The following is a 128,822-nucleotide window of genomic DNA, read 5'->3' as shown; positions in this document are numbered from 1 at the left end:
AGGAAGTGGCCGCCCCACTGATGCCCTGAGGTTGAGTAAGCACTAACCCCGCAGCAGGGAGGTGAGAGAGTTTTCTAAGAAGAAACAATTCCGTGCAAAGGCCCTAGAGGAAACAACCATGGGGCGTTCCAGAGGAACCGAGAACTGGCTGGAGAGCTTCGTGGGCAGAGAGAGGCAGGAGATGAGGCCGAGGTGCAGGGTCTGGAGGATGGGGGGGGTGGTTTTCATTTATCTCTTTAAGTTTTTGTTTTGTTTTAAGGATTTTATTTATTTATTTGATAGAGAGATCACAAGTAGGCAAGAGAGGCAGAGGGGGGTGGGGAGGCAGGCTCCCCGCTGAGCAGGGAGCCCGATGCGGGGCTCAATCCCAGGACCCTGAGATCATGACTTGAGCTGAAGGCAGAGGCTTAACCCACTGAGCCCTCCAGGCGCCCCTTCTCCATGATTTCAATGCCAGTGGGACGCATCTCCCGCACTCTGGAGGCGTGGTTCTCCTGGGCGTCCGTGGCTACTCCGGATGGCTCTGTGTGCTGCGTAGACGCTGTAACAAGAGCCTCGTCTCCTTCAGTCGTGCGTTGCCTGTCTCGGGGAAGAGAGCCTTCCTGGTTTGGTCCCCGTCTTTGAGAACCAGTAACAGTGGGGCAGGCCTTCGCTGCCTCTTGCTCAAGAACTGTGCTTCTGGAAGCCCGAGCACCGTCGCGCACACCTGCAGCAGTGGGGGGCTGCAGCTTAGATCTCTGAATCGCCAGAGAACTGTGGGCGTGGGATGTGGCCTCATGATCGCGTCACCGCCATCCGTGTCCCCCGAGTGTGTTATCCTCGGAAGCCGTGCGGCATCCCCGGCAGAAGTCGGGACCCGGGGGGGGGGGGCACAGAGTGCACTGGGCATGGCGGGGGGGAGCTCAGGCTCGCAGGGGAACTGGGCCGGGGAACACCTTGTAAGAACAGCAGAGCAAGAATCCTGTGCGAATGCGCGACGTCTGGCTGTTCTGCAGAGTGAGGTGCACAGCCCCAGCTGTTCTGAGGAGGGAGATACCATACAGCGTCTTACGTTTGTTTCTTTTTCCTTTCGTCGGAGCCTGGCTGACGCACGGTGTCAGTCTTGGGGACACGGTGTAGTGACTCACCTGCTCTCTACGTTGCCCTGCGCTCCTCGTGGGCGTGGCTCCCATCTGTCACCTCTGTCACTGTCACGGTGTCACGGTGTCACGGACTATGTTCTCTCACTGCTCCTCTCATCCCCCAGACGTCCTCAGGCACGTTTTCTCACCTGTTCAAGGCTCCCGCTCGCGGCTCGTCGGGCGCACACTGTGAGGGGCAGAAGCGAGGCCAGCGAGGGGCTTCCTGCAAAACCCAGGCAGGAGATGGTCGGCGGTGTGGCCAGGGTAGCGGTGCTGAGGGTGGTGACTGCCAACCCCCGGGCGGCTCGTGATGACGGAACCAGATGCACCTCCCACTGGGTTGCACGCGGGGTGTGAGCGGAGAGGGTGGAAGAGTGAAGGATTTGCCTGAGCGGACGGAGAGGGCGAAGGATGCGGGGCGCCGGGCTCGGGGAGCGGGACAGGCCTTGGGATTTCCCATGACGGGGTCCGACAGGCTTGTGGAATACCCTGTAGGAAGATGTCAGGTCAGCACTGGAGCGTCTGCGTCCGGAGCTCAGGGACGCCATCCTGGCTGCGGCGTGAGCTCGGGGCCCTGTCAGGCCGGCTCCCCGGATGCTCCCGGGAGTTGGAGGGTAGGTGTGGGAAGCAGGGAAGCCGAGGACCGGCCGGGGACGCCTCAGTATTTGGGGGCGGGCAGTTGGCTCAGGGAGATCACGAAAGTCTGCCGAAGGAGATGGGAGGAGCGGCCAGTGAGCCAGGAGGACCAGAGACCTGTGTCCCCCACGTCCCTAACAATGCAGAGACATCCGCTGTGTCCAAAGTCATCCTGCCAGGAAGTCTGAGGACGGGGAGGCCATCCTTGACCTTGCTCGTGGGGGTGAGAGTCCGACGGATACTAGGGTCCCAGAGACAGAGGAGAGTTTAGAGGCAAGTGTGGACTCTATTTTGAGGAGTTTTTCTCTGAATGAGAACAGAAAATCAGGGAAGTCCCTGAGAGCTTGTGTGTTGGGTTTTACTTAAGGGAGACTGAAGGGATGTTTCTGCAGAGGCGGGGCTGGGGGGGCTGACCCACACGTGGAGGGCTCGGCCCCCAGCACGTGGGCCCCTCCACGGCCACAAGAGAATGGGAGAAAAGCGCCCGAGGCAGGTGCAGAGTGGGCGGCTGGAGGGAGGGGCTCGCGCGAGCCCCGGGTGAGACCAGCAAAGTCTGGGACTGAGATCATGTCAGAGCACTTGTGTTGCACTCACACTTCCTGCGTGTGCGTCCTTCCGTTGCCCTAACAGCAGAGTCATCAGCCTTGAGCTGTAGGACAGCTTCTAGAAAACACGGGCCACGGGGTTGGTTCTCCTGGGGGCCGGTTAGATTTGCTCCGTTAAGGCAGGAAATCACCGCGCTGGGCTGTTGGCCATGGAGAATCCTGCCTTCAGGCCTGAAGCCGGTGAATCCCAGAAGACCCACCAGCACCAGCAGAAATGATGCAGCCGTGCCGGTCCTGCCACCGAGTCACTGCTGGTAAACAAACACCTTATGCTCATGCTCCGTGGAGTCACCCGAAGCGACATTTCCCCGTCAACAGCTTTGTACCCTCGGCAGAAAGTTCCAGAGCCAAGATCGTGACGCCCAGTCGGGGCTAGGGCAGTTCTCCCCGGAGGAGAGACATAACGGGGTGGGGGCGCAGATGCGGGAGAGGAGCTCACCCCCCCGGGCGGTGGGGACGACCCTGGCCTCTGTGGGGGAACAGCTCACGCTCAGGCCTGGTGTGTGAGCTGGATGGGGTGTCGGCGTCTGGGCGGCCCCCCGGGGCCAGGAGGGAGTGGAGCAGGAGGAGGGGCGGTCGGTGAAGCCCACACTCAGCCCTGCCCTGGCCTTGCGGATGCACATTCCCAAACCAGCTCAAGTCTGTTCAGGTGTATCTTTGACAAGAGCTCATTGAGCTTTTACCTGGCTCTGAACGAGACTCGGCGCGGGGTGGGGGGAGGAGCACAGACAGCCACCGTTCCTGCCTGGCGGGCTTGCTGTCTGTCGGGAAGCAGACACGCGGACGTAAAAATCACACAAACAGAAAACTCTAATTGAGATGGCGCTGTTTGGGGAGGTGGCAGGAAAGCGGAGCCTCGTCGGGCAGGGCCATCCCTGAGACAGCGACCTCTGAGCTGGACTCGGAAGGGCAAGTAAGCCTGAACAAGGGACCAGCTAGGGAAGCCGAGGGGACCGCATGTGGGAAGGTCTGCGGGAGAAGCTGCTGGAAACAGGCCACCGAGGCTATCATGGGGTCCGTGGCCATAATGCAGGGAGGGCCGCCCACCAGAGGACCTGGCAGAGTGGCCACGGGCGTTAGGACAAAATCACAATGTCCTTGTTACATGACCAGGGCACGAGCAATAGTGCTTCATGATTTTATGTGAGCATTCATAGCATCCGCTTTGTTTTTTCTTTATGTTTTATTTATTTATTTTTTTAAGATTTTATTTTATTTTATTTATTTGACAGAGAGAGATCACAAGTAGACGGAGAGGCAGGCAGAGAGAGAGGAGGAAGCAGGCTCCCTGCTGAGCAGAGAGCCCGATGCACTCGATCCCAGGATCCTGAGATCATGACCTGAGCCGAAGGCAGCAGCTTAACCCACTGAGCCACCTAGACGCCCCACGTTTTATTTATTTTAGAAAGAGAGTGAGAGTGAGCTCCGGTGGGAGAAGCAGAGGGAGAGGGACAAACAGACAGACGCGTGCTGAGCGCAGAGCCCGATGGTGACCGTGACCCGAGCCTCACCACCTGAGCCCCCCAGGCATCCCGGTGGCATTCCACGTTAGTTGTGTTTGAGGTGATCTTTTTTCTTTCCTTTTATACTTTCCCTTAGTGTGCATTATTTCTAGTGAGGGTCTATTTTCTTCTTCTTCTTCTTTTTTTTTTTTTTTGTAAAAAAAGGGCTTTTTAAAATCCAACTACGCTGACATATGATTTATACTAAAATGTCCCTGTCCTAAGTGAGCGCCTCTGTGAGTTTTCTTTTCTTTTTTTAAGATTTTATTTATTTATTTGACAGAGATCACAAGCAGGCAGAGAGGCAGGCAGAGAGAGAGGAGGAAGCAGGCTCCCCGCTGAGCAGAGAGCCCGATGTGGGACTCGATCCCAGGACCCTGAGATCATGACCTGAGCTGAAGGCAGAGGCTTAACCCACTGATCCCCCCAGGCGCCCCCCCCCCTGTGAGTTCTGACAAGGGCACACACCTCCCTGAAGGTGTAGGACAGTCTCACCAGCCCCGGAAGACCTTCCCGCCCGGCCCCAGCCCCAGCCCCGGCAGCCACTCATCCACTCTCCGCCACCGCCCATCCGACCTGCTCTGGTTTTCTGCGGACGACGCAGCCACGGGGGGCTCCTTCGTGACCAGTGACTTTCTCTCACACGCGGTTGACTTGGTCCGCCCCTTGCACAGGCCGGCGCCCCACGGCCGGTGCTTGCCGAGTCACAGCCCCTAACAGAGACACACACACGTGTGCAGTGTGTAGAGCGCTTGGGTTGTCTCCGGTCTTCCTGCCGGTGTGAGTGACGCGGCGGGGGATAGCGTGGACGTGTTTTACTTCTGTCGAGTGGCCCTGGGGTCACTGTGTGTTTCCGGTGAGAAGAGTCTCTCGTGCTGTTTTCCAAAGACGTACAGTTTTCCCCGTGCCCGTCGCGCACAAGAGACCCTCGGCTCCGTGTCTCCCTGGAGCCTGGTGCTGTCGGTCCTTCTTGCGGGAGCCGTTTGGGACCATACGCGTCTCATGGTGTGTCCAGCGTGAGTTCCGCCGCGACCAGTGGCCTCTGGCGTCTTTCCTGGGCGCACCCGGCCTCCTGCTTTCCCGAGCTGTGTGCTCCGGGCTGGCGTCCGTTTCTAAACTGGGTTGGCGGCTGTGTCGTCACTGAACTCTAAGTGTTACATATGCTCGGTGCAGGGCCTCCGCAGGTGCTGGTGTGATGTGTCGCCTCCCAATCTGTGCCTTGCGATTTTGAGTTGAACACCTTTATTGGGATATCATTCTAGATTGTCTTTATAAGAGAATAGTTTTTAGGTTTGGGGGTTTTTTTCCTTTTCTGTTGCATTTTTTTGTGTTGTGCCTCAAAACCTTTACCTGCTCCAAGGTTGTGAAGATTTTCTCCTGTGTTTGCTCTGGGGTTTTTATAGTTTTCCCTTATATTTACGTCTGTATTTGTTTCACTTTCATCTTTCTGTGTGGCATTGGAGGAGAGATGAGGAGCAAAGCACCTGCCCCGCCCCCGCCTCCACCCCACCCCCATATTTTTTTAGTAATAAAACACACAGGGGGGGGGGCGCCTGGGAGGCTCAGTGGGTTAAAGCCTCTGCCTCTGGCTCAGGTCATGATCTCAGGGTCCCGGGATCGAGCCCCACATCGGGCTCTCTGCTCAGCAGGGAGCCTGCCTCCATCTCTTTCTCTGCCTGCCTCTCTGCCTACTTGTGATCTCTGTCTGTCAAATAAATAAATAAAATCTTAAACACATACAGGGAGCTGCAGTTTGAAAGACCAGGTCACAACCAACCAGAAGTTTCCTGCCTTCCCAGCAGTTTTTACTCTGTTAATGAGATCATCGTGACATAAAAGCCTGGGCTTAGGGGCACGTGAGGGGCTCAGTTGGTGAAACGTCAGCTCTTGATTTCCGCTCAGGTCCTGGGATCATGGCCCGTGTTCGGGACTCTCTCTCTCCCTCCTCCTTGCCCCTACCCCCCACTCATGCTCTCAAGCTCTCTCTCAAAAGCAAACAAACAAAAACAGGCTTTGCGGTTTCTTGAGCAAATGTATTTCAGTTAGCCATACCCACACACACACTTCCCGTTCTGTCCATTCATGACTTGACGCTTAGTTCTGATTCACAGGAACATGACGGTAACTTCCCCTATGGAGCAGGGGGCCGGGTGCACGAAGGGAAACAGCAGGTAGAGATGCTCCCTGTTCCAGACAGACGCACGCCCCAGGGGCCCAGGTGCTTGGCTCTCCGGTGCGATTTGATAAATCAGCTAGAGTGACTTCTGCCAAAAACCTTTCCCTCCTGACTTGCCCCAGTGTCCTAACCCACATTGTTAAGGGTCCCAGGGGGACTAGTAACGACAGAGAACACACTGATGGCCACCAGAGGAGAGGTGGAGCATGCTGGGGGTCACGGGGTGGGGATGAGGGGGTGCACTTGTCGTGATGAAATAAAGTACAATAAAATAAAAACCTCTCTGGTTCTCTGGGTCTCTACTCCGCAGCGGCCGTGGGGAGCACGAGATTAGGGCTGAGAGCCTGCGTGTGAAGTCTCCGTGAGGGCTTGTGCAGTGGACCTCCACTACAGCATGAGTGGTTTCGGAAGGGCTCTCTTCAAATCAGCTTTAAAAAAAAAAAAAAAAATCACAGGGGAAGTGAAGCCTGATTCAGCTGACGTCCCCTGGGAAAAGGCCCAGAGCCTGAGAGCGAGGGGTCTCGATTCTGTATCAGATGGGCTACTCCCTAAGCAAGGTGATGGAAGCCTGGGGGAGGGGTAGGGGTGGGACAGAGACCGTCCGGGAGGACGAGGAAGCATGGGGAGGTCTGGGACAAAGTGTGACGCTCCCGTCCTGCCGTCAAAGTTGCTGACCTGCCGTTGGAACTCAGGATGTAACGACACAATTTTCTCATTTATGAACTTTTTAAAAAATGTCTTTATTTGGTGAGGGGGGGGGCAGTGCCTAGGGAGAGGGAGGGGAAGTCCTCAGCCTCCCCACCGAAGGCCGAGCCCAACATGGGGCTTGAGCTCACGATCCCAGGATCATGACCTGAGCTGAAACCAGCAGTCGGACGCTTCGCCAACTGGGCCATCCAGGTGCTCCCTAATTTGTGAACTTTTTAAAGGGAAAGTTGAATAATGGCTCAAAAATGAGTCATTGACCAAAGTGTCTCTGTCCTGACAAGTGCCCTGCGTCTGTCCCTGCCGTCTATCTGTCCCCTCTGGACGGTGGGCCACGGAGCAGGGTTGGTGGGGGCGGGCAGCAGAGGAAACCCCTCCGCACCCAGGGCCACAGGGGCCACAGGGGAGCAGGGCGCGGACTCGCCCCCACGTGGTCTCCACAAGTGACACGGAAAATGACTTCTGGGTAATGGGCGCAGCTTCCAGAAAGTCAGCCACGGGACAGGAAAGACGTCCCCTTCCTGCCCTCGTCCTCTCGATTCAGTACCTGCCTCTGTCTTGAGCTTCGCCCTTCCACTCGGACAAGGGCAGGACACAGATGACGCACTGAAGCAAATACACAATTTATTCACTAAAACGAGAACAAAATTTCCATCACATGGAAACATCAAGTTACATAACCAAATTTGTTTATTTAGAAATAGAAGTAAGTGTTGGCAACACTTTTTGTAGAAGTCAAGAAAACTGGGCGCGTTTCACAATGGGGAGTGTCCCTGTGGGCCGGTCAGTAGTATTGCTTCAGGAGAGAGAACATTTCACAGATCTTTCCTATAGCTTCCAGAAAGGTCAGCCAGCCGGACTTGGGCTCGAACTTCTTTACAAAGCCATCCTCCTGTTGGGGAATAAATTTCACAGTTTAAAAATCACGATACAGGGGCACCTGGGTGGTTCAGTGGGTTAAAGCCTCTGCTTTCGGCTCAGTTCATGATCCCAGGGTCCTGGGATGGAGCCTAGCGTCCAGCTCTCTGCTCAGCGGGGAGCCTCCTTCCTCCTCTCTCTCCCTGCCTGCCTCTCTGCCTACTTGTGATCTCTGTCAAATGAATAGGTAAAAATCTTTTAAAAAAAGAAAAAAAAATCATGAGACAGATTAGTGAGATGAAAAGCAAAGAAACCGCCACTTCACTAAAGCAGACAGTGGTCTCGTCGGCACCCGCACGGGTCTCCCCGCATCCATCCGCACCGTCCCTGGGAGCAGTGCCCTCCAACAGAAACACAGCGCGGGCTACAGAGGGAAGCTCAAGTTCGTAGCAGCCACATTTCTAAAGTAAGAGGAAACACGTAAAGTTGATTTAAAGAATATATTTACCTAAAATATTATGATTTCAAATAAATAAATAAAATATTATGATATCAATATGTAATCGATACGAAAATTATTGAGCTGTTTTACATTCTTTGCCCAAACGCTTTGCGATACGCTGTGTGTTTTGCACTTAGAGCCCATCTGAAATCAGCCTAGCCACATCTCAAGGGTCCAACGGCCGCATGCCGGACAGCACAGCTCTGAAGGACAGGAAGCCTCACTCCTCTTTTTCGATTGTCTGACGTAGAACTGTGCACTGATGTTTGTAAACAGGACGGGGCTAGAGATAAAGCCGGGTGCAGCAGGGCCTCTGAGCCCGAGAAGAGCTGGTTGTCTCTATCCTGATTCATTCCATCTCTGATCACAGTTTTAAAACAACAGTGTGAACTGTGCACTGTAATTCTGGACGGTGATTGTAGAGCGTCCTGACTGCACAGGACTTCTGAGATCACCCAGCCTAATACCTGCTCTTATTTTGACAAACGAGGAAACCGAGGCCCCAGAGAATGTGAGTGGCCTGAGGTCACCGAACTTCTTAGCTCCTGGGCCTGGAAGGGAAGGCTAACCTGTTCTTTTCATTCCATGAGCTTCCGAACAACCACCCAAAGAATCAGAAAACTGTTGGAATCATTCTTTAAGTGTTCCTCCAGTGTGCTGGTCAGCCTTCAGCTACGTCCGGATTCTGGGGTGACGGGCCTTCATGCCACTGCTGGCGTAGGTGACCACATGGGAAAGGACACGCAGCGTATCTCGGGCAGCTGGAAGAGGCCCGCTGGTCCGCGCCTGCCACTGCCTGCTTGACCGTGGCCAGAGCACAGACTGGCATGGTCTGGAGCACTTCCCAGGCAAAGGGTTGCCCAAGAAAGGCAGCTTCTGCACACGCGTGTGTCAGGTGTGGACCTGCTCTGAGACACAATGTCCCGGCCTAACCAGGGGTACAGGCTGCTCCCTCTCTCCAGACTCACACACGCACATGCTTCTCGCTGGAGGTACGTGCGCCCCTCACTGCTTCCCTTCCCAGGATTCATGAAGCCCATGGGAATGGGGCACCGCCGCACGGCTGCTGCCACCATGACCGGGATCACTGTGTGCGACGACTGGGCAGTCAGCGTCTCACATAACATTCCGCTTCTCCACCAAAGAGAGCCAACGCGGGGAAACCGGCGAATTCGGCTCTAGGAAGATTAGAAAAGCTATGAAATGCTACAATTAAAAGGAGGGAATTCACAGTAGCTAAGCCTGCAAGCAACCGTCAGCGGCCGACGCGCGGGTCACCCAGACGCGCACGTCCCCTGGGTGGAACGCTGGTCAGCCTGAAGAAGGAGACACGCTCTGACCCCGGCCGCCCTGGGGACAGGCCTCGAGCACGTGATGCTCAGTGAGCCGAGTCCATCACGAGAAGACAAATACCGCACACCCCATGTACACGAAGAGCTCGGAACAGTCAGAATTGCAAAGTCAAAGCAGGATGGTGGCTGCCGCGATCTGGGGCACAGGAATGGGGAGCGAGTGTTCGGGCGCAGAGGCCTGTGGGCCGAGGCCGGTGATGTCCTCCTTTCGAGCAGGCAGCGCGACGGTCCGCACACAGACTCAGTCCGCCCGTCGTCAGAGGTGGGTCCTGGGGCCAGTCGGGAAGTGTTTCTAGGAAGGAAGGCAACCCAAGTGTCTACCAGCTGGGAGCCGGTTAAGGAATCAGGATGCGTGAGTTGCGGGGGTTGTTCTGCAGACGCTGCAGATGTCAGCCCGGGGCCGGGGAGGCAGGGCTGGACGTACTCGGGAAGGCACGTGCGAGACTGTCCCGTGCACCTTCGTTGGGATGACAGACGGTGGACGACGCGTGTGGACACGTTCAGTGGTGGGAGTGATCTTTCTTCCGTCACACGTATATTTTCAATGATGCTATTTGTATCTTAGAACCATTCTGTGGGGCTCCTGGGTGGCTCAGTCAGTTGAGTGCCCGACTCTTGGTTCCCGTGCAGGTCATGATCTCGGGGTCCTGGGATCGAGCCCCGCGTCTGCTTCCACGCTGAGCTGGGAGCCTGCTTATGATTCTCTCTCCTGCGGTTCTGCTGCCCTGCCCCACCCTGGTCCCGTTCTCTCCGTCTCTCTCTTAAAAAAAAAATTACATGAAGATAGATCCAGAACTAGGGGTTCAATATCCTGTCAGTATTGCAGTAATAAGCAAGGGTGCCCAGATCTGGTTCTTCTGGGGAATACTTCCCGTTAAATTCAGCTACCTTGGCTTCAAGAAAGCCTCAAGCGTAAAATAATATCCTGCGTCCGTAATTCAAAGAAAACCAGACCCTCAGAATTGCTCAGAGCCAGCAAAGTACCATGTGGTGTCTGCACACTTCTCTAATGACTCCTCATTATTCGCTCAACAGATACTTGCTGACCCTCGGCCACACGCCAGGCACTGTTTCAGGCGCTGGGAACAGCCTGGTGAATGAACACGCAGAGTCCTGGGCTCACTAAGCTTGGGACGGGGACCTGCATCCTGGTGCAGGGCCCAGGGCCGAACAGTGGGGGTGCCGTCAGCTGTGGGCGGCTGAGGGAGACACCCCCAGGAGGGCCACGGGGGCCACGCACACCTCTGAGGTGAAGTTGTTCGGGGCAGTGGCCAGAGCCAGTGCAAAGGCCCTGGGGGGGAGGGCGGGGAGCGTTGCTTAGTTACCCAGGGAGGCTGGAGCCGAGAATGTGCAGGAGGGGCTCCTAGAAGGCGAGCGTGGATGGGATTTGAGTGCAGCAGTCAGTACTGGGTATGTGGTGCTTGCTCTCTGGGTGATCGGGGTGCTGGGGAGGGTTCAGACGAGGCCAGCACACGGCGGCTCCCAGTCTGGCTGCCACGTGGGGAGCAGGCCATGGCAGGGCGAGAACGGGAGTGGGAGTTCATCAGGGACAGGACTCCCTGATGAACGTGATGTAGGGTATGGGGAGTGGAGGGTCATGCCCAGGGTCAGAGAGTGTTCTGGAAGGACCCTCAGGGAGGCTCAAGTTCTGGCTCATGTCCCGTTTCATGAAACGATTTTAAATCTCCAGCTAAAACCTCAGAGGACCGATCCGACCCCCAGATGGAATTCACGGGTGTGAGGGGTTCCTGGAGAGTCCGTCCCCTCACCACGAGCTCCTTGTGCCTGCGGAACACCAACTTGCTTGCGTGCACGTCTCTGCATGTCCTTTGGTCCAGACGGCTCTTCCCAGCAAGAGGCTCAAGGAACACCAGCGGCGGCCGCACCGGGGCCGCTCGTCTCCACCCCACTCTGGAAAGTCCCAGCAGCGCCTGCACGTCCCAGTCTTGGACGGGGCTTTCTGTGCGTCCGCTTCTCAGGGTCGTGGGTTCAACCCTCTCGAAACAGCCCATGTACACTTAGTTGCATGAGATTTGGCATTCTACAAGGCGCTCTTCCAGAAGCGTCCACCGTCTTCGAACTCCCCTACTCAGGTAGCCGTTACTGTTCCCCTCATACGGTGTGGACACGACGCATCTCCGTTCTGTCACGGGATACGCATTCTGCAGGGGGCCTCACTCACTCGGGGTCACACCAGGAGCAAAGCCAGGATTCAGATCCCAGTTTCGATGCCCTCCCCACTCCCCAGGAGAGGGCGGGGAGGGGTGCACCCAGCCTTTCTTCCCAGCAGGTCCTCATGGATGTGAAGGCCCAGCCTTTCTGCACGACAGATGGCGGCAGCTTTCCCACCGGACCGGCGGGAGCCCCTGCACTCTCGGCCATCCGCACTGGCAGGGGGGCAGGAGGAGGGAACCACACGCGTGGGAGGGGAAGAGAAAGAGAGGTGACAGCACCGGACGGAGGGAGGGGAGAAGGGAGAGAAGCAGGGGGGCAGGGAGGGAGGAGGGAGAGCAGTCACTCACACTGATGAGCGCGAGAAAGAACGTGGGAGTTCACCACTCACACAACCACACAACCGACACACGGGTCCCCGTCTCCCCGTTCCCGCGGGGACTCCGGTCTAACCGCAGGGCCTGGAACTTAGGAAGACTCAGTGTGGCTGAGCAGGGACGTCGCAGTCCGAGCTCTGCGGACGACCACGACGGCCCCGTTCCCCCGTATTACAGACGAGGACACGCGGCCCTAAGGTTCGCTAACTCGCTGGCCTCCCGGGGCGCTGGGTGCCGGCACCTGGCCTCCAGCCCAGGTGCTCGGAGAATCTGTGCTGTGTCACCCCACGCGTACTCAGGCTTGGAACGCCATGGAGTTGCATGTGTTCTGTGGCCGTGTGCTGAGGGCTCTTCTCGCCGTGCCTCGTTGACATGCATTCTAGTCGAGCCACGGGCAAGCAGTCTGGGTGACAGCAGGCAGGACAGTGGACCCTGGGCTTCCGGCCGTCACTGCAGAGTGATCTCGCCCATCTGAAAATTCAGACTCTACCAGAGCAGGCATGTGACAAAGCCATCTGCCCCAAGACGAGCCCTTCCTGCGTTCAGTTCACTCGCTCGGACGGTGTGTCAGCGTCTCGGGGAGGAAAGTCTCACGTGGCCGAGCTCGTCCTGACTCAGGTGGCTCGGCCACTCCTTCGTGCGACCACAGAAGTGCCAAGCCCAAGACCTAAGCTCTTCGGGGCTCTAAGCCCTCCGAAACCGAGGAGCCCCGTGAACACTGAGGGTGCACGCGGGCACACGTGTGAGTCTGTGCGTCACTCCCACCTGGGCCACCCCTGGAAGACGAGTCCATTTCTGGAAATTCTCAGAGACAGTCCCCGCCCCCACTGAAGATGAGTTCCACGAGCTCACAGTCTGTGTTGTTGAGAAGATGCATTTTTAATAAACAGTCATCACTGTGTGGGTGACAAGTACCGGTGTGAGTCATGGGACACATGCACACGGGCCCCTGTGCTAGATAAGCGTTGCCTTCGCGGAAACCTACGCGTCTGTGGCCAGCAGAGCTTCCCACAGCTGACTGGGGGACAGCGGGACCCTCCACACCCAGGATCCATTCGGCTCCAAGTCCGTGAGAGGCAGGGACAAGAAGCGCCTCACCACCACACAGGAAGGGACGATGTGGGGGACGTCACATAAAATGTGACCCCACCAAGGGTCAGAACATTTATAATAATGGGTTGCCTGGCTGGCCCGGATGGAGGAGTGTGCAACTCTAGACCTCGGGGTCGTGAATTTGAGCCCCAAGTTGGGTATGGAGTTTACTTAGAATTAAAATCTTTAAAAAATAAATAAAAAATTCACAGAACATTTATAATAAAGGAAAGCAGCTATACTTTCAAAAGACAGTTAACATACCAGAAGATATCTGCCACATTTATAAGAATAATATATAAAAGTATATTTTACATAAAAATAGTATATAGAACATCTTTCATATATCAAAATATTTGAAAATAAAAGCATACAAGAAAGATTTGCTACAAATCAATGAGAAAAAGACAAAAAGTAGGAAAATGGGTGAAGAGTATAAATAGGCTATTCCCTAAGAATTGGGTGTGGTCAGTAAAGGTGTGGACCGTGCGCGGCCTCACGGGCAGGCAAGGAAGCAGGAACTAAAACAGGAAGTTGGATAGCGTCTCCTAACCCAACGGGGAGGGGAGATTAGGACAGGTCAGCTGGGGTGGGGGCAACGTCGCCGAGCCTCTCTGGACGGCAAGAGAAGTGGACGTTGAGAAGTGGACGTGGCTATCCAAACCCCCCGGGGGGAGCATGAGTGGACGTGCCCGGGAGCGCACTATTTGTGGGGCAAAGTGGAAATAACCGAGAACTCCTCCAGCCCGACCCGGCCAGACCCTCCACGGTATATACGGACAGCAGCGTGTGTAGAACTCTTTACAATATTATATTTTCTTTTTCTTTTTTTGTTTAAGAGCTGGAAAGAGAGAGAAAGAAACAGATGGGGGAAGGGGCCGAAGGAGGGGGAACCCCAAGCAGGCTCTGTGCTCCTCGTGGAGCCCAGTGTGGGGCTCGATCCCACAAGCCTGAGATCATGACCTCAGCTGAAATCAAGAGTCAGACACTTAACTGACTCAGCCCTGAGCCTCCCCCCAAAAGCGCTGTGTATATTTTCTATTCTCTGTAAATACATTCATTAGGCAAGATTTGCATGTAACGTAATTGTTAACAGCAGATCCCTCGTCACTAGGGGGAGAAGAAGGCTAGCCTTGGGGGTTGGCGGGCTAGGGTCCTCGGAGACAGGAGTGCTTCGGGAAAGGGGGAAGTGCATCGGGTCTAACAACAAGCATCCAGCTGTGAAAAGCCATTAATCAAAGCTTCTGACAAAGCCCTCTCCACCTCCCACAAAGCCCTCTCCACCTCCCACTCTGGGCGTTTTGAGGTTTTGATAATAAAGTGAATTTTTGTTTGGAAATTCCCCAATAAAGTTTCTATAGCTGGTGGCACAGCACATTAGTTTTTTATCAACAGGCTTTAACAGCTAGAGTTTGTTCTATTAGAAAACTGACCAAGAAAAGCAATTTGTAAACAATGAATTTGCAAAGTGTACCTGTGTTTTGCAACATAATAACTACCCAAATGTAACAGCATCTCCTACCGACTAAAGCTACGCCGTCACCACAGCCTGGCTGGACCCTGACTGGGCTCCGCTGCTGACGCGGACAGGGGAGATGCCGCGTGGCTCCCCGACTCAGCCACAACCCTTCACGCTGTTAGGAAGGAACATGGCAAGCACACGTATCTTCCAACCACAGAGCTCTAACTGCCTGGAAAGGAGCCAGAAATGTCTTCTTGTTTTAAAAACGAGAAACTTTTAAAAACAAGTCACCCAGAGAAAATAGTGGATTTTTAACAACTAGCAAGAAATCATGCATCCCTCGGTCATGGGTAAAAGCAGTGAACAAGGTTCCCACTGTACGTACCCAGCCTCCGTTCTGTCTTATCCACTCCCTCATGTTTGTCGTGATGAACTCTGCCACAAAGTAAGAAACCCTGGAAGCATCCACGTCCGGGGAAATTCGCTCCCGGAGGAGCTTCTTGGAGAGAATGCCTTCAAAGGCAAACACGGTCACAATCCTCCCCCAGTTAATGATGCCGTCTTCAAATTCCTTTTCCATGACTTGATTGAAGATGGTTCTGGCAGTGTCGATGGACCCCACGTCAAAGCTGTCCAAGCATGGTCTCAAGTTCTGTTCCACCTCCCCCTGCACGGAGGAGGCCACGTCCCGCAGGACCCGGGACACTCTGCTGGGGGCCGGGCTGGGCTGCGGGATCTGCAGGACATGCCTCACGTAGTCCTGGGCCAGCGACAGCGTGTACCCGAACTCACCGTCTGTCATCTTCCGCTCGCCCCGCAGGCCCGTCTGCTGTGCGCTCTCCCGGGAGCGGCCAAGGCCAAATGAGGCGGGTCCCGGCCGGGCTGGGGATGTGACTCACGGCGATGCGTGGAAGCCGGTGGAATTTCTGTGTGCATCACCGGACGGCTCCTTCCTCCTCGTCACTCTCGGGCGTGGGCTGCGTGTGAAAGAGAAAGTTGAAACCGTGGAAGAGGGAAATGGTTCGGTGAGAGAGGCCACTTCCTCCAACTGTCAGTGATTAACTCGGAGACTGAAGGGCTGAAGGCAGGACGTAGAGAAACCAAAACCACCCCCCCACCCCCCACCCGCCGGCTGTCATCTCACCCCGTAATGCCACTTTTAAGAACTGAAAGCAGGTGTCACACACGCGCACCCGAACGGTCACAGCAGCGTTATTCATGGTCATCAGAAGGTAGGAACGGCCTGAAGGTTGGTCAGCAGAGACCCAGCGACTCCAGTCAGGGCCAGTTACTGGAAGGAAGCACCGCTGCAGGGGGAGGGGGGCTGCCGAAGCCAGTGGGGGGTGGTCCCCCATGCTGGGGACACACAGTAGGAGCTGTGCGCGTCGCCCTGAGCCAGCCGAGCGGGGACACCCGGCACAGACCGGTGGGGCAGGCTCACTCTCACTGGGAACCGGCATCCACTGGGGATGAAAACGTGTTGGAGGCACCCAGAGGTGGTGTCACACACCCTGTCCCCACACCAGACTCCGCTAAATCGCTCATGTCGAGATGGGGGGGTTTATGTTCTGCGAATGTCACCTGCAGAAAAGTGTCAAGACAGCCACCAGCTGAGCCAGGCTAGTGACAGCTGGGGACAGGGCTGAGTCAGCCGCGGCGGAGCAGCTGGGAAGCCCAGAGCCTGGCTCAGGGACACCACCCTGGACACTGCGGACTTGAGCCTGGGAGGGGTGGACGGGGGCGGGGGCCCATCTCCTCCTCTGGCCTTCACCTCTCGTGGACCCTGGAACTTCTGACCCACAGAAAACAAGCCCTTGCTTCTCGCTCTTGAGTCTTGTTGAAAATAGAAACGCCAGCACCCGAGTGGCTCAGACTCACGCGCACAAGTCCCCTTGTCCCTCGCTTGCCACGTGCCCGGCATCTGTGAGGGGACCACGTGGACGGCCTCACGGGCTCAGGCAGGTGAGCCCGGAGCCCTGGCTCCTCACCGTCCTCCTCTCCGGTGGCCGCTGAGCCGCCGCCTGCCATCAGGGCGTCCCCTGGTGAGCACATGAGGTGAGGCCGAGGGTCTGGGGCACGGGGCACGGGCAGACTGGGCTCTGCAAAGGGCCGGTGAGAGGGAGCCAGGGCGGACGGCAGGTCCCCCAGCAGAGTGCTGGCGGCGGGGAGGGGAGGCCCACATCCCGGGCACGGCCACGGCCGCAGGGCCACCAGCGCTGTTTGCAGGTGGGATGGGCTGGGAGCCCTGCAGGACTGAAGCCACGCTCCCAGCCACGTCTGGAGCAACCTCGAGACTCTGTGTCCGGAATGACTATAGACAGGAGACATAGTTCACGTACAAGGTGCATTTCTGAACACGCACACGAGGCCTAGAGGGGAAGGGAGCGCCCTAGGGCTGCGGTGGCGGTGGAGGCGGCCCTGCCAGGGCTCCCACTTCAGGGACGCAATGGCAGAGGGCCCCACGGCTGCGCCCCAAGTGCCACCATCCTCCGCAGTGTCCCACAGGCCGCTGCCCGTCAAAACAGAGCAAGGCAGGGACTGCATGGAGACCAGCCCGCTAGTCAGCCTCCTCTGGAGGGCAGCTTGGTTTCCGTGACTCACCAGCAGTGCTGGGGACATTTTCTGAGACTGGGCTCTTCCTCCAGCCTCCCTCCACCACCCACGGCGGCCTCCGTGCTCCCAGCCTCTACCCCTGCCTCCCCCTGCTCTTGGAGAGTCTCTGGGACACCCGACCCCCTGAGGCTGGGGTCCTGAACGGGCAGGGGACCCGCACGGAGCACAGGGGTGCACTGCACACGTGTGCTGGGCCTCGGCTCCTCTGTGTCCCCGGGGAGAGTCCTTCCAAGCCCCTCCGAAATGCCTGCTCGCCCACAGGAGGCACCTTCCTTCCTCCAAACAACTGCCGGGCACCCGAAGAGCCAGCCAAAGCTTACTCCTCTCCCTGTGGAGAAGCAGTATGAGCCTGCGGGGTCAGAGCTGCCGTCAGGCCCTCCATGGTCGGGGGCACGGTCTCTCTCTCACCCGTGCCCGAGCCCGCACCTGTCCTTAATCTGTTGGACAAGTGGAGTGCGTCTCCCACTGCAGCCCGCTTTACTTTATTCCAGAGTTTCTAGTCACTTCTCTGAACAGATGGCAGAGAGAAAGACAAAGTCTTTGCTAAAAAGAATGATTTCTTTTTATGCAAAATGTAATGACTTAAGGGGTGTGTGGGGGGAAATAGGGGGCCAGGGGCACGCGGCCGGCCACAGACTGGGTGTGTGCACGGGGCGGGGGCACGTGGCCGGCCACAGCCCAGGCGTGAACACAAAGGAAGGTGTCCTTTCTCAGCATCACGACCACCTGTGTCTGCACTCACCTGGGCCCGGCCTATGCACGCTTCCTCATCCCCCTGAGCTGCTCTGTGCACACGGGGAATTCTGGATGAAGTGCGGGCTCCGTGCTGATGCAGGCTGAGGGCGTCGCCCGGAGCGTGTGGGGTCTGGAACCTGTACTTGGCCTGTTTCAGGTGCTTAAGATACGAATGTCTGCCCCTGGAGAACTCTCTGTCTAGGAGACACCGTGCCTTCTTAGAGGCAAAGACCTGTGGGTAGAATGATGAGAGGCGGCTCCTGGGGCTTAACTTCCAATATGGGGACCTCTCCTGGAGCCCCTCTGGAGGCCACGGGCCGGGTTTGTGGGCCCACCACGATGCTGGGCAGCTGCAGGTACACCTGGCTCACACTCCTCTCCTCTGGGCCTGGGACTGATGGGTGTCCTCACCGCACCAGCACCCGTGGCCTGACTGTCCCTTCTTGTCTAGAAGCTTCTACCAAAGAAGCAAGAGGCTTGGCCAGGGCTGAGGGAGGGATCAGCATTCGAGGAGAATGATGGGAACCGTGTGAGTCACACTAAGCTGCGTCATCGCCAGCACGATCACAGGCCTGCACGGGGACGACGCCACACTCACTCGCCACGTTCACGTGGTCTGCACATCTGTCCACTGACATTCCGCTTCTCTACCGCTTCCCCCAGAGCAGACCCCAGATCCGGACGGCGGGAGCAACATACTGGCGCCTGGCTGTGGAATGCGGGCAGGGCCGGGGCACAGGGACGACTCTCTGCTCCACGATGCCCACGTGGCAGGCTGGGGCTCGTCTGTACGGTGTCCCCAGCCCAGACGTCCCACCTGGCGGTTCCAGGTCCCGAGAGCGGGGGTTCCAGCGACAGATGCCGGCTACCAATGGCCTTTCCTAAGCCAGCTGGGAGCTCAGGGGGCTCCATTTCTATCCTCCAGTACCAGCAGGTGAAGCCACAAGCCTGCAGCTGTCCACGGAGGCAAACACCACCGTTATTGGGAGGAAGCGTGTCAGAGAAGCTGCCGCAGGGCTTTCAGACGGCCGCAGCGGGCCACGCACACGCCGGGTCACTTATGTGCACACTCATACCATCAGGTGATGCAGACAGGCAGCTCTGACGCTGGAGGGACCCGGCAGGTGCTGGGGCCACGCCGCCCCCCTGTGCTCCCGGGCGGCCGCCGCAAGGCTAAGAGCGCCCTGGGTCAGAGCCCTCTGGAGATGAGCCTCTGTTCTTCCCTCCGTCCCAACGGTTGGGAGCTCAGTCTGTCCTTGTCCCCTCCTGTGCCAGCAGAGCTCAGTGGGGAACAGGAGGCTCCCCTGGCTGCTGAGTGGCCGGGAGAATCCCAGCACCAGGACCCGGGTCCCAGGTGTGTGACCTCAGGGAGAGGCTGCGGAGGTCAACTTCTCTTTTCCCAAAAGGTGGAACTTGAGTGGGAAACTGCTGGGCTTTTCGCTGCCTCGCAGGCAGTTGTTCCGGGGAACCCCCGGTCCCCACTTGCTCTTTTGCTCTGGCTGCTTCCCCTTTCCAGGGCAAAGGCCAGGGCAGACTGTCCACAGAGGGCGGTGGTCTACAACAGGGACACCACTGGGACACAGAGGGGAGTGGGATGTGCGTGAGAGGACGCCTGCGCGGCCCCCGTCCTCTCCCACGGTCCGCTGGGGCCACGCCTCAGCTGTCAGGACGCGGGGGAGGCAAGCCCGCTCCCCTCAGGAAAAGCCAGTGGCCCAGTATGACACGGCTCCCAGCGGAAGCTTGGTTTCCCGCCCAGGAGACTGATATCTAGGAAATCCTAGGAGCAAGATAAGCCCGTGGGATTTCCCCCAAGTCTCCTGCTGTACTTGGGAGCAAGGCCTAGTGGGTGCAGGAGGGGACCCGTAGGTCTGCAGCAAGAGAGTTGGGGGGGCAGGGAGGGGAGGAGAAGGGGGTGTAGACAGAGGCGGCTAGTGGGGTAGCATTTTTCAGTGAGGTCACAGAGACCACGGGGCGGGGATGGAGGAGGAAAGAGAGGGGGTAAGCCGGGGAGGGTTAAAATGATCATCGGTGCCACCGAGGACAGAATACCCACCGTAGCCTGGAATGCCGTGCAAGTCTGTCCACGCCTGCGCGTACAGGGGTGCGCTCCCACCAGCCTCTCCTCACCCTCTCTGAATCTCTCCTGATACCCGCTGCCCATCCCACTCACCCACTCGGGGCCCGCCAAGGGCTTCCCGTGGCCCGAGAAGAGGGGCTCAAGCTCCTCGAAGGAACTTCTGCTCTGGTTTGACCTCCTTGGTCCACTGACTTTGCCACACTCCGGCCCCTGTCCTGGCTCCATGCCTGTGGCTCTGCGTCCCCGTCCGCAGGGCCCAGCCCAGCAAAGCCCCCCCGCCCCGAGCCAGGATGCGTCTCCGCGTCTGTGCCCCCGCCGGCTTCCTGGCCGTGCACACCCGTACTGGGTGCCGGGAGGCAGCTCCCCGGGGAGAAGGGTTGTCCCGCTCACCCGGGATCCTTCCAGAGGGCCCTCGCGGTGCCTGGCACGTCCGGGCGCTCCACGAATGCCGGCTGGGTTCTCGTCTGTCTTTGCACCCACCGAGTGTTTGCAAACGGCCTGAATGGCCGCAGGTCTGAGCCGGGGCAGGAGCCACATCCCTTCTCCTGCGGAGCTTCGCTGGCGACACGAGGAAGCACAGGGCTTGTCTTTGTCCCGTGTTTGTCTGTGGGGAGAGCAAGAGAAAAGCCCACTTGAGTGATGGGGACGAAAGAGCTCGGATTTCCCCGCCCTCCGCGGAACAGCAGGACCCACAACACACGGTGAAGGAAGCACAGGTGTGTTTGGGGATCGAGAGCAAATCCGGGCCCCCTCCCCTGTAGGGCGGCTCCGCGTGGCGAGTGACGACTTGGAACACCCGAAGTACACAGCCCAGCCGGCCGCCACAGCTCACTCAGCCCGCTGCCCCGCGGACCTCACCGCGCACCTGCCACGGCCACGCACCTGCCACGGCCGCGCACCGCACCGCGTCCAGGGGCCCGTGTCAGGAGCACAGAGCTTGCCGCGTCACAGAGCCTCACAGACCGCCAGGAGCTTCCACTGTTGGACGCTCAGAGCCACCTCACGACAGGACATGCCCTCAGGCCTGGCGGGGCGGGGGGAGCGGGGCTCAGAGGAGAGGCCGGGCTGCGAGAGACTCCCACCGGCTCCTGCCGGCCCAGCACACCCACCACCAGCGAACAAACCCCAGGCGCGGCACGGAGACGCTTTCTGACGCAGCCGAGTCGCTGACTCGGTCACACAGAGAGAAGACACAGACCTGGGGTCACCGCAGCCAGGGAGCTCGAGTGCGCTGAGAAGGAAGGGGAGGCTGGGAGGGCTTAACTGGGAGAGGGGCTCGGTCAGAGCCGCACTGCGGGAAGGTGAGCCGGACAGGACCGGCTGCGGAGGACACAGGGACTTATCAGCGTTATTGAGACGCCGTTTCCAAATATAAAAACCCACCTACGTAACGTGCCCACTTCAGGGCACTTGGGCAAGAGTCTGAACACTGATGTTAGTGTATGAACTGTTCTGAGCACCCCAGAGCGTCTCTCCGTGCCCCTCTGCACTCTGTCCCATCGCCCTCCTGGGCCCAGGCAGCCACGGATCTCCTGAGACGTCCTGGAAGCTTCTCCATACACTTCGTCAAAGTTAGAACTTGTCGCTCCTAAAGGGCTTCAAGCCTCCCCGGCATGGTGCCATCCGGAGAGCTCAGGCATTGGCTTCACCGAGAAACATCCTGGAAAGAGGCCAAGATACTTCCTGTCCCCATGACCGTGACTGCCCCAACACCCGTCCTGCACGTGGGACCACGGCGGGTCTCACCGAGAGCATTGTCCTCGAGGTGCGTCCCGTGGCCCATCTCAGAATTTCCTTCCTTTTTAAAGTAAACGGGAACTCGCCGTATGCACTGACCCCATTCCCCTTCTCCGCGCACTGGGCAATGGACATCGACCTGGTCTCCGCCGGCCGGCTGCGGCAAACGGCGCTGCGGTGAACCTGGGTGTGCAAGTAGCTGTCCAAGTCCCCGGCCACGTGCCCGTAAGCGAAGCTGCGGGGTCACAGCTGTCGGGCTTCGTGAAGAACACGCTGGCAAAAGGGAGGATGTTCCGGAGAGAGGGGGAGGAGCGCAGGGGAGCGGTGCCCAGGCCGGCAGGTGCGTTCTTTTTCCCCTCACAGAACCGGAGCCGCGCTGGTGCTTTGCTGACCCCTCCCCTTCGGCTCACACACACGCGCGGTCCCATGCACACTCACACGCACACTCATGAGCTGTCACGTGTGCAGTCACACACGCGTACATACGCACACACAAGACACTCGTGCACACACCCCCCACACACACAGCTACCGTCAGCATCCTGGGCACCAGACCACGTGTCAACAGAGACAGGAGAACGCCCGGGACGGGCACCTCTTCAGTGGCCCCGAGCGCCTGGGCCGCGTGGGCTGCGAGGCGGACGCCGCACTGTCTGGAGGCTCCGGGAACGGAGGTGTTGGCCATGTTAGGCTTTCATAGCTCGCTGGCTTTTGGACTCCTCTGTAACCGCTGCGTCCACTACCTTGGCTGTGAGAGGGCAACCTGCGGCGCGTCTGACGGGTCCTCACCCCGAGGAGATTCCCGATGACCGTGGGGCCCACGGAGCTGTGCTGACTTGGAAGATGCCCACAGAGCCAGGCTGGGCTCTGCTGGCCTCCTTCATGCTGGGGTCGGAGCCACCCGGCGCCCCCCATGCTGGCTCTGCTCATGTCCTAGGACCCCGGGAATGCCACACATGGGTTAGTAGTTCACAGGACGACGTGGGCAGGGCTGGCCTGGCTGTCTCAGTCCCCGGAAAGGGCTCTCACTTTAGCCAGCACCTCCCCAGCCCCTCGAGATGGTGGGGACGGCCACAGCGAGCTCCCAACCAGTCTGGAGGCCCTTCCTGCCCTGAGGCTTCCAGTCCGTATCACCTGCAGCCCCACCAGGAAGAGGTCCCCGCGTGGAGGGGATGTCCCTGTGCCCCGACCTGAGTCAGGTGTCTCCTCTGGGTCGCAAGTGACCGGATCCTTAAAGGACACCAGATTTCCGCCTTTCCCAAAGCCAATGTCTTTGTGCTTCTTCCTTTTCAGCATAGACGGCAAGTGACACTCGGGGACGAGGCTGGAGCGACCCCACCTTCCAGCAGGGACGCAGCACAGCAGGGGGAGAGGCCCCGGGCTGGAGAAGACATGCCGAGACCGGGTTGCTGGTCCTGACCCCCGCCCCCGGACTTAGAGCTCTCTGCCTCTGGGCACTTCCTGTAGGGGTCATCATAGTACCTGTCGTTCTTGACCGGCGGCTCAGCGCGCGGGGGGGAGGCTCAGCGCACGGGGGGCTCAGTGCATGGGGGGCTCGCACACCGGAAAGCTCCGTGTCAGTGCGCGCTGCTCCCCCACCCCCTGAGGGCTTCGGGGTCACTCCGCCTTCTCAGCAGACCCTGCGCCTGCGCTCAGTGGTGCCTCACTGCCCGCGACGGTAGGCTCCAGACCCCGGGAGCTGCACAGCCCGGCTTCCAGGCCAGGCTCAAACTCGGGCATCCTGGACCCACTTTCCCATCTGGGCCTCCATCTCTCCACCTATAACCTAAACAGAAAATGGACCAGGGGCACCTGGGTGGCTCAGTGGTTAAAGCCTCTGCCTTCGGCTCAGGTCATGATCCCAGAGTCCTGGGATCGAGTCCCGCATCGGGCTCTCTCTCTCTCTCTCTCTGTGTCAAGTAAATGAATTTTTAAAAATCTTTAAAAAAAAAATGGACCAGAATGTTTCTAAATTTTCTCCCAGTTCCCCACATTTTTTGCTTCATATCTAGATCTTTATAAGGGCTCATCAGGCTCCTGAGGTAAAGCAAAGCTGCTTCCAGTCTAGCAAGACAAGCACGCGGTGGGGGCAGGACTGCACGGATCAGCAAAGTCCTGAGATCTGTGAGGGGCGAGAGACCCTGGGGGACATCACACCACCTCTTCTTGCGGGTATTAAAATTCTTCTGTGGTAAAAATGTTTGTTTGTTTCTTTGTTTTAAGAACAGAATCTCGAGAAGCGCCTGGGTGGCTCAGCAGGTTAAAGCCTCTGCCTTCGGCTTGGGTCATGGTCTCAGGGTCCTGGGATGGAGCCCCGCATCGGGCTCTCTGCTCGGCGGGGAGCCTGCTTCCCCCTCTCCCTCTGCCTGCCACTACCCCTGCTTGTGTTCCCTCTCTATGTCTCAAATAAATAAATAAAATCTTCAAAAAAAGAAATAAAAATTAGAAACAAGAAGACTAGAAGGTCCCCTGACTGCGCTCACGACCTCATTTCTAGTGTGAAGGAGCAGCCGTTCTGATAAGGTTGGCTTCTGAAGGAAAGTCCCCTCCTCTTGTCACCCCTGAAGCCCCCGCCTCCACCCGGGGCCGCAGACGGCTTCACCGGCCACACCACTCCGACATTAGAAAAGCTCGGAAGGATGGGGGTTTCCAGAATCTTCTGTTCCCACTTCCCATTTCTCAGGTCATTTGAACTATCACATATGTGAAGAAAAATGTCACTGACGGGGGAAACCCTTGGGGCTTGGAGGAGGGAAAGCCCTGTTCCCGGAGCTGAGCCCCCGATTCAGGACTGTGGCCCAGGCATGGAAGGGTGAGTGGTCAGCGGTGCACCCCTGTTTCATGATGGCCTCGGGGTCCCGCGGCACTGTGGACGTCTGAGGAAATGCAGGGGTTTGGAGGCCTCACTCAGAAGCTGCTTGCAACAGAGGGTCACCTGCCCGGGGGCTCCCTCAGCCGGACAGAACTTGGGGCCACCCAGATGGACATAGGAACAGCTCCTTGGAGGGGATGTGTGACCTCTTCTCCTAGGAGTAGAGGGTCTGGCAGACTTCCAGGTGACCCCCAAACAGAGTGGGGGCCATCCCACTCCCTAGCCCCTCTGGCCCTGGCCCTTCCCCCACCCACCATCAGCCCAGCCGGATGGCAAGTCCCAGCCCTCAGGCACCTGCCCACGCCGATGACCATGTGTCTGCCCTGAGGGGCCTCCCTGGCCTTCCCTGCTGACCAGGGGGGCCTCTGGAGGGCCCGATTCCGGGCAGGCTGCCTGGCCCCCAGGTGCTGCAGATGGCGTGTGCTAGCACAGAGACCCTGGGGGCCGGGCAGCAGAGCTCCAGCTCAGGTTTTGCCGCATCCCCTACCTGTGCGTCTGAAGCAAGAAGAGCCAAGACCCGAGTCCGACCTGTGCGGTGCAGGCCATGAACATGCTGGGGAAGGGGCCCCTGTCCCCGGAGTGGGACCACACGCCTGCCACGCGAGCCACCAGCCACGCACAGAATACAGAGCTGGGCGCTGGGGAGCAGAGGAAAATCATGCCATCCTGCCCCCGGGCGGCCCCGGCTGGAGTAAGTAGCCACGGGACAGACAGCAGGACGCATCAGGAGGAGCCCAGGGCGACGGGAGGGTGAAACCAGGTTCTGACGGAACGTCTGCTCTGTGACAGGGATTCCTGCTCCCCTTCCCCCACCCAAGACATCGTGTCCCGGAGGAGGAACTGGTTGCCCGGGACGCGACAGCCCACATGGCCAGACCGTGCGGAGTCGGCATGAAACTCAGGATAGCCTCCCTCCCAAACACATGCTCGGATGCTGCTTGGACACCTTTAAAATTCCCACGTGCAAACGTGTTAGGTCCGTTCCCGGTGATGCACAACGGGGGATCCGTGTCACCGATCCGGGGTCACCTCGTCCAGCAGGGCCTCTGGCCTGCCTCCCACCCCAGAAAACTCCGGGAGCCTCCTCGGGGCGCCACCTAGTGCTCCCATGTGGGATGGCAGCCGAGGCAGGAAGCCACTCCCAAGAGCGCGACCCTCTTCCCCAGGGCCACGGTCAGGCAGCGGGTGGGGCAGTGGGCAGCAGCCCCCGCAGTGAGGGTGCGGCGGGGACCATCGCGTGGCCGCGGGGGGCTCACTCTGCAAGCCGGAGCGCCGGCGTCTGCCATGTGTGTGGCCCACGACCTTTGCACCCGAGGAAATTCCTGGTCTGGGGCAGCCTCTCCCGAAGCACCGGCGTCCGGCAGGGGAGCCGCGGCCCTCGAGTCTCACATGGCAGTGAGGGGGGCAGTGAGGGGACAGTGAGGGGGACAGCCGTGATGCTTGGCGCTGCACTGACGGGGGAACACGCCGTTTGCTCGAGAGCCTCTGACTCCAGCCGGTGCAGGAGTTTGCCCGAACAGAGAGCAGGGCTGGGGAGGGGGCAGAACGGGAGCTGGGGGCTGCACCACAGAGCGGAGCAGCCGGAGAAACCGAGGCAGGAGGCGGGCAGAGGCCAGATCCTGAAGGGTCTCACACCGTGCATCAAGAGGAGACCTTATTCCATGGGAGGGAGGCTTGAAGCAAGGCGCCAGTGCCGTCAGATCTGCGTTCTGAAAGAACGTTCCAGAACAGAGGGGCCTGGGCGGGAGAACACCGGGAGGGATGGAAGCCGGTGGGGATGTTTCGTAGCCGGGAAGACGTGCCCGGGACCCACGCCCAGGCAGAGATCACGGGCATGGAGCGCGGAAGGTGGACGAGAGGCAGTCGGGAAGCAGAACGACTTCTGCTGGTCCGTGGCCAGAGCCCGAGGACACTGGAGGGTCGCGTGGGTCAGGGACATGCACGCTGCGGCACGTCTGGGGGAGACGAGATCTGCCTGGGACACGGGGGGGGGGGTGTGGACCCGACGGTCAGTGGGGTGCGGTCTAGCGGGTCTGCACTCGGGAGAGGTGTTGCAGCTGGACGTCTGGATGCGAGGATTTGCGGCCACTAACGTACTTACAGTTCCCGGAACCCGCCGCAGTCACCCGGGGAGAAGGGGGTGTGTGGGACTAGACAAGAGGACGGGGCAGTACTTGGGGAAGCCCGAGCAGGCTGTGAGCTGGTCGGACTGGGGCCCAGGCACGAGACTGAGGAGGCGGGCCAAACACGTATGCGTGACATACTCGTCCCCAAGGGCCCCCGAGGGCTTTCCAAAGGGCACTCAGACACAGAGCTCCAGCAGAATCTTGGCTTCGTGAACTCTTTGGGGAGGTCTCCTTCCCCTCCCGGCGGCACCCCTGCCCCCCTCAGGTGGTGCATTTCCCCCAGGGGATGCAAACCTCCAGGTTTCGAAAGTTGAGCATTTCAGGACTTTTCCTGCCGACTTCGCAGCTGGAGGGTCTCAGGCAGAAGCCGGGCCCGGAGCAGGCATGAGAGCCCCAACAGAGGTGCCCTGGGCGCTCCCACAGGGACAGGAGGAGCTAGGGATGGGGCCCTACGTTTCCCCCAACACTCCACCTCCTTCAGAGCACCTCTGCTTGTACGGGCCTGATGGGGTGGGCTCTATGAAAGACTTCACTGGAAAAACATGTTTTGTTGGCTTGAGGGGAAGACAAAGCCCACTGTGGAACAGGGTGACCTCTCAGGCTTCTCCTGTTCTGCGGCTTTATGTTCCTCTTGAAAAATTTGTTAACTGAATTCACTAAACATTTGCTGCACACGAGCCACGTAGTTATAGTCTCTGCAAACATAGAGATCACCACAACGTGCCCCTCTCCTCGACGGGCTTAGAACCTGGCAAGGCAGGCAGTATGAGAAGGGACGGTTGTGCAGGCCATGAAGCAGGGAAGGATCCGCGAGAGGAAGGGGCATTTGAGCTGGGCTTTGCAGACCATATAGGAGTTGGAGCCCCACGTCTGGTGATGATGCAGGAAGTGCCTTAAACTGGCTCTTCCGTCCGAAGGAACAGCAGCCCTGCTCCGCGGAGGCAGCAGAGAGGCAAGGAGGGGTGAGCACGACGGGGCTGGAGAGAGGATGGGGAGTCCAAGCCCTCGGGGCTGTTTCTCCAGCAGCGCTCACGGGTTCTGCACAGGACAGCGGACAGGTTCGGAGCGACGGTGACACACACGCATCTCGGGAACCTTCCTCCGGGAGTTAACGTCGGTTCCGTGTTCGTGAACTTCTTCAGGATATGTCTCCGGAAAGAGCGCAATCATGGCATCATGTCGATAAAAGTAGAAAAACGTTTTAATAAAATACGAGAACTGGACTTCCTGGACCTTGCTGGGAGGAACGGATGACACTACAGCGGCTTCGGGAAACACTGGGCGTTTTCTTGTAAAGGAAAAGCACGAACGACTCCCATTCCCACTCCCAGGCGTGTCCCCAAGAGAAACAACAACAAGGTCTGCACGAAGCTCCCTGAAGAACGCTCTCGGCGGCTCTCGGTGGCTTTGGTTCGTAATGGCCCTAGGCTGGGAACCCGCAAGGACTGGCTGAGTCAGCAGCCTGGGGCACATCCACGACGGGAATACTAGTCGGGGTAAAGAAGAAGGAACAGCTGCGCCCGGCCACAGCGTGATGGACGTCAGAAACATTGCACAAAGCGAACAAAGCCGCCAGCTCAGACCGGAAGGTGTGTCTTCACGCGGGCACCCGGCCACGAGGCCCAAGGTGCACCCGGCACATGCTGTCTCTGCTGCAGGACGGGGCATCCTGTCCGCTCTGCACAAAGCTAGGGCCCCTGGAGGGGGCGGCAGCTCCCAGATTACTTTCTCCTGTAACTTTGAAGCTTTCAAAATTATTATTATTTTTTTTAATTATCACAAGGACCCCGGACTTGATTCTGGAGGCCATGCTGCCCACGGACGCAGGCCATGCGCTCTCTGAACAGCAGACTCAAGTCCGTGCAAGACCTCCCTCGCTGCCCCGGCCCGCCCTGGGCTTCTCGCCTGCCCCCAGCCAGCCCCTCTCCCCTCCCCTGCATCCCAGGACCCCCACTCCCCATGCCACCCTGTGCCCAGAGAGCCAGAGAGCACACCATGCCCGCGCAGGGAGGGTTCCTCCAACACTGGCAGTGGCCTGGCTCTGCCGAGGATGGCAACAGAAAGAGGCCGCAGTGGTGATTTATAACAGGACGAGGCCATCTCATGGGTGCAGGTTCCATCTTCTCTGAAACAGGAAAAGGTCAGACTGATCCAAAGATTCTACGGAGGGGCCCGGGGCGGCGAGGTCAAGAGACCCATGTGAGGGGCCGGAGGCGGGGGGCGGTGCCGGGGGCTTCCTCCAGGTCCCCTCCCCAAGTGCCCTGCACCTCGGTCCCTCACACAGCCTTCCGGGCCCTCGGAACATCTTGGAAAACCTCCTCTCCCGTCCGATCGGCTGGAAGGTGAGCGCGCAGCTGGGCGCAGGAGGCCTTGTGGGGCTGCGCGCCGCGGGGAACACATTAGCGCCCGCCGGGCTCCCTGCTGCCTCCCTCCCCAGACCGGAAGACTTGGGGAGCCCAGGGGCATGGAGGGGCTTCGGAACAAGGCAGTGAAGCTGCTGATCCCCATCCCAGAGTGGTGTCACAGGGGCTGGAATCTCGGCCTGGGCCCCAGCTCCCCAGAACCCGCTTCTTGCCCGGGTCTCAGGATCGTGCTGGCTCCCACCTTCCCTTCCTGGACTGAAGCCTGGGCAAGTCCTCCCACCAAGGTCCCCCAGGTCTCCTGGGGAGAGAATACCCTGAGCTTGCCTTGGCTTTAGTCTTCATCTCGATTGAATCAAAGAAACGTGGCACGTTCCCACCGTAGTAGAGCGACCCTGGTGCCCAGCAGCACGCCCAGTATACCCCGTCTCGCGGGACGTCCAGTTACATTTCTGGACAGACCTTCCATCCCAGCCCCCGGGAAGTCTGGGTACTGGTGTGGTATGAGTGAATTCAGTCGAAACGTCGGGAACTATGTGTTCCCACCCCATCAGCGCTAGACCTCTGTCCCAGGGGTCGACCAGTCGCCGGGAGCAACCTGGCATCATCCCGTCTGCTCCCGGAGCAGGTGCCGGTGGGGGCCTCCCGTTGCGGGCTCTTGCCGCTTTCCACCTGCTCCTTGCACGCGGAGATCATTGTTCCAGACTCACTGGTGTCACCGGAAAACCCACGTGGGACCGGAAGTCCCCTTTCAAAGCCGGCCCTGCCTCACCTCACGAATGACATGGAAGAAAAAGAGGCATAAATGGCTCAAAGTGCACCCTGGCCGTGTATCGTTACCACGTAATGGACAGAATATAATCTGAAACTATTAAGTTAAAAAAAAAAATGTCCACACGGAGAGAGTGAGATGCTCCAACAAGGACAGAGCTCCACGACATGTGTGGGTTATTACGGCCGGGGGGTCTCGTGCGAACCTCACCGACGGATGGCGAGTCGAATGAAGCGTTCACCGTCGCTTCCAACTTCAGCAAACCGTGGAATTCACCAATATTTGCGATCGCTCACTCCTCTCCCTCTGAGACATTGGGCTCCATGACATCGCAGCGTGGGGTGGCTTTGAACCTCCTGAAGGCTTTTTTTTTTTTTAAACCTTAGATCGTTGGAGGGAACCGTATTTTATTCAGACTTAATAATTTTAATAATTTTCTGGTTCCCATTTTCTAGCCTCTTCTCTGTTACATCAGCTACGGTGATGCCCAGACTCAGGTGTCCTTTCTAGAATGACAGTGTCTTTCTCCGCTCCGACGCTATCACACTCTGCAAATGTACAGGGGTTCCTCGTGACTGAACGAAGTTCAGTGGGAAAAAAGTTTTGCCTCTTCCAGCGATCTTTCCGAAATGCGTTGGCCTGGTACCGGGTTTCTGCATCTTTCCACAGAGCGGCCGGCCGCTCCGTCCACAGGAATGGAAGCTCAGACCCCGAGCCCCCCATCTCTCCTTCCTCCCCGGCCGCAGCTGGGGGCTTCTGGAGGACGTCCCTCGGAGCTGGGGACGAGTGCAGCCAGTGGACAGAGAGGCTGTGAGAAGGCTGGAGGGGGAGGCAGGCAGGAGGCGGCGGGTGGGGGGGCTGCCTGGGGCTGAGGAAGCCCCAGGAGGGATGGAGAGAGGCCTGGGAACATGGCAGGCAGGAGGCCAAACCCCGTGGAAATGTTCTAGGGGCAGGTCCAAGATCGGAGGCTTCTGGCCTCCCTACCCCGTCTGTGGCACGCGGTCTGACTCTCGGGAAGCCGCAAAACTTTGTTTTGACTCTGGCAGAACCAGAGGTTAGAGCAGCTCCTTCCTGGGTGAGGCCGCGACAGCTCACTGGGACAAAGCCTCGGTCGTACTCTGGGGAGGGCAGCAACGGACACACGGTGCCCGCAGCAAGCCCTTCCCAGCCTGACCTTCAGCAGCCAGCGGTCCCACTGGACCGGACACAGCCACATGTGCTGGTTCAGAGCCAGGAGCCGGCATGCACGGGTTCAAATCCCAGCTCAGCCACTTCATGGCTGCGTGACCTGGGGAGAGTGACTTCATCACCCCGTGACTCGGTTTCCCCATGTGTAAAACAGGGATAGTAACAGTAATAACCCCCATTCCTTGGGGCTGCTGTGCAGACCTCAGGACGAGTGTGTGGAGAGCCAAGCGCGGTAAGTATCATAAACACGGGCAACCACTGTGGTCTCCATGGACTCGGTCTCAGGGTCCAGGCATCTAGAACCTCCCTCCTCATTTTATCTCCCTCTCCAGGTTCCCCCGGTTCCTACCCACATTCTCTCTCTCTCCTCTTTTTTAATAAGTATTTTATTCATTTATTTGAGAGAGAGAGAGAGAGTGCAGTACAGGGAGAGGGAGGAGCAGACTCCCCGCTGAGCAGGGAGCCCGACGCGGGACTCGATCCAAGGACCCGAGCCAGACAGGCGCACCCTTACCCACATTTCTTTACCCCTGGAGACCAGAAGCCTCATTCTCTTACATTTTACCCCTAGAGTTTCTAGCAGGAAAACCTGATCACTTCACCAAAAAACCTAGAAGTTCTCCTACACCATAAAAAAAAAAAAAAAAAAACAACCAGAACCCTGATAAACTGGGGTTCATCAAAATTAAAATGTGCAAAGAAGGCCATTAAGAAAACACGAAGCCACAGACTAGGAGGGGAAAATCACAAGGAAGGCATGGTTTATCTGATGAAGGACGTGCATCCAGAACATGCATTCAGAGAACTCTTACAACTCAAATACGAGACGGACAGCCCACTGCCCGCTACCCTGTAGACCGGCTGAGGAAAAACACGGCAAAGAAAAAAAAGACAGAGTGTGGGGACGGCGAGGACGCAGGAGGATCGAGACGCTCCCAGCCAGACCAGGGGGTGGGGGGACAGAGTGGTCAAAAATGACGTCCAGCGGTTTCTTATAAAGTTAAACGTGTTGGGGCGCCTGGGTGGCTCAGTGGGTTAAGCCGCTGCCTTCGGCTCAGGTCATGATCCCAGGGTCCTGGGATCGAGCCCCGCATCGGGCTCTCTGCTTAGCGGGGAGCCTGCTTCTCCTCTCTCTCTGCCTGCCTCTGCCTACTTGTGATCGCTCTCTGCCAAATAAATAAATAAATGAAATCTTTAAAAAAAAAAAAAAGTTAAATGTGAACATCCTACGCAAACTCAAAATTCCACCGTTAGTATTTCGCTCAAATACAAACATGCCTGCCCCTGCCCCCGCCCCTGAAGTGTGCTCAGGTGCTCCCAGCAGCACCTGCTATGCTTTCCTCGCACCTGCCCGGAACTGGAGACAGCCCGAACACCCCCCATCACGGAAACGGATGAACAAAACAGTATATCCGTGCCCTGGAAGCTGGTGGACATAACACGGAGCACATCACTAATACCCCTACCCCGGGGGGGTGTTCTTGTAAGACTCGATGCTGAGAAACGACACGCCGTCCGACTTGATGCACAGATATTCTCGCACAGGCAAAGCCAATCTTGCGACGGTACAGCACGCAAATCAGGGGTTTCCCGGGGCCGGGAATGGACAGCAAAGGGCTCGAGGCAACCTTCTCAGGTTAGAGGTGGTGGAAATTCTACCTTGAGCGTGCTGGCTGGCAGTTACGTGGGCGTCGACACTTGTAAAATCCCACTGGCCTGAAAAAAACCCCACTTCAAATTGTGCACTTAAAATGGATGCTTTTTATTATATGTAAATTTTGCCTCCGTAGATTTGCTTTTTTAAGACTGGGTTGGCAGGGGTTGTGCATGGGTTGGCAGGGGTAGGGCAGCAGGGCGGTGAGTGGGGGGTCGGTTTTTAAAAACACCATTACCGGATTTGCACTCCCTGGAGGGGAGCGTCTCAGTATTTCGGGGAAGGCTGCTGTATCCTGCCTACCCTCCACATCCCCCCAAAAAAGGTCCGTAAGTCTTTCAAGGAGCATTACAGATGGGAGGGAGACGATTCATACCCTCTCACCCTGCAGCTCCTTCCTCCCTCGGGAACCTTCTGTCTGGGGGCTCAGGGGAGCAGAAGGAAGCAGGGTCCCCGGTCTCCACCCTTCTGCAGTGGCTAAGGTCTGGGGGCAGAGAGGGAAGCAGGTGGAGAGATGATTTCACAGCCTCTGCCGACCCAGCACTCAGACCCTGGGAGAGAGAAACTGGTGCAGGGGTCGCTCCCCAAGGGAGCAGAACCGGTTACACGGGGAGAAAGTCAGGCTGTCTGCACCCAGAGCCATGCAGGGGCACAGAAGGACCTGCAGGGTGGCTGACATCCCTCGTCCCTTTCCGTCACCCCCACATCCAGCCCAGAGCCAATGCTGTCGGTTCTAACTGCAGCTTCCCCCCTCTCCTGGACCTCTCTGCCCCCCAGCCCTCTCCACACTCTGCTGGGGTGCTCCCCCTTCTGTCCTCCCTGTAATCCATCCACAGCTGCCAAGTGTCTTTTAAAAAAGTAAACTAGACTAGACAACTCTCTGATTAAAACCCTTCAAAGGCATGTTACTTTTAGGAAGAATTCCAGAGTCCTTCCTGTGCTGAGGCTTCCTGCCAGGCTCACAGGAGCTCTGAACCCTGCTCCTTCTTACCTGGGGTGCCTTGGCCACACCTTCTCTCACCTCTAACACGCGCTCTCTCCTGCCCCAGGGCCTTGGCACGTGCTGCTCTCCCTCCTTGGATGTTTTTCTCTGCACTCTTCAGCTGGGCTTCAGTTTAGAAGCCACATCCTGCCCCCTTGTGCTCACACAGCACTCTATAATTTTTCTCTTCATAGAACGTGTCCTGTTCTTTGATTATACACGGAGCCGTGTGATGACTTGTCTCATGCTTGTTGCCCTGACTGTACTTCCTAACAACAGCAACAGGGATGTGCTCGTCCCTTGGTTCTTGATGCCTAGAATCATGTTGGATGCTTAAGAGGACCAAGTAGATAGTCCTTAATTGGGCAGAAGAATGAACAGAGGGGTGTTTTAAAATGCAGGTTTTATGGTGTTGGGGGGCATGGCAGGGCCAACAGATCAGGAGTCAGGTGCCATTAAAAAAATAGTGTGTTATACTCACAGATCTCGAGAGAAGGGTACGCACGGGGGGACACCCAGGGAAGCACCAGGGTTGGTCAGCAGGCATGGGAAGTTGGGGGGAAACTGGGGCAGGAGTCTTTACTGTGGCTTGCATGGGAAGAAGCAGATGAGGCAGTGTAAGAAGGCTTAGGAGGGGCTCGTCTGAAAAATCTCAGCCGTCTCTGGGCATAACAGGGTCTGTCCTCAGCCGGCCAGTGCCGGGTCCTGGGTAGTCAGGACGGGTGGGTAGTGGCCGCAACAGAGAGGGCTGTGGGGGCTCTGGATTCTGAACAGACGGGCTTGGTCTTGAATGGTGCCTATTTACTCTCTCCAGGAGGGGCCTGACCAGCCCCGGGAAGGACAGTCCCTGTGGGGTCCCAGGTCCTCAAGACCACACAGCACATGACGTCACAATGGGCACAAGGGACAAGCCCAGTCTCTACTTTGAATCAGTTTCCCAGAGGACTGGCCCTTCCGTTATGATCACACTCACAAGTGTGCATCGACACACGTGTGTGCACACACCCCCCCCCCCACCGACCATGGCGTAGTAGGATCAGAGACAGCAGCGGCCCCGGCTGCTCGAAGCAGGGCTCGCCGCCTCTTTCCAGAAGCAGAGTGGACCCTTCGTTCTTCTCGTTTGCTGCACACCAGGATTGTCGGAGCAGGACCTGCCTCCCAGCAGGGCGCTTCCAGACTCCCAGAGGCCACCGGCTTCTATTTTAGAGAAGGACAGGGGCTCAGCCGGAGCCGGAGTGGTGGCGTGATCCCAGGCCCCAGGGAGGGCGGCTGGCGAGCCCCAGGCTCAGCGGGGCTCCCCGATGGCCCGAGCTGCCGGCGAGAACCCCGCTGCTTGCCTCCCAGGCGCGGGGCGCTGCTCGGGTTCCGGGCTGCCGAGCACAGAATCTTCCCGGCGAGTCTGAACAGAATGGGATTTCTGAAGGGTTTAAAAAGATGGATCACGGACCCACTGCAGGGTCTGAAGAAACAGACACAGGAACGCGCCTCCAGGAAGGAGTTCCCAAACCACGACACAGGCGTGCGTGGCCACGGGTCTGCGTGGACGTGATCAAGCAGCCTCGGGGCAGGGAGCTCCACTCCCACCCCCCCGAGAAGCCACCCCTGAAACCAGGGAGCCACCAACAGCCACCAGCTTACGCGGCCTCTGCCCCAATCCCCGCCACGTTCTGGACGTCACATGCAGTCTGTCTGGGCGGTAGAAAGTAACACAACACCTGTGGCCTATGGACGTCTGCAAAACGCCGTCTTCAGCCTCAGCCTCTCAGGAAGGGCGCGCACGTTCATCAGGTGTCCACCACGCGCGGCTCGGGGTCTTTTCCTGACAGGAGTCCCTAAAGGACCAGATGAGTTTGCTTTTTGCTAAAAAACGTCAGTTGTTGGACAAAATTCTGTCCTTCAATTGCAGTGGCTGTGGCTTTACTCCCTGAGATGCGTCTGTCCAGATGCTCAAGGCGCATCTCTCCGGACATTTAATGTCACAGGTCTCGACCCCTTGTCGGCACACACCCGTGGATTTTTAGAACACAGAACCAAGTATTTGCCCAAACGCCAAGTAGACGTGGGGAAGCCGCGGCCGCTCGCCGGGTTCCTGCTCCCGTTTCCCCTTTGCCAACAAGCCAATATGACCTGCGGGGCCACATCAAGGTTCTCAGCAGCTGGTCTTGACTTTGCACCTCCTTTGAGATGCACTGAAAGGCCCTTGGAACCTGTAAGACACACAGAGGAGGAATACTCCGTCGTATCCTTGCGATTCACACGGAGATCCTCGTGTTCAAATCCTGAGTCTCCCGTGACGTATGTGTACGATTCGGGGCAAGTCATGAGAACCTCAAGATGGCCATTTTGTCAACTATAAAACAGGCCTGGTACCAAGCACTTCACAGGCCGTTGAGAAAGGCAGATGAGACCATGTGCACCAAGACACGGGGCGGACAGGACACCGGGCATACTGGAGGGGTAGCAACCGGAGCAACAAGCAGCCCACGGCTCATGAGCCAACGTCCATAATGGATCGGGGCCAGGTGGGGAACTGTGTTGAGAAGGGCTCTGAGTGCCGCTATGAGGCGGGTGGCTGGCCCTGGGCAGGGGGTGTCACAGACATCACACACTTGACACTATCACTCGACGTGAGCCGGTGCAGTAACTGTCATCACAATAACAGAAGTCTCCCAGGGCAGCCTTGGGATGACGGGACTCCGCCATTAAGGAAGGAAGAGGAAATCCTTTGAAAGCCACCACGGCTTGAAGACAAGGGGGATTTATTTTCTTGAACTAGGAGTTGATTTCCCACATAGCAAACCCCAGGCAGGAACAGGGCTGACCACGACACTCCTTCTCTGTCTGCATGGTGAGCTCCTTTTCCCCACTCCTGTGTCAAGTCTGCAGGCCAGGCCCTCTTCCTCTGCTGGGACACAGACTCCCAGAGCCATCCTGTCCCTTGCCGTGGCCGCAGACACCTCCATGGGAGGCTCTGGCCCCAGGCTCCCAGGCTCTCCCGCTGCTAATTCAACCACTATTGCACATTTATCCTTGGTCCCCTTGCAAGCCACAGAAAACACCTTTGGCAAATGTGAGCAGAAGACGATTTCATTTAAAAAGATATTAAGTAGGGGCGCCTGGGTGGCTCAGTGGGTTCAGCCTTTGCCTTCGGCTCTGGTCATGATCTCAGGGTCCTGGGATTGAGCCCCACGTTGGACTCTCCGCTCCCTGCTTCCCTCCCTCTCTCCGCCTGCCTCTCTGCCTACGTGTGATCTGTCAAATAAATAAATAAAAATTTTATTTTAAAAAAAGATATTAAGTAGCTCACAGAAGCTCTGAAAGGACAAGCAGACAACAGCAAAGAAGAGCATCAAGGATCATGCCACAGACTGCCAGCAGAGGACCCAGGCACAGTCGCGGACAGTGACTAGAGAGCGCACCTGGCAGCCTCCGACACTGGCCTCACGCACTGAGTGGGTCCACTTGGCTACAGGTCAGAGTCGTTATCTTTCAAACCAAAGTGTAAGGAAGATATGTCTGGATGTCAGAGACTCGGTCGTGTGTCCGTGCTTTGGACTCGAGTCTGAGAAAGCAAGTCTGGACGGTGAGCTGTATGGTGGCAGGTGGGCCCTGCCTCGTCAAGTTTGGAAGAGGGCTCGGATGCTTGGCGGTACTCTGGGGTCATGGTCGTTAAGAAGCAGTTTCCTTCCTGGTCAGCCCAAGGCCCAGGAGATGGTGGAGCCCCAAGATGGGAGGACCCTGGGTCCCTAAACACTGTGTTGGCGTGCCATCCTGCTGACGAGAAACACCTGTATTGGACCATCATGGGGACCAAAAAAATTTTTTTAATAAAAACTTATTGTGTGAGGGGCGGCTCAGTGGTTCAGTGGATTAAGCCACTGCCTTCAGCTCAGGTCATGATCTCAGGGTCCTGGGACGGAGCCCCGCATCTGCCTCAGCATCCCTGCTGAGCGGGGGGCCTGTTTCCCCCTCTCTTCTCCACCTGACTCTCTGCCTCCTTGGAATCTGTCAAATAAATACATAAAATCTTAAAAAAAAAAAAAAACAACTTATTGTGTGAGGCCACTGGCATTGTAGAACTTGTTTCTTAGAATGGCTAATATTATCCTAACTTTCACAGTTCACAGTCAAAGGAATCTAAAATTTCCACTTCGTTTCCTCAGCGTGTATCTCAAATTTGGCAGGTCATCCTCTTATCCCACACCTCCACACCTGCTCTCACTTTAATTATCCATCTCCCAGCTCTGAGTCAGAATTCTGGTCGTCACCTTGCATTCCTCCCTCTGCCTCAATCCTGACATTCCACCAGAGGCCAACTCCTGCAGATTCTTTCCTGCCGATCTTCTACCCAGCTTTCCCACTTCTGCTGCTTTGGCTTATACACTGGTTCTCACCTCTTTCCTTCCCTGCCTCAGTCTCCTAATTGGAGATGGCCTTCACTATAACTCCAGCTCCAGTTCATCCATCCTTCCAACCATCCATTGATCCATCCATTGATCCATCCATTGAACCATCCATATATCCAACCATCCATCCGTCCAGCGTCCATCCATCCAACTATCCATCTATCCATCCAACCATCCATCCATCCAGTGAACCATCCATCCATCCAACCATCCATCCATCCATCCATCCATCCATTGATCCATCCATCCATCCATCCATCCATTGAACCATCCATCTATCCAACCATTGAACTATCCATCCATCCAACCATCCATCCGTCCATCCATCCATCCAACCATCCATTGAACCATCCATCTATCCAACCACTGAACCATCCATCCATCCAACCATCCATCCGTCCATCCATCCATCCAACCATCCATCCATCCATCCAACCATCTATCCATCCATTGAACCATCCATCTATCCAACCATTGAACTATCCATCCATCCATCCATCCATCCAACCATCCATTGAACCATCCATCTATCCAACCACTGAACCATCCATCCATCCAACCATCTATCCGTCAATCCATCCAACCATCCATCCATCCATCCATCCATCCATCCATTGAACCATCCATCTATCCAACCATTGAACCATCCATCCATCCAACCATCCATCCGTCCATCCATCCACCCATTCATCCCATTTGTATTTATTAAACGCATTACCATGCGCTACACAGCGTAAATACTGTAATAAATGATCTAGGACACTATGACTGGGAGGACCAACATTAATGAAGTAGTCCACTAATAAACACATAATTACAGGTGCTCTGAAAGAAAATGACGGGTTTTGATGAGCGCATCATAATGGGGCCTTAAACTGGTCAAGGGGCCAGGGAACCTTTCCTGAGGAGGGTTTAGAGCTAGGGTCTAAAGGATGGAGGTGGTAAACCAGTAAGGGGTTGGAGGGAGGGACTAGGGTCTTCCAGGCAGGGGGAGCAGTGGAGCCGGGAGGAGCAGGCCCCATTTGGGATCCTAGAAGTCCAGGGTCGCACGGGAACCTGTCTTCATCATCATTGCATTCCCGGGACCTGGCAGAGCATCTGGCCTCTAACAGGTGTTTCATGGTTTGTGCATGAGTCAAGGAATAAATGAGGAAGAGGAAAGCCGGGTGATGGGGCCAGATGGACATGAAGCTAGAATGCACGGCATAGTCTATGACCAAGATGCGGCTGTAGCCTCTGGGTTCGCCGCTCCACCACGCCCCCGCTCCCCACCATGGCCACAGGGGCTTTCGCCCAGCCTGGCGCGCGGCGCACTGGCTCGTTCTCGTCTTGCTCCTTGTGCCGTTTACCAGTGCAGCCCAGCACCCCGCCCGCCGCCCGCACACGGAGCCCAGCATATAAACACTGAGTGGGTGGTAGGCACAGCAGGCAAACACCAAGCATGAGAGCCAGCGGGGCAGGAGAGGGTGGAGCTGGGGGGTGAGGAAAACATTGAGTCAGGGGCTGGCGTTGGCACAGAAGGGTGGAGACCCGGCCGGGCACATACATGCCCCTGGCATTTGAGTCATGTCGGAAGCCAGGCCAGAGCTGGTGGAGGTGAGCAAGGACACGGGCGCGGGGGCCTCAAGGAGGAGCCACAGGGCAGGCCCGGGGCACATGGACGACACCCTGGCTGTCAAAGCTTCGGGCTTACACCTGTCAGGTCATACCACAGCCTGACCCTTCACTGCCTCTTTCCTGCATCATGGCTCTGTGTGAGCGTGTGCATGCGTGTGTGTGCCCGTGTGCAGTGAGTTCCCCAGGGACACCAGCCCCCCTGGCGTGGGGAGCTCCCTTCTACTTCCCTCTGCGCCCTGCCGGGGCCCCACCAATGCCTGCGGGAGCCCGGGGCTCCCTGACTGGGGTGCACCCAGTGTGTGTGTGGGGGTGTGTGTGAACGGCCAGCAAGTGTACGAGCACAGGACCTGGCGGTCAGACCAGCTGGTGGGGAGGCCCCTCGGCAAACAGGACGTTACCGGGAAGCCCCATGGAAGCCAGTGAGCTGCCGCCTGAGTGCTTCCTGTTTGCTCGCCTGAAACCAGACTCCGTACTGGGTCTGTCCTCTTCTGGTTCTGACTCTGCATCCTCAGAATGATCAGCTTCTCCGTTGCCTTCTGCCCTCCGGCTCCTAGTTTCTGCAACGGGTACGCTGTGTATCTGGGCGGTGACCCCATAAACACTCATGGAGTGCCTGGCGGGGCTGGAGGCAGTCGCCGGACACCGGGTCCCACAGAAGAATCTGGTGGCAGGACGCGAATGACCCCGGAGAAGAGAGCAAAGCCCCCAGGGGACTCGGGATCAGACACCCAGAGCAGAATCCCAGATTACTCCAGCCCCCAGGGGACTCGCGATCAGACACCCAGAGCAGAATCCCAGATTACTCCAGCCCAGTGTGTTTCTGACTCCACTTCCTCATGTGCAAGAGTGACTAACGAACCAGACTTGGAGGAATTTGGGTCAGAGATGCTGCTAATTACTACTTGTTTCCCGAACAGCCAGCTGTGTGGTCCTTCGGAGCAGCTGGGAGCAAAGACAGAGCCGGCGGCGTTCAGACTCCAGGGATCCGGCCTGGGGGCTTGGCCGTGGGACCAGCAGTGTCGCACGGGGCACGTGGCCCCTCTCGATACCCGGCCACTTCTCACGCCCAGCTGCCCCAGGTCCTCAATCCTGGACCTCCTCACTCTTCCCAGAGTGGCCAATGGCTCCAGTGAGCCCAGAACCAGTTCTGCTGTGGGTAACCCGGGATGGCTGGTCAGTCACCTGTGGTGCAAGCCCTCTGCTGTACTGGCCAGGTCCACAGGCAATCGTGGACAGCAGCGGGGCTCGGTTGGGGCTGACCGAGGGAGAGGGGTTTACCGAGGCTCGGGAAGATCCTGGGGTCAGCACCTGCCTCTCTAGGATTGGCAGCCTGCCAGCCCCAGCTCCCTGCATCTAGGCCACCACACCTGCTCCCTGCCGACTCAGCCACCTCTGGCCTGCTGAGTCAGGCCTCACGGAGGCAGGAAGTGCAGCCTGCGCTCCCGCCGGAGGTGGACCCCACTGCTCCCGGGCGCCACCCCACCCTGAGCAGCCAGTGCCAGGCTTCATGGGGAAGCAGAGCCAGGAGCAGGGAGCAAGTAGCCATCTGGTCTCCCCCCTTGGTGGGATGTGGAGTGAGCCCCGACACAGGCCACACGCCTCCCTTCTCTAGTCTCGTCTGCTGTCATTTGGACACAGGACCCCCGGTCCCTCCCTGGGACCTGCTGGGCACTGGAACCCATGTGCCTGGAACCTAGCCCTCTCTGATCGTCCCACCCTATGGGGCTCTTTGAGCTGCCTAGGCCCCTCGGCCCGTATCTGCCAGCAGCAGGCTGCCCTCACGCTGAGGGGACCTTGCCTTGTCCCTGCCAGATGCCCATGGTCTGGGACGGGCATCTACCTCCAGGCAGACATCCAGCGGCCTGCTGTCCGAAGTCGGGTGGCCGAGGACCCTGTTTCACCTGCGTCTTCTCTGGAACACCTGCACGCTGACTCTCCTGACCTCTGAGTAGCAGCTCCGGGGGTGCTGTCACCATCTGTACCCAGCTGTCCCTCCAGGGTCACAAGCACCCAGAAAAGTGCCGATCTCTCCCCTTCTCCTTCCCAATCAGCACGTGAGCCACCTGCGTGCCCCGTGCCCTGGCACCCTAGCGAGGGCTATTTGCAGACTCCCAGCCTCAGAGCTGTAAGGAACCCTCTGGGTCACTGAGCCTGGCCTCCCACCCGGGCTGCACGCCTTCTGCATACACCTGGGCCGTTCGCCTTTGCTGAAATCGGCCCTGATGGGATGTTCACTCTCTTTCCAGGGTCTGGCTGGGTCAGGCCTGCCTACCTAGGACGTTTGCCCCCATGTTCATCTCCTCGAAGGAAGCGAACCCCTTGTCATGCCGCACTCCCATGTTGGATGCCTGGATGCCAGTGAGCTTAGCTGGCCTCACTAGGGTTGGGGTGACAGTCACTCCCAACTATACCCAGCAGGGCCCTAACAGCGGGCTCGCTCAAACCAGGCGGACAGGAAGATTTGTTTAGGAAGGGACTGTTTGCCATGCTGTGGGCGGGGCACAGGGGACCTCGGGGATGGTGCAGTGATCTGCCTTAAGGAGCAGGGGAGAGCTTGCAGGGCAGGGTGGGGAGCCCCGAGAGGCGTCAGGTAGAGGTGTGTCTATCAGGACTGCCCAGAAGACAAGCTCCACACCCAGACTCCCAGTGCTGGGGTGGTACTCGGCGGCGGGGGCAGGATCCTGGAGGGAGCCCTGTGCTACAGGTGACCCGCCCCATGCACGGGGCACGGTTACCTGCCCCTGCACTGGAGTCCCCCTGCCGGGGGTTGGCTCCCATCAGAGTGGCTGTAAGCCGCCCACCCCACAGACCCAGCTGGAGTGGAACGCGGTGTCCCCTCCCCTTAACCTGGAGCATGACCGGAACATCTTCCTCTGGAGACTTAAATGACCATAGAGTTCCTGCCAACCAGAGCTTCGAGGGAGTGTAATGTGCCCAGTGCTTAGCTGTGAACCCTTCTGTGGCAGCCTTGGTGGTCCCCTAGGGTGGTCCCCCCACAGGGGCCTATGGCCGCCTCCCCTTGCCTCCCGTGCCTGGCCTGTCCACTTCCATGCCATCAGGGGGGAGACAGCCGGCCAACGAGCCCAAGAAATAGTTGCTTTCCCCGTGGACCAGGCTCATCTGCTTGGGCAGCCAACTGGAGGTGGTCCGCAGAGGTTCAGAAGCTGCTCCGTGCCGATGGACGGCCGTGGGAATGGCGGGAGAGGGCAGCCATGAGGGCGGCCCGGGGACCGGGGGGTGGGGGAGCACCCCTGCAGCCCAGCGGCGATGCACTCAGAGCAGCAGCTGCTGTCCAGCCTGCCCCTCAGCATAGCAAGGGCAACGTCCAGACCGGAGCGTCCCACCGTCCGACGACCCCGACCTGAGGCGCGGCCAGGCTCCGCAGCCTGGACTCGGCTGTGTGCAGAGCCCTGGACGGGACGGGTCTCCAGCTGCAACCCCTCGCTCTCTAGCCACGCAGCCTCTTCTGCAAAGCTCTGGGTCTCCACCAGCGAAGGCTGTCCCCATGCCCTTGAGAAGGGTTGGCAGACTACAGCCCGCGGGCCAAGCCCAGCTCACCGCGTATTTCGTAACTAGTTTCTCTGGAATGCAGCCAGGCCCGTTCACGTACACAGTGGAGCTCAGTGGGGGCGGCGGTACGTTCCCCATCCTGAGGCCCTGGCACGGGCTGGGGTGTCACAACCAAGGGCTATTAGTGGCCTCTAGAAGGGGGAGGCCAGGGAGCCTGCTAAGCCTCCTACGGTGCCCAGGACGGTCCCCACAACCGAGAAGTATCCGGTAAAGTGTCCATAGTGCCCAGGGTGAGATGCCTTTACCAACTGTCTGTGGCTGCTTCTGAGCCACCGGGAGATGGACGGGGACATGTGACAGAGACAGTATGACCCACAGAGTCTAAAATGTTTTCTATCTGGGTTCTCCAGAGAAACAGGGCCAGTAAGGTGTGGGTGTGGGTGTGTGCAAGAGACAAAAGTACTTGTTGAAGGAATGGGCCTGTGTGATTATGGAGGCCAGTAAAGCTCAATGTGCAGAGCAGGCTGGCAAGCTGGGGATCGGGGAGAGCCGGTGTCGCAGGTCAGGTCCCAAGGCCCTCTGCTGCAGAGCTCCTTCCTGCTTGTGGGGGGAGGAGGGATCGGTCTTTGCTCTATTCAGGCCTTTAACTGATTAGATGGGGGCCCACCCACATTGCTGAGGGCAATTTACTTTACTCAAAGCATTTAAAGGTCTCAATCCAAATATTCAAAGCAATATAAATGCTACTCTCATGCAGAAACACCTCCGCAGAGTAATGTTTGACCAAGTATCTGAGCTCCACAGCCAGCCAAGTGGACAGGTCATATCAACCATCCTGGGTTTTTCTAGAAAGTCTGTAGCACCCTGCACTAGAGCAGCCCATGGTCCCACGCTCTCCAGAGCAGGTGTGTGGGCTTGGCCCGTAAGTAATTTTGCAGAAGTCATCTCCATGCCTCTCTCAAGGTGGGCACTCATGGGGGGGCAAGGCAGAAAACAGAGAGCCGCTGTGATGGGAAAAGCTGGGGTATCCCTCCATGAGCCCCGCGGACCTTCGCAGGGGAGAGTCTGCCCTGACCATTCTGAGCCCTGTGCGGACACAGCCTCGGTGTAGAACATAATTCCACAGATGCTGTTGTCCTTTGTCCCCAAAAATGACCTTTTCAGGCAGTGTCAGAGCAGGCACACTGGGGCCCAGACAGCTGAGCTGACTCACTGGCCCACGAGTCGGAGGCAGGAGGTGGCGTCTTGCACTTCCCAGCTTGGTGTCCTTGGAGTCACAGCGCACTGTACAGTAACCAGCTGCCAGTCCTTCTGGGGCTGCAGGTTTCCCCGGGAGGCAGGACTTTAGGTGTCAAAGCCGGGGAAGTCCCTGGCCGACGGGGACAACAGGACAACTGTCCTCCTGCTTCATTACCTCAGGGAGTCAGACCTGGGTTACCCTAGCACCAAACAGAATAGGACAGCCGGCCCCTGAGGCCGCAGGGGGGCCTTCCCAAGGGGAGGGACCTGTGCTCTGTCCACGTGGCTCAGAGGAGGTGGGGAGGAGTCCTGGGTCCCAGCTGGGGTGGGGGCGGCTGGCCCCTGCTGGCGCTTCCTGACTGCCAAATCCTTCCTGAGGCGAGAATCCTTGCAGGACTGCAAAAGGACCGACTTTGAGCACGGCACACCTCGCTGTGCTACGAAGAACACGGAGGGGTGTCCGGGTGGCTCAGTCCGATGGGCGTCGACTCTGGGTTTCAGCTCAGGTCGTGATGTCTGGGTCACAGAATCGAGCCCGCGTCGGGCCCCACACTCAGCGGGGAATCAGCTTCCCTCCCTTAGCCCCCCCTCCCTTGCTCGCAGGAGCTGTCTCTCTCTTTAAAATAAATGAATACATCTTTAAAGAACTCTGAAATGATACTTTCTTCTAGCACCAGAATAACACTCATTCATAATGGTAAACATGGAAAATTCATTTTTTAAAAGATTTTATTTATTTATTTGAGAGAGAGAGCATGAAAGGGGAGGTCAGAGGGAGAAGCAGACTCCCCGTGGAGCTTGGAGCCCGATGCCGGACTCGATCCCAGGACTCCAGGATCATGACCCGAGCTGAAAGCAGTCGCCCACCAACTGACCCACCCAGGCGCCCCTAAACATGGAAAATTCAGAAGAGGAAGAAAAATATTTCACATCCAGGTTCCACGAAATTCCAGTTTTCCCCAGATTTTTTTTTTCGTGTATAAAGTTATCCCTTACTTTCACCAACCAGTGATCACACTACAGACTTTTATTAGGCTTTTCTTGGTTTAACGTTCTGGTTTTTTAAAAAGTTCTTTTCAGATTTTAAAATATAAAGTCATTGCTGAAAATAGGAAAAATACATTAAAAAAAGGCACTAGTAATAATTATCCCTAATCCCTCAACTCAGAGACAAGTACTAAATATGTGGTCCATGACATTTCCATCGATTTTCCTAGGCATGTAGATACATATGTACTATGAACACACATAACTTATCTCTGTTTATATACAATTCAGTTTTTAATACATTAATAACTATTCATTATGAAAAACTTGAACATTGCAAAGTAAGCTTTCTCATACCCCTCAGAGACGATAAACACTAGGTTATCGTTTGATATCTATCTTTTCAGGCATTTATTATATGCAAACGGATATGTGTCTGTATTTTTAACACAGATGTGACATTAAGAGACTGCTGTTCTGAGATGCGCCTTTTTCATTGAATGTATTCCTGACACGTGTTCATAGTCCCAGAACTTTCTCTTCTGTCTTCTTCACGGAGCTTTGTAGGTGGGCTTGCAGACTCTGTAAACTGCCGTAACCTGGGGAGTGGCCCCAGCTGTGGAAACTCAAACTGGCATTTCTTTGTTGTCATCGTTCCTGAACTTTTTGAAGATTTATTTATTCAGGAGAGAGAGCATGAGCCAGTATGAGGATGGGCAGAGGGAGAGGAAGACGCAGACAACCCCGTGTGCGGAGCTGGACGCGGGGCTGGATCTCAGGACCCTGAGCTATGACCTGAGCCAACACCAAGAGTCAGTGGCCCAACCAACTGAGCCACCCAGCCGCCCTGTCATTCCTGATTTTAACTTACCTTTCTAACTACGCAGGCAGTTAGGTGAGTACATTCACGCTGCAAAGTGCTGAAAATACAATGAAGAGAAAAGAGCACCGTCTCAGAATCGGCTTTCCCAGCTCCCCCAGCCGGCGGTGGCACCCCCGTCCCGCTCATCCCCACCCCCGACCTGCACGCACACATGGGTACCGAACTGCAGCCGCGCTGGGCCTCGCCTCCCGCCACCTGCTTTCACCGCACGTGCACACGTCAGCGGGGCCTCTGCCGGCCTGGCCAGTGCCTTTACCCTCCTGCAGGTTTTTAGGAAGGCGCTCCCGCCTCAAATACGGTATTGGTGCTAGTGCTTTCTGCCCGGTTCCATCCACTCCGCCAGGGCGCATTCCGGTGCATGGAAGGAAGCAGCCACACTGTCCCCCCATACACCCCAAACTCCCCAGAGGGCCTGCTCCATCCCCAGAACGGCAGTTTGGTTTAGATTCACGGTTGGGCAGGAACTGGGGCAGTAGGTGAGCAAAAAGAGGAGGCTCCCAGGGTATACGTGAGCCCAGCTTTAAGTACACACACACATACGTGTGTACCACGGAGTGTGTGCATGGCCGTGTGTGACAGCACTCGTTCAGTGCATCTTCTGTAAAGACTTGGCTCACTTATTTGATAGAGGGCACTGGCAGGGGGAGCAGCAGAGGCAGAAAGAGAAGCAGATTCCCACTGAGCAGGGACCTGATGCAGGGCTCGATCCCAGGACTCTGAGATCATGACCCAAACCAAAGGGAGATGTTTAACCCGCTCACCCACCCACATGCCCCTCACTTTTTTTTTTTTTTTTAAGGATTTTCTTTTAGAAAGAGAGAGAGAACACCAGTGCAAGCAGGGAGAAGAGCAGAGGGAGAGGGACAAGACTCCATGCAGAGCACAGAGCTTGATGTGGGGCTCAATCTCATGACTTAATCAGAGATCATGACTTGAGCTGAAACCAAGACGCAGAGGCCCAGTCCACTGAGCCACCTGGGCGCCCGTGCCACTGCTCACTTAGGACAACCCACAAGCTCTCATTTCTCAGGCTGTGTCTAAGATGTCAATGAAGCACCTTTAGCTGTGGCTCCCTTGTGCAGTGCACAACCTGAACCCCAGTATGCCACAACCCTGGAGACGGACCTGATTGGACTCAGCAGCCATGTAGCAATCCACAGAATGGCTAGATCCTAATTTAGTTAGGTTTTTCCTATTGATGGCTATTTAGGTGGCTTTCTACCTATTTCTCTGTGTCTGTCTATCATCTGCCTATCTGCCTAACCCGGTGGCTGCCCGTCTGTCATGATTACAAGCAACGGTCTCGGAAACTTCTTTAGTCAGACATTTTTCTGTATTTCTATGACTTTAGTCAGACATTTTTCTGTATTTCTATGATCTCGACTACTAAATACAGTTACTGGGGCAGAAGTAGGTCCATTCTAAATCTGAAACTATTCCAGGGGCATGTGGATGGCTCCGCCGGGGTGAGCGTCCAACTTTTGGTTTCGGCTCAAGGCCTGATCTCAAGGTCACAGAATGGAGCCCAGTGTGGGGCTCAGCAGGGAGTCTGCTTAAGATTCTCTCTCCTTCAGAGCCTAGGGCTCTCTCTGAAATAAAATCTTACAAAACAAAAACAAAAGGCAACTGCGACCTGGTACTTTTGAGCCCCAAACTGAGTGACTGCGAGTCCCTGATTCACTGTGTCCTTTCCGGTATTGAGATAACTTAATCATTACTAAAGCAATTTTCTCATTTTGGAGGCAAGACATGGTGTCTCCTTATTGTTTTACTTAGGGTTCCTCGGGGCACTCGCAGGGCAGGACGTGTTCACTGCTCCGCTTGCCAAGTACGCCGAGCTGGTTCGTTGTCCTTCCTGGTTGGCCTGTTGCACAAGGCCATGGGATCTCAGCCACGGCCGGGTGAGACAGCACGCAGAACTACTGTTTACGGAGCGCTTATCTTTGTGCCACACACTGTGCTAAAGCACTCTGCTTAAATTGTTTTTCATGTAATCAACTTAATGAAGAAAATAGGATGATCTCCACTTTACTTGTTTTTTAAGATTTTATGTATCTATTTGCCAGACAGAGAGGAAGAGCACAGGCAGGGGGAGTAGCAGAGGGAGAGGGAGAAGCAAGTTCCCCACTGAGCAGGGAGCCTGATGAGGGACTCGATCCCAGGACCCTGAGATCATGATGCTTCACCGACAGAGCCCCCCGATCTCCACTTTCAAGAGAAGGAATGGAAGCTTGGACAACCTGCACAGCTCATCCCAGGTTGCGCGTCCGGTTAAGTCAAAGAGCCATCAGTCAAGCCCGGAGCGCCCACCTCCCTGTGTTCTAACCACGGGGCTGTTGGGTCCCATGTGCCAAGGGTCTCTGGTAACTGTGCCAGTCTGTGATTCACTGGCTGGTTCACTGATCTGACGAACACTTATCGAGGGCGAGCACGTATCCGTGCGGTACCCGGGGCCTGGGGGCTTGCCAGGTGTTCCTGATACGCCGACACCCGTGGTGCTAAGTGAGGGTTGTGCTTCAGGCTGATAAGAGCAAGAGGGGATGCTGTTTCCAGACCTGGGGCGAGGAGCTGAAAGCGAGAGGCCACAGTGACGGCGCCGGGCCTTTGACAGAAGAGATCGCTCCCCTCTGGGACCCAGAAGGACCCCTGCCCCGGGTTTCTTCTCCCTCGACCTCCTTCCCATTTCCCATGAACAACCACAACTGGAGGCCGAGGGACGAGGAGGCCCGCGGCAGCCGTCCGTGTGGGGCCGCCGCTCGGGGCGCAACGCTGGGAAAACAGGGTCCACCCAGCACCCACCTCCTGGCAATGGGTGGGCATCCAGCGTCCTGCTCACTGAGTGGCTGAGAGTGAGGTCTCTTGGCCCCGGGCCCAGGCAAAGCCTGTCCCTGTCGCACAGGAGCCCTTCGCAGACAGGTTCTGATGGGTGTCTCCCTCTGATGGGCTAGGGAGGTTTGTTTTTTCAATAAAAATTTCATTTTAGATTTATAGAGAAGGCACGAAGACAGTACAGAGGTCCTACATGCCACACACCCACTCCCCCACCCCCACCCCGGTGACCTCTTACGGTCCACGTGTCCCAATCAGGGAACCAAACACAGACACACACGTTACCCCTATCTGTGGCTCGTGCCTGGTTCAGTCTTCCTCAGCTCATGCCCTCCATCTTGTTCCCCAAGCCCATCCCAGGTACCACGTCGCGTTTGGCTATCACGTGTCCTCTTCCGCACAGCTCCTCAGCCCGAGACGGGCTTAAAGTAAATTCTGAGGGGCGCCTGGGAGGCTCCGTCCGTGAAGCCTCTGCCTTCAGCTCAGGTCACGATCCCAGGGCCTGGGATCGCATCCTGTGTCGGGCTCCCCGTTCAGCAGGGAGCCTGCTTCTCCCTCTCCGCCTTGCTAGTGCTCTCTCTCTCTCTCTCTCACTCTCTCTTAAATAAATACATAAAATCTTAAAAAAAAAAAATTCTGAAAATACAAATGAAAGGAGCCTCGTGGAAGAGAGACAAAGCCAATATGGAAATCAGTGTGGGACCTGCACGGGAAAAGCTCGGAGGTGAGTTCACTGTCCTCAAAGCTTCAGTATCAGACAGATGACAAGAAGACAGATATCCACTGGATGGTTTCAGGAGAGGGGAGAAATGTCCTCATGAGACTATTAGGAAAACAGTAATTAAGGAAAAGTATTTAAATCAATTGGAAGCTACAAAAAAAGAGTAGAAATGATAAATACAAGAACGTATGTTTTAAAAATGATAATAAAAACAGATGACCCTTTGAACTCGAGTTAGGAGCCTAGCCTAGCAATGACCAGTAGAATGAAGAAAAGCGATACAGGGTTGGGTTTAGGAGAGTGCTAGGTGCCGAGAGTGGCCATTTTTGCCATCACAGGTGTTGTTAGGACCTCCTGCCTGGATGAGGCCAGTGGGGTGTCCCCCGAGGCTTCAGGGGAGCAGCACTTCCCATCCTGAAGCGGTAACCACCTTGCAGCTCCAAAGGCTACCTTTGTCATCAGGTTCATTTCTCACAGGCAGACTCACATTAGCCAAGGAACCAAGATGGATGTATAAATCCAGGAACCAATTTATGAATTAAAACTGAGCACTATAACCGAGGCCAGGAAAACAGCCCAGTTGTATTAAGTCATAACAAAGAAAGTCAGGTAAGTTGAGCGCTGAATAATCAGGATGGCCTCATAAAGAACCGTAGTAAAGTGGATAAACACTGCGTCCTCTGATAAGCAGGGCCTTGCCAGTCAGGGCAGCAGGGAGGACGTGCAGCGGCTGGCCCTGCGCGGTGTGTGTGGGCACGGCCGGTGGTTCTGACTGTGACTCTTCCTTGTCTCTGCCCCCGTGGGGCCCAACCTTCCCCGACTTGAGAGTGATACATGCTTGTCTCAAGATGTCAGCGTGCTAGAGAAGGCTCTACACACTGATCACAGAAGGCCACTAGCCATCTGTGTCCTTCTGACTGTGGAGTTCCTGGACACACGTCCGTGGGCCACAGACAGGGTGGAGAAGGTACGGGAATTTTCTCCCCTGGACCGAAAACCTGACACCTGACATACGGTCAGTGCAGTTTTCTGAGGAGAGAGTCTGCGGCCCCCATCAGGCCCACAAAGCAGCATCAGCGAGCCCCGTCAGGGCCCTTAGGACTGTGGTTTGCGATCTGAGTCTCGGCAGGCAATGTTGCGTCCTAGTGTGGGGAGGCAGTGGGACTTGAGGGGCAGGTGGACACCCACACGCTCGCAGATCCTGATGCAATAGACCATTTTCAATAAGCAAAACTGATCAAAATCAATGAAACAGGGAGCAAAACACCTGAGCGGACCCATGAGTCATGCAGAGACTGAGAAAGCTACCAAGAATCCTGCTGGACAGCCCAGCTCCCACTGGGAAACGTGTGCTTAGGATTTAGGAGATCGTGAGCGTCATGGAGAGGACTGGCAGCCTCAAGCAGGCTGGCCTTCAGGACTGCCCAGGGGCGCAGGGCGTTCCTGTACCTGATCATCCCACAGCAGGTGGACCCTGGCCCCGGGGAGGAGAGGAGGGATGGCTGCTTCTGTCCCCTACCCCCAGGCTGCTGCTGATGGAGGGTATCTGAACGGCATCCCTTCCTGTCTGCACAGGGGGAGAGAAGAGAGCACGGGTGGGGAAGGCCAGACCGCCGTGGATGCCGGGACGCCAACAGCCAGACGCCTGGCAGGTCCTCTGCTCATCCGCTGCACGTTCTGCTTTTCCCCATTTCTCTCTCTAGGGTAAGTATCCCTCACTCTAGGGTAAGTATCCTTTGGGGGGAGAAAGTCTCCCGGAGCTAGTGCAGAAGGGAGCATATAGGAGAAGAACATTTACCCTGGGTAGGACAGGAGTTCAGAACCATTGAATGGAAAACAAATTTGATACCATGGATGGATTGGGCTGAATCACCCAGATAAAGATGAAAATAGAAAGTGTAAGGAAAAAAATCAGCTGAAGTATCAATCTGCTACTTTGTGACTACAGACCAAATACGAAAATGATCTGCACAATGGTCTTCACAGATGGGGAAAGTTCATAACAGTTCAACAGCCATTTCTAAGACATAAAACTACTTCCTTAGCATCATTTTTTAAAAATGGTGTTTGTTCCGGGGTGCCTGGGTGGCTTGGCTCAGTGTGTTAAGACGCTGCCTTTGGCTCAGGTCATGATCTCAGGGTCCTGGGATCGAGTCCAGCGTCGGGCTCTCTGCTCAGCAGGGAGCCTGCTTCCCTTTCTCTCTCTCTGCCTACTTGTGATCTCTGTCAAATAAATAAATAAAATCTTAAAAAAAAAAAAGTGTTTGTTCCAAAGAAATCAGCATTTGTCGGAAATTAGTTCGTAGTATCATCTATTGTCAATATTAATTAGTTTGGTGTGGACAATTCTGGTTGCAAGCAGTAAGACATAAAACAAAAAGTACATAGATTTTTTTTTTACAAGATTTTATTTATTTATTTGACAGACAGAGATCACAAGTAGGCAGAGAGGCGGGGGGGGGGGGGGGGGGAGCAGGCTCCCTGCCGAGCAGAGAGCCCGATGTGGGACTCGATCCCAGGACCCTGAGATCATGACCTGAGCCAAAGGCAGAGGCTTTAACCCCCTGAGCCACCCAGGCGCCCCAAAAAGTATATAGATTTTAAAGTAACAGGGAAAACACTATTTTGATACAAACAAAGCAATCAACTGAAAAATTTTTAAAGACTTAGAAGATCAGTTAAATGGTTAGGTATAAAACAGATACACAGAATTAAGTAGTGATTATAATATATTATAAATGACCAGTTTGAAAATATAAGAAAAATGAAATTTTATCTACAGTATCAACAAAACATAATATACCTAAATGAATTATTAGTGAGAAATACTATGGGATTATGTATATTCCTCCCTAATATTTCACTCGGTTACATAAAACTAAGGACAAAATATGTTGAGTGCCTTTTTTAAGCTAAATAAACGGAAAAGGAAGACCCCTGAGACCTCTTGATGGGACACCCAAATTCTGTGAAGACACATATTTCTCTCCCTGCTCCCCCAAATTGTTTTTTTTAAACCTATTTTTTTTTTAAAGATTTTATTTATTTATTTGTCATAGAGAGAGAAGCGAGAGAAAGCACAGGCAGACAGAGAGGCAGGCAGAGGCAGAGGGAGAAGCAGGCTCCCCGCCAAGCAAGGAGCCCGACATGGGACTCGATCCCAGGACGCTGGGATCATGAGCTGAGCCGAAGGCAGCCGCTTAACCAACTGAGCCACCCAGGCGTCCCACCAAATTGTTTTAGGTATGTGGAATCCCACTTAAAATCCTTGCAGGATATCTCTAGGAAACTGACAAAATGATTCCAAAGTTAACCTGGAACATGAACAGATCAGAATTCCCAGTCAAGTCCAGAAAAAAAAGAAAGAGCAATGGAAGATGGAGGGACAGATTCCACTGGACACCAAAACTTCCCCTGAGGTCATGGAGGTCACACACCATGGGTCTTCCTTAAAACCAGACATATGACTGAGGCAGAGTAAGAGGGGAAGTGGAGAAGCCCAGATAGAAAATCTGCTGTGTACAGAACGTCACTGTTTGATAAAGGAGGCCTCAAGCGAAACCAGGCGGAAGGGGAGGTTGAAACATTCTCAGGGTTCTTGGTTGGTGGTTTGGGAAAGGATCGATTTACAACCCTCATCTCATTCCAATATGGAAAACAACAACAAAAACAAAGTTCAGAACAAGAAGTTTCTGGTCTGATCAGAGAGGAGGCAAACACAGATTGGTTAAGTTCCAGTCTCACACGGTCAGTTCTACTGCAGAAGGAGGGTAAGGCGTGCGCTGACATATAAAAGAGGCATCCTAACTTTGCCCCTTTGGGGGGATACATTTCAGAGATATTTCTAAGGCAGAATCGGTTAAATCTGTGACTAATTGGATGCTGGGGAGGGCGGGACTTAAGAAAAGGATAAGGCAAACTTAAAAACTTCTAGGCTTCAAATGGTATCAGTCACCCAGGGAAGAGATGACCAGAAGTGAGAGAAAGCATTTGTCAATTATGTATCCGATAGGAGACTCAGAATACGGAAAGAGTACTTACAGCCCCAAATTAAAAAGACAAATAACCCAATTTAAAAATGAGCAGAGGCTCTCCACAGACATTTTTCTAAAGAAGATCCACAAAGGGCCAATAAGCACAAGAAAAGATGTGCTTCAGGGAAATGCAAATCCCAGCCAGGAGCTTCCACTTCCTTCTTGCCAGGGCGGCTCTCATCAGGAGGACCGCCCTTCACAGGGGTCGCCAGGGGCTGGAGGGACGGGAACCCTCCCTCCCTGCCAGGGGGACTGTAAAACAGTGCACCCCCTTTGGGAGAACAGTCTAGCAGTTCCCAGGACAGCTAGAAGCTCCCACATGGCCCAGTGGTTCCACGCCTAGCACCCACCTAAGAGAAGTGACATGTACACACCCACAAACTCTTGTGGACACAACAGGCCTGCCTCCAGCCCCCGCCTAACGGATCTCAGGCTGGAAAGCTCTTGTCCCAGTTCTTCAGACTGACTAGACCCTCGCCTCTCACAACTGTTGAGACCTTACCTTCCCAGCCACGCCGATACCGATCGCTGTGTTTAACACGGCAACCTGACCCCGTCCTCGACCCGGCCTACGTTTTCTTGTCTACACCTCTCACCGTCTCCTAACCCACAACACAAACGCTTATTCCATGTTTTGCCCGTTAGAATGAGACGTGGATGAGGGCAGGCCTCTTTGTTTCACTCACCGACGCTTCCTGCATGAATAGAAAACTGAGACCTAGAGAGAACATGGGTATGGTTCACTGTCCCTGAGCCAGAAACGCGTCTCAGTAGGGAGGCTAGCCGGGGCCCAAATCCTAAAATCCTTCCATACAGTTCTACTACCCAGTGAGAAGAGGGCAGTGCACAGTTGAGAGGACCTCAGGCTGCGAAATTATTCCTGGTACCAGCGGAGCCCACCGCGACCTTATAATCCACGGTTTCCTTCCCTTCCCAATGGCTTCCCATTTCCCACCAAGTACTCAATTTGGCTTTCAAGACTCGGAATACTTGGTCCTGAAACGTTCTCTAGTCTCCAGGATCACCTGGTCTCCACGATCAGAGATGAGACCCTTGGGCAAAAAGCCCCTTCTCTTGGGTTAACCCACCACTCGCGGGTCTGTGTTTAAAATCAAATCTGAATGACTGTTAACGACACCCTTCCAGCACCTTTGCCTCCTTCAAGCTCCGCTTAGGACTGTCCCCGTCCTCCTGCCGAGGCCAGGCTCAGCTCCACACTGGACACGTGTCACCGTGTCACCCCGCCGGACTTCTTCAAACCCCGGATCCCACCTGTCCGCCTCTGCAGGGCAGCGGGACACTGCTGCTCTCGGCTCCCAGCACGGCCAGGCCTTACGCTCTCTGCTGCCAAACCCCAAGGCCGCTCCTCCTTGAAGAGCCCCCACCCCCGCGGCCGGTACGTTCGCCGCGGTTCGCCGCTTCTTACCCCGAGGTCGGTCTGCAGAGACCCGCTCTTCGCGCTGCCGGCCCCACCGAAATCCCTCCCCAAAGCAGGCCCGGCGCGGGGAGGGCGGGGAGATGCTCCCTCCAAGCACCGAAGGGCTCGACTCGGCAGCCGAGGTACGATGGTCCCGATTCGGTATTTTCCGAACATCACGCTGAACGCAAACAATTCGCCGCGAATGAAACGTCAGATCTAAATCGGGCCAGACCCGGCCGGCTCCTACCTGCCCGCCCGCCACCTCTCCGGGTGCGACCTCGGCCTCCCGCTGGGGCGCCGCCCGCACGGCTCGGCGGGCCCGGGTCTCCCGAGGGCGCGGGGCACCGTGCGTCCGGTGCGCGCGCGCTCCCCTCCGCACGCCGGGGCTCCGGACCGGGTGGCGCGGCGCCCCTGGAGCTCGGACCCTGCGCTCGCCGGCCGGGGACCCGGGGTCGCACGTGCGGCCGGGCAGCTGCCTGGGGCAAGGCCGGCGGGCGGAACGCACGCTTTCCGGCGCGGCAGTCCGGGGCCGGAGCTCGCCGGGCCCCGCGAGGAAGCACAGGGACCCTCAACCGCGGCCACACAACGCGACGCCCTCAAACGCCTCCGGCCCACGCGCCTGTGCCCGGTCGACCCCGGCGGCGAGGGTTGGGAAGCGGCTCCCAGCGCTCCGCCCCTCCCCGCCCCCCGAACGGGGCTCCGGCCAATCGCCGCGCGCCGCGGATCCAGGCCCCGCCCCCAGCCCGCGCACCGCCCCGCGGCCCCGCCCGGCCGGTAATAATTAGGCGGCGGGCGGGGCGTCGCGTCAGCGCCGGGCGCCGGCCAATCGCAGAGCTCGGCCCGCGGTCGCGTCACAGGCCGAACCACCAAACAGAAAAGTTTAATAAACAGCGGACGGAGGCCGGCGGCGGCGGCGGCGGGGCCGGAGCGAGCAGGGGTTCGGCGGCCTCACCTGTCCCCACTCTCCGGCGGCGACCGGCGGCGGCGGGCAGCGCGGCGGGCGGGGAGGGCCGCCGCCAGGTGAGCAGCGCGGCGGGGGCCGGGGTCCGGGGGGCGCGGGGGCCGGAGCCGCTCCCTTCCCCCACCGGCTGAGGCGCGGCTGAGGCGCGGCCGCGGCGCTCCCCCGCGGGCGGACGGAAGCCAGGGCGGCGGGCGGGGGGCAGGGCGGGCCGGGGGCTGCGCTCGCGGACCCCCGCCGCTGCTCCGAGCAGTTGACAGGCGGGGGGTGCGGTGGCGGGAGCCGGCCTCCACCTGCTGCGCCCGCGGCCCGGGTGGGGCGGTCCCTCCTGTCACGGCGCGTCCCGGCGGCGCGGGTGTGGGCGGGCGGGGGTCCCGTAGGCCCCCAACCCCGCGGGCAGCCGCCCCTCCCGGGGTGTGGGCGGGCGGGGGTCCTTAGCGCCCCACCCCTCTCCCCGACAGCCGTCCCTCTCGGGGTGTGGGGGGGCGGGGGTCCCGAGCGCCCCCACCCCCTTCCGCGGCAGCCGCCCCTCTAGGGGTGTGGGGGTCGGGGGTCCCCAGCGCCCCCACCCCCGTCCCCAACAGCCGCCCTTCCTGGGGTGTGGGCGGTTGGGGTGCCGGGCGGGGTCTCCCTGGGAGCCGGTGCGCGCTGGAAGTTGGGGGCCGTGGGCGCCCGCCCTGCGTCCGGCGCTGGGGCCCGGAGCGAGGGTTCGGCGGGGTTCGCTTGCCCGACAGAGCTGCGGCGGCCTGCGAGGTTAGCCCGGGGTCCATTGCCTGCCTGCGACGCACGGGCCAGCGCTCCAGGGGAAAAACGCTCTTTTCCTGCAAAGGGTGCCCTTTGCGTTTCTGCAACAGGTCGCCTCTACACTCTGCTCCCTGCGCGTCTTCCAGTGCCCGCGGGCGGCGGCGGAGGGGGAGTCCGAGGGGCAGGGGGCGTCCCGGGGGGCGGGTCCTCTCCGAACGCGCAGGGGAGCTGACGCGCGTCGGAGACCGGGTGGCGAGAAGAGCCGCGACGGCGGCCCCCGCCGCGAGGACGGCACCAGCCCGCCGCCGGCATCCGCTCGCCGGGGCCTCCCCTTCTCCGTGCCCCGGCCTCCTCGCCCGGCACCTCGGGGTGTCCGGTGCCCGGTGTTTATCACGGCCTCGCGTGGGAGGGGAGACACGGGTTCGCCCGTACGTGCGCCCGAACTGCGGGCTAGGAGTGCTGTCCGCTGGGGCCGGGCCGGGGGCTTCGTTGCGGCCCGGCGCTCTGTTCCCCACCCCCCGCCCCCGTGACGAATGCTCTGGGCGCTCACAGCTCTCGGCGACGGGGCCCGGTGCGCGCTGCTGGGCTCCAGCCCCGGGCGCAGCCCTGCTAGGGCTCCCGCCGGCGCGGAGCCGAGCACGCCAGGCCAGGTGTGGGGCGTCCAGGGGGTGCGGGCCACCGCGGCTGGTTCACAGTGTGCGAGCGCCGGCACCAACGCGGATTCCCGTAGCATGACTCTTTCCTTGGAGGTCACAGCGGGAGCAGTCGGGCGCTCCTTGCCATCTACTTCAGTGCCAGCCTAAGTGTGAGTGGGTTGTGTAGGCTAAGTCGTCGTCGTGCGCGGCCCCTCTGTCGTGTTGGCGGGTTCCCTCCAACTTCTCTTGTTCCTTAGCACCGGTCAGAGAACGCGCCCTCCGTCTGTCCTTACAGCTTTGCACACTTTGGTTAGGGGACGCCCCCATCGACCGGCAGAACCTTCAGGGAAGAGCAGTAGGACGGAGGTGCTCTTTGTGCAGTGACTTGGAGGGTGACCTGCACACTTCTGGAGGAGGACGTGTGGTGGGCTTTAGGATACGCTCTGCACGCTTCTGAGAGCTTTGTAGTTCCCCAGCCTAGACTTGGGAGTGCGGCACCGGTGTGCTCCTAGAGCCGCGTTACTGACCCGGCCTGCAGCAGGCGCTGACCACGCTGGGGCAGCGTTAATTTCGGGAAGCGGTGCATAAGTCATGGGAGTTTATAGACGGCTTCAAACACCTTGTTTTGAAGGTGCAGGAGTACAGAAGCTTTGTTGCTGTAACTAGCATGGGTAGCTCGCACGCACATTTAGCAGGCTGCTTGGTTTTGGTCGGGCTGTTTTATTATCCTGCTTAGAAGCTTTAAAAAAAGCCTCAGTTTTGTTTTAAGGGCAATGTGTTTTTGGTGTGGCATCCTCCCCCCCTCCCCCCACTATTACAAGGAATAGAAGGTTACAGAGAATAAATAACTGTTGTTAAAGTTTTGGCAGGTACACCCTGAGTCTTTCAGTTTGTGTACATTCTAAGAAATTGGGGGTGGGATTCTGAACGATTCTGGGTTGCCTCTGCCTTCAAAGCTTATCCGGAATATGATCTGTCTCAACACCTTGCTGTACCCTGGATGGTAAGAGCTGTCATCTAACCTGTCTCCCTGCCTCCCTGCCTCGGCTCCCTGCCTCGGCTGTCGTGCTGCAGTCTGCGCTGTTCCTGTGGGGGAGCGACCGTTCAGTGGGTGAATTCGAGGCTCAGTACCCAACGGTGACTTCACAACACATGAAATGAAATGAGAGCTTCTTACTCTGCCAGCTTTACCCTAGACCTGCAGTGGCCAGTGGAAATGTAATGGGAGCCACATAAGTAACAAGATCTTCTGATAGTCAGGGGCACCTGGGTGGCTCAGTGGGCATCTCACTCTTGACTCTGGCTCAGGTCATGATGTCACAGTTGTCAGATTGAGCCCTTGAGCCCTGCGGAGCGCTGGACACTCAGCAGGAAGTCTGCTTGCGATTCTCTCTCCCCACCGCCTCCCCGCCAGCTCCCACGTACATAAATCTTTAAAACCTTCTTATAGCCACATTAAAAAGAAAAGAGAGAAACAGGGGATAATATTTTATCCTGATAATAAATAGCAATAAAAATTAAAAAAAATAATGTTTTATCCCAAGATATTATTATTTCAATAAGTAATTAGCATAGGAAATTATTAATGGGCTATTACACTTAACTTTTTTCAAACTGTCTTCAAAATCCAATATATATTGTCCACTGACAGTGTGCCGGGACTGGCCCTGTTTGAGGTGCCGAATAGGCAGCCACACAGGACTCGTGGCTGTCGGGTACATGGAGCCGCTCTCGCCTGTCCAGCGTTGCCGGCTTTCCCCTGACTCAGCACCTCCAGCTCTACTGGTCTTTTTGGAATTCTTGAGCATGCCACGCTTATTTCCTTAAAATTGTGCTTTTCTGCCTGTCACATTCAATTGTATGTCTGCTCAGATGTCACGGCTTCAGAGAGGCCTTGACCAAGTTCCCTGACCCTGGGACTCTGCTTCATTTCCTTATGGAATCTGTCATCCAAAGTGGTTTATTGGGTTATTATCTCTCACTTCAGGGCAGAAGTTACATCCACATACGTAGGATTCTGTAAGGATGCACAGCATTTTGCCTTCCTGTCATGTGTCACTTGTTGCTTCATCCTCCTGTCACTGTTCAAGTGTGGGGAAGAGCTAACTAAGTCTTTCTACGCATTTCTCATTTCTTTGGGATTCAGACTGTCTTACAGTAACTGAGTCAAAGCACATGAACATTTTTTTGTCTTTTTATAAATATTGTCAGATCTTTTTAAAAAAATTTAACTAACATAAAGTTGACCAAATCTGTATGAACTTTGACAAAAAATGTGAGGAGAGAATACACATTTCTCCCTATCTTTGCCAACACTTGAATACTGTCTTTCCTTTCATAAGACTGATTATACATTTCTTAGCTTAATTATGATGATGAATGGGGAGATGGGTGTTGTATCTTCTAATTTGTCTTTTGCTCACTTGGGTCGGTGTTCTATATTTGCAATACCCTTTTTATTCTTTTAAATATTTAGGATAGCAGCCCTTTGCCACATCCCGCAGATATCTCCCTTGGCTCTTTGCCTTTTACTTGCTTAGGGTATTATTATTTTTTTTTTAACTTGAGTTTTTTACCTTTTAAGAAATTTAAGTTAATACCACCTTTCTATGCCTCCTCCTTTGCTTTCATATTTAATGGGTTCTCCTTGCCCAGATAACTGTTTTTTCTAGTTCTTTTATGCTTTCGTTTTTCACATCTATCTCTTTCTGTTATTCTGGGACTTGTTTTGACATGATACATGAAGTGAAATAACTTCCTTTACTTGTCCTTAATAATTAATCAGTTATTTTAGCCCCATTAACAAAAATCTTATTCTTGGTGCCTTGAAATAAAGCTACCTTTCTTATATACTAAAAACATATTTTTATACTTGATTCCTAGCTTTTATTCAGTCAGTATTCATGATTTGATAATAGTGCACATTGTTTAGTAATTGGGAGTAATAATGTGTTTTCATTTTGTTACTCTATGTCTCCCTCCCTTTTCCTCCCCAAATTTTTGGCTGTTGCTTTGTTCTCAAGTTTTTTAGTTGATTCCTTAGGGTCCGGTGTTTTTGAATTTTTAAATTTAGAAACTTTTTTTTTAAAAGATTTTATTTATTTATTTGATAGAGAGAGAGGGAACACAAGCAGCGGGAGTGGGATAGGGAGAAGCAGGCTTCCCACTGAGCAGGGAGCCTGATGTGGGGCTCAATCCCAGGACCCTGAGATCATGACCTGAGCCCAAGGCAGATGCTTAATGACTGAGCCACCCAGGTGCCCCTAAAAAATTCTTATATCTACAGCTAATGTTTTATGTATAATAAAAATATTTAGTGTCATTAAATTCTTTTTTTGCATGTAGTTTCAGCTATGTTCCTTAAATGTTGACATGTATAAATATCTGTATTTATTTACTTGTCCCTCATAGCTGCTGTTGCTCTTTGCTGCCTGGACTTTGTGCCCAGTGCTGAGGCCTCCTCGGTGAACACACAGGGCCTTTGCTTTCACTGAGTTCAGAGTCTCTGGGAAAGCTAACTGAAGAACAAAGGGTTTTCAAATGTTGACAAGTGCTAAAAAGGAAAGAAATATGATGTGCCAGTAGAGATTGGAACGTGCTAATTGGATATTCTGAGAAGGTTTCTGTGAGGATGTAATATTTAAGCTTAATGGTGGAACCAAGTTTGTTTGGGGAGTTTCTTTAAGCAAATCCTGGACCTGTCAGAACATTCAAAACAAACAAAACAATGGCACACTGAATTTCTTTTGCAAATTTTTTTTTTGGTGAAAATTGCCTTGTAAACAGTTTCAAGCCTAAAGCTTCTCCTATGGAAAATTCGGCACTGTGATTTTGAGTTCTGAGATCAAGAAAGAGCCGGGGGAAGTTTTTCCAGCGAAGGGTACTGCTAGCACAAACGGGACAGAAGAGCTTGGCTTGATTTAGGATTTGCCAGCGGTGTAGAATGACCAGGGTTCATCCATTGAGTAGTGTGGGTCCAGCAAGATTCCTTGGGGGGACTTACATTATTTCCCGGAGAACCAGCTGCTTCGACTTCTCTGCCTTCCTACCCTATTTGGATTCTGTGACCCAAATCAGTCTCCTACAAATAATTTAAGATGATTTAACCCCTTAGTACTTCCCTTCATTATTTCTACTGTATTTTCCAGTTTTTCTCCACTCAAGACCTTTGCATATGCTGTGCCCTTTTGCTTAATTGTGATTTCCTTGAAGAATCCTTCCCTAATGCTGGCAAAAGAGGTTAAACCCTCTGTTGGCTATATTTACTCATTTTATATTGGACGATTCTTGTGTAAACACTTGAAATAACTGCAGTTCATTAAATGTAAGTGATTTGTTTCTGGGTTTCTTCCGCTAGAGCTGTTACTTCCAAGCTGGCAGGTAGCCATTTGTCGCTATTTAAATCCATCAAAATTAAGTAATATAAAAAATTCGGTTCCTCAGTCATGCTCGTACATACCAGTTGCCCAGTAGCCACATGTGGCTGGTGGTTGTTGTACCGGACAGCGGAGATGTAAATTTAAGCAGCCACTGGCTGTTGAAATATCCCAAGTCTGAATGATCCTGTAAGCATAATATGAACTGACTGGATTTCTACTACCAAAAACAGAGTAAAATCTCAATTTAAAAATGATTACGTATTGAAGTAATGCTATTTTATATGTTTTGTGTTAAGTAAAATATATTATGACAATTAATTTAACTAACGTTGTGATGTGGTCATGAGAACATGCAAATCACTCATGGTTCCCATGACATTGCTGTGGGACAACAGTGGTCTGACCCTAAGTCTCCACAGTGGGCAGGACAGTGCACCATGATGTCCACAGCAGGTAGCAGTACCAGCATCTGAACGTGCCATCTGAACGTTTGGTGGGTTCATAAACTCTTCTGTTAAGTTTGAACATTACTGTGTGGTCGTTAGAGGGTGTTACCTGTTCAGCTTGTTCTTTTCAAAATTGCTCATTTTCTGTGACTATGATTTTTCATGACTATTGAAAAAAGCAGCTTTTCTTTTGATAGGTATATAAAAATAAATTTTATTAAATAGAGTGGATCATTTATTTTTTCATCTTTTATTTCTTTCTAGCTTTGGCTGCTAAGAAAGAGGAGGGAACTTAGAGTCTGCCAGTCTGTTTTCTTCCATCACCTCTCTCTGTCTCGAAGTTGACTTAGATTGTCGGGGTATGTTACTTGCCACAGGAAAATTTATGGCTACTAAGTCTTAATAATTGAGTATTGGGAATGCTTTTTCCTTATACTTTGGTCTCGATATTGTGATTCATGTTCCTTTTCAAAAGTCTACATTTGTCGGTGACCTTGTTTATCCCTGTGGACTTAAAGCAATTGTCTTATAGAAAGGTACCTCCCCTTGGTTTATGCTTTATCTGTTTGTTTCCTTTGTGCTCAGAATTTTGCTGAATGGGCCCTTACCCTTTGCTCTTGCCCCCAGTGCTCCCCTACTCCCCTTGTGGTGTTCTCCCTTAATGAATTGGCAGGCACAGGGCAGGAGTTGCAAACTCAAATACATGCCTCACTTTTGTAAGCAATGTGTATTTGTCAGGGAAATATTTTTCTAAATTTTTTTTTCTCCATTAGATAGTGGTTTGGGGACCATATCTTTAGTGACCTGGTCATGCTTTGTTGAATGTCAGGCTGGGCCTTTTATCAATTACTGCATAAACCCACCTGTGTTAGCACCCAGGGATGATGCCAAAGATTAATTTCTGTTGTGTGGAGAGTAGTGTGAGCTGTTCTCAGTCCTTTACAGTTCTGAGGACGCCTTGACCCTGTTCTGTACCTACAAAAGTTAATCCTAATAGTCTAGGTACTTATTCCTTGTAGAGGGTCTTTTTAAAGTGAGATGAGACCTAGTTAGTTGTTCTGGCTTGTTATCTTCCTCATGGTTAGTTGATGGGTTTGGGAAGGCTTCTGAGCTCATCCCCCTCCAAGAATACACACTGCGTCCTTTGGATACTTGATGTTCAAAAGGCAGTGTTGTCACGTGCCATCAGCGAGCCTTGGAACTTTTGCAGGCTTCCTGTTCCTATGAAGCAATATTGTGTTCAAATAATCTCGGTCGTGGCGTTGCTTTCATTTGTTGTTGCTGTTTTCTTCTGCTACTGATTTAGAAGTAGAATAAAATCCCCTTATTTTTATCCTGTGAGCCGCCTAAAATGATATTTATCACAGTGAAGTTCTTTCATACAGGTCCTAGAGATCTGTGAACAATCTGGTATAACCACATCTGTATTTGTTACAGATTGAGAGTGGGCCTGGTGTTATTTTCGTGTATGTAATGTGATCTGTTTTATACCAATAATTAACTCTGAAGTGAAACATTGATATCGGAGCAAAGGTTTTTTGGTTCCTGTAACTGTCTGGTAATCTTGTGTTTGCCAAAGTTTAATATATAAATGCTTGCCATCTCTTTTGCTGGGCCCTGTCAAATTTTGGCCATCTTAAACCCTTTCCCTCCGAGTTCTGTGCTGTAGCTCAAATTATGTGTTCTGTTATTTGCTCCGTCCCTCGTCGGCCTCCAGTGTTGTTTGGGGAGAGTGTCCTCACAGTGGGAAGAAAACCCGAACTTGACTCGTGGAGAGCCGCGAATCCTTGTAAAGCATCTTGGTTTGGGCAAAGCATCTTGGGGCCGGGCCTCAGTGAACTGGCCGTTTCCGTGTGTCCTCTGGAAGCGCCGAGCAGATGCGCGGCCACTTGGGTGTTCCTCCGTATTCGTGTCCACTTGCAGTTACGTGCATTTCAGTCTCCTACAGACTTCGCTTTGTGTTCAAGGCAAGTTTGTTGGCTTTGTGGTGTTCTAATATACAGATTTTCTTTCCGGGAAAATGCTTGCAAGGTTTTGAACTTGGAAAACTATACATTCAATTTTAGAAATTTTTATGTAAACATATTGAAAGTATTTTGAGAAGCACTGCGTTTTGGATTTGTGTTCATAAGCCGGCTGAAATGTTGGTAGAGGTGACAGCTGGACTGTGCGGAGCGAGCTCCGCGCCAGGCGGGCTGGTGGTCAGCGTCGGAGGACTAGACGGCCGGCCGCGGGGGCACGAGCAGGGCTCGCGCGAGGAGCGCGGTGGACTGCAGCGCACCCGGCCGGCCTGCAGCCGGAGCGCCCGTGCGGCGGCACCTCCTGTCGCCCAGGGTTGTCCGAGGGTCTCCCCGCCCGTGTGCGCGCGCCCCCTAAGTCCGTGGACGCCCGAGGAGGCTGCCAAACCGTGCCTACCCTTAGGGAAGCGCCGCCGGAATTAAAGGAGAGAACGAACGAGCAGGGCCTCCGGAGCCTCACCGGCGGCGCGCGGCCGGCCGGCGGCCTTTCCTCGGTGGCGGGCGGGCGGTGGCTGTGCGCCCCCGGGGCGGACGCGTCAGACCGGGGCGTGGGTGCCCTCGGAGCGGGAGGGTCGGAGTCGGAGGACCGGGTGTTCGCCCCGCCGCGACGCTGGGGACGGAGCGGCCGCGGGGCGATGGCGCGAGCGGGAGCGAGCCGGGGCTGTTCGCCGTGGCGGAGGCGGCGCCGGTTTTCCGTCTCGGAGGAGGCCGCGCTTCCGTTCCGTCGGCGGGACTTCGCGGGGCGCCCGCGGAGAAGGCGCGAACTCTGCTGAAGCAGTGTGTCCTCCCCGACTCCCCGGGGCCCTCCCGGCTGGGCAGCGCCTGCAGGGCCCGCGGAGGAGCGCCGTGGGGGACCGCGGGGCCGGCGGGCCGGGGTCCGGCGCCTCGCCGTGCGCGCGCTCCCGCAGACAAAAGAGCGAGCCGGCGCGCCGCCCGGGCAAAGCGAAACCGCGCCGCCTGTCTCTTTAAGAGACCAGCTTCCCCCGGCTCGCGGCCGCCGCCGCCTAACCTGCTGGCCAGGAAAAGTTCTTTAAAATGACGGACGTCAGCCGCGCCCAACCGCAGCGGCCGGCCGCCGGCGCGGGGCGGGGCGTGTCCTCGGCGGCCAGTAGGCGCGCAGGGGGCGGGGCTGGCCGGCCAAGCTCGGTTGCGGCGGAGCACAGCTTCCAGTGAAGTTAATCTGAGGGGAAGCGAACAGAAAATTGTGGAGGTTTCGGTGGTAGGATTTTTGTTCCGATCTCCTAATTCTCCTTCTTCTTGCACTTCTGCTCCTCTGTGCTTCTGTGTCGCCAGGTTCCGTCACTGTGCTCTTTCTGCGCCAGGCGCCACTAACGGCGAGCAGGGAAGCAGAACAAAAGGGCTGTTTGGACAGGAAATAGGTGTCGGGAGCATCAACTTGACTTTGTGGCCCGGGGTCTCCGGCGCCGGCCCCGCTGTGCTGCTCCGGCCCGGCCTCCTCGCCGCCGGCCCTGGACGGGGCGTGCCCCTGAGCCCGGGGGTCACTGAGCCCACGCGAGGGCGGGCGGCTGGGGCGCGAGGGCGGTCAGGGCCGCCGGGCTCTCCCCGCGACTCCGACGACCCCCCCCCCCCGAGGGCCCCCGCCTCCCCGCTGCTGTGCTGGGGACTCAGCCCGGTGCCCCCCACTACAGTGTGTCCCGGGCTCCCCCCAGCCCCTCCCATGACGGTGCGCCCGGGCTCCCCCAGCCGCTCCCCTGCGGGGCGCCCCAGGCTCCCCCTGCGCCCCTCACCCGCGGCGTGCTCGGGGCGGGCCAGCGGGGGTCCCGGGGCCAGGGGCTCGCTGACTTCTTCCGAGCCGCACACGGGGACGCGCCGGCTGCTGCCTTCAGACCCGTCCGTTGCAGACGTGGGCCCGGGAGTCCGGGTGCGGGGCTGCGGGTGGGCCGGAAACTTCGCCGGGACCGGCTCTGAGTCCGCCGACTCTCCCGACGCGCCAGACCGTCGCGGCGGGTCCCGCGGCCCGCCCCGTCCCCGGAGACCGCTGTCCGCGCGCTGCTGCGCTTTCGTCCACAGAGGAAGGTGCTAGGAGCTTACGGGGTCGCCAGCCTCGAGCCGGCGCAGCCGTCGAGCCCGCAGCTGCGTGTGCTGGGCCTCGGCTGCCGGCCGCTGCGCGGGTTTCCGTGCGCGCTTCTCCGCTCCGGCTTAGACGCCGCCGCGGTGACAGCCGTGATGTGAACTTAGGAAAAGTCACCGCGCGCGCAGCTCTTGTGTTTTTCCCTCTTCTTACCTCGCCAGACTCTTGTATTTTTTCCGTAATTGTAAATAAGTGCGGTTTTATATTAGATTGTTCTTTCACTAAACTATGTCGTCTGTTAAAACTGGTTTTCTTGTGATTGTACAGTTCTCCCAAGTCAGCAGGACCTTAATCGGTCTAGTCTTCTGCCTGTATTACATTGACATTGTTCCTCTTTTTTCACGCTTGTAAATAGCATTGTGTGAAACAGACTTCTGTGTGTACTTAAAAAATATTTCCTCCTTTTTCCCAGATTTTTCTTCTTCTGGAAAAATTCTTGCAGTGGGCTGACCTAGATGAAAGGATATGAACCCTTCAGTAGCCAAATTGCCTTTTAGGAAGGTTAGACCAGTTCATATTGCCACCAACAGGATGTGCTTCAAGATTTGTCCAAGGGGTAGCCCCTTCAGTGTGCTATTAAAGTGTGCCTCTGAAGCTCTCCGATTGGGTGATTCCTTTTTGCCTAAACTAATAACCTATTTTAAGTCCCATTTTCCAAGATGTAGATGATTATAAAGTCATTTTCTGGTCATTAAAACCAGCTGAAGGAAATTGGAAAAATTTTTACCTGCTTAAGTGAGGGATTATATCTTGGTTGGATATTTTATTTATTATTATGCTGTCAGTAAGGACGGGGCTTCCTGTTTCACATCCGCCTTGCTGTTTATGTTTAGCCCAGGTTTTCTGGTATGCGCTGCTTCTAGTAAGCACGTATTGGGAGAAGTATTTTCTTACGGTTTCTATCAGAAACATTTTTAGAGAAGGGCTGCAGTAGGACCACTTAAGGTTACCTGCCTTTGAACAGGTGTGGACAGCCTTTGTCACTGTATGGTAGAGAAAGAGAATTAGTATTTGTAGACCTACATTTTAAAATGGTACATCAACACCTTTCCAGTATTTCATGGGTTTTCTGTGACCGAGGGCTCACACAGCAGTGTAGACCGTGTTGTTCTTGTCTTTGAGAGCGATCTGTTTGGCGGTGACAGCTGGTCATGTGCACTTGACAGCTACTGTGTTCCGTGGGCTCGGCGGTACCTGCTCAGCTTATGAACTTGTTAACTGATGTTCCATAATAAACTTGAAAAGTTGCTTTAAAGCAAAATTCAAGACAAATGCTAGTTTAACTGGTGAAAGGGAGGCAGTGATAAATGGTGGGGAAGCTCTCACTGATGCAGAGGGGCTGAGCACAGCTGCAGTTCTGTTTATTTTCTGTGAAGTTTTTCTTCAATTACTGATGACATCGTGTCTCCAACTTGCAGAGCTAATGTTGTTGGTCATTGTGTTGTTTCAGGGGAATGCTGTTTTGTTTGCCAACAGGTGAACAGTTTGAGTTTTCTAGACCCTTGGGTTTTTCTTCATATTTGGAGTGGCAGAGAAGGGCTTGAAACTCATCTGTTGTAATTAGTGAAATAGTTACCTTGAAACACATTTTCCATGCATTTAAATTTTGTGGCTGTATCAGAACTTACATAGGTAAATTCTTCATTCATGAGTAGAACAACTGTTTGGGTTTCACTTGAATATTTACAGTTTATGTTGGTGCTTAAGTATTTATATCACAAATCTTTCCTTTGTTCTGAATTTGAGAAAATGTATTTAGTTTTTTTTTCAATCTTAACAGATGGATCTTGTTGCTACAATAGAAAAGAAGATAATTGTAAATATAAAGATTGTAGCTAAAGTCTTCGCAGGTTTAGCTGTGGGTCACATTTGAAGGCCCCCTGTTCCCCTGGGGCTCTCAGGGAATTGCACATCTGCCCTGTGAAGGCTGGATGCTCTCTGATTGACAGGGAGTAGCAACATTTCAGTGTGTAGGTTTCATTCAGCGTAGAAGCCAGTTTTCTAGTGGGAGAAGAAAACGCTTTAAATGAGCTAATATGGAGGCCTAAGAATAGTGATAGCTCTATTTTATTCATTAAGGATTAGAAAGTGATCTAAGAGGGAATATTAAATGCATTCAGAGTGTCTGTTGTTAGTCTCCATTCAAGGGGAATACAGGGATTTTTTGGTCTAATAACATGAGGTAAAATTATAATGGGCGTTCAGTTGGTGAAGCTGGAGAGAACCTAGAACTCGCATCTTCATATTGACCAGGTCTCTCTGTTCTGTGCAGTAGAGGGGCTGTACGGCTTTGTGGTATTCTTCGTGTGTGGCTTCTTTATAAAAAGGAGGTAAATGTTTTAGAAAGTATTTTTTATTGACAACTTCTAGGAATTGGCTCATTTATTAACTCCTGTCTGGGAACCTGTTTGACTTCGTGTTTGGATGTCGTTAGAAAAAAATGAACTTGAAACTTTCTTTTCTTTTCTTCTTCTTCTTCTTCTTGACAGAAAGGAGCAGATCCATCGATCTTTCTTTATACTTTTACATTTTCTCCCCAGAATAAGCACCGTGTTCCCCCACCAGCGGATTTTTGTTGAGTGTGTACTTGGTGTCTTAGTGAAATTTAGCACTATTAACTACTTTTTTCTTCTTGAAGCTCTTCCCATGAGTTAGTGATACTGCTCTGGCTTCTTTTTGTGATGTCTGTCCTTTGAAAGTGTTTCCTCTTTATAACCATTAAGTATTGAAATTTCGTAGGATTCTGACCTAACCTTCTTCTCAGGCTGTCCTTGGGTGACCTCCAGCACCACACCTTCAGTTAACTGCCTGTGCATAGTAATGGTTCTAAGATCTGTATCTTAAATCCAGATTGCTTTGTAATCTTGAAACGTGTGTCCATCCAGCTCACAAAGGTCTCTCTTCCATACGTACGTGAAACTCAGCAAGGCTAAATTTTAACTGCCGCTTTCACCCTCCCCGCAGCATCCTACCATCCTTTCTTCCCTCCTGGCCCAGTGAGGGGGAGGTGCGCAGAAGCCGGGTCCGCCTCTGGTTCTAACTCCTTCTTCGTGCCCGGTGAGCCTCCACCTTCTAATGATTCTTTTCAATTATTTTAAAAGATTTTACCTTTTAAAAAACATATTTATTTATTTATTGGAGAGAGAGACAGAGATAGTGAGAGAGGCAGGGGCAGGGAGGAGAGGGAGAAACGCAGGACCAGCTGAGCGGGGCCCGACATGGGACTCGGTCCTGGAAATCTGGGATCATGACCTGAGCTGAGAGCAGTTGCTTAACCAACTAGGCCCCCTGGATGCCCAAGTTTTTACCTTTAAGTCCCTGCACCCAACATGGGGCTCAGACTCAGAACCCTGAGATCAAGAGTTGCACACCCCACGGCCTGAGCCCGCCGTCTCTCCCTCCTGTCCGTTTTAAATCCATAGGCTCTAGAGTCCATGGCTTCTCATTTCGGTTACTAAAACAGCCTTGGCTCCTCTTCCCTTCCGGTTTCGGCTTTCTACAATCCACTCTTCACTGCGAGGTTGTGTCTGTTTTTCTCTGCTTACAGTTCTTCAGTGCCTTGTTGCCACTTGAACTTTCTCAGTTTCCTAGGATGAGTAACACTACTGGCTAATTCTGTGCTAAGCGTTCTCTTACGGCCGGAGTAGGTAAGCACTGTTCCCTCCACTTCACAAGTGGGACACTTTGGAAAGGCTAACTAGTGTGATTTGTGCAGGGCAGACTTCGCCGGTGAGCGGCAGCGCACTTTGAACTCAGGTGCGCTGGGCCAAAGTCCTTCCAATCCTGACCGCTGAGCTGGGAGCCTTCCTAAGCCGGCCCTTGCTTCTCCGCCCTCTTTCCCCCACACCACTTCCTTTCATCCTCTCACCAGCCATGTGCAGTTCCTTCTTCCAGGGCGTGCTCAAAACTTGTTGCCTGAGTCTAAAACTGCTTTAAGGGTTCTCAGAAAACCATTTTTGACAGATTTTTGGAACACTGCAAATGTGTGAGACACTTTAGCATGTCCAGAATAGAAGAAGATCAGAGAATGAGACGTAGGAAAGGTAGAGGTAGTTTTCCATACATAGTTGGTTTTGAATTTCAAAGCTGTTGCATTCTTCACATTTAATAAAAGCTCAATACCTGCCTGTGTGAGAGGAAGATTAGACAAAGTGCAAACCCGCTTTATCAGAGCCTTTTGAAATCCTAATGGCCTTCACGTGGCTGTTCCTGGAGGCCCCTGTGTGCATTTTCTCAGCGGGGTAGGAGGCTTGAGCCTGTGAACACAGGGGACATAAGCCGCGGAGGATGGGCTGTGTGTGCTCTCTTGCACCCGATGTTATAGTATCACAACAGGCTAAATACCGCAGCAGATTTTTTGTAGAAAGAATACTGAGGTAAATGGAGTCATAGTTGATTTGGAATCACTTTCATTTCAAATATGTCACTTCATTTCTCTTCGTCTCTCTCCATCACCCCTTCCAACATGTTTTAAGGCAAAATGACCTTTATTCAATTAAAAATAAAAAAGCCTTTCCTCCATAGTTTGGAAAGGATGTGGTATTAAAAGAAAAAGATCATATGGATAGAACTTTCAAAAATATAGGTAAATATTTGGTTTTGGAAATGGTTGAATCTATAACTGGACTTGGAAGCTAATGTAATTATATACTTTTAATTAAAATTTATAGTTTTCTGTTAAAAAAGCAGGAGTTTTTGTGGGTTGTTTTGTTTTGTGTTGTTTTTACCATTCATGTATTTTAGAGGTAGGACATTCCATTCTGCTCTCAAAAGTTTTAATTTGCCATATTATCCAAAATAATCTTTTGCTATTTTCTTAAATAATAAAAATGCAAACTAATAGTTGATTTAATGAATTTTGTATTATATATTACAGTAATCAAACAATGTATGATTTGAAAAGAATGTATAACTTAGTGTTGATGAATAGAATACATAATAATTTTCCTTAATTTTTTAGGTAATTGCTTAAAAGTATATAGTGTATCTCTTTTCAAATCCCAGTAGCTATAGAACTTTATAAAATAAAATCAGTTTTAGTGGGAAAAATTATTCTTGACAGATTATTTAAAATGAAAACCTACACTGAAAAGGTCTCATTAATTGCTTAAAATAATAGTTTCAATAAGCAAATTCTTCTTGGACTGACCCAGTCACCTAGTCAGGTGACTTTGCTAAAGTGCTGAAAGACCCATCCTTTTCAGTTCCTGTACTATTGGAAGAAATCGGGGGATATGAATATTCTTTGTCCTGTAGGTCAGTATTACGGATTACTGAGTGCCAGACTGTGGTTTGTTTTAAATGATTGCGGTAGAAACTCAGCAGGGAGACCGGTCACTGTGAGTGAGGATAATTAGGAAACTCTAAGAAAGTAAAATCTGAAGCACGTCTTGAAAGTTAGATATGTTTGAGACTATAGCAGTGACAGCCTTCTTTTCTTGTTTCTTCTATTTTTTCTTTTTCCTTTTTTTAAATTTTAGATAGCAAAAGTTTTATTCTTTTCCCCTGGAAAGGGTAACTCTGAAATGGTGAAGTAGAGAGTAATGAAAGCAGAGACTCTTAGCTGGCTTCTGCAGACGTTTTCCTGGTTTGGGGAGTGCCACATGATTTCCCACTTACCTAGTAAGTTCCGGCTTCCTGGGATTCGTGAGGTGCTAAAGAGGCACGGAGGGTGCTCTGGTTGTGGGAATGGTGTGACTCTGAGCTGTGTGAGGTGTCAGAGGCTTCTATGCAGAGAAACGGTGACAGCAGTATTAGGAGGACTAACGCAGTGATCACAACTCACATGGACACTGTATCAGACACGTTAACTTTTTAAAAAGGGTCTAATATTTTTGGAGGAGCTTTCAGTTCCCAGCAACATTACTAGAAAGTTACAGAAATTTCCTGCGTACCCCCGGGGTCTTCACACATGCATATCCTCCCCCCTTACCAACATCCGCCACCAGAGTGGTACACTTGTTACAGCGATGAGCCTCCGTTGACGTGTCATAGTCACTTAGAGTCCACTGGCGTTCACTCTTAGTAGTGTAGATTCTGTAGGTTTGGGCCAACATGAGATGTATCATCATTATAGTATTGCACAGAGTATCCATTGCAGTGAAAATCCCCTGTAGTCCTTCTGTTCATCCATTCTCTCATCCTCAGCCCCTGACAACACTGATCTTTTTGTGGTCTCCATAGTTTCACCTTTTTTACGATGTCATACAGTTGGAGTCACACCGCATGTAGTGTTTTCCGATTGCCTTTTTTTCACTTAGTAATAATAAGCGTTTAAGTTTCCTCCGTGTCTTTTCATGGCTTGATAGCGCCTTTCTATTTAGGATGGACTAATATTCCATTGTGTGGATGGGTCATAGTTCATTGATCCATCCACCCTGAAAGACATCTTGGTTGCTTCAGAGTTATTATCAGTCAGAATAAAGCTGCTGCAAGCCTCCAGGTTTACCTTTGCTTACGTACAAAGACTGTTATGCTGGATTGTAAAGTAGTTGGTACTGAAGAATCCACCATATAAGTCTTCTTCCAAAGTGGGTGTATCATTTTGCATTCCCATAAGTAAAGCTTGAGCATTCCTGTTGCTCCACATCTTTGCCAGCATTTCATGCCATCAGTGGTCCAGATTTCTGCCATTCTCATAGGTGTGTAGTGTTGTCTCACTGTTTTCATTTGTATTTCCCTGATGTATGATGTGGAAGCTATCTCTGTATCTTTACTATGGTATCTGTAAGGCCTTTGGCCCAGTGTTTTAGAGTTCTTTGTATATTTTGGATCAGTCCTTTATCAGACGTGTCTTTTGTAAGTATTTTCTTTCAGTCTATGGCTTGCTACTCCTTCTCCTGAGATTGCCTCTCACACAGTGGAAGTTCAGCTTATCAGCTGTTCTTCCGTGGATCATGCACTTGGTGTTGCATCTAAAAAGTAATTGCCATTTCCCAAGGTCAGTGAGATTATCTCCTTCGTTATCCTCTAGGAGGGCTGTACTTTTGTGTTTTACATTTAGGTCCATGATACATTTTGTGTTCATTTTTGTGACGGGTGTAAGGTGTGTGTCTAGATTCATTTTTTTGGCATATGGGTGTCTGATTGCTCCAGCACCATTTGTTGAAAAGACTGTCTTTGCTTTTGCTCAGTCATTTGAGTAAATCATTTGGCTATGTTGGCTATATTTATATGGGTCTTTTGCTGGGTTCTCTTTTATTCTGATGATCTGTTTGTCTTTACCCAATACCATATGGCTTGACTATTGTAACTTCATACTAAATCGAAGTTGGGCAGTGTCAGCCCTCCAACTTTGTTCTCCTCCAAGCATTTATTGGCAATTCTGAATCGTTTGCCTCTCCATATAAACTTGAGAATCAGTTTGTTGATATCCACAATATAACTTGCTGGAATTTTGATTGGGATTTCATTGCATATGTAGATTAATTGTGGAAGAACTGACATCTGGACAATATTGAGTCTTCCTACCCATAAACATGGAATATCTCTCCATTTATTTAGTTCTTCTTTGATTTTGCTCATCAGAGTTTTGTAGTTTTCTTCATATGGGTTGTATGCGTGTTTTGTTAGATTTACACTGCCTGTGTATTTCATTTTTAGATCCTAATATAAATGGTATTGTGTTTTTAATTTTAAATTTACTGCTGATGTATGAGATAGCAATTGACTTTTATATATTAGCCTTATATCCTGCAACTTTGCTATAACCACTTAGTTTCATGAGGGTTTTTTGTAGTTGATTCAAATTTTCCGCACAGGCGTGTCATCTGTGAACAAAGACCATTTAATATCTGCCTGTGTAATCTGTATACTTTCTATTTCTTTTTCTTATCTTACTGCATTAGCTAGTACTTTCAGCACCATGTTGAAAAGAGGGTACGTATTTGCCTGTTCCTGATCTTTGTGGGGAAACTTCAAGTTTCTCACCATCAAGTATGATGCCACCCATAGGAAGTTTGTAGATACTCTATCAACTTGAGGAAGTTTCCCTTTGTTCCCATACTAACTTTTCGAGTCCTCACAGCAGTTATTATGAGCCGGGTGTTACTGTCTGTGTTTCACAGATAATGATACTGACACATAGAGAGCCAACTTAAAAAGTCACACAGCTGGTGAGGTGATAGAGCCTCTGTTTAATTTCTCAAGTCTGACACCAGTGCGTGATCTTGCCGTTCAGATTTGCTTGGAGAAGAGAAGATATTTAAGGTGGGGAAACTGCCAGGATTGTTTGGGAAGCTCCGTGGTAAATCTGAGTTATTTTCCTGATCTTTCTGAACTTTAGGGTTGTGATCTCAAGGCCACTTTCAGATAACTTCCTGGGAGAGGTAAGACGGAGTACTCCTTACCCCTGTGAGTTTCAGATGATGGAATTGGTGGAGTTCCAGTGCTCTGGGGTCCTTGTGAGGATGAGACCATGCCTTCTCCCCATCTTCCTCTGAGTTCATGTCCTCTGGTTCTTTGATTTCCTGTGAGCTCAAAATCAGAATTTTTTTTTTTTTTTGGGTAGAGATTTATTAATCAGTTACTCTATCTTTACCTTTCTTAATTTTCTTATACAGAAGTTTCTGATGTGGATATGGTACAGATAAAAATGGTGGTGTACCGAACACTGTGCTTTCTTTTTATGTTTGTTATTTTTAACCTTCTAGCCCTGCGAGCGGTTGGTGGTGGTACCCACACTGACAAATAGTCCACAGATTGCCTTAGCACCTGCTAGGTGCTATGGCAGTAATTTATGATACCCTGGGGAAACAGACTCAGGATTAAAATATTTAGTGATACAAGGGAAGAAGACATGAAGTTCTGACAGGTGCAGAGAATGAGAGAAGACTATAGAGGAAGAAGGACTTCCTTTTCTTCCTTTCCTTCTTTTCTGGCTCCCTTTGTTGTTTGCAGACCGTTACTCTTCCTGAGAAACCTGTGATCTTTCTGCCATAGTTCCTTTCCTTTTCGTCATCTTCTCCACATCATTCCCAGGTTTATTGAGGATCTGGTAGCGGACTGTCCACTTCTGTGAATGTGGGGATTTCAGTTTGTTTTATCTGTTCCTCAGAGCCTAGTACAGTGGCTGGCTCACAGGAAGGGCTGAATTCTTACTGAAAAAGTACATTTTTAAAACTCCCTTGACTTATGTACCCGTAGAACTTGAGCAGCCCATTCCAAAGACCAAGCCTTACACCTTACTGCTTGAGGCAGCTCCAACGCTGAAACTGTTTTTCAGCTGTGGATGTATAATACATTTTGGTTATTAGAAATTTAGAAAATGGATAGACCAAAAAAAATTTTTTTCACTCAGAATCTAGCTACCTGGAGGTGAAAGTGGGTCTTTTCCATTTATATCTTTCTCGGCTTTTTTTCCTATGCACATGCAAATGTATTTTTAACTTTTGGAGGAATCACAGTTTCATTCTGTGAAATCTTTCCGTGCAATTATTTATTCACTTAAAATACGAATGCCTGCTGTGTGTGCGTTGGAAATGGGCCCTGCAGCCGGAGCGCTGCTTGAGAGAGGCTGGCGGGCGAGGGCGTCGGGGCTGATGGCCACGCGGTGCTGCCCCAGGAAGCTCCGGAGTCTGTACCACCAGCCCGTGTTTTTACTTTGGAACTGATCTTTTTATTGTCAGAACAGTGTGCCGTGATGATGTTCTTAGGGTAGATTCAAAGAAGAGGAATTCTGGGTCGAAGACTATATTTTAGTCTTTTAAACTTGTTCTAGAGAACAGTTGAACCACTCTATATTCTCACCAGAAGGGTGAGCTAGTTTGTGTAAACACTAGTTTATCTGGATCCACACAAGAAAGTATGGTAGTTTTTTTTTTTAATGATTCTAATTTATATACCATAAAATTCACCCATTGAGTAAGTGTTCAATTCAGTAATTTTAAATAAATTCACAAAGTTGTGTAATTACTACCAGACTCCCCTTAGAACATTTCCTTTAGCCCGGAAAGATCCCTCAAATCTCTTTGTAAACATATCCCATTCCCGGTGCCAGTCCTCAGCAACCAGTAGACCTGTTGTCTTTCCCGTAGATTTGTTCTTTCTCCACATGTGAATGGAATCACGGATTCTGATGTGGTCTTTCCAGTTTGCCTACTGTCACCAGCATCCCTGTTGCAACATCTGTCATTAGCTTGGTCCATTTTTCTTTTTTTCTTTTATCTCTTATTTATTTTTTATTGTGGTAAAATACACATAAAAATATACCATTTACGGACGCCTGGGTGGCTCATTTGGTCAAGCCGCTGCCTTCAGCTCTGGTCATGATTCCAGGGTCCTGGGATCGAGTCCCATGGCAGGCTCTCTGCTTGGTGGGGAATCTGCGTCTCCTACCTGCCACGCCCCCTGCTTGTGCTTGCCCTCTTTCTCTCTGATGAATGAATAGATAAATAAAATCTTTAAAATGTGTGTGTGTGTGTGTATCATACACATATGTGTGTGTGTGTATATATATATATATATATATATATATACATACGCCATTAAAATTATTTTCAAGTGTAGAGTTGATTGGTATTAAATGCATGTACACTGATTGGCAGCCATCACTGCTGTCCATCTCTAGAACTTTTCTCATCATCTTGAAGCTCTGTGCCCGTTAAACCATAACTCCCCACCCCTGCTGCTCAGGAATTACTATTCTGCTTTGTGTCTGTGTGAATTTCACTATTTGAAGTTCTCTCTTTTTGGTGGTTCTTTTTTTAAAATAAGCTTTTAAAAATAAGCAGAAAGCCCAATTCGGGGTTCGATCCCAGGACCCTGAGATCATGACCTGAGCCAAAGGCAGAGGCTTAACCCACTGAGCCCCCCAGGTGCCCCTCCTTTGTCTTTTTGAAGATAGCTGTCCGGATGGTGTGGAGTGGTATCTCACTGCGGTTGTGATTTATATTTTCTAATGATTAGTGATGTGGAGTATCTTTTTGTGTATTTATTAGTTGTGCACTGGTATGTCTTCACTGGGGATACGTCTGTGCAAGTTCTTTGCCGGTTACTGGGCTGGATTTTTTGTTGTTGCGTTGTAGGAGTGCTTTATGTTTTCTGCATATTAATTCCTTACCCAATAGTAGCACTTGCACATAGTTTTTCGTCCCTCTCTGTGGGCTGGCATTCTACTCTGTTGATTGTGTCCTTTGATGGATAAATTTTTTTATTTTGATAATACCCAAATTATCTATTGTTACGTGTGTTTTTGGTGTCATATCTAAGAAATCATTGCCAAATCCAGTGTCCGATCTTTAGCCCTATGTTTTCTTATAGGAGTTTTTTACTTTATATGCTTAGGTCTTTGATCCATCTTAAGTTAATGTTTGTACGTGGTATAAATAAGGGTTGAACTTCATTCCCTGGCATGTGGAGATCCAGTTTTCCTACCACTGGCGCTTGAAAAGACTGCCCCGCCCCCCATTAAATGGTCTTGACTTGTCCCTTTTTGTTGCCAGTCTGCGTTCATCGTGTACATGTATATACTGCAGTTACTGCTCCACCTGCCGGGGGGGCGCACGGTGGGTTGTTTGCAGCTTTAGGCTTGTCCTTGTGCTGCTGTGAACATGTATGTGTGAGCTTTTGGGTGGCGTCCGTTTTTGTTTCTCTTGCATAGACACCCAGAAGTGGAATTACTCGATCATTGGTAACTGCGAGTGCAACTCTGTAGGAGACGGCAGAGTGTTTTCCTAAGCTCCCACAATCATTCTGTCCCCAGCAGCAGTGCACAGGACTTCCTTTTCTCTTTACTCTCACCAGCACTTGGTGCGGTCAGTGCCTGTAAGATACGGAGTGGTAGCTCCCTGTGGGGGACGCCTACTTCTCAGAGGACGGCAGACCCCTCCCCCGCAACACATGGGATGCGAGTGTCGGTCTTCTGGCTGGAGCCTCCTGTCCCTTCCGGCTCTCCTTTTTTCCCACCACTCAGTCCGAAGCTTTATAAGCCCCCCCCGTCTCTTGTTTCTTCCTTCCTTTCGGCTGCAGGTCCGTCTTCAGCCACTTTCTTACGTTGCTAATCTTGGACAGGGGCAGCCGTGTGTACCCACTGCTTGTGAACCTGAGCAGTTGCTCCCACCAGAGCAGGTCACATACAGTTATGGTTTGATACTGCTGTGAGTTTTTCTGTAACTTTTTGTTTTGATTGAATTTCAAATTTAGCATAGAAGTTGCATGAATCGTACAAGGAGCTCCTGTTTCTTTTTCCCAGATTCTCAGTCTTTATGCTTTGTCCTATTTGTTTATCATAGTCCTTTCTTGGTCTCTTTTTCTTTCTGTCTGCATTTGTGTATGTATAAATATACGCACACTCTTTCCTGACTCACTGGTGTAAGCTGCAAACTTTCTCAGGTTGCAAAGCTAATAAGGGGTCAAGCAGGGATTTGAATCCAGATACTTGTGTGTGTGTGTGTGTGAGAGAGAGAGAGAGAGTATGTGTGTGTGTGTGCGTGCGCACACGCACACGCAGTGTCTGGCCCGTACTTCCGGTGTCAGGAGATGCCTCTTGAATGGACCAGAGAGCACAGTTCCCACATCCCTTCTCTTCTTGGGGTTTTGGCATGTGCAGGTGCTTGGGGATTTGGAGCCCGGCTCCCTGGGTTGGGGTCCTTGCTTTCCTCCTGCCTGCTGGCGGTTTGTCCCCAGCCGCTTCCCTGGTCTCCCTCAGGCTCTGTTTCCTCATCTCTGCAATGGTGGAGTGAGAGCTCCTGCCTGGGAGGGATCTTGTGAGGGTCAGAGGGGACAGTACAGGGAAGCCACTTATCACGGACCCTCTCACTTCTGTTTGTTGCCTGTCTTGGTCTTCTGACACGGCTCCCCGCTTCTCTTCGTCCACCCTGCCCCACGGGTGCCCCGCGATGGTTTTCCTGGCAGAGCTGATAAGACGTCCGGCATTTGGTTAGCAAACAGAGAGCTCTGGAGAAGGGTCTGGGCCAGAGTCCTCTTTAGACTTGCTCCGAGCTCCTAGTTAGAGCTGTGAGACCGAAGCCTCGCACGAAGAGGCAGGTGACAGGTGCGGGATTTGGCAATCCAGTTCCCGGAGCCATGGCACTGTTCAAGCACATGAAACTGGCATCCCAGTTTGTGAAGATTTTTGATTGCCCTTCTAAGTTTCCGGAATATTTCAGAAACAGCAGCTCTTTAAGGCCCCACAGAATCCAGGGTCACGCATGTGGAAGCAGCACAGAAATTTGAGGTAGCCTGACATGTCTGCCCCTGTCCTGCACGCCTCTCAGAGGTACATGTTTTCCAGCAAAGTCTTGTGTCTTGTTGTTGGATCACACAATCTAGGTTTTTCTTCAGAGGAGAAGTCTCTGCAACAGGCGTGACCCCGTTTGGCAAGTAGAAGGAACAGAAAGTCATCAAAGCAAATAATTCCAAAGTAAGATTTCGCTGGTCTTGTCTTTTTAGTCAGTAGACTGTGTAGAGTAAACCTGTGGGGGGCGATTGGGGGTTTTTAACAGTGACGTAAGGGGGTGCATGGGAAACTAGAGGCTGCGTGGAGGGAAGGGGGAGCGGCACCGGCACCTCTGAGGAATCTGCCCGTCATTTGCTGGTCTGTGTGTGCTTGAACCCTAAGCCATCCTCACTCTTCTGTAACTTACTTTTCTTGGAATAATTAAATACCTCTTTGAAGGAGATGGTTATGAGCACCTCTTGTCTGATTGTTTTCAGCCCATGAGTTTCATTTAGGTAAAAGTTTTAATGTTAATGTTTTGTAATGCTGTCTTAATTTCTTAAGAGAATCAAGAGTGAAATATTTTAGAGAAAAATAGCACCGAGGGCTGCTGATTGGTCATCAGTACCCTTGATCTGTTTGTCAGTGTCTGCTGAGAAACGGGTCCCAGCTTTCCGTGTGGTATTCTCTGATGCTGTCATCCGTGTATTTGAGAAGCACGGATGGAAAGGTTTTATAGGGAAATCGTATTTGGAGATCAGTTCAGGAGAACTCTTCAAACCTGCTTTTCTCTTGAAATTGTGAATCCTACTCTCCTTGGGTCTTCGCTTTGGGCTGACTTAAAGCCAGGTCCTGGAGACTCTAACTTCCTCGCGGTGTATTGAGGCCTGCGCTGGAGTCAGTTGGACTTTTTAATATTGAAGACCAAGGAGCTGTTACAGGACCCATCGTTGACAAAGTATAAACAGTTCTTGGCTGAATGCTCGATGGCTTCAGACTTTGGTGGCGAGCAGTTTATTTTGTGTTTTATAACTACACCAGAAACCGGAAAGTCTGGCCTTGGGATGATGGATTCAGGCCTGCCTAACATTTCCAAGTCAGTATCACGAACATAGGAGCTTCAGTTATCAAGATGATCTCTGCGTGATGCGGAGATCCCAGTCGACGCGTGTTCTGGGGTCGATCACTCCTAAGTAGCTCTAAAGCTAATACGTTCTGCTTTTGTTCTACTTTTGTTCCTAGTTGAGGAAGATCTGAAAGTCAGTCAAGTCACCAGTACTTCCTTTGGCAGCCGAGGTGGTGCGGGTATACGTGCGGGTATTTTAGTGATGTTGCGTAGAGACTGGTCCGCGGACCGTGCTTGTGTACAGTGAGCCCTGGGCGCCGTCCGTGTCCCGAAGAGAAGGGAGAGAAGGGAGGAAGCCTTACCCACAGACTTCTCATCTGATGGGCTCTTGTAGGTTGCTGTGGATTAATCTGCTGACTGTTTAATGGCCTCGAAGGAAAAAAAGTTGCTAATTCAGATCGGTTTAGTGTGTTCTACACTGTTCAGTCGTTCTCTGATTGATCCCGAGCATTAAGATGAAAAAGACTGGTAATTTGGTTTTTACCTGGAGATTGAGTTTCCTCTGATGGGTCTGTAAGAGACTCGGGGTTGGTTCTTGTGTGGGTAAGTGCAAGTCACACGTTGATGCATTATGTGAACATTTGAGGGCCTGGAATACCTGTTTAATGCAGCTGTGTCAGGTGTTAGAAATAAAGTGGAAAGACAGATGGCTTCTAACATTTAGTGTTATCAAATTGTTATGGGCCAAATTAATAACTGGGTTTAACTTTGAGAGGAAAGGTGACTTATGTATTAACATGTGCTGTGTTTCTTAGCAGTGCTGTTTTGGTATTTACTTTTCTCCATATAGTTTATCCCACTTGCAAGAGATAGTATTTATATGCAAGATAATTGTTAACTGGGATTAATGAAAGGCTTTGTAGAAAAAAAGATTTCATGATTGCTGGAAATTAAAATTCCATCCTGTATTCTCTGTGAACAATATAATAAACTAAAAATAGTATTTAAAACATCAGTCGTTCAGGGGCACCTGGGTGGCTCAGTCAGTTGAGCGTCTGCCTTTGGCCCAGGTCATGATCCCGGGGTCTTGGGAGCCCCCGAGGGGGGGGCCCCCCTCCTTGCTCAGCGGGGAGCCTGCTCCTCCCCCCCACTGCTGCTCTCCCTGCTTGTGCTCGCTCACTCTCTCTGTCAAAGAAATAAATACAGACTTTAAAAATAAATAAAATAAAACATCAGTTATTCAGTAGTAACATTTTTTATTAGATGGGTAGTAACAATTTATTCAGACTTGTAAGTGGTGAGAATTAGGGGAGAAAGCAGCCCACCTAACTCACTCAGGCTGGGTTTGTGTCTTCCATGGTCTCCTCCCCACAGCTCTGCAGAGCAGCGGGCGGATGAATGGGTTCACGAAAGGTGTGTGCCTGGGAGTGCTGTATCTTGGTAATGTTGGTCTGACCATTACACTAAGAGAATGGAGAAAAATTGTTTAAGTGGAAAGGCTACTCAAAAATAGCTATTATTTTGGGCATTTGAACTTCGTGGTAAACAAGTTAAAATGTTTGAAATGAATTACAGTTTTTTTTTTTTAAAGATTTTATTTATTTATTTATTTATTTGACAGAGAGATCACAAGTAGGCAGAGAGGCAGGCAGAGAGAGAGAGAGAGGAGGAAGCAGGCTCCCTGCCGAGCAGAGAGCCCGATGAGGGACTTGATCCCAGGACCCTGAGATCATGACCTGAGCCGAAGGCAGTGGCTTAACCCACTGAGCCACCCAGGCGCCCCGAATTACAGTTTTTCTTAAAAATACTTTTAAATTCCTTTTAAGTTCCTGAAGAAGTCTCTTGGCTCAAATTACCTAGTTTACTATAAGTTTATCTTTAGGTTTTATATTTGAATACTGGTCATTGATCTTTTTCAAGAGAAAAATCTTTTTTTTTTTTTTTTAATGGAAGCTTTGATTTGAGAAAACTATTTAGGGACATGAATTATTTTGTAACATAACTGTAATGACTGAGCAAGGCAGTGTGAGCAAACTGCTTTCCCTATAGTTTCTGAAGAATCAGTAGACATTCTGAAGCAATTCCTGATGAAAGGAAGGAGCTGTATTGCCTTTATTTGGGAGGCAGCTTTTGTTGAAATGCAGTAAATTCATGTCAGTTTTACTTGAAAATCTAGGACCAGGAAATAATGTTTAGTAGAATTTGTTAGAATTGTAAGCTCCCTCTCCCCAACTTTGAAAATTGATGGTGAATTTGTTCAAGCTCCTATTCATGCCTTATGCTTGTTGTAAAATAATAACACGTGTTATTTATAAAGCAATCCCAGGGGTGCCTGGCCGGCTCCGTCAATGGAGCATGTGACTCTCGATCTCAGGGTGGTGAGTTCATGCTTGTTGGGCATAGAGCTTACTTTACTTTATTTTTCTATTTTTATTTTTATTTTTTAAAGTAGGCTCCATGCCCAGCGTAGAGCCCAACACAGGGCATGAACTCATGCCCTGAGCTGAGATCAAGAATCAGATGCTCAACCAACTGAGCTGGCCAGGCACCCTGTGCAGAGCTTACTTTAAAATAAAAATAAAAAATAAATGAAAAGCAGCCCAGGTTGATCTTATTCAAGATACCAAATCGTTTTCAAGGCAGTGATAAGATAAAAGAAGTGGATAGAGAGAGAAGGTAAGAAAAGGAAAGTTTGTTTCTCTGTCACATCTAAATGAGGACGATTAGTTAGAAAGTTTTTTTCAAGATAGTAAAAAGTAAAATAATGACTTAATAGTACACAGATACTTTCAGGACCTTGAACTCATCAGTTATGTGGCACCTCTTCATGTAACTTCAACTTGTAATATTTATCTTGTACCCCACATAGCTATAACTCACTCACATCTTAAATCTGAATGGCTGTTTCTTTTGTCCTATTTCATGAAATCAGCTCTACTGATGTATGTTTGCATGCAGTGACATTTACTAATTTTTAGCATGCAGCTTTAGTTATGACAGATGAATGTATTTACGCCACTGTTGTCGCGGTCATGTTGTGGGGCATTTGTTACCCAGAGCGTGTCCTCATGTCCCTTTGGAGCTAACCTCCTCTCCCACCCCTGGCCCCTGGGCCTCCATTCTGTCTGGTGGCTATTTCTAGCATTTCCTCTGATGTGGATCACACACCAGCCGATCACACGCCATAGTGCCCTGGAGACGTAGCCGCGTGGCCCGCTCATTGGGGCTTCACTTCTTTCCTTGCTCAGTAGCGTTCTGTGGCGCGCATGTGTCACAGTTTGTCCGCTCACCAGTGGACGCCGTCCGGATCGTGCCACCGCCTACTGGCATAAATAAGGCCGTCGTGAATGTTTGAACACAAGCCTGTGTGTGCACATGCGTGCAGAAACCTAGTGGTTGGGGCTTCGCTCAGATGTCAGTCTCCGTCTCATAGTTTTGGGAGGGAAGACAGAAAAACCTTATACAGACCAAAATATAAAATTTGTCCTGGAGAAAAAGCTGAATTGTCAGCTGTTATTCTCTTATTCTTTATACCTTTGTTATAGTCCTTGTCTTTTCCCTTTCCCCGAGAAAAGCTACTACCTTTGATCTCTATAAAACCTCTTCTTAAAATGGTATTCCTTATTTAAAACTCTCTTGGAAGAATAAGCTGAATTTTAGATGGGCTTGTTGAACTGTGGCTATTTTACAGTACTTCTGTCCCCTACCCCTTTGTATCTCTACCTCATACTAAGTTTTATTTTTTGGAGCCTTTTTTATTTCTTTCTACAGCACCTCCTCTCTGAGAGTTGGGAGTTACATAGTGTGGTCTGAGAAGGGTCTACATAAGAAGCTACAGGTAAAGGCTTATGACATTTTATGTATATATGTATATATATATATATATATATGTATATATATGATAGGAGTTTGCTGGAAATTCAGCTGCAGGCTCTGTTTGTCTGACTTAATGACTAATGAAGCGTAATATTTACTAACAAATGTATGCTATAATCTCCTTGGCGCTGTGGCTCAGAGTCAGTTTAGAATCAAAGGATGCCTGAAAACTGGCTTCATGCCCTCCCAGATGTGTATGTATATATACAAATGTCCACAGACACATTCTATGCTACCTTTTTTTTTTCTTTAAAGATTTATTTATTTGGGAGTGGGCAGAGAAGGAGAATCTCAAGCAGACTTGACACTGAGCACTCGTGACCCCAACATCATGACCCAGGCCAAAACCAGGAGTCAGATGCTCAATGGACTGAGCCACCCACCTTCCCCTCACATCCCGTATTTCTTAAATTGGGGATTTGGGCTTCAAAATTGATTTAAATTTTAGATTTGAGTTATCATCTTTCACAAGGTGGATTATTCTGATTCTTTTATTAAAAGGGCATCAACCTGCAGCATTCAGAGGCTACAGTTTGAATTGAGATCAGAGGAAGGTTTAGAAAGCTAGTGCATACATTGGTGGACAGAGGATTTCCAAATGTGCTGCGTGAGAAAATGGTTGTCAAACACAGGGAAGAGGTTGGCATAAAGTACCTTCTTTGCCTGTTTTGACATTAGGCATCTGTAAGGGCCTGTTAAGTGCCTTCTTTAAACAAGGTGGTGTTTGCTGTTGGGTTACAGGGATTAATCTGATAGGGAGCCTGCCCCAGAGGAGGCCACGCTCTGTAACAGAGCTGATCTGGAATTAGCTAAAGAACAGTAAATACTGTGCACGGGGTGCTTCGGCCTGATGGGAAGTATACTGACTGTGAGAGACTAAAATTCATCCCTTCTTCCCTGGTCATCTTTGCTCCGCCTTGACTTTCTAAATTTGCTGGTTTCTACCCCTCCACTTCCTGCCTTCTCTGTTAGACTGTGAGCTAGAGTTTGAATTGAGATCAGAGGAAGGTTTAGAAAGCTGTTGTAAGACCTCTCCCAACAGAGAGACTGCTCTTCTGTGCCTCTTGACAAGCAGGGGGAAGGGAGTATGGGTACAAGATGCAGATTGTCCTGCTGTAGTCATCCATGCCCACAGCTGTGAGTCTCACAAAGACCCTGCAGTAGGCGAGGTAGAGGACGGAGGAGGACTAACCAAAGGGGAACGTGGAGGGAGAAATAGGCCAGACACCGGGGAGGAAGGCGAGCGGGGTGTTAGCAGTGGGCGCGCGTGGGGCCGTTCTCACTTTTCATGTTCCCTCTCGCTGTTTTCTTTGCTCCTTCCTCTTTATTTTATGACTTCACGCCACTACAGTGTGTGCGTATTACCCATTTCGGGGCTGGCTAGCTTCTCCGTGATTGACATCTGTTAGCTTGTCTTTCCAGGTGCTCTGTAGTGAATGTGTGCTTCGTCAGCGTTTTATTGGCATTATCGAGTTTTATTTGTTTGGGGAGGGACATTTATTCTACTGTTTTCTTGCATGTTGTTGGTCGCTCATCTCCTCCATTGGTTCTGCTTTGTAAGCAGAAGTTAACTGATCGTGGAGTTTTCAGCGAGTTCCCCGTTGAAGAGCAGTTGCTCGGTGGGAGAGGTCTGTTTCCCTCACCGTGCTGTGGTCTGGGGAAGGCTGTGGCAGGCTGATATGGTCGGGAGGAGGCAGACATGCACAGGGCTTAGATCCATGGAGTCAAACCTGTCATCAGTGTGGATGGCACGTGTCACGCAGCACCCAGCATTGGATGTCATAAACCCGAGCACTATGACAAGTCACTACCTAGGTGGTCAGATGACTTTGGATTGCTGTCGGATTGGACTTCGAGTATGTAGAGATCAGATTGGGACAATGACCCACTTGATAGGTATTCAGAATCTTTAGAACATCAGCTTCAAATATTTATTTTTCTTACGTTTTATTTTCACATTTATAGAAAGTTACATTGATAATACACATAATTCCCATATACTCCTTGGCAAGATTTGACCACTGCTAACCCTTTGCCACATTCACTCTTATGCTTTATTATATTATTTTTTTCCGGACTGTGGGACCATAGGTAGTGTGCATCCTGTCCCTTTACCACATCATATTTACATATTCTGACAAGGCCAGTCTTGGATTTTCAGCGGTAGTTCAGTTACCAAGTAAAGGAAATTTAATACTGATCCGATAGAATTCTCTACTCCAGTCCACTTTGGGATTTCTCCCTTTCTCCCGACATGTCCTTCCTTCATTGATCTTTCTCCAGTCCAGCATCCAGCCCAGAATCCCTTCCTGCGTTTACTTAGCATGCTTCTCTGCTCTCCCTGAGTCAGGAGCGTTTCTTTCCCCTTTCCTTGTCTCTTAGGACGTTGGCATTGTGTGAAGAGTGACCATTTACTGACAGAGTCCCCTCAAGCTGGGCTTGTCCGGCGTATCCTTGTGACTCAGTTTAGGGGCTGTGGCGTTGGCAGGGTTGTGTCACTGGCGATGTGTGCTCCTCCGTGCGTCGTGTCGTCGGCAGCCTGTCCACCTGTCCCGTTAGCGGTGATGCTCACTTTTGATCTTTCGGTTGAGGTGGTATCTGCCAGGTTCTTCCACTTAAAGCATTATTATTTTTCCTTTCACAATAAGCAGTGTGTGGGGAAGTAACTTCGAGACTCGGCGCACACGATTCCCTGTGAGACCTGCACCCACAGTGAGTTTGACCTTGCCACGGTCATTGTGTTTGACCTGGTCACTGCGGCGGCGGTTGAGGTTCAAGTACGGAACGGCGCAGACTCCGTGGTCTGGAGGGCGTCTGCTCCAGCCGTTGGGTTCCTTCGCTTCCGAGAGGGTCTCATGTTGAGCTGGAACCTGTCTTCTAAGACTTGCACGTGCGGCTGCAGATTCTGTGCTTTGTACCATGTGAGATAAGCCCGCTCTGTTTCCCTCTTGAACGGTCCTTCAGAACGCGTTCCTTTGTGACTTTTCTCTAGGTTTCTCACAGTCACGTCTTATGACAAAAGATCTTCCTGAACTTGTAGCCATCCCGTTGGTTGCACGGTGGCATTCATTCATTAGCACCACCCTTCCCGTGGGGAGCCACGTCCGGGTTCCCGTTCTCAGTGTGGCTCATCAGGACACGGGACTGCTGTTGCTGTGATCTTAGCTGATTCCTGAAGCCCCAGGCTTTGGAGGCCAGTACGTCTGGATGCAAGGCCTGTCTCTGCCTCTTAGCTCTGTGATCTTCAACAAGTTCCTAGCGTCTCGAGACTGCTCATGTTGCATAATCTATACCGAGTTGGTCATCACTGAGCCCACCTCGTAGGGTGGGATGAGGAGTAAGCGTGCGTGTAAACCCGCCAGGACAGGCCTCCTGCACCGGGCTCAGCCAGAAAGCAGACTCCGGTGGTACAGCCCGAGATTTGTTCCATCCTCGTTAGCGGCTGATGGTAGACTCCCTCAGGAAGCTTAAGTTCTGCCGCAGCAGGGGGACACTCTGGAACACATGGTTCAGCTCCTGTGAAAGGTACTCTGTAAAGTTACAGCTTTCATGAGGCTTGAATTACTTCCTAAGTCATTTCTTTGCACAGTATAAGGAGAGTATAAGCATGCCTCTTTTAAAGCAAAACAAATGTATAGTACCTTATTTCAGTGTTAATACTTTAAATGTTAGTGAGATTTAAGAATTGGGATGTACTTCTCATGGTATTTCTAAATCATGTGGCTATTATAAATAGTAAGTTTACTCTGTGGCGTGCTAAAGCATTTCCTAAAACTTTTTGTAGAAATTTGATGCCCATGCGACACATGTAGGGGAAGTAGTTACGTGTGTATCCCAGGACATTTTGATCGGATGAAGTTCTGTTTTCCAGACAAGCCTTCTGACACTTGATCAATCTGTAGCAGTAATGGTACTAGAGCAATGTGAACCTGTGGGTAAATGTGCTGTAAACGTTCATAATAAATGTCGGAAAACCTGGCTCTTACTTCGGTCGGAGCAGGACCAACGATCTCATTCTCCCTACCCAAGAGGGTCCCAGGGGATGTTGTTGGGGCCATTGGAGTCATTCCCATTGACTGTCTGGTTGTAACGGTCGTTCTTTAGTTCTGGCTGTTCATGCTAAATGAATTAAACTTTAGAGAAGTGGAAAAAGACCTAGTTTTGCTTATTTGGGGTATGAATGGCTATATAAAAAATAATTCTTGCTCACCTCGCCTGGGGCCAGGTGAAGAAGAATCTCTGGTAAAGTTACATATTGCTGTATTTTACGTTGGTGTCAAATAGCAAGTGAAATGTTTTTATTTCTTAATTTTATCTCAATAGCCCTCTTTATGTAGCTATAATAGTGAAAGCACTCCTTAAAATTTTAGACAATTAAAATGTACACAGTCAATTTTAACTGTCTCAACTCTGTTTCATGTTAAATGTGTTACAGGAATGAATCTGAAGTCTGCTGCGGTAAAACACTGAAGGCTTTACAATGTTTTCTTGCATAAAACTCAGACTTTAAGTAGCTGCTTATGAGGCTAGGGAAGGCAGGAGGCTAATGTGTGTCTCGAGATACAGGACAGCTGTTTGCCCATCAACCTCAACTGTGTGAGTAGACTTAATGCATAGACCTAGGTCGCTGGGGGTAGTTAAATCTAAGTGAAGAAACACTTAAGTCAGCATGATGACACATTTCATAGGGTGTTTTTTTCTGGTGGGTAGGAAACGGAGGGTGGAGTGGGTGGTAGATTTTTATAAAATATTTTTGAGAAAAACCGTAGCTAAGTATCATTAGTGACCATGCATCTTTTTTTTTTCCAGAATTATTTTAAGCATTGGAATTTGCATTACTAATCTTACAGTGAAGCAAAAGGTTATAATTCTTAAGATTGCAGTTTGTTTTGTAGTTGGTTTCAGACATTTTATATTACTATATTTACCAGATAACCATAAAAATGTATTTTGGGAATATGATGTTACATATTAATGTAGGAAATTGCTCTTGGGAATAATTTCATAATTTAAATTACAGTTAAATTTCATAATTTTTAAATAGTTCTTTTGAACCAGAGAGAGCATATACTTCCAAATAAATAAACTCCTGTTCCCTAGATGCAGTTTGGAAGTTTTTTAAACTTGCCAGCTTTTTATGTTTTAAAAGTGCTTTGGTAATCTTAAGTACCTGTTGAAGAAAAAAATTCTTCTCCTTTTCTTTTAGTAAAAGTTACTGCCTTAGTAATCAACTTGAGGCCAGCAAGGGTGGGAGCTGATTTTCCCCCCTCATCTCCCCTGGTTGTGTTTTTATTTTTGTTTTGTTTATTTTTTTGTTTGTTTTTGTTTTGTATTGGGTGTTTTTTTCCTACATGGATTTAGGAATAAGACTTTTGAATGGCTTCCCCCCTTAGAAGAACACATGGTACGTATAGATGAGGTGATTAAAATACAAGACATTGATGTGAGCAAAGTGATGGGCATATAGATGAAACTTGACAAAATCTTACTAATTGTTCAGGGACACATGGAATGGAATGAATGGTATTTTCATGAAGATGAATTTACTTTCTCTTTCACATCGCAAATGTCTTAGTGGAAGGAAAGTCGGGGTTGACAGTCTTTAGGATCGACGAATGAGAAGGCGTTCAGGAAGCCTGTGAAGACTGCGCCCCGAGCGTGGCTGTTCTCGTGAAAGTGGTCAGGGGGCACAGGGCCGAGATAAAGGGTATGTGGCCGCCTCTCAGAGCAGCGGAAAAGTCAAGGTTCCAGTGTGCGACTATCCAGGGGTTGTCTCGTTCCTGGTCCTTCAGCAGCTCTAAAGAAAAACTCTTAGAATCTACTCCTGTCGTGGTGACCAAGGCCTGCAGTGTGAGTGTGAACTCTGCAGTTGGAGCCACGTGGCACCTCACGGCAGAACCGGGTGCTGCTGCTCTGTTCACGGCACCCCCGGCACGCTTCCCTCCCCTCTCTCCAGATAGTGCCAAAAGTGAAACTCCAGGTGCAGGGAGCCTGCAGAACCTATTGACGAAGCGTTGATTTTGAAGATGAGATCGGGCAGAAAGGACACACAGTAGGGAAGAGAAGCTTCTGCAGCCCTGGAGGGTTGAGAAGGGAAGTTGTGCGGTGGTCGATCGGTCCCGGGCTCTGGTGCTCCTTGCACGTCTCTGAGCCCCCCTTTCCGCGTTCTGTGTTCGTCTGGTGCCGCGCAGGTAGAGGATGGTGCTAAGAAATGAGTGAACCGTGCTGGTCAGGAAGTGCCTGCTGGTGGCACATGCACGCGGCCCTGTAGAGCCTCGCCTCTGTCCCGTTCACCCTGCCCCTGCGCTGTCACCCTGTCACTGATCTGCTTGCACATCTGTGACTGAGTGTCGCCCAGGTCACTGTATCCTGACTTGTGCTGCTGTCCTTTGCAGTGCACCTTAACCTTGAGCTGCTGGGCTGTGGAAGGCCCTGTGACGTGGCGAGGGCTGAGGCCTTGCGGGGTCGGGTCCCAACTCTGTTCCTTGTCATGGCGTGTTTTTTTTGAGCAAGTGATTTAAAACCTTTCTGTGCCTTAGTGCCTGTAATCTGGGAGGCAGACATTATCATTTGGTGTGGGATCTTGAGTGAGCGAGTCATTAATACCAGGAAAATATTGTTACTACTGAACTTGTTTCTTCTTCAAGAAGAGGAACACTGAGTAGTATATTCATCCTCAGAGTACATTTTAAAGGCTTCAGGACTAAGTTTGGAGACCATGAAGTAAGGTATCTTTGGGCTGGTCTGGCAGGAGCCATTGCCCTGGTGGCAGAAAATCCTCAGCTGGCCTGCATGCCGCTCCTGCTGGCTGTGCGCACCCGCCCTGCTGCCGAGTCTTGGCGGCCGCAGGTGCCGCTGGATTTTCTAGGGCTTTGCATTGAAGGTATGTAGTGAAGCTACATTAAATATGACATTTCTCGGTGACACAACACTCTTGCTTGTCTGGAGCACAAAAATGGGCTCTTGCATCAGACTTAAGTCCACGAAGGAAGAGGAAAGAGGCGAAAATGTTTTTTGAAAAATCTTGGTGAAGGGTAGGTATATTCCCTCCGGTGTTAGGTGAAGTGATTTTTAGGCAATTTATAAAAGTCCTTACAACATTTTTACAAACACAGAGGAGCAGTGTTCCGAGTGTTGAGTTCTGTCCGTAGTGACCGCTGCGTGGTGAAGTGGGCCATCTCTGATGTTCAGGGGCCGTGGAGCGCTTTGCGATCTCGGGGCACGTTGAAGGGCGGTGGCGTGGTGGTACGTGAGTCTCAGGTACGTGAGTCTCAGGTGTCTCAGGAAGGACTGGCTGGCAGTTTTGTTGGGGATGTTTCTCTCTGTGGGACGATCCTCCTGACGGCTCAGAGTGGTCTGGATTTCAGCCTGATGCTCCCTCTTTATGTTTAGAAATAGTGCAGGAGCTCGGGGGTGTACCAGGAAGTAGAAACACAGTTCTGGGTGGTAGAGGAACACACTGTTCACTAGCTTCTCTTCAAGGAGCAGAACGCAGTTGGACAGATACCTGTTCTAACTAAAGACAGTCTAAAAGAATGAAAAAACCGTATGGAATTGCAAGAAGTTTATGGCCTTGGTGTCTTTTTTATGCTGCAGTGTTCTGCCTCTTCCCCATCCCCACAGCTGACGTAGGGTTGGTTCATGGAGTCGGGATCAGCCAGGTCTAGTTAGCTCGTCTGGAGGTGTTCCCGTCGCACAAGCAGGACAGGAACTTGGAGCTGTGGGCAGTGCAGAGTGTATGAAAGGGGGGCGTCCACAGGGAGGCAGTGACTGGCCTATCTAACTTCAGTTTCCTTAACTGATTGAAAAGCAGAGCTTGGGGGTGTGATCCTGTAACCTCCCTCGTATGGATACGGCGGGAACTGAAGGAGATACCTCCTGTGAGGCCCTAGCACAGGGCCTCGTGTGTGGCGACAAGAGCTGGCATCTTCAGTGAGGGCTTACGCGTACACATCTGAAGTGAGTAGCCTTCTGATCTGATTTTTTAATTTAGGGAACAACTCTGGAGAATTTAAGATGGAATGACCACCTCTGGAAACCTAGGCCACATATCTTAAGCCAGAGGGGGAGTGGCCTCCGAGCTGGGCTGGTGGTCTGGTGGCCTGGTCACCTCTAGAGTGTGGGTGACGGCCTCTCAACCCCGCGCCCCACTGGCTCGCCGTCTGGCATCGCGTGCTCGACCCGGGGACTTGGAGCGGATCACCCGGATTTGTTCCTTTCAGGTATCTTGCCTGTTCGCAGGCCACTGCCTTCTCTGTACTAGCTGCTCGGCAGAGGAGTCCGGCGGACGGCTTCTCATTGACACGTGTGCCTTGACGGGCACGGGTTTTGCTTCTTGATAGCATACCTGACCGCTCCTTGTTTCTCCTGCCATTTTTCCCTGAAACGGACCATTTTGCTTCCCATGTCATACAGCACGAACGTTTAAAGTTGCCCGAAATCCTTTTCAGAGCAACGGGAGGTCCACAAGCAATGGTGGTGACGTTCGTGACCTGCTGGCGGTGCCCTCCCTCCCATCCCAGGCTTCGGGATTCCCTGTGGTCTGCAAGTCCGCACGCAGAGCCGCTCTCACCTCCAGAGCTCTGTCCTGGGCCCGGGGGAGTCGCCACCCCGGTGAGACACGGCCTGCCGTTACCCTTCCCGCACACTCGGGACACTAAGGATGAGCCCTCGGTGACTTCTTCGCTGGCAGTTGTCCGGAATAGCGTGTGTCCTTTCAGGAGCCTCTGAGAAGAGTCTCAGAAACTGCGCGCTCTCCCTTGTGGTCCGGAAGTCGGGCAGCCCCCGGGCTCAGCGGGCGGTGGCTCTGCTGGCAGGTGGTCACGGTGTGTGGGGAGGGCGCCCCTTGTGTGCCAGCCCGCCGCTATCTGCGGCCAGTGTGGGGTCTCAGCGCGATGACGGCCACTGCCCCCAGCACATGTCACACTTCACGGGGCACAAAGGGTTCTGCAGTCATGGTCTCTCGTGCTGTCCCCGAGTCCTGCAAGTTAAAAACGACGGGTCATCACTAAACGTTAACACGAGGAACCGGAGCCCTGATCTGACCTGAAGGCAGCAGGGTCAGAGCCAGCTCCGAGATCGACCGTTCCGTCGCTTCCACTGTGCCGCGGTCCAGGGCAGGCTGCCCTGCGCGGGTGCCGCTGTCTGGCGATGACTCATCGTTCAGCCTGTCTCCCTGTGTATTTGTTAACACCACTCCACCTCCCACTCCCCTGTGTAGTGCATTCTAGCAGAAGACGGAGAATCTGCGTCGGGAGTTGCTGGCAGTCATTGGAGCATCTGTGTCTTGTTTAAAGCCCCGTGAAAGAGAGCACCAAATGTGGTTTTGGTCTGCTGCTTAGCGTTGAGTTTTTGCGGCTGATGGGGCTCATCGTCACTGTCGTTTGGTATGTCGTTGTGACATCTGTGCAGGTACCACACAGGAGGATTCCTGTCCTTACGCATCTGTTGATCACTGAGAGCAGAGCTGGCTCCTAACTTCTGGTTGACCAGGTCCTGACGGATCAGGAGGCACCACAATAACCGTATCAAGCAGGACAGCCTTGTCCAAAGAGCTGTGGCAAAAGGAAGTAAAAAGGACTCAGTGTTGGATAATTTTGCTCTCTTTCCTGATAATGTTCTAAAGCATTTTGGAAATCATTCACTTGTTCATCCAGCGTCTGTCTGAGAATTCCCCGTGTGCCTGGCGCTTGATCTAGAACTGGGACTGGCACACTGTGGCCCGCAAGCCAGACACACCCTATTGGCAACCTCTTTTTGAAAACAAAAGTTCTGTTAAAACACAGCTAGGCCCATCCGTTTTTATAACGTCTGCAGCTGCTTTCTCACTACAAACGTGGAACTGAGTGGTCGTGACAGACTGTCGTAGGGTACAGCCCAAGTCATTGTCTTTAGAAAGAATGTGTAGCAACCCCTTATCGGCACTGCTGGGGATACAACCCTGAACACGCTAAGTAATTGGCATGTGTATTTAATATGTTTTTTCTTTTCTACGTCACTCTCAGTCCTTTACCGACCACGTTATCCACTCATTGTTGGTATTTCAGTTCATATTAAAGAATGGTGTTGATTCCTGTACAACACTGTCCGTTCTTTTCCTGGAGTCGGTGTGGATGTGTTTCCTTACAAGGCTTTGCCCTGAGATGAGACCCGGAGTGCTGGGCCGTGTGCCGACTGGGACGGTGGCGTGTGGCAGGGAAACGGGCATGCGGAAGACCTTGCTCTGCGGTGCGGAGTGTCCGCGACAGAGAACACGAGGAAGCGTCACCGGTAATAAGACTGAATAACGTCCATAGTTTTATGGCCTCATCCAGAAGACTCGTAAGTGAACGTGGCGTTTTCTTATTGTGAGACTCTGCAGATGAAGACCGTGGCGGTGAGCAGGACACAGGGACGCGTGCTGTCATACGGAGGCTCCGGCTGTGTGGCCCCCGCTGCTCTTGCATGGCTTGTCGGCATCGTAGCACAAACAAAGAGCAAGTCCGTGTCTGACCTCCGCCACAGGACCTCCAGGCTCCCCCACGGGTCTGAAGAGAAGCCCTGGGAACCTCTGACCGAGAGCACGGGCTCCGGCCCGACAGCCCGGGGCGGCTCAGCTTCGTCCCTTAACCCACTATGTGGCCTGCAGCTGTGGGCCCGACCTCTCCAGGCCTCGCTTCTCTCATCTGCGGAAGGAGGATGGCGACAGCCCCCACTTCACAGAGTAGTTCTAAGGACTCAGAGAGTGGATATGTGTGAAATTCTGCAGTGTTTGGTACAGAAAGTAGTGTGCGAGTCATGTTCATAAAAGGAAATAGTAAAGCCAGTTACATAAAAGGTTGTAGAGCTTCAGTGGTAACAGGGGAGGTTGAAATGTCGAGGTTGGCCTTATCATCAGAAGAAATCTGGGGGAGAGATTCATTTACAGATACTGGAAGCCGAGTGGGAGATTTGCATTAGGAGAGGAGCGTCCTGAGAAGGCTTTGGGGCAGAGCAAGAGGCGCAGTCTGCTGACCGAGTTACAAGCGTCAAGGCCAAAGAGGAGAGAATTTTGAAAAGTGGTTTTGCATGTGGCTCTTGCATATACAAAGAGCGTATTTTGTATTAGTTTTTGTGAGAAGAAAAACTAATGAAATCCCATGAATGTGGAGTCCAGTGGGAAACTAGGAGTGGGTCCCCTCCCTGCCTTTTGCAAAGAAAGGGATTGGGTTTTGTGCAGATAATACCTATGTCTTGATTGTTTAAGGTATGCGGTGTGGCGGTGTGGAACCTAAGTCAGTTTGAGAACATAGAATTGAGGGCAGCTTAAGTTTCGTTACAGAATTACAACATTTTGTATACAGATCGCTAAGCGAAGCCCTCTCTGAGCCAATTGGAGAAGACGTCCACAGGCGTGGCGCTCGATGCTGGTGATGGTGGTTCGGTGCACACACGGAGCACGCGTATGTTGTGTCCCCCGCTGGCAGACTTAGATCTCTTCCCGGACAGCAAATTCAGTTTTTTTCAGACAGGATTTATTTTTGTTTCTTGCCTTGGGGTAAATATTTGAGCACTCTGGGTTTTGTGCTAGCACGGCGGCAGGCCGCTTCGCCCGTGTGTGCGTTGCACAGACATGGCCTGCCCACCGCGTGCCAAACGTGACTCAAGCAGCAGTGAGCAAAGTGGACAAAATCCCTGTCATTACTGAGATTTTCATCTTAGTAGGGAGAAGTAAGTGTAATTTAATAGTAAGCTAAGACTGAAATTGAGGGCGTTGAAGAAAAGTAAAACCGCAGGGCTAATGAAAGACGCTGGGGTGATTTTAAATAGAGTAATGGGAAGTAATAGGTAACGGGAAGTCCTCCCGGAAAGGGTGGCATTTGAACAAAGACCTGAGGGAGGTGAGGGAGACCTGGGGGGTGGACGTCAGAAGCGCGAAGTCCTCGAGACGGGAGCAGCCCCGGTACCGCCGGCGGTGTGTGAGGTCAGCCGTGGGGGAGCCGGCGAACACATGCGGGCTCCCCACCGTCCACACGCAGAGCGAGCCTGCGAAACCTTCTGGAAGCCAAATGGGCTGCTCTGAAGACGCTGTTTCCATGAATTCATGCGGAGGATTCTTGGGGCATTTCTGGACCCAGAAAATCATCTCACTTAGGCTCTTCTGGTACGGCAGGACACACTGCTGACGCATGCACGCCATAAACCAAGACGAAGCACGGGTGCTCACAGACGCGGTTCCAGGCCGTGGCGGCTGGATGCTGAGGTGCTGCGTGCGGTGGTGCGGGAAGGGGCTCAGGGGACCCCTCCCGCAAGAGGGGTGCACACTACCCCTGAGACGGCTTGCTGCACAGTAAACTCTGAGTGCTGTTTCCACTTTGTGCCTTTTCTCAGAAAAGCAAAAGTCATCTTCAAATTTTTCAACGAAAACAGGTGCTGATATAGGTCTTCCGAGAAGTTGGAATGACAGGACACAAACCTTCAAAAACCGGGGATATGTGTGTGCCCTGCGACCCGACACTCCTGGTGTGTGTGTGTATAGAGTCAGCAGGAATGCATATGTATGTTAGTCAAAAGATGCGCAGTCGTTTTCACCAGTATTTGTCGTGCTCGTGAACCAGAAAGCCCCTGATCCCTCGGCGTTAGAACAGAGAGCAGTTCGTGCGCACAAGTGCTCTAGCGAGCAGGAAGAACGAAGGGACTGCGGTTAGACATGGTCGCCCGGCGGGAGCTCAGAAACGATGTGTATACACTGTGCAGTTCCCTTTATAAAAGTTGGGGAGTGGGAAGAGGGGTTTCAGAGCCGGCACAGTGACTTGGGAGAAAGGGGGGGTAACCTGGGACAGGGTGTGAGGACGCATTTGGAGAGTCCTGGTGGTGATCTGGTTCTTAGGTGGGTGCCAGTTGCAGTGTTCAGTTTGTGAAAGTTTAAGCTTTACATCCAGGACTCATATAGGGTTTGTTTTTTAATTAAATTAACTAACATACGGTGCATTGTCAGTTTCAGAGGCAGAGGTCAGTGATGCATCAGTCGTGTATAAGGCCCAGTGCTCATTACTTCAAGGGCCTTCCTTAGTATCATTCCTCACTTGTCCCTTCCGCCCCTAGCCCCCCGCCCCCACTTACATGTTTTTCTCTGTGAAAAGAATGATAAGTACTGGGAACTCTTGGGTTTGTTTTTTTCCCTGTCGAGGACATCTCACTTGGACTAATGCAGTATCTTCATTTTGATATGCTCTGATTCTGATATTCCCTGAAGTTGGAGGGGTTTTAAAGGGTTACCGGATTCTAACGTTCCTAAGGACTTTGAATTGCAAGTGACAGCAGCCCAGATAGAACTAAGGCAAGAGCAGGATTTGTCTTACGAAACCGGAAGTCTCACCGGAAGTCTCAAGAGGCGGAGCTGCCCTCAGCAAGGTGGATGCCAGAGTTCAGTCCCCGTTTGATCTGGGCTCCTCCCTCCCTTCCCATTTTGACTTTGCTTACCCTATTTTAATTGTGTGGAGACTCTCCCTTGTGACGAGCATAGCCCCAACCCCTGAAGTATACGTTGTCGGCCTCTTTCCCAGCAGCGCCAGTTAAGTCCAGAGAGGACCGACTGGCCCTGGAGAGGGGCGGCTAGGCGTGCCCCACACAGACGGCATGTTCTTGCCCCACAGGGGAGGTTCTGTTACCTGAAGGGAGGGAAGAACGTGCTAGGCAGACCACAACTACCCGCTTCAAGAGTACGGGTGTCTTCCCGGGGCAACTGCTGGGTGGCGTCATGGTTCAGGCAGCGCGGTGAGTGGCAGACTGCGTGCTGGGCAGAGGCAGGTTCGTGCCAGGAGCGGTTCTGCTGCTGTCCACATCATCGCTGCGTCTCTCTGTGTAAACCCCGCGCGAGGTGCCGGTGTGGACGAGACACGCCTTTCCCAGTCCTTTCCCTTTCTGGCAGGTAAACACATGCTTAGTTAAGAGATGAAACTTTACTAAGAGCAAATAATACTTAATGTTTACATTCAGTTTGGATGAGAGAACCGCACGGTGGAGTGCCTCTGCCGGAATCCTGTGTCGGCCTGGCCCCCCTGCCTCGTCCGTGGTGATGCCCTGAAGTCACCTGCTCATTTAATGGACAAGTGGACTTTGGGCATGTCACCTAGTTTTTTTGTCAGCCCAAGAGCTAAGAATAGTTTTCATATTTCTAAGTGGTTGGGGGAAAAATCAGAAGAGTAACATTTTATGATGTGAAAATTCTAAGAAATGCAAATTTTTGTGGCCATAACCATAGATAGTGTTTTTGAAATTCAGCCCTGCTCATTGGTGTAAGTGCTGCTTGGCGGCTTTTGCGGGACAGCAGAGCTGAATGGATTTAACAGTGACCGTATGGCCTCTAGCCCAAAACATTTACTATCTGGTCATTCACAGGTACATTTGACAACCCTTGATTTAAACATTCTTGGACAGAAAGCAACCGATGAGAGCCAGGCAACCTCATCTATTAGAAATGAGGAGTTACTTATTGGCTTGGAAAGAATGAATATATAGTTCCCCCCACGACACAACCCTCATGTGAGCTAGATGGCACTGGCCCAAGCCACAGCAGGGAAGACAAGCTGACCTAGGGCATATCAGGCATAAAGGAGGTTGGGGGGCACCTGAGTGACTCAGTCGGTTGAGCATCTGCCTTCAGCTTGGGTCATGATCTTAGGGTTCTGGGATCAAGCCCTGCGTCGGGCTCCCTGCTCAGCAGGGAGTCTCCTTCTGCCTCTGCCTCTCACCCTGCTCATGCTATGTCTCTCAAATAAGTAAAATCTTGTAATAGGGAAAGGGATTGAAAAAGAAACTTAGGGTTCAGGGGGAAAGGAAGCGTCTGCTAGAGAGCACTTGAGTGATGTCCTGCTGAAGTGCCCCAGAAGGACCCGTGCTGCTTTAGGGAGAGAGCGGAGGGGGATCGAGGCAGGCAGAAGCAGACCCAGAAGAAGTAGGCCTGAGGTCAAGATGGTTGTAGGTGTTGCAGAAGCAGAGGGCCTTCACCAAGAAAGGAGCAGTGTGGTGGGGCTGGAGCCGGCTTCCAGCCGACGAGGGCGGAGGGCACCGTGCCTTCAGGAGCGGCAGAGGAAGAGAGCTGCTGAGCTCTGCCGTGTGCCAGGCTCTGTGCTTCCTGACTTCCTGGAGACGCTGTCTGACGTCATCTGGTTACACGGGCTCTGCGCACCCTCCTGGGGAGTGGAGACTTGGACAAGTTTAGGAGCGTGTCCAGGCGGTGACAGGTGAGAAACACGGCAGAGCTGGGGGTCAGACGGATGCCAGCCTGACTCCACGCAGCTCACTTTCTAGGGAAATTGCGTTGCTTGCAGTAGATTATATGTGGCTAGGTCTAGCGCTCCTTTCTGGAGCAATTCTAGATTAATGAAAACAGAAGTAGTATGAGAACGGGGCACTTAGGAGAATGTAAGGAAATGTGTTGGGGGGAGAGGCAGCAGAACAGAAAGAAAAGACTGGTAACATGGCTGTGGAATGTCGAGTGTCAGAACTCGGAATGGAGGAGAGAGTATGGGACGTTTCAAAGTGAAATGCTGGGAACCCGGCGACTCGAACTCTAGGGCACCAAACAGAGGAAAGGAAGTTTAACTGGGGCATATTTGCAGTTAATAATGGAGTCTGTGTTATATCCACTCACTGCTGTTCCTTTGTCAGAATTTTAATAATTGGTCATGAACTTTCTTTGCAGTCTTAAAATATTTGATCTTGAGTTTCTTATGCCAGTGAGAATGTCTTAGGTAAAAAGACTTGAAAAACAAATTTTCTCAAGAGCTTGGTTAAGCTAATTAAAGCTGCATAATATCTTGAGGTCGAATAAATGAGTGAAAATTTAAATTATCTTTAAATGAAAAGAATAAGAATTCATGAATGCTCACAGTGCTATAGCTTCAGTAAGGACAGGATGGACTCTGAAAGTCATTCTCTTTGTGTTGTAGGAGATAAAAGAAAAGACACCCAGCTGCTTCTCAGATAAGTGACCTTGGGCAAGTTATTAAATCTCGTTGAATATCAGTTCCTCATTTTTGAAACAGGGACACCAGTAGCCCCAAGACCAACAGCACAGGTCTCCAGAGAGAAATAAACCAGGAGAAATGGTTCTTGGCCCACAGTCAGCTCTGAGTAACTGCTCAGTACCATCTTAGGGCAGAGAACATAATTGGCTCTTGTCCTGATTACAAATAGAGTGAAACCACATTTTCTGAATTTTCTGCAATTCATAGACATTTGTTTTTAAATTACACCATGCTAGTGAACTTTTCTGTTTATGTCTGATAATCTCATTCTTTACTGCCTTGACTTTGCAGCTTTATAATGCCACAGTATGGCAGTGAAGGAGTTGTTCTGCCTTCTCATTCCCTTCCCTCCTGAGGGCCCGACCGATGGCCCGCAGAGTCCTTCCCTGCCATGAAGGCGCAGCCGTGGGCAGGCAGGACTTGGTTTTCCCACAGCTCCTCCATCTTTGCCACCGCAGATTGGGATAAACACGTTTATGATGGTGGTTCTTTTTTGTGTCTTCATGAGAAGGTACATTTTATGGCCTAAAGATGAATAAATAAGGTTGTCTTTTTTTCTTCTTTTTAAATAGCCTATGAAATTCTTTGTGCTTTTTACCTGCTAAGATAATGGTTGGTTGTTTTTTTATAAGAAAGCTCAGCGTATGACAATCATTGTTAATTTGCTGCTGTGTGGCTTGGGGAAATTGCTAGTGCTGTATGTTTTTTAATTTTATTGCTCAGAAGGAGGTATTGTGGATAAAAGCTTGGTGGTCGTATTCTAATCTGTGATTATTTTTTCAAAGAACTAGAATATTTCCCTTTTCTGGGTGCTTGTGATTGCCAGCCAGATGCTGAAAGGCTTCCCTGTGCCACTGAAGAAGGTGCCTTCAAGTCCTACCTCAGTATCGCTGTCGCGTCTGTAACAGGCAGCATAGGGTAATGGTGGTTTACAACAAGTCTTTCTTAATCTCTTTCTTTTTTTAATTTCTTCCCTGACAAAAAGCCTTTTTAAAATAGTTTTTTCCTAATTGGCCTCCACCTCCATGAAATTTTAATTCCACAGATATACAGTATTTCTATTTATGTATTCAGTATATCTGTGTTTCTACATGAAGAGCGAGGTATTTTGTGTGCCTCCTTCCCCCAAAGAATGGGTATTTGTCCCCTTGAAGTGATACCATCTACACTGGGAATGTATGTTTTACAGCAGTGGATTTTCAAAATTTTTGGACTTTCATATTCTCTGAAATTATTGGGGATCCTGAAGAACTTTCATTTGTGTGTTATATCTAGCAATATTTATCCCATTACAAATTAAAGCTAGGAAAAATTGCAAAATATTAATTTTTAAAAATATTTTATTAAAAATAACCATCCCTTCCCTCACCCCTGCCATTACCATCGAAAAGGTTTAGTGAGAAAAGTGGCATCGTTAGACATTTTGCAAACAGCGAGATTCTCATAGTTGGCTCTGCATTTAACCTGTTACAGAAGAAAAGCTGGCGTCATGCAGATGGGTCAGCAGAAAAAGAGGGAATGTTGTAACAACTTTTTCAGATAATAGAGATATTATACTAAAACTTGGCAGTTTATAGCTTCTTAAAGGGTTAGTTGCAGTCTAGAATCTCAAACTGTATATAAAACTTTTGTCCCATTACTTTAAAATTCACTGGTCTTTCTCTTTGAATGGATCCTTTCTTGATGAATCGTTTTGTGCCGTCATACACTGGTCACTGGCAAATACTTGTTTTCTAACAGTACCAGCCACTCACATGTCATTAATATCATTACTGATCTTACCAGAAACTCTAAAAATGGGAGATACTTGTCTAGCTTAATTTATGTATTTATTTTGCTTGAATGTGGTCCTTGGCAATAAATACTGTTATTTTTCTTAAAGTGACAGGCTCACTTTGTTCGTTTTTGAGAAAATGTCTGCTCTGTACAGAAGTCTAAATAACCAGATTTCGCCAGTTCCTTGGAATAAAAAACCTCTGCCATGAAAAAAGTGACTGGGGCAGCCTGCAGCTTGAGCAGCTGGGCAAGTGTGTCTGCTCCTGCTGTCTTCACACTTGTGTATGTAGCAGGAGCTCTCTGCAGACTTCCAGAGTCACCTAAAATACTACCAAGATGTGTGTTCAGGCTCCAGATTTAATAAAGCTGGTTGTGTTGCGGTGAGAATGTCGCGTGGGGGGAGACAGCTAGTACTGGGGCTGTTCTCCTGATCAGATGCCTTGATAGGGCTCCTAACACGTGACCACTGCGGCACATGGCAGCACGGTGAGAAGGAGCCAGTCGCTATTAGCGTTAGTGTGGAAACCGTTCTGACCTCCCTGGGGGTCCATGGAAGCACACTTTGGGAAACCCTGATTCAGAACAGGAGCTTAGAGCCAGACTGGCTGATTGAGTCGAGCTCCATCACTTACTGGCTACACGCATGACCCAGAGCGCTTACCCTGACAGCCAGGGCCAAACACGCTGTCCCCTGGGAGCAGAGGCCACAGATCCCCACGGGATGTTTCCCATTAGTTTTCTATCCCATCTTTGTTACTTTGTTTCATTTGGCATGTACATTTATAGAACTAGGGAGGCAGCCCGTGCAGAGAGCAGAGCAGCGAAGATTGGGTTCCGGAGCGATTTACCAGCATGGAGTAAGAAAGAGGTTTGTCCAAATCCCAGATTGTATTCCCAGGCTAAAGGTTTAAATATTCCCCATAGTTTTAGGACAGTTCTTTTTAAAGGCAAATGCAAAATCTGCTGCCTTGTTTTGTAATCCTGTCAAATGCATTTTTGTTCTTGGTTCAGGAATTTGGGTTAAGTACACCGCCAACACCCTCCACCTCAACAGTCAGTTCAGGTGAAGACAAACTGTCCGATAACCTCGAGCGCTTTCCCTCGTTGTTGATTGACTCAGGGCAAAACCTTGTCCTCCTCTGGTGGTTCTTATCCCTTATGGTCTTTGCAGGGACTAGTCTTTAAATATGCATACACCCATTTTGGAGTAACCTTCATTTCATCTGGGAGGGTAGGGGTTTTTTTGTAATAGTCTGGTGTCACCTTCTGTCGTGTTGCGCCAAAGGATGCCTCACTCGGTGGGAGAAACGGCACACGGGGCCCTTCCGTCTGCTGGGATTGAGGCCCGCCATGTGCGGTTTTCCGACAGCCGCTCTGTGTCACGGCTGCTCTTTCATCTTAAATAAATATTTCGTTCCCAATTAAGCAAGTTGTACCTTCATGTAAGAGGATTTTTTTTTTAAAGATTTTATTTATTTATCAGAGAGAGAGTGGGAGAGAGCGAGCACAGGCAGACAGAATGGCAGGCAGAGGCAGAGGGAGAAGCAGGCTCCCCGCTGAGCAAGGAGCCCGATGTGGGACTCGATCCCAGGACGCTGGGATCATGACTTGAGCCGAAGGCAGCTGCTTAACCAACTGAGCCACCCAGGCGTCCCATGTAAGAGGATTTTTAAAAAGTTAGAAAAATGTACAAGTCAGAAAGTGCCATTAGCTTTGCCGTCCTTGGATACATTCTTTCCTGTCCTTCTTGAGGGTTGTAGATTCTCATTTTGTCCTAATTGACAGCATATCATACCTTCAGTTCATGTTGTGTCTTTTCATTTGTTGCCAGCATTCTCCTCTGCCTAAAGGTCTACTAAAATGAAAAAATGCACTCTCCTGATGTTGAGCAAGTATTGGAAATGTACTGACATTATCAATAGTGCTGTGACGCACGTCCCTTGTGTGTGGATCTTTTTTCTGCTTCTACCCTGGCTTGTTCTGTTGAAAACCTGATGGGGAGTGACTGGTGCTGAAGGCAGTTCTATAAGGCTCTTACAGTGAATTGCTGAATTGTTTGCCAGAAAGTTTAGGCCAGTTCCTCATTTCCCCCACATTCTGCCCGTTTCTTCCTGTCTTCACCAGCATTGGTGTTCTGTAAAATGCCTTTTCAACAATAAATTATACAAGTATGCTCAGGGAACTTGGAGCAAAAGTGTTAATGCCTAGTAATTAATAGTAAAACACATAGCAAAACATATAATGTATTTCTTATTATTAGAGTCCAAACTGAGCTAGCCTTAAAGGGTCTTCCTTAACATTCTGGTGGGGTGGAATCTTCTGAACAGACAGAGTCTTTTACATTGTCTAAGCCAGTATACACCTTCTTGTGTTTATCTTCTGGTCATTATTTTTTCTCTCTACTTTAGCTCTAGGTCTTGAGACAGGTGTATAGAATGATTTAGGGCAGGAGTATATGTAGGTTTTCTTTTTAATCATATAAAGCAAATGTGGATAATGTGTGGTTGCAGTGTGTCTGAGTTCTTTACTAATTCTGTGTAAATTTCAGGTGTGCAACAGAGGAACATGGCTCAAGAAACTAATCACAGCCAAGTGCCTATGCTTTGTTCCACTGGCTGCGGATTTTATGGAAACCCTCGTACAAATGGCATGTGTTCAGTGTGCTATAAAGAACATCTTCAAAGACAGAATAGTAGTAATGGTAGAATAAGCCCACCTGGTAAGTAATTCTGTCAAAACCCAGCAGTATTCATCACTGACCTAGACTGGGGTGGCTCGATGCACCGGAAACTTTTTCCTACTCTCACATTGTGGTTCTCTCACCACATTCGTGTCAGCAAACTCCCTCCTTACGTGTCTTCACTATCAGTGGTATCCTTGCCCATTGGAAATAACCAGAACAAATCCATTCCACAGCCTTACTTGCTGTCGAAAGAACTCTGTTCTCTTAGGAAAACACAGGCCTGCTCCGAGTGTATGTAGGGATCCGGTGGGTCAGGTGTAAGGGAAGGAGGGTTCTCGAGGACCTTGGTTATTTTATCTTGGGTGACTTTTGAAGCCAAGATAGTTGTAGAAGGAAAGCGTGGGTTACAGGTGGCCACAGCGGACTTGAGAGAGGACCGTACACTGGGAGGAAGGAGCAGTGCCGCGGTGCGACTGAGAGTAAGCGGTGTTCAGCACCGGCTCGCTTGAGTTCTGGGTGCGCTCTGTGTGTCCGTGGATTCTTCGGGGGTTGTGGAAGTGGGTTTTTGTGTGTGTGGTTGTACTGGAAGGATCGGGAGGTTTCTGAGTGTGTGCTTCAGAGAGGTGTAGCAGTGAAGGCCGTTGCTTAGTCGCTGTAAAATCCCGCCCGCGGTCCTTCACCTTTTCGCTTCGCGTTCAAGCCGAAAGCTAGAACCGTTTAATCACAATTTTTCCAAATTTTCTCAAGGCCAAAATCAAATGAATATAAATTGTTTTTTAATTAAATCACCATCTACATTCTGCCTTATTTAGAATAGGGAAAAGAATAACTTAATGTACTGAGCACAGATTTCAGTTCTGAACTTGGGTTGGCCTTACCTGCTCCGGATTTTGTCTTAAATATTCTGTGCACGAGTGTGCACAGATGCCTGCGACTTCCGGGGCGTGGGCAGCCCGTCATCCTGGGAAGCACGAGCTTACTGTGTTAGTACCTACAGTATGTATGTGCTTGCTTTCTTGGTTTCAAGTACGTTTTCTTCCACTGGAAAATTACTGAGAATTTGTAAATAAAAGTAGGGAAGCAGCATATCACAGGTATTGTAAACAAGATTCATCTGCTCTGTCTCGCGTGTAGGTATTCTCTGTTTTAGACAGGGCGTGGGAAAGCCGGGAGCACGGAGTTCCTAACCCGCGGTGTGGTTCTGTTGCAGCAGCCTCCGTCAGTAGCCTCTCGGAGTCTCTCCCCGTCCAGTGCGTGGACGGCGGTGGCCCCGACGTTCAGTGCCCGCTGGACTCTGCATGTGCGTCCGCGCAGCCAAGGTAAGGTGCGGGCTTCGAGCGGCGGGCGGGTGGCGGAGGCGGCTCGTGCTCTGTCTCGCGGGTGCCGTGGAGGAGGGGCTCAAGTCTCCGGAGGGTCAGCCGGCCGAGCTCTGCGCCTGTCTCACCACCGACGAGTCCAGAGAGGCTTCCTGTGTTCACTTTGGGAAGGAGCCGGGAAGGTGTCTTTTAAGTTCCCCTTCCTTTTGAGACAGCCTTTCCTTTCCTTCTCCTCGTGACCCATCCCACCCCGAAGTCCAGACTTCAGTCGGTGGCTCTGTCTGGGGCCGGTGTCCCCGGGGGCCGTGCCGTGGCGCAGACCCATCCCGGCTCTGTGCTCCCCCGCGAGGGCTGCACTCCCGCATTCCACTCTGACTGTGAGGTCCTGCCGTGTAGAAGCCTGAAAACATAGAAATACCTGCCTCACTACATCCTCTGCTGTTGGGAAACGAGGATGACGTTTCTGCTCCAGCCCTTCCCCCAGTCGGTGACGGGAGACGCCCAGGCCCGGCCCCCTGCGTCAGTGCGTCCCTTCCAGCGTCCTGGCCGGGCTGGGAAGCCAGGCGAGGCCACGCTGATGTTCCCAGGGTGAAGCCGCGCACAGAGACCACTCGCGGTCGCTCCTCTTGCTAATGCCGGGGACTTTGGTGCACACTGGTCTCTGGTTTCCTGGCGCTCTGGTTAATGTGGAAGTCGCCAGCGGCTCCGCGCTCAGGCGTGTAACAGTGTGCTTACACATGCTGACCCTGTGCTTGTTCCGGCCCTCTAGTTACTGTTCCCGCATGATCACTTTGTAAATCTACGTGTTTTTGCTTTTCTAGCCCTGTATCAAATCAGTCACTTTTATCAGAATCTGTAGCATCTTCCCAAGTGGACAGTACATCTGTGGACAAAGCAGTACCTGACACAGAAGACCTGCAAGGTTTGCATACGAGCTAACTCACTTCCGTCATTCACGTGACAATCGAGGATTCTAGGCCAGGCGCTATCCTTGGAGCATAGATTCTTTTAAGTTGCCTGCCTCAAAAATATTTTTAGATTTATTTTCTCTATGAGCAGAATATTTCATATCTTCAAGTATTTAATGGATGGAAATGTTGGGAGCCACTTCCTGCTGATATGTAATTGTGTCATCAAAGTAAATGTAGCGCATTGTAAATGTGTTTAGTTGGAGAACTGAGTGAGTGAGTAGTGGTATTACACTGTTCTCTTCTACTGTTACTTTTACCAGTTGAACCTAAATCTTACTTCTGTGCGAGCAGCTGCGGCTGCAGCATCGGGGGCATCTCTTGTCTTTGGACTCAGGTGGTCAGAGACGGACCTGCCTGGCCGGCGTCCCTCTCCCCCCAGGTGGGCTGCGAGGGCAGCCATCAGGTTCAGTTTCTCGTCCTCACAGCATGGGACCTCTTATTATGGCCCCTGCTCTGCGTCCCCATCTTGTGGGTCAGAACGATCTAGGAGGGCTTTCTTGCGGGCAGAGGCGGTGGACAGATTGAGGAGGCGAGTGGATAACCCGTGCTTGTGTGGAGGCGGTGGCTTACCCAGGCTAGGGAGAGCTTCCCTCGAACATAGTGTTCACATGGTAGTGACAGATGTATCTGGTAATCTTAGCTAAGGTTGCTGAAGTTGGATTGTGACTGAGCTGGCTAGTTCCCCGCGCCCGGTGTTCACGCCCAAGAGATGATTAGCATAATTTGCCTGTTTGTAGATTTTGCTATAGCAAGAAAATACACTGTCTGGCCAACATCAGTATTCCCTTCCATACAGCATATTATTGTAAATTAATAAATATTATTATAAGTGAGAATTTTTTATTTCTTCATTAAACAAAAATTTTAGGAAGGGAAGAAATGGAAAACTCCCTAAGATTTAGTTCTCCCTGGGGTGTGGGAAGTAGGAGAGGGGCAGTAAAGCTTTCGGTTCTGTGATGGCCCTTGATTTCGTTGAGAAATGAGGTGCTCAAGTGAGGAGGGGCAGGGCGGAGGACGAGTCAACCAAGGAGGACGGCTTCTGGGCCCTGGATAATTTCAGCCGACGGGTGCCCGTGTCGGAGAGTTTCTAGATGCAAGAGTTGCTTAGCAGTTTGGGAAGAGAGCTAAGTAAGGAAAACAGGCTGCTAATCATGAAGGTATGTCCCACAGTAGAACAAAGCTTTGAATGTTGGTCGTAAACAAAATGTGTGCCGCTTAAGTGTACAGTAGCAGTTACTACACACATCTGACAGATGAAGAGAGGTTGCTCACCCATGACTGTGAAGTGCTTTTACACCATTTGTGGTGTACGGGGAGCAGGGTAGTGTTCTGCGCCCAGCCCTGAGGACAGGAGTGCAGAAGGTGGGCTTGAAGGTGTATTATGAGAAATTGTTAAGGGGTTTTCAAAGTTACAGACTCCTTTTTTCACGTACGATTTCAATGACTTTTTTTTTTTTTAAAGATTTTATTTGTTTATTTGACAGAGATCACAAGTAGGCAGAGAGAGAGAGGGAAGCAGGGTCCCTGCTGAGCAGAGAGCCCAATGCGGGACTTGATCCCAGGACCCTGAGATCATGACCTGAGCCGAAGGCAGCGGCTCAACCCACTGAGACACCCAGGTGCCCTCAATGACTTTTTTTAAAAAAAAGATTTATTTATTTGACAGAGATCACAAGTGGGGGGTGGGGAGGAGAAGCAGGCTCCCTGCTGAGCAGAGAGCCTAATTAATGCAGGGCTCAATCCCAGGACCCTGAGATCAAGACCTGAGCGGAAGTCAGAGGCTTTCACCCACTGAGCCACCCAGGCGCCCTGATTTCAATGACTTTTAAAGTTAAACCAGTATTAGCTTACAGGTACCTCTTAAAAACTAAAAACCCTCTTAAAAACTTAGCATTCATTATTTTAGCATTGCAGAATCTTTAAAAAATCCAGTAGAAGTTTCATCTGAGTTTGAGAGGATTCATTTTCAGTGCATAAAATGTCTTAATAGCCTTGTTTTTAAAAAGGCCTTGCTTATGCTGTTGAATTAAGAATGTTTTCTTTTATTATAAACATACACACAAATACAGGTTTCCCTTCTATCCAAAAGTATAGCATTTTGGTGAAACGTTTTGTAAACTAAAATGGTGTAACGAAGCAATTAAAAAAGCGAGAATTCTCTTTGACTGATAATCTTTCTGTTAGCAAAAACAGGTACTAATGTAGGTTTTTCATAAAAGTGAAGGGACATAAAGCCAGTTCTCAGTAGCTGGGAGGTGGGGGGGAGTGAGTGTGTGTGTGTGTGTGTATGTGTGTGTACACTAATAATGTAAATGTACTTGTGATTTCCCTATTGGGTAGAAACGAATGCAGAGGGTATTTTTCCATCTATTTATGAATGGACAGACACCGACAGAAGCAGTCTTGGACTCCAGTGCTGTGGTCCTTTGCATTGGAATTGGAACCCAGGCACCTGACTGGGGGCCAGTCTTTCCCCAGACAGTCGTGCTCGCTAGACTGGGACGTGCAATCCCGCTGTTGCCAGGGTAGGGCCGCCTGTTTGGTGACCGGCCAGGTACCTACTTTCTTCTGTGTTACTCCATTCATGTCCCTCAGGGAAACTGATTTAGATGGGAAGATCATCCCAATGGAGAGGGCTCGTGAGGAGCAGACGTGCGTCTCCGCCAGCATTTCCCAACAGTCTTTCTTGGAGCTTGCAGATGAGTGTCCTTGAAACAGCTTCTCTCTGTCGGTGTCTGCTTCTGAGTAACCTGTTGCCACCAGGAGGCTGGTGCTGCTTCCATTTGTCCTCAAGACTCTGAAGAATTTTTCTCCTCTTTAAATGAGACTGTAGCATATTACAGCGTGTTTCTCTTGTAGTGATTCTTTTTAATTTAACAAGTAGCAACACCTCACATAGTCTCACTTAGGAATATCAGATTTTCAGTTCACAAAAGCTAGTTTTAAAAACATTTTTTAGGGGCGCCTGGATGGCTCAGTGGTTTAAAGCTTCTGCCTTCGGCTCAGGTCATGTTCCCAGGGTCCTAGGATTGAGCCCCGCATCAGGTTTTCTACTTAGCGGGGAGCCTGCTTCCTCCCCCACCCCCACCCCCGCCTGCCTCTCTGCCTCTTGTGATCTCTGTCTGTCAAATAAATAAATAAAATCTTTAAAAAAAACAACATTTTTTAAAGTGCTCGGTGCACTTCACACCATCATACTTGACTGCCTTACTGCACCTTGTACTTCGCTTTGGTTAACCTCTCAGTGCCTGAGATCCTGAACCTTAGTAAAAAGAAGTGGAGTTTAGTTCTTTCTTCCTCTTTCCCTTCCTCCCTCCCTCTCTCTTTCTTTCTTTTGTTTTTTTTAAGATTTTATTTATTTATTTGAGGGAGAGCGATGGCGTGTGCGAGGAGCAGAGGGAGAAGCAGCCCCCCGCTGAGCAGGGAGCCCGACACAGGACTCGGTCCCAGGACCCTGGGATTATGACCTGAGCGGAAGGCAGGCGCTTCACTGACCAAGCCACCCAGGCGCCCCAGAGGTTCTGTTTTCATATGTTGACACCTCTACTTCTCTGAGCCGTATTTTTATCAATTTAAAGGAGAAGTAACAGCCACATCCAGCTGGAAAGTGGATGCTGGAAGGTGGTGCTGGAAGTCAGTGAAGTGAGTTTTAGGCACACAAAGGATACTGCTAGTCCGTACAGTGCCACAGGGATGTGGCGGTTACAGGAGGCTTCGGGGAACTGGGGCTTTGCAGCATCCAGCAGTGGGGTGGGGTGAGACGCCGATCCCATGGTCCGTGCGCCCACCCGAGAGCGCTGAGCTCTGGTCGGAGCGGTGGGCGGGGCTTGCCGTTCCTCGCTCCAGCTCTCAGGGATGCTGACTTCATGCAGAGCTGAGCAGGCAGCTTGATGGCTCAGAACAGTCCAAGAGAAACAGTCCTCTTAGACTAGTTTGAGAAAGCTGTCTGGATTAAAACTTGAAGATTTCTTCTGGTTCTAAAGGCTGGGTGAGAAGAACCAAACAGTCCTGGGAAAAGCAGACCAGAGCCACAGGAAGACTAACAGCTCCTAGCTGCAGAGCTGCCCACAGGCTCCAATACCTGAGACTGCAGGTATGGGCCTGAGGACACGCCTGCCGACTAGGGGACAGCCCCGGCGTCCAGAAATATCCAGCAACGGGGGCAGTTGGTTTTCAGCACATGCACGGACAGCCTCCGGTAGGGGAGGAGCAGGTTCCAGCAGATAATGCTAGAGAGTGAAGGGTAACACTGGACCTCTGCCTCACCTTACACAGAAGTTTGCCCCAGAATACTAGACTACAGGAGCCCAAACTGTAAAACATTTACATGAAACAGGCGTAAGTCTTTATGACCTTAGGTGCGGCACCTAGAGCGCGAGCAAGCAGAGGGAAACAGACATGGTGAAACCTGTTTGCTCCAAGGGACACCATCAAGACCATGAAATGGTCCACAGAATGAGAAAAAATATTTGCGGATCATATATCTGATAGGAATATATAAAGAATGTTATAATCCAATAAGAGGCCAGTTTTTTAAAGGGCAGTGGATTTGAATAGATGCAGTTATGCCATGGTCAAGTGTGAAGGGTATGGAGAAATGAGAACCCTAACACATGGGTGTTGGGGACGTGCAGTGGTACGGCCACTTTGGTAAATAGGGTGATAGTTACACGTGGAATTTAGAAAGTCCGAGAGGTACCCTTATGACCCAGAGGTTCCATTCCTAATTCCTGCGGGATTGAAAACATGTCCACGCAGAAACGTGTGTAGGAGTGTTCACAGCAGCATTGTTCAGTTAGCAAGGCATGGAAATGACCCGGCCGGTCACCGGCAGGTGCCTGGATAGATGTGGGCTGTCTGTACCCTGAAGCACTCCTCTGTCAGAGAGGAGTCGAAGCTCTGATACCCGCCACAGCAGGGCTGAACTTGGAAAACACGCAGAGGACAAGAAGCCAGGCACAGAGGCCACAGGAGGTGGGCAGGCAGGTGCAGTGAAGAGGAGCATGTGCAGGCACTCAGCGGCACACGGGGGCCTCGGGGGCAGTGGCAGCCGCACTTGCTGGAGGGGCCGGTTCAGCAAGGCTGTGTTGGAGCAGAAGCCGAGAAGGTTGTTTTAAGGAAGTCATGGAAGATTCCTGAGGTACTGGGTTCTAATCTACAGGGGAAATAGCCTTGTGAAGGCTGGCTGCTTTTGTTTTGTTTTTAAGATAACACAGAGTTGTGTTTTAAGAAGTTTAATGTGACACTTCTTTGCCCCAGGTGGCTGCTGATAGACAGTGGTCTTTTGCACAGAGCTGCTTTGTCCAGAAAGGTGGCCGCTGGTCTTGGGTAGCCTCGAGCACTTCACATGTGGCTGGGCTGGAATTAGTGCAGTGCGTGTCTGTTCGCTAGTCGTGCAAGGTATACGTAGATTTCCAAGAGTGTCAAAAATATCTCATTAATGCTTTAAATACTGATTGCATTTTAAATGGTAATATATGTTAACTTTACCCTTTTGTACTTTTTAACACAGTGGCTGGAAAATATAACATTAAATCTATGGCTCAGTCTATGTTTTTAGACCCTGCTGTACTATAAGCCTTACTTTCCCTTAAATATTTAAAGTGTTCTCATTTGGTAAAGAATTTTTGAGCTAGGAGTAACTTAACAATCCTTGGGTTCAACCCCTCATGTTGCATAAAATGGCGTGCAGAGGAGGAGGATGAGTGTCCTCCCTGTGTCGGTGTCCTTGGAAGAGGGCGTGTCCCTCCAGTCTGCTGGAGGGCTGGGCGCCGTCCGCAGTGGGTCTAAGTGGTGAGCAGAAGCCCGGAGCACTGAGCTTCGTCTGACCCCCGAGGGGCTTGTGGGGGGACTGGTCCTGCTGTGTGAGAAAGACATGCGCCCGACGTTACATGGGGGCTGTGTCTGCTGCCGATGACTCCTGGGTTGCCTGTCTATTGATTGTGTGTATTAATATGCTTCCAAACAGTTAATGCTAAGTAGTTTATGTGCTTCCTGTTATATTTGTGTATTTTTTTAGCAGGCCCTAGAGCAGAGGGTTTGTGAAGTATCTTGAAATGACAGGCCAGTAGACTTTGTCTAGTTGGGATTCCCATGAAAAATCAAGTTTACTTCCCAGCCTTCGTGCCTAGGCCTCCCAAACAAACAGACCTTGAGGAACAGCAGATAGAAAGTAGGCTGCTGCCTGTTCTCCGTCATTAACAAGCCCCTGACCTTGTGTCCAGTTCTCCTGTCACACTGTGAGAAACTGCCTAGTTCTGAGGACACTTCTTATTTTGGCTTCAAGTTCAGTATGTTTATGGCTCCTTTAAAAGATGGAATTGTTTCCTTTTGCATAATTGGGAAGTTGGGAAGGCATGCTTTGGTCTTAAATCTCATATATAAGGAAATGGGTAATTTCTGGGAATCCTAGGCCTTGACACAATTCTATATCATCTTGCCCATGAACTGATTTGGTGAATGTTTAAATTCAGGCCGGCAAGTCAGTAGTATGAGGCAAGTGAAGGTCACCTTAGTCTCATGGGAGCGTTGGAGGATGATGGTCAGCCTCAGACGCTAGCCCTTGCTCATAGCCCTCGCTCGCAAGCTCTCGGGCTGCTTGTGGGTCCTTAACTTCACAGCTGCGCGTCTGCTGTGGATGGACCATTAGGGCTGAGACTTGTGTACACGGGAGTGTGCGTGCATGCGTGTGCGTGTGTGTGTGTGTGTGTGTGGCAGGGAAACTTATTTTCACTCTCATCCCTTTCCGGATTCCAAAGTTTGTGCCTCAGTAATTCACCCGGTTTTGTTAAGACAAAGTTTTCTTGGAGTAGTGCTGTTGTTGCTGTTTAAATATTGTTCGTATAAGCTTATATGAATATCACAGTTTCTTGGGAGAACAGTTTATTTTAGGGCTTACAGATTTTGAAGACAATTAAAAGATTCTTTTCTGATGGCAAGTTACACTATGTTTGAGCCCCTTACACATAGCAGAATGTTATTTGACACTGTTCACTGTTCTAGGGGCTGCGGATAACCCAAGTAAGCTAGACATTCAGCCCCTACCATCATGGAGTTAACATTCTGATATGTATTTATTAATAATAAAAGGTTTTATGTGTCCATAATCTGTTTAAAGTGTTTATAAAATGTTTGTATTAGCACAGCAGGCTCCCATCTGGTTTCAGAATTTCTAGGTGCAGGGGCGCCTGGGTGGCTCAGTGGTTTAAAGCCTCTGCCTTCGGCTCAGGTCATGATCCCAGGGTCCTGGGATCGAGCCCCGCATCGGGCTCTCTGCTCAGCAGGATGCCTGCTTCCCCCTCTCTCTGCCTGCCTCTCTGCCTACTTGTGATCTGTGTCTGTCAAATAAATAAATAAAATCTTTAAAAAAAGAACTTGGCAGAATTTCTATGTGGAGTGATGAGTCATACGGAGTTGTTCATTCGTGCATATTTACTTGGTAGTTTGTGGTGTTTTCTCTGTCATGTTCTGCTTTGATGGGAGGTAATAGAGTTAACAGAAGCAGGTTGGAATCCATTCCACCAAACGCTTGAGCATGTGCAATGTATAAGTTCACGGTGGTGGGTGCTGGAGATTCGCATGGGATGTCAAATCCCACCCAGCTTCCACGGGGCCCGTGACCACACCCAGCCACAGTGGGTGAGCGCTGAAGGAGGTAGCTGAGCGGGCTCTGTGGTCAGGGGTGCTGGGACAGGCGCCAGAGCAGGAGTGGAGGACACGGCCTGCCCTGGAAGAGCTTAGCCGGGTGAAGACCAGGAGGCTGTTACCGTCGTGAGGGCACTACTAGTGGGGCGCAACAGGTTCCTGTTCTGAGTTGGTGGGTGGAGGTTGGAGTAAGAGTGAATGGTATGAGCTTGAACAGGAGAGACCAGTGCGAGTAAGCCAGGGAGAGAGTGGGACAGCAGGGGCGTGGGAGAGCATTCCGCAGAGAAAGGCTGCTCGGTGAAGAGAGCTTCGGATGTGTGCTTCCGAAGCCTCGGTGTGCTTCGATGGGCTGTAGAGGCCGGCTCTGCAGTGGTTGAGCAAGAGTCCTCCAGGACCAGACGCTGAGAAACCCCGAGAAGGGGACAGCTTGGCTGTGGTAGTCGCTGCTTTAGAGGGAGGTGTCGTGTGTGTGTGTGTGTGTGTGTGTGTGTGTGTGTGTGTGTGTGTGCTGTGTGTGCTGGGTCATGTGACAGACTGACTCCGGGGACAGCGTTCAGGGACAGGAGGGTTCATGTTGGTTCGGAGGCAAGCATGGCGATTTGACTGAATCTTGGTGCAGTTGGCCTTGACTTTGCTACTAACCTGCGTCGATTTATTATCCTAATTAAAACATTGTAATAAAATTATCTTCTAACATATTAAAGGGTTTATGTGAAACATTCTGAGAATTTTAAACATAGTATTCCACCTAATCTTGGTTTCAGCTCTTTTTGTCCTTGTTCTCTGAGAAATCGACATAGTTCTGACCCCAGCAATATTTCAAAGTTGACGTGTGGCCATTTTCTTACACAGTCCCTTAGAATACCCAGCTAGTATTTGCGTGGGGGTCAGATACATGTTTACTAGAAAAAAGAGGGCATACAGCGCTAGATCTCTAGAGACACTGTTAACATACCAGTATGTATTCTAGATTTCCTGTGTGTGTGTGTGTGTGTGTGTGTGTGTGTGCGCGCGCGCGCCATGCCTAGATACCTAACGTAGATACATACATTGAATGAAAAGAGTGTAGTAACTGTGTAAGCATCTTTCCCCGCTAACAGATTCCTCAGCTGTCCTCACAGTAACAGACCACTGAGGGTGGGGGGGGGCAGCCACCACCTGTATTAAAATCTTCCTGAATAATTAAATTTTACCACTTTCCTGTTTTTGTCAGCTTCAGTATCAGATACGGCACAGCAGCCGTCTGAAGAGCAAAGCAAGTCTCTTGAAAAACCAAAACAAAAAAAGAATCGTTGTTTCATGTGCAGGAAGAAGGTGGGACTTACTGGTAAGGGCCTAAATCCATTGGTTTAAACTTAAGATTGTATTTTAAAGTAACCCATGGCTTACTGTTCCTGGCTTCAGTGGAGATCATTTTTGTTCCATGAGAGTTAATACTGGATACACTTCAGCTTCTGAATTTTCTTAAATAAAGTAGCTTTTAGTTATATACCTGAAAGTAAAATGAATAGATTTTCTTTTAAAAACTCATAGCCCCGGATTTGCGAGCCTTAGGGCGGGTCACGGTGCCGGGCGCTGAAATGCACGGCTCCTGCGTGGCAGAGCTGGAGTTGGGGAGCAAGGGCAGTGGCGGGGGGGCTTTCTCGGTGCACAGCAGCTTGAGGTGGCGCTGGTGGCGCTCGTGAGGGCCCCGCACGTCCTCCCTTGTGAGGTGTCAGTCCCACACCTTGGTGCAGCTGCAACATAGCCGTGAGACGGTATCGCCACGGGGAGAGGAAGAAAACATATTTGAAGTGTTATTTGGGTCTTTGGCAGCCAAAGCAGGTTGAGTGCGGTTGGTGGATCACTTCGGCAGTTTAGGGACAGCTATCCTGAGTCACATGGCGGAAGGGGAGGAGCGGCCCGTCATGGAGAGGGGCGTGGAGGCAGCGTGGTTCTGCCGTGTCTTCTGCAGGACTTCAGCAGTCAGAAGCAGGGCCACTCGAGGCAGAAAGACTAGCCTGAACCAAGGGCTGGAGAAAGGAAGGGAATGGGTCACATTGAGGGGCCCAAGCCGGGGAAGGCAGCTGTGGCGCACAGCCTGGGAAGAGGGAAGGCTGCTGCCGTGGGCTGTGCCCCACGGTGGGGAGCGATGCAGCTGGAGAGGGTTCCCGTTTATTACTTGCTGCGTGCCCGGCGTCGTGCTGAGTGCTCCCCAAGAACTGGACTTTGGAGCTGAGAAGAGTAGACAAGATTTTCAGGATCTCAGGAAGGTCCTCCAGCCAAGGAACGGGTTGTAGAGAGGGCGGAAAGCAGAGGGCGGTCTGGTGTCCAAGGCGTTGAAGACTGGCCCATGCTTTAGCAGATGGGTGTATTTAAAGAATACACGCGGGAAGGAGTCAGGTGTCGTAGAATACCCATATTTAGTATCCAGTGTAGTCCGAGGACATCTCGGGAACTCTGACTTCCTGACGAGAGGCTGAGACTCAATAAGTCCCATCTCGTCCGGCCTGTCCACCTGCTGTCGCGGTCGGCTTCATTTTCCACTCCTTAGCGTGAAGTGACAGCAGATGTCCCTGAAGCAAAAATGGGTTGTGGTAGAGACGCCCCCATCAGATGGCAGCATGCAAAATGCTGATTCCTCCACTGCGTTTCCAACGGTTCTGTCCTGTCCTACAGTTCTGGGAAGCAGGACTGGTTTGATAGGACTATCTACTCTCTCTCTCTCCTCCCCCATCCCCTTAACACATTGGTCATTTAATCCGTACAGTAAAGTATTATTCCAGAACTATAGCTGCAGAAACTGAGGCTCAGAGAAGCTAAGCAACTCGCCTGCGTTAGGAGGCGGCTTTGCGCAGAGGCGCCAGACTCCAGAGCCTGCCCTTACCCAGCCCACAGCAGCCCGGTGGCCTCTGCGCTGGAGTCTGCCGGGGAAGCCGGGGTCGATGCTGTGCTCTCCCTTAACAGTTCTGCCAGAAGTCTCGTTACACCTTTCTTAAGGTTGCCTTCTGACAGTGTGCTTATTTTCACATTTAGAATGTGATTTGAGAGAGATCTTCTGTCCCACGTAGCAGTCCTGATTCTGGCGGGAAGTGTAACTGGCCACAGCGCAGTCAGGAGGCCGAGCTTAGAGAAGCGGCGAGGCTCCGCTGTGGGACAGACTCTGTAGATAAGGAGTAAGAAAGGAAGCTCTCAGCTAGTGAGTCCTGAAACTGTCTGGAGTGGTTCTTTAGATGGCTGCCCTAAATACATGATAGATTTTATCATTAATATGCTAAGGAGCTTACCACTTAGACCTTTCATGCAACTCACGTGTGTGTACTGATCCATTTTCAGGGTTTGAATGCCGGTGTGGAAATGTTTACTGTGGTGTACACCGTTACTCCGATGTACACAATTGCTCTTACAATTACAAAGCTGATGCTGCTGAGAAAATCAGAAAAGAAAATCCAGTAGTTGTTGGTGAAAAGATCCAGAAGATTTGAACTCCTGCTGGAATACAAAATCCTTTGACCATCTGCAAACTAAAAATTGACTTGAGGTTTTTTTTCCTAGTCCTTGGGAATGTAGAGCAACGTACTTGCATAGACCTTTTAATCATGCATGTCGCCAGAAGAATAGATTTTTGTTTTTGTTTTGAAAATGACTCTGAACATTTATTTCCATTGCAGTTTCTGTGGCTGAAAAGACTTAAGTAAACTTTACAAGTATTATCCTTTTAAGATCATTTTAATTTTAGTTGAGTGCAGAGGGCTTTTATAACAAACGTGGAGAAATTTTGGAGGGCCGTGATTTTTCCAGTATTAAACATGCATGCATTGATCTTGCAGTTTATTTTCCATTGTGTGTGTCCATAGCTTTTCTCTGCAGCACGATCCCTGCCGACGGCGCCCCTCGGGGCCCGACTAGTTACCAGTCACGGAATGTATCCTCATGCTTACGGCTGCTGCTGGGTGTTCATTAACAGAAGTTCTACATAAGTTAGCGTATAGTTTCTTTGCATCCACTATTTATGTCTGAATCATTTGTCACAAGAGAGTGTGTGCTGATGAGATTCTAAGTTTGTGTGTTTTTAATTTTTTTTGAGCGAGGGAAGGAAAAGCTGTGTGCATTTCATTGCCAACTGCGGGTTTCTTTCGGATTACGCTCACCGGTCTGTGTGTACACGGTGTGAAGAATGATTTGAAGTAATTGTGCTGTATTTATGTTTACCCACCAGTCTTTGATTAAATAAAATGGAAAACTGTAACGTTCCCTTGTGTTACTTTTTCTGTGTTCTTTCCGGTAGTTCATTTTGACTTTTGGTCCTTTTGTTTTCTACTTTATTAATTTTGTGCAGGTCCTGCTGCTGTTCCCATATCCATCTGTGACTTGTCTTCTGGTAGTGAATTGTACGCTCAGATCCCATCGAGTTGAAGGTGTCAGCATTTAACACCAAGAACTGCTTTTTGTCACACAGATACCGAATCCTCTCGCTCTGTTCTACACCCTGTCACGCTGAGTTAGTATCTGCCTAGGAGCTCCTTTATCTGGTAGAATTCGAGAAACTGAAAGGGCACAATTCAAACATGGCAGCTGGAGGATTGCGGATGAGAAAGGCCGTTTGTCCTGTGGTTTTCAGACTTACCGGGCAGCCAGTCTTTTTCTTTTCTTTTCTTTTCTTTTCTTTTTTTTTTTTCTTTAGCATGAAACATAAAACAGGTGAAAAGCAGTATTCTACAATACAAATTTCTACACCATGATTTTACTTTTAAGTTTTATCTTAGTATGCAGTGATGGCTTAGCATGATAATCTACAAATGTCATCTATTTAAATGTAATCTGTTAATTTATTACATGAACAGATTAAATAGAGAAGACTGTTCGCACTAGCCCAACATCTCCAGGTTAAGTATTTAATAGAATTTAACACCGACTCATGATGAGAACTCAGAGGAATGAGGACTACAGAGGAATTTCTGGAAGCTGATAGCTTCTATGCAAAACCAAACAAACAACTGAAAACCAAGCATCTTCCAAAAAGAGGAAATTCATTCCATTTTAAAGTCAGAAAAAATGCTGCCTGCTGTCCGCTGCTTGCATTCAAAATTGAGTTGGAGATCCTATGTTCAATAGAGTAAGTCAAAACAGAAAGTCCAAAGAGGAGAAAGGAAGAAACACTCAATATTTGCATGTTGGATGTTGGTTCTTAGAGAAAGTCCAAACAAATCTAGACAGAGTACTAAAAATAATGGGTGTGGTCAAGCAACTAGATACGCCATTAACTCGGAGAAACCAGGTGCATTCCTTACAGTGGTAATAACTAGAAAACCAAAAGGCACCTTTCACGGTGCTACTGACCCCAGGCATCTTCAATACATGTTGAAGGGCTCTTTAAGAAAAAATTCTAGAGTGTTATCAAGAGACAATAACTAAAACCTCAGTAAATGGGGAGAGAGACATGTTAATAGCTGGGAAGACAATAGAAAGATGTCATCTGTGCCCAGATAGACCTACAGATGAAAAGCATTCCAGTCAAAATCCCACCAGGTTTTCTCCTGGAACTCGTTTAAGCAATTATAAAGTATAAGGTAAAAGGTAGCAAAGGCTTAGTGTGTCTTGGAAACGAAAGGGCAGGGAGTTGGGCACTTGTCCTGGCAGATGCTGGGACTCGATCACATGAAGCCATGTTAATTAAAAGAGCTTGGTAGTAGCTAAGGGGTGTTCACATTTCCCAGTGGGTTAGAGCAGATGGCCCGGAAAAGGCTCACATGGACTGGATTTCGGTGTGAGAGGCAGCTTGTCACATTGGGGAAAGTTAATTTGATAATTAGAGCTGGAACAATTGGTTATCTGTGTGGGAAAGGGTGAAAATTAACTCTTTTCTCACGCCAGAGGAAGTTAGTGGCTTAAATGGGACACAAAATTTTCAAACTCGGGGGAGGGGGGGAAGGTAAAGATCTACTTTGACCTTGAGATAGGGTCCTACTTAAGACACAAAGCATTAACTGGAAGTGTTACTGATAAATTAGGTATTAAAATGAAGTATTTTATACCTAGGAAAATATTAAACCAAGCAGGTGAAAGCCCTGTACTCAGAAGATATTGGTGGAAGAAATGGAAGGTGATGCAAATGAGTGGAAAGATACTCCAAGCTCATGGACTTGAAGAAAGAATATTGCTAAAATATCCATCCTATCCAAAGCAATCTGCAGATTTAATGCAATCTCTGTTGATATGTCAATAGCATTTTTCACAGAATCAGAGTAAGTGATCCTAAACTCTGGAACCCCAAAAGAATCCCAAAATATCTTAAACTATACTCTGACAAAGCAAGGGCAAGAAAAACACAAACAATTGGTACTTCATCAAACTAAAAAGCTTTCACACAGTGAGGGAAACAAAATGAAAAGGTAATGTTCTTAGTGGGAATTCAACACCAGAAAAAATTCGATTTAAAAAGTGGGCAGAAGACCCGAGTAGACGCTTTTCTGAAGACCTACAGATGTTCCCAGACACACAAAAAGATGCTACACATCACTCATCAGGGAAATGCCCGTCAAAACCACGAGATACCACCTCACACCTGCCAGAATGGCTGAAATAAACACAAGAAATCACAGGTGTTGGCAAGGATGTGGTCCCCTCATGCCCAGCTGGTGGGAACACAGACCGGTGCAGCCACTGTGGGAAACAGTATGGAGGGTCCTCAGTTAAAAATGAGAATACCATATGGTTCAACAGTTATGCTTCGGAGTATTCACTTAAGGAAAATGAAAGCTAATTCAGAAAGAGAAAAGCAGCATCATTGTTTATTGTAGCATTACCTACAGTGTAACAGTGCAACACGGAAGCAACCTAAGTGGCCATCGGTCAATGAACAGATGAAGATGTGGTGCATATGTGCGCACAGTGGGATAGTAGTCATAAGAAAAAAGGAGGAAATCCTGCCATTTGCAACAACACGGGTGGACCTAGAGGTTATTTTGCTCAGTGGAATAAGTGAAAGATAAATACCATATGATTTTACTCATTGGAGCAAAAAAAAAAAAAACAAACAAACCCAGAAACAGACATTAACTACAGACAGCAAGCTGGTGGCTTCCAGAGGGGAGATGGGTGAAGCCGGTGATAGGGACAAGGAGGTACAAGCTTCCACTTACAAGTAAGTACAATGAAAAGTAGAGCACAGGAAACACAGTAATGCCGTGATCGCTCTGACGGCAGATGGCCACTGCACTTCGTCGTGGTGGGGAGCATTCTGAATGCATGGAAGTGTCCGGTCACCACGGTGCACGCCTGGAACTAACACAGCATCGTGCGTCAGCTATTTCAATTTTTAAAAGAAAGGAAAATGAGGTATTTTATGCACTAATATATTATTTAAAGCATCTTCAGAGAAAGAAAAGGAGTGTTAAAAATTGGGAGAAATTACAATGCCAATCAATACCACAATGAAATACCATTTTATACCCACTCAACTGACAAAATTTAAAAATCTGGCAATATGCCGCAGAACTTCTGACAGGCTGCCGGTATTAATCAAAGGGGATTTAATTCTTTAGAAGATTTGGTATTACCTTTTTTTTTTTTTGACGTTTTTGTTAAGTAATCTCTGTGCCCAAGAGTCACTTGCCCTTCTCACTGAACCAACCAGGTGCCCCTGATAGTCCTTTAAAGTTGGACTTTCACACATCCTGTAATCTAGAAATCCCAGTCCCGAATATAACCCCAGAAAAACTTGCACAAAGATAACAAGGAGACACGAACAAGAATTTTCTGGCACTGTTCACAGAACGCAAAATCTCAGAACCACCCAAGTCCCACTGAGGGATGGATAAATAAAATACAATATATTCTTACAGTAGAATATCATACAGTAATCAGAGCTTGTGATCCTGAGCGACACAACAAAACAGAAGGCACGGTGTAGTGAGCAAAAAAGTCAAAACCTGCAACATGCTCACCTGTACAAATTCTAGTAAGACAGACTGACTTGCAAGTCCTATACCTGTGGTTCAGATGAAGTGATGAAAATTAAGGATGGAACACTTACAAGGGCGGAGGCGGGGGGTGTGCCATGTGGCCAAGCCCCCCAACTCTTGAAAGTACATCAGTCCCTTTTTCTTTGTTTTAAGTAGGCTCCGAGCCCAGTGTGGAGCCCAGTGTGGGGCTTGAACTCATGACCCTGAGATCAAGACCTGAGACAAAATCAAGAGTCGGACGCTTAGCCCATAGAGCCTTCCAGGCGCGCCCTGAGAGTAAGTCTGCTCGGGAAGCTTCCACGGGACACCACTGAAGGCAGACCGCGTGTGAACCGGTGCAGAGTGTGATGAACCAAACATCACGACTAGTCCCATTTTCTGTACCCAGGCTCCAAAGTATTCGTTTGCATTTTGACATTGAGGGTTGTGCATGAAATGGGCCGTTGAATCAGCATTCAATTTGTATTTTTTTTTTTTTTTTTTTACAAAATTTTCACAAAAAATCCATCCACCCTGGGTATTCCAGCTTCAGTGCACACCCAAATAGTAAAGCCATAAATCACGGATTGTCTTGTAGTTCGGTCTTCATGTCTAATTTGTTCGGGATTTCTGTACTCAGACCTTGCACAGTGTCCTTCCCCCTAGTTTTCCGGGAGTGCTGACTTCCGTGCTGTGCAGTGCGATCTTGACATTAGTCCTCTGCTTTATGCTCAAGTCTCAGGAGACTGGCTTTCCTGCTGTGAAGATGGCTTAAACTGAAGCCATCCCAGAAGGCTCCCAGAAGGCCACAGATGTCTGTAGCATCAAGCAGTGGCTCTTGGAGAAAAAGGAAGCCACTCCTTATCCCATGGGTATTGGAAGAGTAACGGAATATTTTGAACTCCCTTTCCTCACAAATATGGTAACTTAGATGAAATGGACCAATTCCCTGAAAGACACAGTCTACCAAAATGCTCACAAGGAGAAGATAATCTAACGTGCCTGAATCAAAAGAAACATAATCCACAATGACTTCACAGAAAGGAAAGCTCCAGGCCCAGACTGGTCAGTTCTACCAAACACTTAAGGAACGAATTATTATCAATTCTCTGCGATCTCCTCCAGGAAATGAAAAGAAGGAATGTTGCCTAACTCTTTCTATGAGGCCAGCATTCCCCTAATGACCAAAACCACACAAAGACATTACAAGAAAACCATAGACTAACATCTCCTGTGAACACATTTGCAAAAATCCACAAAATATTGGCAAATTGAATCCAACAATGTATAAAAAGAATGCTGCCTCACCACCAAGTGGGATTTATTTCACGTGAGGGGCCGACGACATCTGAACATCAACAAATGTGATCGCATCCACAGACTAATGAGATGAGGCTCATTTTGGTAGCTGCAGGAGAAACATTAGCCACATTCAGCACCCACTCATGATTAGAAAAGCAAACCCCTCAGGAAACTAGGAATTTGGAGAAACCTTTTCAACTACATGAGGAACATCTATGAAAAACCTAGTTAACAACATATTTAGTGCTTAGAAATAAGAGATTTTCCCCCAAGAAAAGGATGTCCTGTGTTACTACCACTCCTTTTCCACATTGTGCTGGAATTCCTGGCTAAGGTAGTAAACCCAAAAAGAGAGAGAGAAAGGAAGAAAGAAAGAAAAGGTATTGTACAGATTGGGAAGGAAAAAATAAAACCACCTTTGTTCACAGATGACATGGCTGTCGACTGAGGAGAATTCCAGAGAACCAACATAAAAACCCCTGGAACGAATAGCAATTAGAGCAAGATTGTAAGGCACAAAGTTAATACACAAAATCAGTTGACTTGATAAAGACAAGCAACAAAAAAATTGAATTTGAAATGGACACACCATTTTACATTAGCACTGGCAAAAACACAAAATGTTTAGGTAAAAATTTAATGAAATAAGATTAATGAAATCAAGATCTATATCAATGGAGAGCTATCCCATGTTCATTGAAGGGTAACTCCGTTTCCTAGGTTCTGCCCAACCTGGTCTATAAATTCAGCACAATCCCGATCACAATCTCAGCAGGTTGTTTTGTGGATACTGATAAAAGTGGTTCAGAAGTTCATACGGAAAGGCAATTCAGTGAAATGAAGGCTTGGATTCCTCAGTCCCTGATCACCCTTCAGATGCTCTCATGTGATCCGACAGAGATCACACAGATCTGGAACACCATCTTTGCAGGACATTCTGCCAGACGGTGATGGTGTAGCCCCGTGATGGCGTCCAGCGCGCCTGCCCTGGTTTCTGCGGACACACAGTGGGAGCCCCAGGAACGGATGCAGGAGAGCATGGAAGCTGGCCGCGCCCCTCAAAAGGGACCCTAGACATAGTAGGAAATTTCAGGAATCCCGTGGACTGCCCAGCACAAAGGGATGCGTGGGGTTGAGGGGCTTGGGATTAGAGGCAGGGGAGGCAGATGGCTGACTGGGAGCAGAGCTTTTGGTCTAGAAACCTCAGGTGAGAGAGGAACAGGCCTCCCCTTGATGCTTCATTCCTGGGGAATCTTAGAAGGAGCAGAGGTGTTGACGGGCCATGTGTTCCGGTGAGCACTTCTTGTTACCCAAGGAAAACCACATTTGAGGAGCGAGGCACCAGGCATTCTCTGCTCCGCACCAAGCGGCTTGCTACGGAGTGCCTGGTAGGTGTTGAAATCCCTCTGCGTTCTGGGCATGGACGGGGACCTGCAGCTGTCACCGCAGCAGAAAAAACAGAGGGGAAAGAGACGTCTGGAAGGGGAAAGCTCTTCTTCACTATGCGAACGTTCATGCGAGAGAGCGAAACAAAGCGGTGCAGAGGACCTTGCTGAAGTCACAGAGGGCAATTCCACTTCCTTGTGGCGACGGTGAGAGGAGAGGCAGACTCCCGGCCCGACCCACGGTCTCCTCACCAGGCTGCTTACCAGCCACGGGCCCTCCGAGCACGGCGCCGCGGGTCACCTGCGGCCCTTCCAGATCCAGCTGTGGCGCCGACATGGCTGTCGGGTGGTGTTCCATCAACACAGGGACATGCTGGTGCGTGGGACAGAGCGGTCTGAAGACGGACTGACAGGAGGGTGAAGCTCTGCGGCTCACCCGCCAGTGCAGGGAGGGCGGGTGACTGGGCTCCGCGCCGGTGGCCAGGAAGAGCCGGGCTGCAGAAAGGCCCAGCGCGGGCAGGGCACACACCTTCTGTCCTTCCTGCTGGGGCAGAGAGCTGCTTGCCCGCATCTTAGAGTGGACATCTTGTGTTTGCCGTGGAGGTCCTGCACTTTGTCGTCAGACGGATATATGTCCTAGGCAGACCCGAAAGACGTTATGTTCTCCCAGAGGAGGTCCCCGTTTAGGGGACCTCAGGCCCTGGACTCTAGTATCTCGGGTGTAAGTGACAGCAAAGACGCCACCGGGCCCATCACTGCCACCTGCTGCTCCTCCAGGGGCCTCTCCCGAAAGCCCCTTCCCACTTCACCGGCAAAGGAGGGAGTGGCACACCTGTGTGCAGAGCCCCCCAGCCCGCCTCCGGGCCTGGGAGCATCCACCCCGTCCTCCCCGGGACTCCCCCTGTGACAGCCGTGTTGGGAAACACTGTGCGCGCCGGATCGTCACCGTTCCATTGCCAAGCTGGTCCCAGACATGCCCCTTCCTCAGCCGGTGAAACCGGTAATAGTGAAATGGATTTGGCCACGGAGAAACATAGGGAAAGGCTGAGAAATCGCTTCTATTTAGAGTTCGCGAAGACAGATCACTACTTGCCGTTGGGAGGAGTGAGGAGAGTGGGTGAGGACCGTAGCACAGCGGGGTTGCAGGCTCTCGTTTTCCCTGAAAATTCCTTTTGTAATTGTCATGTAGGTGCTCAGCACATCCCCCTCCCCAAAAGGGAGAAAGAGAAGAAATATATATGTTTGCAAAGTGACTTTGCATGTTTTTTTCCAAATAGGGAATAGCTTTGGCATTTTCAGGCCCCATCCATAATTAGTGGGTTGGCGAATCTATTTTAAAGCTCTGAAATCTTCCTCCCACTTCAGCTCTCTCCCGCCCACGCCCCCGCCCACACACATCTGCCCCACACCCTTCCCCCAAAAAGGTTTTTGGTTTTCTCTATCCTCCAGGCCTTCCTTAGCGCACGCGTGCGCTGGCCGCACCTTGCCCACCACCGGCCGGCAGCGCCCCCTTCCCCTGCCGGCACCGTGTGGCTGGGGTCCTGGATTCACGGCCTTTTGTTGTCCCTTTCATAGTTCGTGCTTTCTTGGACACTCACAGAGCTCCCCTTCTGGGCCGGGTGTCCGTCTGGATGTTGGCCACACCGCCGCGCACAGATCGAGAAAGACCGTTCCTGCCCGTATGCGGAGGGCCAGCGCCAGCACAGAGCATGCAAAGGGCCCCCGGTCCCGCAGCCCCAGCGTACCTGGAGTCAGGCAGAAACCAAGTGCTGCCCGGCGCAGGGGGCAGGGAAGGGGACACCTTCGGTCAGGCCTCCAAGCCCAGCTGGAGCGCTCTTCTTTTCCCCCTTCTGGAATCTCCCGGAGCAAGTCAGACCCCCTCCTCTGCCAGATCTGCCCTTTATCCCTCCCCAGGGCAGACTCAACCAAAATGGAGACCGGACGCTGGTCCGGGGTGAGGGCTGGGAGGGACCAGCGGGAGCCCCTGATGGAGTGATGGCTGGTCAGCTCTGGTCACACCAGGGCCTTCTGGCTTCGGGCCCTTCTCTTGGGGGAATCTTGCCAGCTTCTAGCCTCTCCTTCCCCAGGCCCAGGCGGGGCAGCCTCCCTTGCTCTGTGCTCTTGCACTGTGCTGTTCCCCTGGGAGCCCCGAGGACCAGTCCCTGGGGTCACTTCTCACTGCGCTAGGATGTGATGGGACGTCATCCTGCCAGGAGCCCCTGTGGCACTCATGACCTCCTCCCGTATGTGTCCCTTGAGTGATTCCAGATGGCACCTTGACTCTGCCCTGACACACTTCCTCTCTTCCCCCCTCCTCTCCCTTCCATTACCTCTGACGCCTCCCCCTGTCCTTCACTTACATCAGTCACTGGGGGTTTTACCCTCTTCTAACACAGCTGACCTTGCTGAAAAGGCAGAATTGCCGCAGAGATGCTGAAAGAGCCAGGCAGCCGCGGGGGGAGGCATGAGGCAGGCCTGGCTGTGGGCAGGGAAGATCACCGACACAGATCCCGGGACGGCGACAGGGTCGAGAGGACTTCTTTATGGGCAAACTCCTTTCCTTGTAGGTCTTTCTACCTGATTGTCATTATTTCTCATCAAAAATGCTTTTGAAGGAAAAGGGCTAATTGCTTGCACACCTCGGGATGCTCCTACAACCTTTAAATGTTCTTCAAAAACAATTTCTTGGATTTGGGCTTGAATTTGTTTTCAAATTTATTTTCAGGCAGCTTTGCCTAGGTAGCGCTTAATTCACACACATCTCCCCCCAACGCCCCTGAGATACAATTGACATGTGACACTGTGTCACTCGAAGGGCTAGGAAGTGCTGGCTGATCATTTATAAATTGTGAAATGATTGCCAACATGGTGTTCAATGATTGCCAGCACGGTGTTCGCTGCCATCTCCACCCCAGCACATAGCTGCGGGTCCTTGTTACGGTGAGAACATTTAAGTTCTACTCTCTTGGCAACATTCAGGCATGCGATACAGTGTTATTAACTGTAACCACCAGACCTTCGAAGGAAACATTTTTAATTACAGTGTAGTTGACATACAATGTTATATTAGTTGCAGGTGTAAAACCTGGTGCTTACGCAGCTATACACCATATATATGATCTACTAGATATATTGTACTGTA

At 51.3% G+C, this 128,822-nt stretch overlaps 2 protein-coding genes and 1 long non-coding RNA gene across 16 annotated transcripts; 2 read left to right on the top strand and 1 right to left on the bottom strand.

Annotated features, from left to right (window-relative positions):
* Window positions 1-7,417: 7,417 nt before the first annotated feature.
* On the bottom strand, window positions 7,418-55,905 carry BCL2A1 (BCL2 related protein A1). 5 transcript variants are annotated; one of them, XM_082734386.1, is made up of 6 exons: window positions 55,570-55,905; window positions 20,376-20,589; window positions 17,916-18,140; window positions 15,754-16,023; window positions 14,946-15,537; window positions 7,418-7,637 (listed from the first exon to the last, which is right to left on the bottom strand). In XM_082734386.1, exons 5-6 carry the CDS (start codon window positions 15,360-15,362, stop codon window positions 7,530-7,532), a joined length of 525 nt encoding a protein of 174 aa, XP_082590512.1. In that variant the 5' UTR covers window positions 15,363-15,537; window positions 15,754-16,023; window positions 17,916-18,140; window positions 20,376-20,589; window positions 55,570-55,905; the 3' UTR covers window positions 7,418-7,529. The 5 variants fall into 5 exon arrangements, with proteins under 5 accessions (XP_082590512.1, XP_082590511.1, XP_082590513.1 ...); XM_082734385.1 differs by lacking the exons at window positions 15,754-16,023; window positions 17,916-18,140; XM_082734387.1 differs by lacking the exons at window positions 15,754-16,023; window positions 17,916-18,140 and having other exon boundaries at window positions 20,466-20,589.
* Window positions 15,716-23,920, top strand: LOC309866559. Its single transcript, XR_014312745.1, has 2 exons — window positions 15,716-15,792; window positions 23,016-23,920. It is a non-coding gene; the product is annotated as an uncharacterized lncRNA (long non-coding RNA).
* A 308-nt stretch (window positions 55,906-56,213) lies between the features above and the next one.
* Window positions 56,214-119,303, top strand: ZFAND6 (zinc finger AN1-type containing 6). Of its 10 annotated transcripts, none has more exons than XM_082734348.1 (7): window positions 56,218-56,342; window positions 89,128-89,288; window positions 105,006-105,176; window positions 106,351-106,459; window positions 107,278-107,378; window positions 116,285-116,398; window positions 118,387-119,303. In XM_082734348.1, exons 3-7 carry the CDS (start codon window positions 105,023-105,025, stop codon window positions 118,533-118,535), a joined length of 627 nt encoding a protein of 208 aa, XP_082590474.1. In that variant the 5' UTR covers window positions 56,218-56,342; window positions 89,128-89,288; window positions 105,006-105,022; the 3' UTR covers window positions 118,536-119,303. The 10 variants fall into 10 exon arrangements, with proteins under 10 accessions (XP_082590473.1, XP_082590474.1, XP_082590480.1 ...); XM_082734351.1 differs by lacking the exon at window positions 56,218-56,342 and adding an exon at window positions 65,643-65,721; XM_082734347.1 differs by lacking the exon at window positions 89,128-89,288 and having other exon boundaries at window positions 56,214-56,342.
* The last annotated feature ends 9,519 nt before the right edge of the window (window positions 119,304-128,822 follow it).

This window comes from Mustela nivalis (genome assembly GCF_964662115.1).
Source record: "Mustela nivalis genome assembly, chromosome: 6".
Lineage (NCBI taxonomy): Eukaryota > Metazoa > Chordata > Mammalia > Carnivora > Mustelidae > Mustela > Mustela nivalis.
Note: the sequence above shows the minus strand (reverse complement) of the source record. Positions and strands in the feature narration are given on the sequence as shown.

Coding starts and splice junctions, on each gene's coding strand:
- BCL2A1 (XM_082734386.1), bottom strand. CDS start 15,362: ATGACAGACGGTGAGTTCGGGTACACGCTGTCGCTGGCCCAGGACTAC. Junction 7,638..14,945: donor TAAGACAGAACGGAGGCTGG/GTACGTACAGTG, acceptor ATTCCCCAACAG/GAGGATGGCTTTGTAAAGAA.
- ZFAND6 (XM_082734347.1), top strand. CDS start 105,023: ATGGCTCAAGAAACTAATCACAGCCAAGTGCCTATGCTTTGTTCCACT. Junction 107,379..116,284: donor TGACACAGAAGACCTGCAAG/GTTTGCATACGA, acceptor TGTTTTTGTCAG/CTTCAGTATCAGATACGGCA. Junction 116,399..118,386: donor GAAGAAGGTGGGACTTACTG/GTAAGGGCCTAA, acceptor ATCCATTTTCAG/GGTTTGAATGCCGGTGTGGA.